Source organism: Mustela nigripes, chromosome 12 (assembly GCF_022355385.1).
Source record: "Mustela nigripes isolate SB6536 chromosome 12, MUSNIG.SB6536, whole genome shotgun sequence".
Lineage (NCBI taxonomy): Eukaryota > Metazoa > Chordata > Mammalia > Carnivora > Mustelidae > Mustela > Mustela nigripes.
In genome coordinates, this window is record NC_081568.1 from 83,504,089 (window position 1) to 83,648,267 (window position 144,179).

Consider the following 144,179-nt stretch of genomic DNA (forward strand, 5'->3'; position numbering starts at 1 on the left):
CTCCCTTACCTATACAGGGGTTACAGTCAGAGTAGAATGGGAGGGGAATTTGGAAGAGAGGAAAATTTACACTTAGAAACCCCTTTAAATTACCCACACCATGGTGGGAATCTTTTCTCAGCGAAGCCCAGTACAGTGAGCCACCTTCCAGTAATGAAGCGAATCACCATGTGAGGGTTTATTTTGTCTTTTATTTCTGGTCTCATTTTTGGCCAGTATCAGATGAACCAAAATGTGTTTCAGATTATACATGCCTTTATAGACTGGAATAAGAGAACTAGAAGATGTAGTCAGGCCACCTAAACCTCGTCCTTACAGACAGGGCCTTGCCTATATGGCAGAAAGCAGGCAACAGGGAAGAGCAGACCAAGAAACCAGGCAGAAGTAACAGATCCCACACCTGCCACACCAGACATCCAAGGAGGGAAGCAGCACTCGGGCAATTAAACATGGGTCGGAAGCCAATGCTGGATTTTAACTTGGCCTCCAGGATTTCCTCCTCGCTGAGTTAACAGGCCCAGAATTTCTGGCAGAACTGTGAATAGTGTGTCTCTACTTTAAGAGCAACCACATTTTTGTTAAGAATTAAAACCAGCTCTTTTCTTCTGTTTGACTTTTTTTTTTCTACATTTCCCACATACTATTTTTCCCGTGCTGTTTTGCTTTTCTCCGAAAGCTACAAATTACGCACTGGCTCCGACTCCATTTCTGATTATGTATGGAAAGAGCAAGGGGAAGGTGACCCGGGTTCTGTTCCAGGCTGGTCACTCCAGGAGTGTCAGGGGCCACTGGCATGGTTTACCATCTTGCATCTTCCATGTGTTTTGCCTCAAGTCCTGATGTGCTGTGGAATTGTCTCTCCAGTCACCTGGTCCCTCCTCTTGCTGTGACCTTGTATGTATCCTTGAGGAAAGACTTCAGGAAACACTTGCCATGGGGCCATGGGATCAGGGGGCTTTGCATGGGGAAGGGAGCCGGCCATCTGTGCCATTTCACATCTATACAATGTTTAACAGTACAGGAACCCCATAACATCTATGTAGTGTGAGCCCCTAGTTTTTATGTCCAGTGAGTTCCTGTTGTGCCCAAGGCACCTCTGTGGACATTCAGGAACTGTGGACACACCAACCAAACAGCACAGCCTCAGAGTGGTAAGATGGATTCTCAGTCCCAATCAGGTTACAGACCCACAATGTGTTTCTAGTTAGAATGAGAAAGAACCATATTGAAAGCGCCCAACAGCTGACTGTAAGCATCTCCCACCACCACCCATTTTCAACATTAGGACAAAAAGGTTTCCAGAAACCAAAAGGAGGCCTAAATCTGTACCATGATTGCAGGATGTTGGTATTAGCTTCTTCGGTTTTATTCCTTAACTTGGGCCCAGAGTTCCTACCCAAACCAGCCAGAACATGTCTCAGCAATGAGATGACAAGCAAGGCTTGGGGCTCAGAATTTTAGAAAATAGGCTGAGTATTGCCACCCTTTGCCTGGTATTCTCCCATCTCCTTCTAACTGCTTCCTCCCTTCTAAGAGCCCCTGAAAAGTCTAGAAAAGTCTAAACAAGTCCAGAAATATCCAGGTTATAACAACTCTTACTCTATAGCTGGGTCACCCACCCCCTGGAGTTGTGACCCCCCTCCCAGTGGCTGGGGGGTGAGAGGGCACGCCAGTCCTGCCACCCTGCCCATGCCCTGAACTCCATGGAAGTAAATACTCTGCTAATGGCTGACACATCTCAAGGACAGCCCTGGCTGGGATCATTGCTAGGGCAGCAATAAGTGTCCAGCCACACAAAGCCCTGCTAAGTGAATTATGGTCATTAATTCGTAGTGAAGCTTCTTGTGATAGGAAAGTTTGAACCGGAAACTAGTGGGCTGTAGATCATCATAGCTTCTCTAGATTGGATGGGCAAGTACATAGCTCGGGAGAAAGAATGCTGATAGAGCTGGCAGGAAGCAGTCTTGCTGCTTTCCACGGTACAGTCATGCTAAACCTTTTGTTCGCCAGCCAGACGAAAAGGCAAAGGCATGCAACACATCGTGTTTGTTTCAGTAGCCAGTCGTGCCTGCCTTGTCTACACAACATTGTTTCCCACTGTCCTCCTGCAATTGCTCTTTCTTACAAGCTCAGTGTGTCTGACTGATGTTAAATGCTGAGGTTCGAAAGCCAAACTTCAGTGATCTGCACTGTTGTGAACAGGAAGCCACTGGGTGGGAAACATGTGCTTCTGTCGCTAGAATGTAAATGTGCCTTGGTGTATTAAAACGTCTTCTGTATACAGTAAGCCACTGGTGCTTCTCAGCTGTGTCACTTTTTTTCCTGGAGATAGGTCTGTAGGTGCCCAAAATTATTTGTTCCTACTTCCATTTCCCACTGTGAGCACCGTCCTTGGCCAGGAACATGCTGGTATTAGAGATGATGTCCTAGAATGGTGGAATACAGCATAATTTAACTGATCCACCAATAGAGAAACTAAAAGTCTGACCCCTTGAGCATTCACACATCAGGGAGCACAGCTGGAGTTCCAGATTTTGCCCTCTGCTCTGATCTTGTCCATGACAGCCCATGCCCCTCTTTTACAGCACTGTGCCTCGCTACCCTTCAGTATCTTCATCCTGTCCCATCCCATATACCAGGACAATAGGTAGATGTTCCAAATCTGGGACAGGAGGGTCACAGGCAGCTCTGGATCCTTGTAGCTGGAAACAACTTCCCCTTAGGCCCACAGAAGCTAAGTGGCCAGTAGACCAGCTGGTTCCCTGGGCTTGTCCTGAAATCAGTACGCTCTTTTAAGACATGTGAGCTCCGAAGTCCTAAATGCTAAGTGACCTGTTGTCCAGGCCATGTCAGGGGTCCTGTTTTGTTCCCAGTAGCCAACTGAGTACATGGCAAGATCCAGAACTCTTGATTCTGAAGAGTGCCGGCCTTAAGTTTGTGATCTCATTTTAGTCAATTGCTTTGGCCCTTCCATCCCCCATGTCCTACTCATGGTTGGTGTCCCTTTTGTGATGGTTTGATGGTAGCAGAGCTGATTCCAGGAAGTTCTTCGAAACCTTTTTCTTTTTCAAAGAGAGACCTTTATATGCCTGTTCAGTGTTCTCATCCCCCACCTGGTCAGGTATGACTCCGCCCCCAAAAAGTTCTAGCCCACAGATGTGTGAAAGTCACTGTGTCTGTTTCACGACTTTTTTTTTTTTTTTTTTAACATGGTTTCATCTCTTTGTAAATCCTGCAACCTGAGTTCACTTTAGTTAAGCTCTGCCCATGCCCTTGAACCCACTCTAATCCTAAGCAGAGCTCAGCTGCTGCCTTTGTCCCGAGCTGGAACAGATATTTTACCAATCCTGAGTTCAAGCTGCAAACTGAGACTGTGGGTCAAACCTTGAACCTCAAACTGAAATAATTATGTGCTGAGAGTAGCATTTGATGTTTTCTAAGCTTCGAGGTTGAAAGTTATTATCATTCCAGGCTCCTGTACTGACAGCACTGTTCTACAGAAGTAGGGTTCTTGACACATACAAGCAATGAATAAGAAAACAGCATTCTCTGATCCCCATCTCTACCTGCTCCAACCTACACACAGGCTCTTCACTCAGGCCCTGCAGGCTCGAGAAAGGTACCATGGCCATCTGCTGGTTTTGCCACCTGGTATCCAAATCTGGTATCATAAATTGGTTGTTCTGGGGGTGATCCTGAGTCCTCAGGCTACACGTGGCTCTGGGGCTAGGCACATGAGGGCTCAAGAGTCTCAGTGTCCTGGCCAGGGTGCCTAGCCCTGCAGTGAACACAGGTCCCAGGCCAGGCCAACCGGAATGGGTCTCTTTGGTTATAACTAGTGAGGGAGTCTATCTCCTTCCCCTGAGTTGCTAGGCAGGCAAAATGAAAACCTGTGGACACTGATGGCCAGTTCTGTTCCCATAGCCAAAAGTTTTCCAAAGAAGCACTTACTGAAAGCAAGCGGGGCTAAGAGATTAAGAGAAACCACGTTCTAGACCCAACTATGTTTCAGTCAACCTAATTGTATCCCTGAAGTTCTCATTACACCAGACTTTACCCTTTTCAAAAAATTTCTGTGCATATAGTAGTCTGCCATTTGCAATGAGAAGCATCCCAATGAATACAGAAGTGGATCCCAAAGAGAGTTTGGATAATAGGTTCACTGGAATGTTTAAAGAGGATATAAAAGGGTTCCGCAGCCAAAAAAAAGTTTGAGAACCTTCAACAGGATAAATTCCAAAAGGCTTAGATTTCTCATAGCTTTTAACTTAATAATAGGACTTCACATCTGTCAGAGTAGTTTAGTAAATAATCCTTTCCAACACTCCTATACAACTTGGGATCAATATGTTAAAGAATATACATTGAGGGGTGCCTGGGTGGCTCAGTCAGTTAAGTCTTTGAGTCCTGGGTTCGAGCCCAGAAGTTGGACACCCTGCTCAGTGGGGAGTCTGCTTCTCCCTTTCCTTAGACACCCCACCCGACACCCCACCCATGGTCTCTCTCTGGCTCTCTCTCAAAAAATAAATAAAATCTTAAAAACAACAACAGAAAGAATATAGTTTGAAAAAAAACATATATACACCTTGGAAAATGCTTAGTTTGAATTTTCTCAAAGTCCAGACTTTTAGGGAGAAGCAGAAAATCTTTAAGGGGATGACAAAAAAACAAAGAGATCCAAGAAACCCTTTCAGGATCTGTACCGGACTCAGACAGACTTTATCTCAAATGGTGATTCATTTTACATGAGACAATCCCCAGAAAAACTTCAGTTACTCTAAGTTTCAATAACAGTCACCAAACTTGGTGTCCAAAACAAAACTCAACCTCAACTGGTAAGATAGAAACCCCCCAAATTTCCTTAGGAAACCTCTTGTTGTCATCGAATCTGCCCCTCTCATCAACCATGTCAGTTTTATTGTCCAGTTTTGATACTGTAGGTGAAACGGCACGTCGCGTACAGAAGAATGACCACATCCGTAATTTCATAGTTATTTTAATAACCAGGTGTACATTAACAGTCACTTGATGAACTTTTCTTTAATCTCAGCTAAACTCAAAACACAGTTTTTTTCACGGTTCAAACCAAACAGCTCTTCACGTTCCAGAGCTGCCTCACAGCTACCACAGATCACAGGGAGATTTACGGTCTGTTCATATTCACCGGACACAGAACTGAACACCCACACACCGTTTTCCAAAGAGGGAACTTGTACAATGAATGCTGGCTGCCCAGGACAGCTCAGGGGTATATCTGGGACTCAAGCTGGAGTTTTCCAAGGGGGGAAAGCCTGGGAATCTTGTGGCTAGAACCAAAGCTAGGGGTTCATCTGCCCTGTTGGGAAGGGCCTCCCATGGTGAGTGTAAGTCCAGGCTTGGGATTAAGGCCTTTGCCGCAGAGTGTGACTCTGGGTGTAGGCATGAGGAAAAAGGCCAAAGGGTGACTGGTCTTTGAAGAAAATCTATTTTCAGGATGACTACAACACTGCCATTTTTAGAAAACAGAAATAGAAGAAACACCTCTACGGGGTTGGCTAATCTAACAATTCCACAAATACCTTCTCAACTGCCCAAGGTTATGGCCATCCCAGAGAGAACCCCAGTGGACTGCCATCTGGGTAAGGAATAACATGAGAGGGTTGGGGGGGCAGTAAGCCAAGGGCATCCTTAGAGAGGGGCCAGGCCAACAGACGAGATGGCAAAAGAAAGCTTGGGCAGGAGAAGGTCCAGCAAGCCCTCCCACACATGGATGAGATGTCACAAATTTTGCGAAAGCTGTGACTTGCATCATGTTTTTTTCCTAAACCCTTCTATAGGGAGGGCTCTTTGATGCATCTTATGGAACAGGACACATTTGAATATAAATTTTAACTTAAGTAACAAGGTACAAGAAATCAAAGTCAAGAAAAGAGAGGGAGTTTTCTTGCAATTCTTAGGAATCTCTATGCTTGGGAAGTTACTTGTAGTAAGTGAAGAAAGGGAGGCTTTCCCAGATCATGTTGCCCATCAGGAAGGCATTAGCGGTGGTTTCTACAGCATGAAAAGCTTGTATCGGATATGAAGTTCTGGTTGAAGGCTTCATTCAGCAGTCCCAGTGTGGTGCAGATGACCAATGTGGCCATGAAAGACTTACTGTAATGGCACAGAGAGGTCATGGAGGGAGGAGCTGGACTCTGGCTAGGAAGCAGGAGTAGACAGTCCCCAAGAGGACGCGCCCACTAGTTTTTTGTCTTTTCCTCCACCTGGTGGTTGTGGCTGGTACTGCAACACATCCCTGCAGAATGGCCCAGCCACTGAGGTATGTAACGTACATGCTTCAGATCTGACAATCTCCCTCTGCCTGCAAAACTGTCACTCTGAGTTCTACGACAGGCCCCCATATCTTCGGAGTTATCAATCAAGAGCTACATGCTCCCCTTAAGTTTGCTTTAAAATAAAGGCACCATGAAAAAGCCTTAAAAATAGCAAGATTCCTTATTACAAGAAATGGTTGTTTTCATAGTAATTAGATGGCTAGGAGAAATCCTCTTCCTTGGCTATTTCCAAATTCCTTTTTAGCCACGCACGTTCCCTTTTCTCTAGTCTTCAGCTTATGAAAACTGCTGTCAGAGAGAATGGCTTCTACTGAGCACCTGAAAGGTGTCTGAGGCCTGCTCTTTTTCTTCCAAGTACCTAGTACACACAGTCAGGGGTCCTACCAGCCAGATCCCCCAAGCACAGATATCTGATCCCAGGGTGAATGTACTTTTTCAGCTCTGGGCCTTAGTTCTACAAATCCTCATCTGGCTCAGAGAACTTTCCCCAACATTGAATTTTCAGAAGTGGCAGGATGAGAAAACAGACATTGAGCTCCACTTCCATTCTGGGCCACATCACACAAGACCGCAAGTCACTGCCACTCACCTTGGGAGGCTTTATAGGGAAAAAAAAAAAGCTCCCCCAGAGAATGTGCTAAAGGAAAGGGAGACAGATGGTTCAGGGCTGAAAAGCAGACCCACGGCCCCAGAATGTTCCCCCCCAGCTCTACAGACTAGCTTTCCCAAATGCTTGCTTGGCTCCCGTCTCAACTGAGATCATCTGTTGGGAGCAAAACTTCGAGAACACCGAAGCACTTAAGTTTTCAAACAAAAAAATCCTATTCAATCACCAATGTGCCTGAATCTTGAGACGGAATAAATAGATCACTGATCAGCAGCAAGAGAAGCCCTTCCTGGGGCCCTGCCTCAGCTTGTCCTAACTTGGGACGCCAGACACATGCTGCTCTTCCCGGATTGGTTCGCAAAGCCGCAAGAATGCAAGAATTTGAGGTGATCTCCAACACTTGGTTAGAGGAAGGGGTGTGGCCGTGGCTGTCCTCCCCACCGAGGGCCTGTGTGTACTCCCAGCCGCTGCCTTTGAAAGAGCACCAAAGAGGCAGGCAGGAAAGAGAAGGGTGGTTTCCGCTCTCCTCGCTTCCTTCCCAGCCCAGGAAAGAGAATTTGAAAGCAACACTGAGAAAGAGGCCCCACCAAACTCTGGCATGATCAAGCAGGTGAAAGTAATGGTTGGGTTTTGGTGTTTTAAGAAAATGTTCAAAGGAATAAAATCTAGGAGGGATGTGACAAAGTCTGGAACCTGAAGACTGCCTGCCTTCTCCACAGACCCCGGGGACTGTGAGGAAGAATGGCTGCCCCAAGTAGCCATCTTCCATGGAAATAAACGTGCTTCACTGACACAATACACAAGCCCCCTTATGCTCACCCACCCACCTGCCTCCCCCATCCATCCCACCCCAGCTCCTCTGAGGCTTCCGCCTCACTCTGGGCTCCCATCACCTCCTCACCCCAAATGACCATGTCCCTTTGTTGATTTTCCTGACATCCCAGCTTTGTCTGTCCCCTTGTCGTAAAATGCAGCACTACACACGCTCTCAACACTATATAGCAGACTTTTACCTTAGTAGCCTGTCTGATTGCATGCATGTAAATGCGGGGAGGCAGGGTCAAACCAATCAAAGCTATGCATGAACAGAAAACAAAGCAATATTTGTAAAGCTAGGCAAGCGAGTGTAGCATTGGAGAAACATAAGGCTTGAGGCTTATTGATTCTTTAGATCGCAACCGTTTGGATTCGCTTTCCTTCTTAAATATTGGTGTACCATTTTGGCTTCAAAAAAATCTCTTCTTGCTTCTGCCCCTCTCTTTGGGGAGGGGTCGCTTAACTCAGGGACGTGATGTTAGAACGGCCTCCGGGGGGTGCCACGATGCGCTTGCTGGCCGAGCGGACCCCCTCATCCACTTGGGTGCCTGCAGTCGGCAATGCATTCCCAGAAAGAGAAAAGGGAGAACGGGATGAGGACAAGAAAGAAACCGGACTCATTTTCAGAGCATCAGATGGCAAGCGCCTTCCTGGCCTCATCTCCCAAGAAACTTCCATTCTAGTCTGTCAAGCATTCCAGGCGTTTTGTATCCACCCTCCTGGGGAACATCCATTTGCATCAAGAAGAGCCAGGCTCTCACCTAGATACCTTCAGACCCTCAGCATCATTAAGAACAATAATAAAAAAACAAGGCCAATGATCTAAGCAACAGCTGCTCACATTCCCCGCGACAAGCAATGTTTCAAGTGCCCCTCGGACACCTCACTTGATCCTCACCACTTTGCTATGAGGGAGCTACTAGGATTGTTCCCATTGAAAGAGGCAGCAACTGAGGCTGTGAGAGCTTGGGGAACCTGTCCCCGGTCTCACAACCTGGTGCAGTGCTGCTCGGGCCCCTACAGCCTCAGCACGAAAGAATTTACATGCGTCACGTCCATTCACAGAGGAGCAGCCAACACGTTAGGGAGCAATTCAAATGCCCAAAAAAAAAAAAAAAAAAACCTGACAAAAGTCACTTGCGACAATCATAACGTGAGCCATGGCAACGCTGCCTCAAAACTTGCAGCCTTTTCCTTCTGCCTTCCTCCCCGTCCCTGTCCGTCCCCTCGACTCTCTCTGGCTTCCGCCATCCCTTGCTCCTCTTCTCTTCCTTCCCCAGATCCGCTCCTCTTTACCTCTCCCTGTACCTTCGGGTGGTCTTGCTTCCCTCACACTGAAATTATTCATCGTGGAGACACATATCGACATTCACTGCTCCCCCTTTGAAAACGAATGGTTATGGAGCAACTGGGTAATTATTTTCTATTAATAACAGTTCTTAAAGCGGAGAGGAGAGGAAAGGTCCGGCCAGCCGGGGCTAAATATTTACTCGAAGGCAGCGCCGGTTAGCACCGTCACCCTCAGGAGGAGAGGGTGGGGAGAGTAAAAACGCCGGTTCGAAGAAGCCCCCCGCAATCCAAGCTCTCTTTTTATTCTGGGCACACAGGGGCGGGACAACACCACGCACAGCTCCCACGGTCTCACGTGGCAAGTCACCATTAATTCCTCATGGGAAGCATCTCGCCCCCACCCCAGCAGGCTGTGATCTCTTAAGCAGGACTGGTCATCCTTCTAACCTGATCTTTAACCTCAACCAGCCTTACCCTGCCTTCTCACCGGGACGCCTTTTTGACTGGGCAAAGCCTCCTGCTGGCCCCAGCCACTGTCTCCCAGACCGTGGTCCGGGCTCAGGCTCCCTCCCACAACACCCGCCAGCTTGGAGCACCCGCTTCTCCTCCCTTGGCCCCACTCACCGGACAGGCTGAATCCCGACTGATGGAGGTTCCTCACCGGTGGGTTGGGCCGCGTGGGGGAGCCCCGGGTGGAGCCCGCGGGGGTGCCCCCTTTGGGTGTGGTGGTCAGGTCAAACACCGGGCCGTCGTACAGGCCCCTGGGGACGGCGTGCAGGTCTGCCATCTGCAGCAGAGAAAGCCCATCAGCCTTGATTCTGTCAACAGTTACCGTCTGTGCTCGGTAGCAGAGGGAAGTCAGGGGATTCAGGGTGTGGTGGGAGCCAGAAAATAATAAAAACAATAGGGTCATTTTTAAGGAAAGGAGAAGACACAGACAATAAAGGGGGTGCGGGGGATAGTGACAGCGGAAGAGGTCGCGGAAGTTCTCTCAGTAGCTGAGCTTCTCTCTGAAGGAATAAAGGAGACCGTGGTGGGGCGGGGCGGAGGGAAGGGGGGACGCGACGAGTAGGCAGACGACGCGGGTGGAAGGCAGCGTTTCTCCACAGACGCCGCTACAGGTGGAAGGACGACCCACAGACCCGGAAGCGGAGGGAGCCGGAAGGGCAGCGGATTGGGCCAAGGGCCTGAGAGCTGGTCGTGTGAGATTTGGCGGGAGCTCCACCCACACGCGCCTCACCTCAGGGCAGAGCTGACAAACTGCAAGGTTCTGCAGTCTGACCGCTGGCCTCTCGCTGTGGCTGTGAACCTGTCCTGGGACCGGGGGACCAGCCAGCATCCACGCCCACTGGGTATGCTCGGGGCTAGGCCTGGTGTGGGGAGGGTCACCCGAAACACCGTGCCTGCCCCAGAGCGGCCCACGGTCTGTCAGACACGCGCTGGTGGGCAGTCCTCGGCCTGGGTCAGACCCCTGGCAGCCGGAGGAGGCCGGCAGGACAGGGCAGCTCACGGTAAGACTCCGGGCACGTCTGCCACAGAGCCTGCCCTCCCCTCCGGGAGCAACTGGGGTGCAGGCACACGGGCGACCCTCATCACGTTTGCAGATGCTCATGACTCAGGTGGGACCCTGTCTCTGGCCGCGTTCCCCAAACAGCTTGGCCAGTAACTCTAGATCATCATTTCCCTGGGTGCAGGGAATGGAAATAAAGGCCTGGCGTATATGGGAGGCTTCGGTTCCATTCTCTTCTCTAGAAGGCTACAAGCGGAGTGTGGAATGAAACTCTGTACCACCGAACTTTAAAGGAGCACTCATAAAGAGGGTAGGACCGGTACAGGGATACAAAACATCCTAAGGGGCACCTGGGAGGCTCAGTCAGTTAAGCATGTGCCTTGGACTCAGATCATGAGCTCAAGGTCCTGGGATGGGAGCACCGAGTCAGGCTCCCTGCTCAGCGGGAGGTCTGCTTCTCCCTTTTCCTCTGCACAGGCGCGCTCTCCCTCAAATAAAATCTTTAAAATAAATAAAATAAAAATAAATAAAACACTGTCATAAAATAAGCAAGCGCAGGCTACAGGGATATTCAGACTAAAGGACAAATGCCCTTGGAAACAGACACACGCCCTACGAGACGGTGCACCTCCTTCAGTGAGGGCTGGGGGAGCAGAACAGAGCTGGCCTGGTGACTTCAGGGAGGGAGTCTGGCAGCCAGCGGGAAGACACGGGTTACCATACGTGGAGCTGGCAACCGCCTCCTCCCTGTGACCACACTCAAAGGCGGGATGGCCAGTCACTGGGATCACTGGGGGTCTGGGAGTGGCTTGGGTGTGTGGGTATGGAGTTTCTGTGAGTGTCCCCAGCCTCCCAGCTCGCCATCACTATGACTAAAGACTCATTCTCCCAGCTGCAGGGTGCTGGCCCATCCCATGTGGATCAAGGAGCCTATGCCTTCCAACAGATAAGGTTGGGACCAGGGATCAAACTCCACCCCCATCCCGGGATTGTTCTAACCCTACTCTGTAGATCCCTAGTCTTTTTTTTTTTTTCTAAAGATTTTATTTATTTATTTGACAGACAGAGATCACAAGTAGGCAGAGAGGCAGGCAGAGAGAGAGAGGAGGAAGCAGGCTCCCTGCTGAGCAGAGAACCCGACGCGGGGCTTGATCCCAAGACCCTGAGATCACGACCCGAGCTGAAGGCAGGGGCTTAACCCACTGAGCCACCCAGGCGCCCCTGTAGATCCCTAGTCTTACTGGAAGAGACCTTGTAGTTGGTGTGGCGGTAGCAGGGGGCTCTGAAAAAACAGACTTCTGGACCTCACCCCTATTATCAAGTAGAGCCCTCTGTAACATGGAGATAGATACATAAACACACAGATAAGCATCTGCCTATCTATCTATCTGCCTATCAACAAAATTAGGGACATAAACAAGATTTTATGTGAACCACAGAACTAACTAAAAGGATCATAAACATTTGCCCTGTGGAGCAACACTGGATGGAAGAAATGAGACTGGGGGGTAGGGGGTAGGTGTAGGCTGCTAATTCTCCCTGTAAGCCTTCAAGAGTTATTTTTTTTTTTTAATATATGAACATTATTTTGAATTATTAAATTTTGAAAAAGGTTTCTTGGGCCAAAAAGTTTTGGAGACCCCCTTTTTCTAGACCATGAAATCTGTGTGTATCTTGGGAAGAGATCAACGCTGTGAATTTCTCTAGGTGGGTGCAGGACATGCAGACCCCTCCAGGTTTCATGCTGGAATGGGGCACAGGCCCCTTCCCCTGCACTCCCACCCCAGGCTCAGACAGCTTCTCACCTTCCTCCGGGCTTTAATGCGCTTGTAGACATAGTCAGAGAATGGGCTGCAGGGGATGAAGCGGCCAGCCCCCTGGGTCACGTGCAGGTTGCCATCTTCCAGCATGATCTTGCCCTGGCAAATGACCACCAGAGGGGCCCCGCGCAGCTCCAGCCCTTCAAAGATGTTATACTCTGCAGCCTAGAGATGGGGCGAGGGGCAAAGCCATTAGTGCGGTCACAGAATGGTGAGGGGAGGAACACAGTTTTCCTGGGCTGGAGACCCAGCCTTCAGCCTCAGTATAATGGATGCCCCAGGGAGGCCAGAAAAGGTTTCCAATGCTCCATGTAAGCTCTGGTGGGGAGAAGCCCCAGGAGAGAGATGGCTGCTAAGTAGAGACGGGACTTCCCAGCAAAGAGAAACATCAATCTTTAGAAAGGCCCTGGTGTGGATGTACATTTTGTCACTGGCGGTGTTCAAAGAGAAGCTCGGGAATTATCAGGGATACTGCATTTGACACTCCCGGACAGGCTGGGTAAATGGCTGAGGTCCATGACCCTTAGGTTTCCACTAGCCCAAAAGGAAATGATGTAATGTGACATAATGTTTAAACAGAAGCCATACCCACCAAAAATGGGATTTCCCTCTCCTGCCTCCATGTATTCACCAAGTGCAAGGCATTATTGCAAAGCATCAAGGACATCGGTTTGGAGTCTATATTCCAGAGCTATGTGGGTCTGAATCCTAACTTCACCATTTACTCACTGTGTGAATGACTGACTCTGCACCCCTATTTCCTCCTCAATACAATGCAGGTGGTAACAGTGCCTACCTCTTGGGGACGAATACGGAGATTCAGTGAATGAAAAGCTCACTGCCTGAAACATAAATGCTTTAAAAATATGAACTATTTTTACCAACACGGATGCAGCCCTTTCCCTTAGGGACTGGGGTTTAATTATCCTCCACACGAAACTCCTCATGAGGAAGTTGTCTGGGCTGCTGACCAATTTTTTTCACGTCCTCCCTCCTTCTCGGTGCAGGGGGGGGGGATCCCTACCTTCCCTGGCCTCCTGGGTAAAGTCAAGCACAGAGGTGGCTTGGAACAGTGTACTGTAAGAGGAAGTGCCCTATACCACTTCTCTTAGGAAAGCTGTCTGAGCCAGGACTCCAGGGACCAGGATCTGGCCCCCACCTCAGCGATCATGGTGGGAGGGACTGGTGTAGACTGGTGTAGACATGGCACCTCCATGCACAGGGAGCAGCCCCCTGCGGACCCATCCGTGACCTGCTGATATATAATGTCACTGAGAATTGGGTATGGTTTGTGACCCATCCTGGCTTGCTGGCCTGAAACGAGGGGCAGGCACACATCTCTCCTGACCAGGTCCCACACGCGCCCTCTCCATGCTACTCTTCTCCTGCCATGCCAGCCTTACCGATTGGTGGCTCTTGGCAGAGACGATCTTCACTGCGTCTGGATCCCAGATCACCAGGTCGCTGTCAGAACCCACAGATATTCTCCCCTTGCGGGGATACAGGTTGAAGATCTTGGCAGCATTGGTGCTTGTCACGGCCACGAACTGGTTTTCATCCATTTTTCCAGTGGCCTAGGGGAATACAAAAAAAAATCAGCACCAGGCTCCTACATTCGGAGCACGGTGACCACAGGGGCCAGAAACTCGCACACCAGCCTAAGGAGATGAGCACAGACCCCACCCACAAGCTGCCCAGTGGCTGCAGCTCACCTGTGACTTCCAAAGGCAGTTAGAGCTCCTGGCGTGCATGTTTTTTTCTGGATATGTGCACACACTTACTTCTTTGCCCTTCTAATTCCAAAAAGAAGTACGGAGTTCCCAGTAAAATTAAATGTGGTTACAAGCCCATTTTTTAGACATTTGTTTGTATTTGTGTGGTCACAGGATAAAATACGGAAGAGCCTCCCATAAATGATAATAATGGTTATTTAATCCTGGGTTGTCAAATTATGATGGATTTTTGTTTTCTTTCGTGTGTGTGCTTTTCTCTCCTTTCCAAGTGCTCTTTTAATGAGAATGATTCATGTGGGTAATTAGAAAATGTATATATCTTATTTTCAACAGTTAGAGTGTACCTATTATATATTCATACATACATACACACACACACATACAGTGTTTAAGAAAAAACAAAACTTAAGTATGTGAGAGAGGAGACAAAAATATTTATACTTTCCCTCTTTACAAAACAAAAAGCCTGGATAAGAAGAAAAGAATTTAATTTCAAATCTATCTTTGAGCTTCCTAGGAGCCAAGATGAGAAGGGAAATAATTTGGTGGCTTACACTGTGTAGATGAGTGAAACATTAGTTCATATGCAATATATGTGGCTCAGAAATAAGTGTCCATAGAGTTTTTAAAATAAAAGAGAAGGGGAGTGCCTGGCTGGCTCTGTCGGTGGAGTGTGTAACTCCTGCTCTCGAGGTTGTGAGTTGGAGCCCCACGTTGGGTGTAGAGATTAGTTAAAAATAAGATCTTTTTAAAAAATGGTAAAAAAAAAAAAAAGAGAGAGAGAGAGAGAGAGAGAGAAGGAAGTGATCAACTTACTAATGAGTTAACTATTATTTTTACTAAAACCTCTGGACAGCCTTCATTTGCACGGCTATTTCTTTTGTCAGCTTCTGTCATGTTATTAAAATAAAACCAGGCCTACCTTTAGAAGACACTGGTCAACAATCACTTGTACACCTGGACGACCAAACACTCAGGGAAGGGCATCCTCGATGAGCAAGCTGACTTCAGTCTCTTAAGCACACAGCCCTTGCTTACCATTTCAAGGGGTTCTATCCAGCCCTTTCAGAAGAAGTGACAACGCTCTCCAGAAAAGAATTTTAATTCACTCTTAAGTACAGATCATTCACGCCATCACTTGAAGGGTCTGAATGTGTGGTTCCTAGTTCTTAACAGTCTAGAGAAGGAGGTCTCTCCTCAGAGTCTCAAGGTTTATCCCCCTAGAAGTGACATTCCTAAACAGCTTGAGACATGCGGTTCCAGAAACATCTCAGCAGGTGTGAGGGCTTACCTACAAAGACACAGTGGCAAGAGGGTCTGATCTGGCCCTGGCCCCCATCCATGACCTTGATCCTTACCACAGCCTTGTCCCAGATGACAGACATCCGCTCTTCCACACCATTGGTGCCCTCAGGGATGGCTGTGAAGTTGTCCTTCCCAATCGCCTTCTGGGCAGTGCTGAAGGTACAGTGGGCACTCCCGGAGAGCTGCAGGTCTCCACTGGCAAAGGAAAAGAGCTCCATGTAAACTGGAGAGGTGGCACAGAGGCCACCAGGGACAAGCAGCGAGCATCTAAGGTCAGCATTCGGGATGCCAAGACTTGAGTTTACGATCTTTTGTGTACTTCTTACCAGCTGCACGAGCGTGAGTTCTTTTCCTCCCTGGGACTTACAGTTAGCCCATCGGGAAAATGAGGGGGTGGGGTGAGATCACCTCTGGGTAACAATATAAAAGGGACCCGAATGAGGAATGGGACTAACCCTATATGTCCTGGCCAGGGTTGGGCAGCTACCAATGAGTCTCCCTTTAATTTCAGTTAGGTGCTGTTCAAAATTAGGCCCTACATGATCTCACCCTCTGTTGGTTAACCTGTAAAATGGAGATGACAGTCCCTCATTCATATAGTTGTCATGAGGATCAATGAGATTCTGTGTGTCATCTCACCACAGTGCTGGGCATGTGACATGTGTTAACTACAATGGCCATTATTAACATGGTTGTTGTTAGTAATGTGTAAACTATGATGGGGAAGAACCTGTTGTTCTCCATGAGGTTCTCCTCAGCACAGACTCTAGTCTAGCTGTGGATGGGCTGCTCCCATCCCCAATCCCCTCCCCGGGCCCCACGAGGTTTCCACAGATCATGCCACTTTTCATCCCCACACCCACCTGGCCAGCAAGGAGTTGATGTAGTCAGGAGTGGTCGGATCAGGGCTCAGAGGCGGGGATGTCACAAAGGCAGCTGCCTTAGCCCAGTTCTTGCTCCAGTAATGTGTCCCATCTGTGCCAAGGCTGGCAGTGATGGGCTCACCAAAGACCACGTTTCCTGCAAGGGTAGGAAACAGGCGATGGGTTTTTGTAGGCGATGGTTATAGGAAACAAGCATCTGTGCTGCTTCAGGCCTGACTCAGGTTATCACAGCCCCTAGCCCTCCTCCTTAAGGCTTGTGGCTTTGAAGTCAGCCAGGCCTGGGGTCAAGTCCATGGGCCCACCTTTTCTAAGCCTCTACTGATCTATCCGCTAAACATGAACAATGTCAGATCCCCTAGTTCACAAGAAGCCATTGGTTATAGGATGCAGCTTTAAGCCCAGTTTGAGGCAAATTAAGATTTGAGGCAAAACAAAAAATGTATACTGATTCTAAGATTCACTGACATTTCGTAAATATTAAAATGTGGACTAGGTCTCTCCTGGAACAAATGAAATAAGACCATGTCTACTTCTCAGGATCCTGAAAATGAAGGGCCAGGCACATACAAAGTGTCTGGCACATAAGAGATGCTCGGTGACTATGATTTTCTTGCTACTCCTTCCCACAGTAGAGTCCCAAGCCCCCAGCATGCCTGCATCCCTGGGAACTGCTAGACCCTTCTTGTTGCAACGACAGGCTTTGGGTCAATGAAGTAAGTCTGCTCCCTTGGAAAAGAGGCACTCATGGTCTTCCCACCATGCTTGTTTTTCCATAACCTAAAGAAAGGAGTGATCTGCTCGAAGGTACTAGTAACCTGGGACACATCAAAGATGAGGCACTCTTCTTGGACCTGTGTCTGCTATTTGGAGTTTATACGCCCAAACCAAGCAGCGAGGAGGAGGGATACTAGGAAATAAACTGATCTAAGCTGAGCTTTTTTTTTTTTTTTTTTAAGATTTTATTTATCTACTTGGCAGACAGAGATCACAAGCAGGGAGAGAGTCAGGCAGAGAAAGAGAGAGGAGGAAGCGGGCTCCCTGCAGAGCAGAGAGCCCAATACGGGGCTCAATCCCAGGACCCTGGGACCATGACTTGAGCCAAAGGCAGAGGCTTTGACCCACTGAGCCACCCAGGCACCCCTCTAAGCTGAGCTTCTTAAAGAAAAAAGGACAGAGAAAGAGAAGGTAAATGCTGTTTCCCAGAAGGTTGGTTGGTACCAAGTTCCTCTACACCAGAATCTTGGGCGAAAGATGACCCATAAAGCCCTGGACTTCTCTAACTTCAGTCTTAACATCTTCCACGTTCATGTTTCCCCCAATGTCAAAGTGTAGGAAGGCTCTATGGCCAAAATGGTAAATAGGTCTTGCCTTCCTTCAACTCCAATGTGTTGGGTTTTGGTTGCCTGGAATCCTTTGTCAGAAAAATTCTAAATATGCTTTTGGTTTCACTGCAAGGGTCAAGACTGGTTTGTGATGTCTGACATGGGCAAAAGAAGAAATCAATGGCAATGATTCCTATATGACAGTCTTACTCTTTGGGAGGACAGGGAAAAGGATCCGTACAAGACTAATGAGAATTTCAAGAGCTCTCTAAAACAATTTACCCAACTAAATCATACAGGACCACAAAGAAAGAAATGGAGGTCATGGCAAGCCTCGGGTACTATTAAGAGAAATACAATCTTGAAAGTGGAAGAACTCTGGGATGTCTGGGTGGCTCAGCCAGTTAAGCATTTGCCTTCAGTTCAGGTCAGGATCCCAGGGTCTGGCTCTCTGTTCAGTGGGCAGTCTGCTTCTCCCTTTCCTCCCTGCTCATGCTCTCTCTCACACACACACACAAATAAATAAATAAAATCTTAAATTAAAAAAAAAAGTGGAAGAACCTTCCCTTTGGACTATCTTTAGATGGAAGAGTAGAATAAGCAAAAAAAAATAAGCAAAAATTGTAACTATAGCTAGGTTTGAACAGCAGCTCCCCCGGCTGGGAGACCCTGACATATTGTGCTTTAATTTCCTCATCTGAAAAATGTCTATTTCTCAAGGGTCCTTGACAATTCTACATAACAATAAATCTGAAGTATTTATCTCAGTGCGGGGCAAAGAGTGGGTCCTCGTTAAACAGCGGCTCCCCAATATTAATTCTGAGCCGCCGTGCAGAGTAGCCAAAGAACACTCGGTGAGTGAGCACGGGGCTTTAGGTCAGGATGGGAGAGGGAGGCCCGCCACCCTCCCTCTTGGCTCTGAGTACTCTTCTGAGAATGACAGGTCCCGAGATGTCTCCTGGCTCCCATGTCAGGAGTCAAGATCGCAGCCCTGAAACAAGGCCTTCCAAACTCCCTGCATCCTGGAGAAACCACTAGCTCTGTTTGCCCACAATCATGAGCCAGGAGGCAAAGGGCGAAGCATCCTTCTCCAGGAGTTTAAAATAAGACCCAGTGTAGAGCGGAAGCACTCTGTCCTTGAGACCCTTGGGTCATCCTGAGAATGGTCCTGAGGAAGGAAAGAGCCATGAACAGAAGGCACCAGAGCAAGTGTGGCAGGTGGTCTTGGGGAGCGGGTGGGAGGGTTCCCCATGCATTTTGCTTGCTTGCTTTCTTGGTTTTAGGGTTTTCTTTTCTTTTCTTTTTTCTTTTTTTCCTTTCTCCAAGAATGGGTAAGAAAGATTGGGCTACTTCTCTGGCTCTCGTCCAATGACTCATACCCAGTAGAGCAGGCACACCATGTCATGTTGAGAGATTTAAAAGCAGAGAAAGAAAACATCAGGTTTACTGTGAGCGGGGTAAGGCAGGAGATGCCCCGGAACGTGCCAGCTACAAAGCCCGTCTAGACAATTAGGAAGAATCCCCTCCCAGAAGAAAAGGGTCCCCTTTGCCAGAAGGCAGGCAGCCCAACACCCAGCCATCAGAGTCAGTCAGTGGGACTATTTTTAGCCACCTGAGCCTCCCACAGAATGGCCACTGGCACAGAGGTAACGACTACACACACAGGCCCAGGAAAACCTCTCTCCCAACTAAACACAGGGCCCTGAACCTCCAGGTTCTCAACCACATGCTGATCACAAAAGAGCCCATTAGTGTGCCACTGAAGACAAGAGCAAAAAGCGGAAGAGAAAGCTCTGAAATGAGAGTAAACTTCTGGTTGGCCCCAGAGGAGCAAATGCAGCCCAAGTTAACAGTCATGGAAGAAAACAGTACAAGTCAGAAGGCAGTGGGGACAAAGCCCTGGGGCATAAAGGCTGTGCCACTAGTCATGCTTTAGAGACCCCCTTCACCCCCTTTTCTGAAATATCCTGTGCTAACCTGTATGGCTCAGGTGGTGGGACCCCACCCCTGCATGCTGCCCTCTACTACCCTGGCCTGCCAATTCCAGCATCCCCAGAGTAGACGCACTGGTTCAGGGAGGGGCCATGACCCAAGCCGAGGCAATGAGAGCCCTCCTGGGTGCTTCTGCTGGAACCACTGGAAAAGATGTACTCTACTTCCTCATCAGGCCCACCTCCCATCAAATCCTGAGGGCAACATAAAGCCTCTTAGCCTTTATTCTTGTCACCATGCACCCTGAAAGCCAAAAGAGAGGAAAGCAGGGACAAGAAAGGATCAGGAGTGATAGAGCCCCAACATCATAGCACCTTGATCCAGCTATGCCTGAAACACCTTTAACCCATAATTTATTTGTGTTTATTTAAGTCCATTTGAGTGGGATCTTTGATTTCTGCACCCACTATAATCTTGACTAGTATGTCTAATCATAAGGCTCAGACAATGTGAAATGACAGTGAAGGACCAAAGGGAGGAAAAAGACACCTCAAAACACTGACCGAAGCTGTGCCATCTGGGACAAACCACCTGCCCTTCCTGCCAAGCGGGAGAAATGCCAGGGTCCTGCCATCCACACAGGATGCTAAGAGGATCCCCTGTGCTAACATGGAGGAAGGGCTTCCCAGAAAGCCAGGCAAGGAGCAAAAGAGGCACCATTTCTACGGGACAGCCAGAGGGAGAAGGAGCCACATGGCTGGCACTGAGCTCTTAGGAGCACCCATCACCTTTTTTCCTGGCTTGAGAGATCAGGTCTGCAGCGCTCTTGCTCATGACCTTCGTGACGTAGAGTGGACAGTTGGTTTGGCTCGCAATGGTGATGGCACGGAACACAGCCTCGGCTTCCAGCTGCAAAAAGAAGTCCCAGGAGTCAAGAGAAGCACGAGCTTCTCAGCTGCCACTCCCCACCTCTACAGGCTGAGGATACAGGGCAAAGCTGAAAACACAGATGATCTGCATTCGGTGGCCCCCGACACCACGTCCCCGTTGTGGCACTTCCCGTGGCTTCTCAAAGTCTCTCCCTCACCTCCTCTCTTCTCTCACCTGCTTCCCTCCTCTCCAGGTGTTCCTCCCAGTGGCTACATGTGATAGAAGCCTTTGCTCCTCAGTTTTCCCAGACAGATTCTCTGGCAAAACAGCATCCCAACACCAGTATGGAAACAAGGACCAGTAAAGGTAAGTAACATCAAAGTCTTTCCTGCAGCCACGGGGGGTCCGTGGGGGCAACTCCAGCAGGAGTTTGTTACACTGGTAATCCCCAGGCTTCCAGGGCCCTGGGTGCCTTGGTCAGTTAAGCATCTCACTCTTGATTTTGGCTCAGGTCATGATCTCAGGGTCGTGGGATCGAGCCCCATGTCAGGCACTGCACACTTAGCATGGATTCTACTTGAAATTCTCCCTCTCCTCTTCCTCTGTCTTTTCCCCCACATGTGCTCGCTCTCACGCTCTCTCTCTCTGTCTCTAAAATAAATAAATAAACAAAATCTTAAAGAAGAAAATAATTCCCAGGCTTCTCAGCAGAGACTTCTCTTCTTCTTAATTTCTTCCATCCCACCCTAAAGTAGAATCTGCATGTTCCAACATGCTAACCAATGTGGTTGAATTTATTCAGTAAGAAATAATGAGTTTCCCTTTACTTATTAACAAAGCAGGGTCTTTAGAGCTCGGGCTCTTTCAAATGGCCTGGCTCTGAGTTCTGGTCCTGCTGGAGAAGCCGGGTGACCTCAAGCATGGTACATAACCTCCCAAAGCCTCAGTTTCCTGTCTGAAATGGGGAAAGTAATAGGACCCAGCCACAGGGCTGTGAGGATCTGAGCGCTCATCCTTTAAGGCAACTGGTCCACCCCTGGGATAAGGCAAGTGTGCCTGGCAGGCTGGCTACTGTTTTTACTGTTGATCTTAGCTCCTGACCAGTGTGGGAGAGCCTATGTCACTACCCAAAGCCCACAGAAATCTGATTCAGCCCAAACTGGGGATACCAGCATTCTCCCATTCAGTCAGCAACAGATCCATTTTGGACGGATAGGACATTCTGGTCAGCCGCCTATGCAGCCCAACACTTTAAAAAATACCAAAAATAGCTTGCAGATACCCGGTGTTTTCATAAAGCAAACCAGCCACACTGGTGGGTGTGGTTCAGCAGACAGACTCTAGAACTTGGCGGGTCCTGCCTGCGGGCATCCCCCAAGCTGCATGTGGTTTCAAGGGGACAAGCCCCTGGAGCCCCCGACCCCAGGTGAGATGTGCCGCCTTCCTCTAGCACCCGGACCTCAGGAGCACAGCTCGGGTTCTGCTCTCCCCGCACGGCATCACTGTAGATGGTAGTGGGGTGTGCTCTGAACAGAAGAGGGGCCGCTCCTCTTCCTCCCTTTCCTCCTTCCTCACACCTGCACTGCCCCCTACACTCCCCACGGCCTCAGTCCTGACCCCTCGGACCCCAGGCCCCCGCCAGCAGCACTTTGGGTTCTTCAGCACCTTGACAACATGACTATCTTTGGAAGGTGACATCACCCTCCAGCTTCACCCAAAAGGGCTTCCAGGGTTGTCTGGACCTACAGCTGAGAATCTTTTTACTAAAAAGGAGACGGGAACAGGAGGAGTGGGGTGGGGAGGGGTTGGAAAAACAAACCAAGGAACAAAAATAGACTTTGCTCAGAAATCCCCTGGCTGCTGCTACAGAAATCCATCTTGCCAGCAAATCTCTACAGGGACCAGCATTTAGGAACAGTTCCACAAACAGTGCTGATCACCCTGGCCCACTCACACTGCGGAAACAGCTTTCCAATCCTTCACATGGGAAGAGCCAGGGGCTTAACCTCTTGAGCTCTTGCTTCTTCACCCAACAATAATGCCACCTGCCTTGAGCAGCAGCAAGGACAGCTAAGGTAATCAGCACAGCGCCAGGTGTGGGCTCGCGTTTCATAAAAAGGGCCTGGTATTCAGGGGACAGACCTTTCTGGAATGCTGGGAAATAATGATAAATGATTTCAACTGGGAACAACAATGTCATCAGACACAGAGGAGTTTCGGGAGTGCTGACAGTTCTGCTTCTCCAGGGGGGCACAAGTGACACACCTGTATTCAGCTCGAAAAAATTCCTTGAATGTTTATGATAGGGATGTTTGTCTGTGGCTGCATTACCTTTTAATTTTTAAAAGCCTCTGAAAGAGATAGGCAACAGGAATACGCTCTTTCTGGTTCTGACTCTTGCTTCCTTCTGCAGAATGGAGGGCTGGGGACTGGAGAGCAGGAGCCAGGCTCAGGGCACTCGCACCAACGGCCCCAAATGCAGTCTGGGTGCCACTCTGAGGCTGGTCTCCCAGAGCCAGTGTGCTCTTGGCCGTACGGGCAGCCAAGTTCACACTCTGTAGCTAAAGCCGCAGACATCCCAAACACAAGCAATGAGCCACTGGCTATCTTTTAGTCCCTCGTCAGCTGCTAAGCAGGCCCTGTTCATCATTCATCTTACATGTGGGAAACCCCCATACCCGGATGTCATCATCACCTTACAACCAATCGATAGACATAAAGTCTTCACCTACTGCGCCTATGGCCGGTATTGTATTTGGCAGGACTCAGAACATAACATGGAATAAGGGAGGACAGGGAAATGTCTTTGAGACGGACACTGACTAAGAAAGGATTTAGGTGTTTACCCTCCTTAGGAGGACCCTCCACCCCTTGTCCTCTTTAAAGAGATGAGGGGTCACAAGTAAGCATTTTCCTCACATTGCTTTCTACTTTGCTGAGTCCCTTGACTTGGTCCATCAGACGTGTGGCCTTTGGAACAAATGTTCCAATATCGCTGTCTGGTCCTCACAGACTCTCCTCACTTTTCCTCAAGGTTTGTTCTACACCGTGTAAGCAGGTGCCTGGGGAAGGCAGGCCGAACATAAACTCTCCAAATGACAAATAAGCAGCGGGCTATACGTACGGTGGCCTACTGGGGACTAGAGTCACAAGAGTCTCCCAGAGGATGCTGGAAGGACAGAGCACTTCCACCACTGTCCTGTTCCCTACTCCAGTCCCTGGATCCCCACAACTCACCTCCTCTGGTCTGCTCAGCACATGGCCTTCTGGGCCAGTGATCCCCATTTCCAACATCCGGGTTTGTTCCTACAATGAGAAAAGAGAAAGAGATAAGAGCTCCACTGAGGTGTGGAAAACCACGCTGCTATCTTTAAATCTGAAGAAAAGTGATCACGGGGGAAAAAGACTAAAACGTATATGTTGAATACATTTGTTAAGGTTCCATCTGGAATTGTAAAATAGGGTCAAGTCTTAACTAAGAAGAGAAAAAAACGTTTCGGAGTAGTGGCTTTTTTTCATTAAAAGGACGGCAATCTTAGAGTACCAGAACTTTTTTGCCAATATACATCATAAGTCACACCAGCTCACTTATTCCTTAGCGTCTCCTGCTGTGTTTTGCAACAGTCTAGTTGTGCACCACACACACCCCCTCCCCGCCCCTTTACATCAGGATCGCCCGGCTCACTTTTGCAGCCATGTGGCTGTCTGGCCTTCTCCAAATCAGGATGGAGAGGTGAAATTCTAGGAAGCTGCACTTTAATAAAGCCCTTGGGCTTTCTTGTCATTTAAATGTATGCCTGAAACAAACGGACTCAGAATTTAACCAGACAAAATGATGCCTCCGAACAGCATTACCTGACTCAGTCTTGTGGTCAAGATTCTATTTAATTAGTCTGTTTTGTGACAAAACGGCCTACCCCCTCACAGCTGATGGCTAAATTCCTCTGACTTGTGGCCAGCTTTCTGGAAGGAGCAGGTGGCTGGGCAATGAGCACATGCATGGGCTAATTGGGACTGGCAGGAATCCTTAGCCGCCGTTTGTGCAGTTTTGCTGGCCTTCAGTCTCCAAGTAGGAAGGTCAGTGCCAATGAACGTGTGCGCTACAGACGGGGAGATGAGGGAGAGAGCGGGACCTGAACAAAGCCTTGTGCACCTTGGAACTATGAGAAGTGGAGAAAGGAAAGGAGTCCTTCTCCCTGCGAAAAAGCTATTCTGTTGTTGTTGTTATTGTTTGTTTGTTTGTTTTGTTTTTAATAATATGTATCATTTTAGAGGTGTGGGAAGAAAGATGCATACGCTCTCAGCGACTGTGAGAAGTGAAATGATCTCCGTCTCCAGCTCTACAGCAGGATTAGAGAAAAGGTCAGAGGCTGAGTTTTGCAGCAAAAGAACTTCACTTTTCATTCTTACTGTTCCATTTCTCGAAACTTGGACTGAACACAATTTCTTCTGAATTCTGGAGAGTCTCTGCTCTGCATTGCCTCCTGAAGTCACATGAAGGTCAAGGTGTCCAACTATCTCTCTCATCTGACACTGTCACGTCTCTCTTGTTCAAGAGCGCGGGCACTGTGCACAGGAGGGAGCTTGCTCAAGTCATGGTTTCCCAGCAGAGTCACATGGCGTGCCTGCCCTTTATGACCGATCTCCTACAACAGAACCTCTGGAACCGGGATAATCCCAGGAATCCCAAAGCTCTGCAGGGGACTTTAATGCACTTCTCATGCTGGAAGGTCCCATTCTAAAAGCCATGGTGTCCCTACAGCCAAAGGTTAAGAAGGGCACGCAAAGACCCTTCAAAGCTCCCTTACCTGGGTGCAGGGGGCCTGGGCACCATGAGGCACTGACCGTTGCTATAATTACATCCCAGTTAGGGGCATGGCACAATTTTGGTATGCTCCATGAGGAAAGGAATGCTGCTTTATTCATCTTCCCTCTACATAGTAGGTGCTCTACAAACCCTATTAGATGAATGGCTAAAGATGCTACCCTCTTGGATGGTCCTGCTGGCTTTTAACTTTTGATAATGTTCATGGCACATATCCATGAGAGAGTGACTTCTTCTTGCTCCTTGGTGACTTTGCATCCACCAACTCTGAAAACAGCAGCTGCCTTCATTTAGACGATGTGATAAAGTCTTTCAGCTCAATCTGAATGTAGTGAGCACACATAAGAAACCTTCCCTGACTGAGAACGGAGCCTTCACAAGGTAGAGAAGAGAGGGGATAGGGGGAACCAGGGACAGTTCGGTGCTTAAGAGCCACCAAAGGAAGCTGGAAAGGGGGCTTAGCATCGGAGCCCATCAGCCCCCACGCGGGCTTGGAGGGAGGAACAGGGAGTTTGGTTTCTAGGGCATGTGGGAGGGCTGGGTCCTCTGCAGCTGTGCCGAAAATGCAGAACAAGAAGAGTAACGGCTCTACCACCATGGGGATGCCTCCGGTGAGCACGGGACCCTCTTTGGAAAAATGATTTCATTATCTCTGAGTGTGTGGGGTAATGTGGGAGAAGGCTGTCAGAGGTCCGACTAATTAATCTTGGTCAGTAAGAGGAAATTACACATGTAGTTCCCCTCCTCCGCTGGTGAGATAACGTCCAGAATCTGAAATCCTAACAGCTGGAGCCCTGCACGGCCAGGACATGCTGTGTCTCTGGGGGATCTGCAGCGGGACTGGTGGGGCAAGAGGCCTGGGACACACCAGCTCTGGGGAAGCCATACCACCTCAGAGTTAAGATTTTCTTCTCCCCGTTACTGACTGTGATCCTTGGCTGGTGACCAAATCCTTCTGAGCCCCATATCCTCCTCTACAGAACACGGCAGCCATCTTTGAAGGGCCAGCTGAAGAGGGAGGGACAGTACACTAGAGCACATACCAGTGCCCGGCACACAGTAGTATGTGTTCACCACGTGGCAGCTGCTGTTAGAAGCTCACGGGTCTGGGATGAGGGTCGGCCCCACGGTTCCCACATCTCGCTGACCACATCCATCAAGTCCTCGACAACTTCTAAAACGAAGGCACAGCCCCAGGACTAGTGAGCTACAGAGTGCGTCTGTTTTGGCTCACCTCAGTAACCTTGTGCCCGGCACAAAGCACTCAGGAGATACTCTTTGAAAGAATGCAGGATGGTTTTTCTATGAATGTTATTAAATGAACCAAGAGGGCTCGCTCTCTTCTGGCGGCCTCCTCCTAGTGGAGGCCAATCTTGGATGCTTCTGAGATAAACAGACCCTGGCTAAGACCCATCTGTGCATCCAGCCCATTAAGCGACCCAGGAGATGGAGAGAGTGCCTTCTGCTTCCTCATAAACGATCGCTTTGGGCCTTGGGGCCTCGCTTTCCTCACTCTTGCCTCAGGTTTCTCAGCACAACTTCTAGGAAACCAGTGGGGCGTCTGATCCCCACAAGACCCACACTCTTTATTACCTAAAGCTGTGAGCTCCACAGTCCTGGAACAGATTTCTGAGAAGTGCTATTTTAGGGTTTTTCTCTAGGACAGAGACTGTCCCATAGCTTGGACTCACTTTTCAAAGAGAATCAGCAACGTTCTCCCACTAAATGGCCCAATTTGAAAACCTCTTCCGGCATGCCTGTTCTGATCCCCGAGAATGGCCAGACAGCCCCCCTTTCTACAGTGTCCTCAGCTTTCTCCCTCGCTTGCCTTCACTGCCTCCTCCTAACCTGGTGTGTTCTTTAAGGGAGGTCCTGTTTTTCGCACAGGGTTCAGGACCGAGCCTCATGGCTGTTAAGATCTCACATAATACTGAAGTAACGAGGGAAGAGACAGGCCTGAGACCCAAGCCCATGCAGAGAGCACACCCTGGGGAGCCGCGCAGCCTTACCTGGGCAATGATATCCCCATTCTCAGCGTGAACCTGCGCAATGGCTCCCAGCTCGCCCAGACAGGTGAAGATCTCGTAGAGCTGAAAGAGAAAGGAGTCACTGTCACTTTCCTAAGCCACTGAGGCTTTCAGCAACTCCACGCAGGGGTCCATCACGAGGGCCACAGGTAAATCAAATGAGGGAGGAAATCAGTGATTAGGGCAGAAAACACAGGCTAAAACATGCACAAGCAGGGTGTGAGTCCACAGGAAAAAACAAATGAAGGAGGAAATCAGTGATTAGGGCAGAAAACATAGGCTATAACATGCACGAGCAAAGTGTGAGTCCACAGGAACTCTAGGAAACTGTCTCTATAAAGAACTCATCCTGTCTCCTCAGGGGACAGGGCAGACATACAACAAAGTCCTATGGAGCCTTCTGCTGTGCCTCGAGCACACGTTTTTAATGCTATTCGATCCTGTTTGGCTGAGACAGACTTTCACAGTCCTTCTCAACAAATGCTCCTGAGAGCTGCTACAGCCGGGCCAGCAGCTAGCTCAAGGGAAAGTTGGCTCCCCGATTCCCTAACCTTTCAAGATAGACCTCCCCCAACCTCCTGACCGGGAGGGATGGGCATTTGTTCTTCGCATTTCCTCTGAAAACATGAGAATCGTCTCAAACCAGCACATGCCACAAGACCACCTCGGGGAGAGCCAGAAGCAAGCTGCTACCCCAAACAGCAGAAGGCCCTCCTTAATGCTGCAAGGCAGAACAACCTCAAACTCCACTGAGCTCATGCAGGGTTTAGGGCTTGTGAGCTACATGGAGTTCAGCATGCCTTTCCTCTTGTTCTTTTGAGAAAGTTGCTGCCAGTGGAAATTCTAGCTCGCGATCTGCCTTGCCATGAGCACACTGCCTTGCTCCCTTATTTAAAACACAGCATGGACCCTGAGGGCTTTAAGAAGCACTCGGGCCCAGTAGCCTCCCACAGCAACCACAGTGAGTCATGCTCCAAGAGCCAAGGTCATCGGCAGCAATGGGAAACCCATCCAGATACCCCAAACCACACAGCAATGGCTTGTTACCTCTGTGTTGGACACTTGATACAAGTCCTTATAGGCCATGTAAACCATGAAGGAGTTAACCCCTGCAAGAGAGGGAAGGGAGGGGAAACAGGAAGAGGACAATATTAGCACGACCACTCTCCTTCCTTTGCTCCCGTCGCCCATGGGGGCCCAGTGCATCACAGGAGCCTGTCTAACATAAAGCAGATGCTTCCCATTCTCCGTTCTCTCCTCACGTGCAAAAGCAGCCATGCCTACGTGGTGTCAACAGCAGAATGTGCTCTGAGGTGTCTCTGTCTGCTTCCCCCAAGCCATTCCCCAGCCCAGAGGGTCAGTAAGCTTTGCCATTGCTCGAGGCAGTACACACTGCCGAGAATCAGGGGCAGCAACCATTCTGAGCTCAGTGAGCTCGGAATACCTCACCTCTTGGTCTTCTCACCTATAAAATGGAAAAATGACAAGAGCCTGCTTCGTGAGGCAGTTGGAAACGTCAAATGAGACAACAGATACCGGAGGTGTCAGCACCAGAGCAGCCACCATATCTGAGCTTCATTAATGGAGCTCCTGGGATGGGTTTATTTAGCCACTTAAGGGCTCTACACTAGAGCCTGGGGGGAGGGGGCTGCATCTAGGATGGAGACCATGTCCTCAGGGTGCTGGCTTTGTTTTATTAAAAGGATGGCAGCAGCTAAGGGGCAGAAGTCAAGGTGCACCGTGTAAGAGCTGTAAGGGCTATAGGGAAGAGCAATTTAACTCTTCACCCCAAAAAAGACTATTAGTCTCTTTTAGTGTAGTAATTTATATAAGTAGGTGAGGCTGGGGAACAGAGTCATTCCGAGGAAAGGAGGATAATTTTGGTCTCCAACCATTAGGGCCATCTCAGCCCATAGCGTTCCAGACCAAAAGCGGTTGTAATGTGAGACGTTCCCTACCCAGAGTGGTTCCGCTCGGGGCAGCTTTTCCCAACACTACCCTTCCCATAAGCCTCTGCGTCATCTGCGGAATGACCCGGGCCCTTTGGAAGTGAAGTGGGTGTTAAAGCCGTTCCATTTTCTACCCCAGTTGAGACGCCCCGTGTGAAAGGAATCACAAGAAAGGAGGGGGTTGTAATCTCATATCCTGGATCAGGAGGGTCTGGGCAGAGCTCATCGGTTGAGGAGGGACATGGAACAGAAAACTCATCCTCCGGGAGCCCGTCCTCTCCGCTGCAACCCAGAGCCCACTCTTCACCACTGCCCTCCAGCAGCTGCATCAAGGCGGCTCTCCGAGAAGAGTCTTATTAAGTTAGTGTTGTATCAATGCATGTTACTATGTTAGTTACAGGACCGTGACTGTAATGAAATTAGTAGAATGCTTTTACTATTACAATGATATTCTGTACCCTGTGGCATTTATCCTGTTGCCCTTCACTTGTCTGCTTCCCTTTTGCCTGGGACGTTCAGCAGTGATCATACCTTACACTTCCCTAAATCCGCAGGCCCCGTAATGATGCCAAGCACACGGTGTGTCTGTGCGTGTGTATGGGGGGGAATACGGGTAGGCAAAGTATCTGACGATCGAAAGGCAGAAAGAAGTAGAGAACAGAAGAATCTAAAGACGACCAGGGAAACCTAAATCATGGATTCACTGAGAGGACACCCATGTTTCCATGTCCTAAGCCCCAAGCCTGAGTATGAACACGTCTTTGCTCCCACAAATGCCGTTGACTTTTCTGAGGATGCCACTGTTTGAGAACGTAATGGTTTGATCTTTGGAGCATAAGTTATAGAGGCTAATCATTCCTAATCTCGTATAAGTGGCTGTGTGACTTTGCATAAGATGCTAACCTCTACTGGCCTCAGTTTCTTCCTCTGTCAAAAGGGCAGTGTTGCATGAGGTGAAGGGCACAGACTTTGGATACTTTTATTGCTAACTAGCTCCATGATCCCAGGCCACTTATTCTTAGCCTCAGGCTCTCCATCTCCAGCTGAGGATATTCATCCCCTAGTATGTGGGTCCCGAAAGGAGTGAGATGGCATCCACCCAGACCGAATGCAGTGGTACCCCTGAAGGTTCCAGGCTCCGAGCAGAGAGAAGGGAGGCGGGCACACAGGGGCTCACCTTTGTCCTTGATGAGGTTCTGCACCTCCTGCTTGACGCTGTCGTTCCAGTGGGTGATGTCTACGTGCAGGGCATAGTCGCAGCAGCTCTTCCCATCCGCCCACTCTCGCCACTTCTCATAAGCCTCCGTGAGGCTGGCCTCGGGCTCGGGCACCACGTGGTCAACTGAACGACAGAGACCCCAGATGGGGAAGTCATTAACACCAACTCTGCCCCCCGCTCTACAGAGGCCTGCTCCCACTTGTTTAGTTAACACTGCGAAGCCACTATTTCCTGAGCATGGAATTCACCCTAGAAAGTATTCTCTGGCAGTTTCCAGATTGCTGATTATTTAACTGTTGCTTAGCCATGTTGCTCATGGACAAACTACTAGGTTCTCTAAACCCCAGTTTTCTCATCCTTGACATCGGTATTCAGTGGGATAGAGGGTGGAATGTCATAGTTCCTTGCTTCTAATTTTGTTACATGACTAAATGGCAAAATGCACGAAAAGATTCTCACCTGAAGCCTGGCACACAGTAAGTGCTCCATGATGTCAATGGGTGCCTACTATGTGCCATTATTGCCAGTATTACGGGAAGCAAGTCAGACTCCCTTCTAAGTTGGAAAGAGGGTAAAGTGATGTCAGAGTACAGGACACTGACGTCCTTGTGCTTCTTGCCATAGCGAAGAGCCCGTGTCATAAACCTGATGCTCAGCCCACAGATCTTATTTCCATGTAAACTTTTTATCAAGAGTATCTTTACGTGGGGCATCTGGGTGGCTCAGTGAGTTAAGTGTCCAACTCTCAGTTGTGGCTCAAGTCACGATCTTGGTGTCTTGAGATCGAGCCCTGCAGCGAGATCAGCGGAGAGACCATTTGTTTCTCTCTTCTGTGCCTCTACCCCTGAGCTCTCTCTCTCTCTCTCTCTCTAGAATAAATAAAATCCTAAAAAAATATATGTTTTCTGGGGCACCTGGGTGGCTCAGTGGGTTAAAGCCTCTGCTTTTGGCTCAGGTCATGATCCCAAGGTCCTGAGATAGAGCCACAAGTCGGGCTCTCTGCCCAGCAACGAGCCTGCTTCCTCCTCTCTCTCTCAGCCTGCCTCTCTGCCTACTTGTGATTTCTGTCTGTCAAATAAATAAATAAATAAATTACATATATTTTTTCTTTTAAGGCCCAAATCTACTCCTGTAGCACCTGCCACCGTGGAAAGCACTATTCAAAATAATGACATTTATAATTGGGAAGGCTAAGACAAAAGGGCCACCCTCATACCTCCCTTGGACAGGTGAGGGAACGTGCAAATTGGTACAGCTTCCCTAAGAAAAATTGTAAAACACACATCAAAAATCTTGATTTTTTCATACCTTAATTCGATGATTATGCCTGTACCTAAGACTTATTCCCAAGGAAATAAACATGCTGTTTGCAAAATGTAGGTGTTGAAGATGCTTGCCACTGCAAGCCTTATCTACATATTTATTTAAGTGAAAAACTGGAAACCATCAAAGTCTTCAACAGTAGAGAAGTTTGGCTACATCATAAATACATCTTCATAAAATGGAAGATTAGGCACCCATTTTAAATGCTGTTGTGGAATGAAAACAGGTGAACGGAAAGACATCCACGCCAGGATTATTTGTGAAATGATACACTAAAACACCACTAAGATGCAGTACATCTATTTTGATCTTGTTTCTGCTTCATAGGAAGGAAACTATAGCCAGACTATAACAGGGACGTGGATTTTATGGGTTTTCTTCTCTGGTTGCCTATCCAGGGGCTTAGATTATCTAGGAAGGACACGTACAGCTTTGGGTTTCTTGGTATGGTTTTCTCACATCCCCTGCAGCTCTGGCTTCCCTCTAGCTCCTTCCCTAACCAAGAGGACCTTGCACAATACACACTCCCTGGACACTGAACAGGCCCAGCTCCCTGCCCGGAAGGCAGAAAGCCAAACTAAGATCACTCACTTCCTCAGCCTCCTACCACAGGCTGCCCACATGCGCTTATCAGAAAACAGACGCCAGGAGCCGCATCCCTGACGTCTGGACCAGCATCAGGGCTCTGGTGGGCAGGCAGCTGCTGAGAGGTCAGCTGGCTTCCACCCTTCGACTGGAGAAAAGCTTCAGTCTCCCTGAATTGTACCTTTTATGGCCTTGGTGCAATTTTCCTGGGCTTCCACACCCAACCTGCTGGGGACCAACCTTGCTAGAGCTCCAAGTCACAAAGGAGGCAGAAGAGAATGAGCCACCCCACAGCTCAGCCACTCTGTGTTCTTGAATGGGTATAGACAGTGGTAAAATAAACAGTGCTCTTGCTGACCAAGTTTAGGCCTGGGACTGGGAGGGGACCCAGTTCCTTGGGATTCCTTTGGAACAGGAAGGACTGCCCTGGAATGCTATCTGTTCCGTAATCCCAAGGCATGCAACTCCCTTGGTTTTCTCTGGAATTGCAACAGTTCCCAGGAAAAGAAAGAGAGGGAGGGAGGGAGAGAGAGAGGAAGAAAGGAAGGAAAGAAGGAGGTGAGGGAAGAAAGAAAGAAAACAGAAAAAAAAGGGGGGGGGGGACCTCCCTCACCACTTGCCTCATCTTCAGACAATTCCTAACTGGTCAAGAGACAGGGCAGACCGGGTAACAGTCAATGCCACCAAAGCCCACAAGTTTCTCAAGCACTGCAGGTCCCCATTACCCTTCCCGCTCAGGGAGGCTGAGCCCCATCCACACAGCTCTGCCTGCACCCTCTGCCCCCTTCTACCTCGGGCCCGAGCTGGAAATGCTGAAATAATGTGTAGCCCATCTCCACACTTTTCCCAGTGTCCAACCCAGAGATGACTGCAGATTCCCCACTGGCCACACACCCAGCCATGCTCTCAGGTGGACAAGAGGGGACAGCTGTTTTCCTGGCCATGAGCCCCATGAATCTCCTCTAGGCAACTTCAGGGAGCTGCCAGGCTCCTCACTACCACCTGTTTTCCTCAGGTCCTGTCAGGCGGAAGATCTGTATACCAAACTGACAGACATATTCAAGCTACCGCCAGAGAGCACGCGGTTAACCCATCAGTGAAAGAGTCACTTGTTGGGACCAGGAGTGTGTAGGGCCGGGTGACTCACTGATCATGGTGGTGCCCCCTGCTAAGGCAGCCTTCGTCCCTTGGAAGAAGTCATCCACTGTGGTCATTCCCTTGTACGGCATCTGGAAGTGAGTGTGGACATCGATGCCTCCAGGGATCACCATCTTCCCATTGGCTTCGATGGTCTTCACTCCTCCAGGGACAATCAGATTGTCTCCGATTTGCCTGGTGACAGAGGAAAGCAACTGATCATTTAAAAGAGCCACTTTGAAGACAAACATAGGATTATAAAAAGTTTAGACATGGCAACTTGTACTGATTGGAGTGATCTTTGCAAGTGATTTGCAAGCCGAACAATCAAGAAATAAATGAAGACAGGTGCACACCCAGAAAACAACTTCTACAGATGCAAAATGAGCTGATCTGCTGCTGGGTGGAACCGTGGGTCCTGGCTTCACGCTATAATCCTGTGGGTTGGACAATGTCTACAATATAGGTGCGTAAGAAATGTTTTTTTAAAAAAAATAGGTGTTTTGGGTATCCCTTTCATTTTGTTCTTAATCTTAGGGAAGGGTGGAAAGTAACATTTGGAAAAGGATTAAGAGAATGTAAAATAATGAACCACTAGGAGAGACTGAAGGAAGTAACGAATCTTCTAGAGACTACGTATGTGAACTTAGCTACCCTCTTTAGTGAGAGCATCTGTGTTCCTAACAAGAGGGATCTGCTGGGGTCATTTTGTACATCGGTCTTGACTCCCAATTCCACCCTTCCCTGATAACTTATCTATAAATCACAACCAAAGGCAGATCGAAAGGCAGAAGCCAAAGACGGACACACCCAGCGGTGGACATCTTAACAGAAACATCAAGAAACAAGAAGGAAGGTGAGGGTGACCATCTGTACCAGACACACCTTTGCCCAGGAAGCTTTGGCGCATCCCTGGAAGGAAGAAAGGGGACCCAGGTGGGGAGGAAGCTGATGAGCACTCCAGAGACACACTACCTACACCAGGCAAGTGACAAAGACAACTGCTCCTGGCCAAATGTTACCTCATGAACTGCCTGATGTTGCTTGGTTTATAGGTGACTTCACACCTCTGGCTTAAATGGCCATTTAATTCTAGGGAGACTTAAGAGTCACAAGCCTCAACATTATGACTAAACACGTCCTAAGTCGGGAAGACCTGTACCCCACTACCAGTGGCATGAACACATTCCCCTTTTGTTCACAGCCAGCCCAGAAAGACTTCCTCTTGGGTGAGTAAGAAGTCCACCAGTGGCCTCCCAAAGTTTAAGCTCTGCAACTAAAATAAAGTATTCCTGACATCCCTAAGAGGTCAACTTCACCACATCCCCCCACCCCCGCCCCAGGCCATTCCAGAGCCACCACAATTCAAAACACACTGTGGAAAAAAATACAGCCTCTGACTGTACCTCCATTAGAGTCCAGATACTGGCCCCTATGTTCCCATTCTTCTCCCTCCCTGATCTTCCTCAGAGGCAGATGGAGAACCAAGGCCCTGAAGAGGCAGTTACCCAGCCCGTGTGTGTGTGACTGCTTGTGTGTTTCCACCATCTTGAAAATGAGTAGAATACCACGTCTAAAACAGAAATCCTTCCCCCTTTTTCTCCACGGAGTCACTCAAGGTCACATGAATCCTCAACTGAAGGCTTGGCTTCCATCTCCCCTCCTTGGTCAAATCCCGACTGACAGCCGGGTCTAATAATTAAGAGCAGATCTGCCCTAGAGGAGACTATGTGGGTTCACGATCCTGGCTCTGCTAATTACTGGCTTTATGACCTTGGCCAAGTTGTTTAACCTCACTGTGTCTTCATTCCTTCCTCTGTAAAATGTAATAAAAAACGTTTCCTCCATAGGTTTGTGGTGTAGATTAAGTGTTAGTATGCATTAAGCCCACAGAACACTGCTAGGCACAGGAAAATTCCGTAAGTGTCAGCTATGGTAATTAATAAACATGCTAATCCCACACAGCACCCTCTTCCCACCTCAAATCTCATCTACTCCACTACTTCAACTGTGGTTACTGACAGTGTCTGGTCATGTTATGTCCCTTGAATAAATACAGATATCTCAGTCCCCCTCAGAGACTGTAAGGTCTTGGGAAGGCAATGTAGGTCCCAAGGACAGCCACCAAAACATGTGACATAGTGTGGGTCTTGTGCCTTGGGCAACCACTTTCCAGACAGCAGGCATTCCATAAACATTCACAGACAGACAAACAGCCATGTAACCACCGGAGGGAATTATTTCTGTTTTCGTGCTCTGTGATTTCCGAATGTTTTTAAAGACTGAGAAAATGTCAGGACTGGATGAAGAGCCACCCTTCTCTCTACGACCGACACACACATATGTGATGGTTACATTCCTTCTATAAGTCCTTGGCAAGCGGCCTTCTCTCTTCTAGTAGAGATGGCATCTCTAGTAGCAGATGCCTGGCTCATGGCATGAAGATGGATTCTGAGCCTATGCTTAAGGCTCAACTGTTCAAAGTGTTGTGATCAATTAGGGATACCCATCATGAGCTCTGAAATGAGGAAGAAGTATTAGGTACTACCTTTTGTCCATCTCTGAGAATCTCTAAATGAGGGAACTTACCATCTCCAAAGAGAGCTGATGATACACTGTAATTTTTTAGTAAGAGAAAAATATAAGATCATTTGGGGCTTATCTTTTGAAGAAATTCTTGTTTCATGTTGGTTCACTTGCCTACTGTTTCCATTTTTCCAACAGTGTTCCTGTAGGTAAGGTGACTAAACAAGAATATCTTCATTCATGCAAGTTCATTCATTCATGCAATGTACTTGATTAATATGTTGATTATTACCAAGTTACTTCCTCCCTGTGCTCCTCTCTCTCCTCATCTGAGAAAAAGGTAGTAATCACACTTGCTTCGTGGGATTGCTGGCAGATTAAAGGAAATGAGGCATGTAAAACATTTAGCCGCCACTGGCACAGGCTTCACTGTCACTAAAAGGTAGCTCTTATAAAAGTCTCTCCGTGCCAAGGACTGAGTGACGTGCTCAGATACGGAACTGAACAAGACAGGGTGTTGCCTTCAGATGCTCAACACTGTCAGAACCACTGCTGACTTCGAAGAGCACAGGGGGTTTTGAAGTCTCATAGAAGGGAAACCGGCCTAGATTTGGCGGCTGACAAGGAACAGCCACCTACAGAAAGTTCTATCTAAGCCAGGGCTTCAAAGATAAGGAAAAGATCCACTATGACCAGAACCTTACACGAGATAATGAGTTTACAAATATAAAAATAAAATGTTAACAAGGCCCGGGATGGCCGCTAGATGCACTGCATACACTGATCTTATCCAAAATCTTCTCAGGGTGGGAGCCTGTCTCGCTGTCCGTGATGAAAGGCTAAGTACAAACCATACCTCTTCTACAGGTTACTCCAGAGGGAGCCTACACAGAAAGGAAATGCGACTGCACCACTTACAGGCACCCGGTAACAAATCATTTCGTAAGGTAAGTGTACATCCCTGAAGCCTCTATTTGAAAATCTTGTCTGAGGTGTATGTCCCATCTGTGCTCAGCCCACCCAGATTCTGCCTAAGTCACGGCTCGGTTCAAATGCCCTTTCCAGCCCCACACCATCCTCTGAAGGGATTTCTCCTTTCTGGGCATTTATCTTCACTTGAACTCCTTTGACACCAACTGTACAAGGCCTTATATTTCTAGGGTGCTGTCATTTTGTGCACATTTTTTCAATCAACTTAAGGACAACAGTCACATCTTCCACCTCTCTAAGGTGCAGAGAGTGCCCGTCAATATAGTTCACACAAGGGAGCCCGCAGCATCATTTGGTTGATCAAATTCAAATTTCTCACTTCATTCACAAGACCCATATAAATTAAGGCAAGCTCCCATTTTAAGGGATTATGGGCACCCAGAATGAAGGGTTCAAATAAAGATTCACTTTGGGGCGCCTGGGTGGCTCAGTCAGTCGAGCATCCAACTCTTGGTTTCAGCTCAGGTCATGATCTCAGGGTCCGGAGATGGAGCCCCATATAGGTTTCATGCTCAGTGGGGAGTCTGCTTGAGGAGTCTCTCTCTCTTTCTCTGCCCTTCCCCCTGTGCACCCTATCTTTCACTCTCTCAAATAAAGCCTCATTTTTAAGGAGAAGAAGAAATGAAACACAAAGAACCAAAGGTCTAGGAAGCAAAAAAGAAGCAAGCTTCTTTCTGAGCCTCTGATGAAGAGAGGAAGTACAAAAAGATAAAGGCTCTTCATACTTACTTTATTAAGCCATCTTCCATGTAAATATCAGCATAAAAGGACTGATCATCGTTGACAATTCTACCGCCCTTGATGAGAAGACGGTCACTCTAGAAAAGAATGCAAACAGAAGTTATTCTCAGAGCTAGGAACTCAGAGAACAAGGGTCGGCCGAGGTTTTCCCAGTTCACTGTTCTAGAGGTCTAGTAGGAACCTATTTACTTAAGACAGCTGTGTGCTCAATGCAGTAGGTGTTCGAACTGGGTATATTTGTTGGGGATCCAGTCTTTCACATTTGCCCCAAACTCAAACTATTCTACAGTTCCACCTCTTGCTCCTACAACCTACCATAGCCACTGAGAAACATCACTACCTGAGGGAAGACACTATTTGTATTATCTTTCCTGGCTAAGTAAGCAATAAATATTTAAAGCGGTATATAATATGTACGCCAGTGCCTAGCACCCTGCTGGCTCTCAACGGTGATTCTCAAAAAGGGAATTTAAGATCAGGCAGTGAAAGAACTTTTGAAAGTCTTTATAATGACATGGGGATATTTTAAAATTTTAAAATTCAGGATATTTGCACATGTATGCACACATACACACAAGGTGGTGGAAAGTGTAGGACAAGCAGTGAAGGGAAAAAAGATAAAATAGCTCTACTGTTCTATAGTATTTAACCCAGGGTGGAGAAATTATGCAGTATTCATATTTGCTTCATTAAACTCCCATTTTTCTGAAATGTGTTTGTTGCCATTATTATGGGGAAAAAATGGCCTTTCTTATAATTAAAGTCTTTTTAAAAATTATAGCTTAGATGAAGTTTGGTTAAGGGATCCAACTGGAAACAATGCACATACACTCCAAGGTTATTAAGAAAATATGGGGTCAGGGCACCTATGTGGCTCAGTCGTTAAGCATCTGCCTTCAGCTCAGGTCATGATCCCAGGGTCCTGGGATCAAGGCTCATGTCGAGCTCCCCTCTAGTGGGGAGTCCGCTTCTCCCTCTCCCTCTGCCCTCCCCTTCATTCGTGCTCACTCTCTTCTCATGCTGTCGATCTCTCTCAAATAACTAAGTAAAATATATTTTTATAAAAGAAAATATAAATATATAATTCATATATTTCAGGAGGAGAGCCAATCAGAGTCAGCTTTTAATATCCCAGATTTCATTAAAAGAATGACTGGAGTTTGGATTGCAGCATGAGGGGTACACATGGCTTTACTGGATTCCTGAAGGAGAAGAGAATTTGCAGGAGCCTGGCTGAGTGGAACAACTTGAAAAGACAATGGTACATTGCATTTGTTAAAAATTCAACTGACAGACTTCAAGTCCATCCATACTTTCATCCATCCATCCACTCATCCAGCAAGTAATTAATATGTATGACTAAATACATACAGAGGATCCTGTTTTTAATGAGTCATACCGTGCCACTGTTTCACGAAACCAAAAAGGGATACAATCAAGGAAAAAGGGATGGCAATCAAGGAAAAAGAAAGTCAATAAAACAAATAAAACAACGTAGAATTGAATCAAGGGTCACAAAGTACAGGGGAGCGAGTTTGTTTAACCAGAGGTGGAAAGAGACCTTTGTGGGGAAGATCATGTAGATGGGGCAGGGATGGACAGCTGCAGGCAGAGGGAATAGCACGCCCTGTGGCAGAAATGAGTTTTGTTTCTCTGAAAACCGGAAAAAGATCAGTTTCAAGATGCGGAGCTCAGGGATCAAGAAGAAAAGCAGCAGAGACAAAGCGGGCAAGGCAGACAATTAGCTTTCAAAAAGGACCTCAGATTAATGGGGGAGGAAGCCCACAAACAGGCTGACTTCTGGCTTTGGAAATAAAAGGGTGTGAACAAGGCCAAAAAATGAGACTTGAGGCTAGGCATCCACACGGGTACAGCAAAGTGCCCCTTAGTTCCGCCCACTCCCGGGGATTACATGAGAGTAGATTTCATCATGCCGTACTGTCAGGGGAGAGGCTCTGAACAAGGTACGGATCAATGAGGCACCAGGGAAAACACCCACGTGTGCCCAGCAAGGAAGATGTGTGAATGACATCAACTGCAAAGTCCAACCACACGTGATCCACGAGCCCCTCCTGATCTGGGATTAGTCCGTAGGCCCACCCTCATTTCCGTCATGGATGGCCTTGTGTTTCATACCACAACAAAGTAAGACGCATGTAGTTATTGTCACATAGCAGGCTCTGTGGCCACTAAGACTTTGCCACAAAGTTCTCCCTGCCTTCTCCTGTGTTCACGTGGCTTCTGACGACCACCCTCTCCTTTGTCAAGCCTCCAGTCGAATGGCTTTCTCCTATAGGATGCATTACCTGACTTGCCAGCAAATCCCATCTGCTCCCCTTGCCATTTAGTTCAAACAATTCTATTGCTCTCGAATAGCTGCTTTCCCGTTTTGCCTAGAGCAAACACTCCTTTGGTCTTGGGACCATGCCTCTTTTGATCTCTTTACCTTCATTCCTGGAGCCCATCCTAGACAGCTGTTAAGTTTTGGTAAAACAGATGGTTGAAGGGTGGGACACAGTAGGTTGTATAGTGTCATTATGATGGAAAGGCATCTGAGTCACAAAATGATGTGATGTGGCCAGAAAACTGGACTACTGTTTTAACAGTAATTGCAAAATTTTATGAGGCAGTCCCAGGGCTATGCTTCCCAAACTAGGGTGCACATTAGAAGAATATGGATTCCCAGGCCTGGCTCTAGGCCATGAGATGTGTACTTTATAAACTCCACAAAAGGCTCTCGTGCAGCCATCAGCCAGCCCAGCACCACGTGAGAGATTAGCACAAGAAACCCCAGTTCTGTGTGTCCCAGGCACAGTTCTGTGTGTCTAGGGAGGCAGAAGAAGCATCTCCAGCAGAAACTTCATATAATAGTCTTAGTGACTACACGGTTTTTCTCTAATAGGTCAGCGCTCTTCTGGTGTTCTTTATTTTCTTAGCAAAGAACTGAAGTAAACGGCTCCGTGGAAAGGGGCCAGCTGCGAGCCCAGGTATGAAATATGACTACCCTCCCACCTAGGGAACATCTAGCCTCAGGAACGACTTGCATGATCATTACTTCCTTCAACAAGCATCAGATATCAGCCAAGGGGCAAAAGCTATCTCGGGCCTATGTACAAAGACATGAGCCAAGTGGAATTAGCATCACTGAGATGGCATCATTGGAAACTCTTCAAATGCTAATTAAATACACCTTCTCTGGCTCAACAGTCAGGAATCTAAATAGATAGAGCACAGAGATGGGTTACAGGCCTGGTGTACGTTTCAGAGATAGGAGTAACAAGACTCTTGCTCTACGGACTGCTGTGGTGCTAATATTATTTCTTTTCATCAGGCAGACCAGAGATATCCAAACCTCAGTTCACAGAGTTTGAACAAATGCTGTCCCTCGAGGTCCCCAGCTTGTCCTCCACCTTTTATTAAAGAGGCTCATTAAACTACTTCGTTAATTTGAACGCTTTCCATGCATGTGGGGTCCACTACAAAGGGTAGCCTAGGCAAACCGTCCTCAGACACAGGAAAGTCTGAAAGACAGGCTGTGGGCTTGGCCTTGAAGAACAGCATAACTGCTGACCACCCCCAGGTTACATAAAACCAAACCTTACTGGTTACAAAACATGCTTGCCTGTGAGTTCACAGACCAGCCCTATAGATGAACATATGCTAGGGTTGAAAACCCACAAGACAAGCAGATCTGCCATCTGTGATTAAAAGTCATCCTCCATGATGTTAGAAAGGGCTGTTGCCTGGGGCCCTGCAGGGTTCCTCACATTCCATGCCCAGCCGCTGACAGGGTCCAACATCCATGAGCTGATGTCCAAAGAGGTGAAATGGTCTAGTCTGGACATCTAGCAATGATGTCGTATGATCTATACAAAGAATGATGGTATTTCTAGAACACACTGGGACCATCTGGAACCCCAAATAAAACTACTCAGAGCCTAAAATAGCCAAGGACCCTCACTGCCTTGGGTCCTGCCCTGCTGCCAAGGGCTAAGTACAGTGAGGTCCTGCAGGCCAGCAGGATGCTAGGTATACCAGCAGACCGGGTTGGGTCCAGCTGGCTACTCCCCCGGCTGGGAAAATCAGGTGGACAACTTAACGAGGTGTGGGATCTTGAGTTAGGACTTAACCTCTCAGAACCTCAGATTTTATCAGTTCAGAGTGGATAGTAATTCCTAGCTCACTTCTCAGTGTGGCTGCCAGGAATAAACGTGTGTGTGTGTGTGTGTGTGTGTGTGTGTGTGTGTGTATGCATGCCCATGTGTGGGCACATGCACATATTACAAAACTAACAAAGTAAACACTCTCGAATATTAGTTATATTGATTCCATTCAAATTATTCACAGCACTTAAAAGTATTTCTAAAAGCCTTAAACTAGGTATATTGAAGAGAGACTGTCCCCATTTTCCAAAGGGGGAGATGTGCACAAAGGCGAGTGACTTTCTCCAAGCGACAGAGCTAATTAGTTCCAGGTGGAAGCAAATCCACCTCTCCTACCTCTGGACCCTGGATCCACCAAACCATTGAACCACAGATCCTGAAACCTTACGACAAAGGGCTCTTTCTGACGGGGCTCTCTTTACTGTTTGCTACTGAATCTGACTGTTCCAGGGCTCAAATTGATGACCAGTTCTCTATGGAGGGTAACTTAAGGAATCCAGTAACTTTGAACCCAAAGCTTTTAAAAGCAGTGCTTTAAACCTGCTCCTTATGGCCTGGATATATTCATGCAGCTTATAAAGGGATCTAACTTACAATCTAGGATAGCACCGGCCCTTCAGGTCTGACAATGCACTTTCTTTTCACCCTCACTAGTGTATGGTAATGATTAGAAAAAGCAACCATAAAAAATGCAGAGATTATCAGAAAAAGGGCGAGAAGAGAGAAAAAGAAAGGAAGAGAAGGAAAAGAAGAGAGAGAGCGAAGGAAGGAGGAAGGAAGAGGGAGAGGGAGGAGAAAATAAACTCTGTGAGGAGGAATGTGGTTACGAATGGCTGGATTCGGAGCACCTGGGTGGCTCAGTTGGTTAAGCATCTGACTCTTGATCTCAGCTCAGGTCTTGACTCAGGGTCGTGAGTTCAAGCCCTGCATTGGGCTTCACACTGGGTGTGGCGCCAAAAGAGAGGGGGAAAAAAAGCTGGATTCCAACTAGAACAGAGAATGAAAGAACAGAATCTTGAACTCGAGCCTACTGGAGATGTGGGTTCCCATTTTAGTCTTCCTCGTCTAGTCTTCAACTTAAAAGAATTTAAATCACCACTTCTGTCGATCTGAGGTAATGAGAACACGCCTCCCAGAGAAACCGGAGCCCTCTGTGGACTTCTTCCCAGTGAACAAAGTCAGCCTGAGAACAGTACTTAAGACACATCTGTTCTATACTCTGCCGACATTCCAGCTGCTCAGAATAAGAACTATAATCCTAGGAACAGAAAAGGAGAATATAAAATGAAGAATGTGTTCCAAAATCAAATATTTTGTTACCTGCGTTCAAATCACAAAGCACAGACTCTGATCCCAGTGGGGACTTGAGATCTTTTTAAAGACGAAGGTGCAGGTGGTTATTTAAAATAAAATCCCATCTGGGTAATTAAAGTTAGCTCCCTAAAAACATTCCCACTCTGAAGAATACATTGGGATGGACAGACAGCATGGATGAGATCTTGATGGGCTTTCTTCCTCTAGAGCAGCATCATTTAAAGAAGAGAGAGAAAGGGCTTTCTAAGAGTCTGGTTGACCCAACAGAGTATGCAGGGAAGATACTGAGCAGGACCAGAGCTCCCATCCTGGCTCTGCTGTCAAGTATGCAGCTTTAGGTGAGACACACAGACTGGAGCTTAACCTCCAGCATCATATGCTACCACCTGTGCCTGGACAAGTGACTTGGCTTCTCCAGGCTTCCGTTACCTTGAAGGGGACAATGCTAGCCTTCTCTGAGGGCACTGGTGAGCATTATGGAGCTACTGTGTTCAGCCCTGTATAAACGCTGAAGGTATGTGAGCTCCCATCCTTTAGAGCTAGCCAGCGTAGAGTGGCCCGCTCACAAAAACTCAGGAAGACCTGAACGAGCACTTGAGCAATGAAAACAGAACAGACGTTGCCAGAAAGGGAATGCCAGAGATGACAGGGCCCACACAACTCCCAGCAACTGTTCTCACTCCTGCCACCAGGAGCCGGGCTCAGCCAAGACTTCTCCTTTATTTATTTTTTTTTTCAGACTTTATTTATTTATTTGAGAGAGAGAGCATGAGAGGGGAGTGGGTTAGAGGGAGAAGCAGACTCCCTGCGGAGCAGGGAACCCGATGTGGGGCTCGATCCCAGAACTCTGGGATCATGACCTGAGCTGAAGGCAGGTGCTTAACCAACTGAGCCACCCAGGAGTCCCAAGAATTCTCCTTTTGGGGGCGCCTGGGTGGCTCAGTGGGTTAGGCCTCTGCCTTCGGCTCAGGTCATGATCTCGGGGTCCTGGGATCGAGTCCCGCATGGGGCTTTCTGCTTGGCGGGGAGCCTGCTTCCCCCTCTCTCCCTCTCTGCCTGCTTGGTCTCTCTCTGTCAGATAAATGGATAAAATCTTAAAAAAAAAAAAAAAAAAAAAAGAATTCTCCTTTTAAACGCACTCCCCAGAGGACAAGTTCCCATGCGCCACCGCCCCCCACCCAGGTCATTCTTCCTCTGGAAGAGGAGATAACACAAGGAGGTAAAAATCCACTCGCTTTCTTACAGCAGTAACAGAGAGTGGAAGGCAAGATCTTAAGCCTGTCCCCAAACCCACTCTCCCTGTGCCATGTATGGATCTGTTTCTAGGACCCTCCATGACAAACAGGCCTTGGCAACAGATGGAAAGATTAAGATCTGGGAGAAGAGAGACACCTTGAATGGAAATGCAGTTTCTTGGCTCTGGTTCTCTACTGAAACTGAACACAGTTTCACAGCCTTGGCTGTCCCAGACCTCTGAAATGTGACAGACAAGTCTCAAAAACATTGTTTCACTCATCATCCAGACATACTTAAGGCCAGGTGTGCTAGGTTAACCTAGGGCACTCCCTTGAAAAACAGAGCCCACCAACCAGGATTTGTAACAGTGAGAACCACCATTTTTTTGCTTTCTTTATTATGTTCTCTTTGGCCCTGGCGGGGCAGAACCCAAGGCAGGAAAAGCAGGAAAGAGGTGCTAACAATACAGTAAACAGTAGCCAGGAGAGGAGTACTACCCAGAGCCGGGTGGCCGCTCACTCCTCTGACGTTCTAGAACATCAAGGCCAACTGCGTGCGTTCTTCCCTCCCCGAACCATGTCAGCCATTTTAAAGGGGTGATTATCAGAGGGCCAGACAAGGTATGTGGCCTGCCCTGGGTCAGAGTGGAGTGGCGAATGAGCTGTGGATGGCATTGTAATCCTCGCCCCCTGATAACGGTCCCTCAGTCTTCTGCAAGGTTCCAGACACGCATCAGCACAAGTGGATAACAAGGGTGGGAGTGAGAGCACAGGGAGGGGAGGCAGACAGGAGGAGCCATGAGGCTCTGTCCCAGTTGCAAGCAAGAGGGTCAGCTGGACCTATGAAGCCCAAACCTTGGACATGTGTGTGCCACTTTCACGATGGCTGACATAATCTGGTAGAGATTGTGCTGTCCTTTACATAATATTATCCTTACATAAGCGTATTTTCCAAGTAAACACTGTCTTACTCCCAGAGTACTTACTCTAAACCAGCATCACTTACCAAAAATAGACAGCCAACCTAGGAATGGATATTATAAAAACATCACTGCATTTTGGCGACATTCTGCTGCCTTCGAGGGGGTTCTAAAGGAAGAGCCCAGATCTGCTACGTTTGTTAAAAGGCAAAGTTACCTAGTGTCAGGGAGGCGTCCAACTGAGACAAGCACTATGCTGAGCCTTCTTCCTCGAACTACTCAGGTGGTTGGAAAAAGAATCAGAAAGGGGACACAAGGCCTCACTGTGGGATTCAATGTTATCTAATGCCTTCTTACAGAACAACCTCATGTAGGACCTCAGGTAGGAATGAGGGACCTTTGCTCCTCATCAGGGACCACTGTGGGCCGACATGGGCCAGTGTGGGTCCACACGGGCTTGTCAGAAGCAAGAACAGGGCCCAAAGGGGAGCCACAGGGAGATTACTGGGGCTCATGAAGGATCTCTGTGTCAAAAGATTCGGTTGGGGGAGGAGGGTGAGAGAAGGAGGCAGACTGGGGAAGAGGGGTGTGGGAACACCCCTGGAAGCACCAGACCTGGAGAAAAGAAGAAACCAGCACATCTCTAGCTGGACTCTGGGAGGGAAAGATGGAGAGGTTGCTATCCAGGATGGAAGCCAGCCCTGACAGCAGCTGGCAGAGCCATGCGAGAGTTTAGGGAGAGACCAAGAGTGTGGAATAGCAGAATACAGACTAAAGAACGGTCAGTGCTTTGAAGAACTAAATCATGGTCAACTTTGGTGTGACTTTAGGCGATAGCTTTGTGTTTTGTTTATGACCTTTTTGTTTTTGTTTGTCTGTTTTGTTCCTTTTTAGGCCTCAGATCTATGCAGCTACGGGTAAGAGTGCTCTGCACACAGGCCACCTAGAAAACTGGGGTCCAGCTCTGTTCAAACACAATCCCATGTCCCTTTAGTTCAATAGCCTGTACAAAAGCCAAATGCCTACTTCATCAGGAAGGACTGCATGAAATTTCAACCCAGGCCTTGATTCTAGGGATAAATGGGCTTAATAATTCATTCCTGAAACACACACTGGTGTGCCTACTGCCTGTGAATGTGTAGGTTCAGAACGTGTAGGAAAAGTAAGCTATGAACACAGAGAGTGAATGAAGTCAAGAGAAAAAGGGTCAAACTCTCAACATAAAATGATCAGTGGTTGCTAGTAGTTTGGGGAAGTAGGGAGGAAGGGGGGTGGTGAATAGGTGAACAGATAGTACCCTGAGGTTTGGGGAGGGCAGTGAAACCACGCCATAAGATACTTTAATCGTGGGTATGGGATATTACACATTCCTCAAAACCACAGAACTGCACAAGAGTGAACCTTCATGTAAAAGTATGACTCTGTTACTAACAGATCAATACTGGCTCATCAGTTGTAACAAATGTACCACCCCAGGGCCAGACGCTGATAACAGGAAGCTCTAGGGTGGGGGGAATGGAGGGAGATCGTGAGAGTACTCTGGGCTTTCTACTCAAATTTTCTGTAAACCTCAAAGTACTCTAAAACGCAAAGTTTGTCAATGAAGAGAGAGAGAGAGAAGGAGAAAGATCCTCTTTCCAGTAGAAATCAAAGAAGGGTTCACAGAGGCCTTATCAAGGTAGGTCTTGGGAAAAATTGCTAATCTGGACACCCGGGTACGGCCAAAGAGATAATTCTGATCAGAGTGGGAGAACAATAATTTACTTTTTTAATATTTATTTATTTTATTTGAGAGACAGAGAGCCAGAGTTGTGGGGGGTGAGGTAGAGCAAAAGAAGGCAGAGAGAATCTCAGGCAGAGTCCCTGCGAGCACAGAGCCCATCAGGGGGCTCGATCTCAGGACCCTGAAATCACAACCTGAACCAAAACCAAGAGTCAGATGCTCAAATGACTGAGCCACCCAGGTGCCCTGAGGAACAATTATTTATAACTAGCATTTACTGAAACTAACTTTCTTTCTTTCTTTCTTTCTTTCTTTTTTTTAAAGATTTTAGTTATTTATGTCAGAGAGAGAGATCAACAGGCAGAGGGCAAAGTAGGCTCCCCACTGCACAAGAAGCCCGATGTGGGATTTGATCCCAGGACCCTGGGATCATGACCTGAGCTGAAGGCAGATGCTTAACTGACTGAACTACTCAGGCATCCCTACCGAAACCTTCCTACCGAAACCTTCTTGTGTGCTAGAAGGTCTTCAAAGAGATCAATGAATCGTCAGGGAAATGCTTTTATTCTCCTCACTGAATTGAAGACATGAAAGCTTACAGAGGTTGGCTCATGGTCCAACATCACATAAGCAGTCAGGAGGAGAACCAATTGTACCAGCGCTAGAAATGCATTTCAGTGGGCAGCTGTGGTATTGGGCAGAGTCTCCGATGCCTAGGATCCTGGAATGGGGGATGCAAGAGATGGCCGGCTAAAAAGCGTGACCTTCATTCTGTGAATGCTGGGGAGCTCTAGAAGGATTTTGAGCAAACGAATGAAATGCAATCTCCAAGTAGAAGAAAAAATTAAGCTGACAGAATAACCATGATGGAGATAAAGGAAGGAACCAGTTGGAAAGCAACAGCAGATGGCAGGATATAAGAAAGAAAAGAAACAGCTTATACCTACTATTCAGGGTCCCAGGAAAGTGAGACTATTCTAACTGGATTATTAAAGAGAGTTTTACAAAGGGATTCTTTAACAAAGTGTGGTCAGGGTTTGGGCCATTAAATGGATGGGCGGCGTCAAAGGCCCACCAAGGGCAGGGAGCTACCCCATCCCCAGCCTGAAGCCGACCAGGGAGGGGCCAAGCTGAAGAGGGCTGCTGTATACACAGCTCTGTGTGACTGGGGCTGGGACCTTCAGGAGAGGCAGGCAGCCACTCCTCAGTAAGCAGCAGGAAGCAATCAGGAGGGTGAGATGCCCTGACCTCCACGGTGGCCCTTGCTTCCAATTTCCTAGCTGTGCTGAAGGAACTGAATCCAAGTAGGAGCCCAAGGGCAAAGGGCCTACAGCTGCAGGCCAGACAGCTCCCCAGCATGGAGCAGAGCAGAGGAAGTAGAGGGGGTAACTGGAAGGGTGAGCTGAAAAATGTCCCGCCCAGGCCCTGAACAGCCAACTGGGGGATGTGAGGGAGTAACACTACAAGAGAGCCACGCAATGGGTTGTCCTCCACCTATTTTTCCAACAAGTTAGGTCTATATCTTGACTTTAAAATAAGCCACAGATCAGGGGCGCCTGGGTGGCTCAGTGGTTTAAGCCTCTGCCTTCGGCACGGGTCACAGTCTAGGGGTCCTGGGATGGAGCCTCACGTCGGGCTCTCTGCTCAGCAGGGAGTCTGCTTCTCCCTCTCTCTCTGCCTGCTTGTGATCTCTCTCTCTGTATCAAATAAATAAATAAAATCTTTAAAAAAAATAATAAGCCACAGATCAATTTGCAACATATGACTCTATTGTTCCAAAAGCAAAAAATACTCTATGTGTGTTTATTATGTTTTTGTGTGAGCAGAAGAAAGATCTGAAAGGATCTTTCATCAAATTATTTTCAAATATTCATCACATTATAACAAAATATATCTATATATATAAATATATCAAATATTCATCAAATTATAACATCAAATTATTAACATTAGATATGGTTGGGGGAGAGGATGAAGATGGAAAAGGTATGGAAAACTCACTTGTCCCTTTTTCTTTCTCCACTATTTACTTATATTATGTCACTAGTTGTACAAAGCACATGCCGTTTTATAACTTTGACAAAGGGCTCAATAAAGAAAAGTATAAAGAGCAAAAAGAATAAGGTGATGGCTATGGTCCCGGCGACAGCAAGGATATGGATTAGAAAACTCGTGGCCTGCTGTAGAGGAAAGCTAGAATCAACTCAGCGACTGAAGGGGAAGGGAAAATGATGTGTCTGAGTTGACTGAAGTGTCAAGGCAAGGTGGCCAGGAAGGACTCATGAATAAAAATGGAGAAGAGAAAAGAGGGGAACAAAGTTGAGGTACAAGAGTCTCAGTCGTAATTTTGAGGTGCTGGTCAACCATACAGTCATGAAGCAAATAGCTAGACATGGGGGCCTGTGACTTAGAAGGACGGGCGGGGTCAACGGATGAACTTGAGATAATGCCAGACTGAACTTGGCCATCCCAAGTGAAAGGCAACAGAGGAGAGTAGAAAAACTCCTGGAATGGGGGTCAGGAGCCCCAGATCCTGGTCTTAGCTCTGTGACCCTGAGCAAGGCACTTGGCCTCTCTGGGCTGCTGTCCAGTAAGTGGTACCCACCTCCTCTTTTAGAAGTAGACACCTCTGTGATCATTTCAGACTGGCAGCTGGCTTTGACGGAGCTTTTAGAATGACAGGGAAGCCTAGTGGAACTCCCTAGTGCTCATCAGAAACAAGAAACTCTTTCACTGACTCTGAAAGCCAGCCCATCGCAATTCCCAGGGGAGGAATGCGGGCTCGGGCCTTGGAATGTGTGAGCGGCACTTTCAAATGACAGGCAACTGCTCCCTGGCTATTTGCGGAGGCCACAGGGATTCTTCTCCAAGTCTGACCTTATACTTTTAAAAAGCGGCGGGGCTGCCCGGGGATTGTGGTTATAAGCACATAACCACTGGCTTATGCAACTTCCCCAAACCTGTCCCACGGTGGATGTGTTAAGAGAGCATACAGCTGATGCTCCAGCTCACACCACTTTGCTGTGGAAGGACCCTTGGAGAGGGATCATGGGAGTAAGGGACTGTGTCTAAGACCAGAGATGTCCCCCAGTCTGTTCTGCCTCGGGGCACAGGCATCAGAGGTCGGGTCTGTAGAGGAAAGCAGAGAGAAGCCCCATCACTCATGCTGTAGCTAAGAACCCAAATGGCAAATCAGTGCCAGACAGACTGGAGGAAAGAGGAAGGGCTTTGGAGCCCAGTCCTCACCGTGAAATGAAGAAAATGACATCCACCCCAAAGTACTGAGGTGAGGAGTGAGCCCAAACTCTGGCACATAGTAAGTGCTCAATAAATGCAGGTGTCTCTACAAGCTAGGACACAAAGCTCAGGTCAGTGCTTCTCATCTGGGTGCCTACATGCTCTCTCCTCTATCCCTGAAAAGTAGCTTGACATTTCTTTTCTTTTTAGTGTGTACGTGTGTGTGTGTGTGTGTGTGTGTGTGTGTACACAAACCACCTTCTTACAAGAACCCAACCACTTCCCAAGGAGCATGGGGAGCTGAGAGGATGCACCAGCTCACTCTTTTTTCTGGTTCTTTCTCAACACAATTAGCAGATAGTGGTAATGACCAATTCTCTTGCTCATTCTTCTGCCTGGAAACCTACAAACACACAGCTCTGTTTTTATTTGACAGACAGGTGGCTACTGAAGCAGTGGCTATTTTTTTGACTCTTGGACCCCAAACTTTTCTAAGTAATACAGAGAAAAGCGCAGATGCTCTGAGATCAAGGACTTCAAGAGGTCAGGTGGACACTGAATAAAATGAACCCTTAAAATAAATACAACTGAGCCTCCATTTAAAAATTATCAGAACTCGGGGGCCCCTGGGTGGCTCAGAAGGTTAAAGCCTCTGCCTTCGGCTCAGGTCATGATCCCAGGGTCCAGGGATTGAGCCCCACATCGGGCTCTCTCCTTGGCAGGGAGTCTGCTTCCTCCTCTCTCTCTCTCTGCCTGCCTCTCCATCTACTTGTGATTTCTCTCTGTCAAATAAATAAATAAAATATTTTTTTAAAAAATTATCAGAACTCAAAAATGAGATTGGCAGGCAGTTAATCCCACTACAAAAGGTTTCTTCACACAATAGGCACCTCCTAGGATGTATTTCAGACTGCCTTCCATTTGCAAGTGTCACACCGAAATCACAGGACTGTATGCCCCACGCCTGAAGACTTACACACTTCCCCCCCTTACCTGCAAAGCCTTAACGGTGCTTCTCCGCCTTATAAGCACTATTTCACATTCTATGATTCTAACACCAGCAGAATAATCCTTTGAAATAAGTCCCAAATAGTCCTTTCTTTTATGACCTGCCTCTCCTCAGAAATGTTTCCAAAAGGGCTCTGAGGACTGACCTTTAGAGTAGCAAACACTGGCTGCATACCCAAGTAAGATGTGCGTTGTGACATGTATTCAATTGTGTCTAAAAAACAGCAAGCAAGCCACAACTGTTGCAAGTCTCTTCCCTTTGGCTCAGAGGGAGCAGGAGTCTGTCCATATATTACCGCTTTTGCCACTGTTCTCAAATCTTTCCGCCTTCCTTCACTGCTCCATTCATTCAAGGTGAGACCAAGCCAGGCCTGGGTGATACAGTGGGGAAGGACACAGAAGTGGTCCCTATCACCTATCAGTAGCCTTCGGATAACCCTGTTTCCTTGACACCTGTTCTCCCAAACCACAGACCCCAAGGAAAGCACATTAGCCTACAGTAAAGCAGTAGTGAGCCTTTTCATTCCTTGATTTATTTATCCATTCATTCTGTCATTTAACGTTTATAAATGCCTCCTGTTCACAGTAGTAGGGATACGACATGAACAAAATACTTTTCCCTGCCACTGTCGTGGTTAGAAAAGCAAAGAATAAATACGCTAACTACATTAGTAATGGACTTGCAACAGTGATAAGGGGAATTCAGACAGTGGGGCAGGGGAGAGCGGAGGCTTGGGAGAGTCTAGGACTGTGACTGAGGAGGTTTTCGGAGAAGACATGTTTAAGAACCTGTCAGTTGAACAGAACTCTGAATGATTTGAGGGAGCAAGCCAAGTCAAGAATAGCTCCTAGGAAAGACGGCTCCCCACTCCCAGGGAGCGGCAAGCACAGCAGTCTTGAGCTGGAGACGAACATGGCCCAGGGAGCGAGAGAGCCGAGGACAGCTGATGTCATGTCACTGAGGAGCAGTGGCAGGGCAGGGGGTCTGGAGAGGAGGACGGTCAGGGCCAGGCGACGTGGAATCTGAAGAGCCACTGTCTGTTTCATTCTAAGGGCAACAGATGTTCGAGCTGGGGGAGTGACTTGATCTGATTTACATTTGTAAAGATCACCCTGGTTATGCCCACAGAATGATGCATGCGTAGGCAAAGTGGGAGCACGAAGATCAATTAGGGGGTTACAGCAAGACCAGGGAGGCTTGAGCTAGGGCGGTGGTGAGTGATGAGAAGTAGTAACAAGGGCTTGGATTGAGATTCTACTCTAAAGGCAGAGCCAACAAAGCCGCCTGGCTAGTCTGGAGCTGACTGAGCCGGAGCCCCAGCATCTGCTGAAAACAAACCCTAGCGCCCTCCTAACTTGATAGTGCCTTCTTACTAACAAAGTCCGAGTGACTTTAACCTCCACAACGAAGCACTCACAGACCACACAGAACACGGAGGACAATTACCTTATGTCTCCATAGGATAAGCTTTGGGTTTACCATTTGCTCAAATTAGTTTGATGTTTTCTTTCGTTCTTTTCTTTTTCTTTTTTTAAGTCGACTGCATATTTAACAGGCCTTCCTGTCGAAATTACTTCTAAAACATGTCATTATAAAACTCTGGCATCGACAATTTCCACATCTGTTCATGCGGCAGATGTATGGGTCCGGATTCCTGCTTTAGCAAACATGATCCAGTATGGATAAGTGACTCCCCTGCCATGGGTCAGATCTCTTCGGGGCCTGGGGTCCATCATTCCAAACCTTAATTCTTCACTATGTATAGCTGTCCATTTTGACAGGTGAAGGTATAAAGCCACTGGGCAGACTTGTAGTGAAATTCAGATAACTTATCTTTTAAAATTTTCCTGTTTTCTGTATTATTCTTAAAATCAGGGGCCAGATAGTTCCTGTTCAATCCATTAAGTGGATTCCAAGTCACTGAGACTCTGGAGTACATTTTGTCTTCTTCCTAACTTTAAACAACTAGATGACACTGGTGACTATGCAGCTTGGATGAAATTCCTGCCTGGGAAGCAAGCTGCTCCACCAATTAGTTATTAACTATGTAACTTGGGATAAAATAACCTCCTGAATCTGTCCCTACAGCTGTAAAGGGGAGCTATGAATAATTATAATCTGGGCATAAGGATGAAATGAGATGTCATGGATAAAATTATGACTAAAAATCAGTATACGCTCTGGGAGCTGTATAGGCTCTGCCATGCTCTGACATGGCATTATTTCTTACATTATTTATGCGGGTTTCCCTCTTCTGTTCCTTGAGAACTTCTCAAGTTCGAAGATTTGAATCTTTAAATGTCTTTGTCCTTAACTTCCCCCTGTATCCATCTACTAGGGCTGCCATAACAGAGGACCACAGACTGAGTGTCTTAAAAACAGTATTTATTTTCCCATAGTTCTGGAAACTGGAAATTCAAGATCAAGGTGTCAGCAAGGTTGGTTTCCCCTGAGGCTTCTCCCCTTGACTAGCAGATGGCCTTCTCCTCCCTTTGTGTTCAGATGGTCTTCCTCTGTGTCGGTGTCCTAACCCCTCCTTTAGGGCCAGTCATAACGGTTTAAGGCCCACCTGCATGACCTCACTTACCTCTGTCATGTCTGGGAAAGCCCTATAGCCAAATCTAGTCACATTCTGAGGTACTAGGGATTAAGACATCACCACACTAACTCTGAGGGGACTCAAATTCTCCTGCCTCCAAAAAAAAAAAGGTGGAGGTAAGAAAAGTACTAAGGGAAATGAGTGCTGTGCTTCTTTTCTTCCTTAACTATTCTGCTGTGTGACCTTTGGCAAATTACTTTTTCTTCTTCGGCCCACATTTTCTTAATCATTAAAATGAGTGGTTGGGATAATGGATCCCTTATTTCTCTTCCTGCCCTTAACTGAGCAAAACTAAGTTTTTCCCATAATTTCTCGCATCAAAAAGGGTCTGAGATAGAGCACACCATGAAGTAACTGAAATGAAAACAAAAGAAAAGAAAAGATACCTCCTTTGTGGAATCAACGCATGATGAAGTCTCTAGAAACAGAGGATTAGATCCAACTGCTTGAAAACCTTCTAAGTTGTTTACGCCCTTTCTCTCCGTAAGGCCGTAATTTAAACCAATTTGGTTGGATAAATCAGAAACCCCAAACTGAATTTATCAATATCCCCAAACAAAGTAATCTCATCAAGATTTGGGGCCCAAATTTGCTTTGAGGGAAAGAGTATATGATTTCAAATGAAGGTCTCCTTGAAAGAATTAAGGGGGGGAAAGTTTTAAAAACAAACATACATACACACAGAGAATGTAAAATTAAAACCAGCTTCTGAGCTCATAGGTTAAGCCATTAAAGAGAGGGGAGAAAGAGCTGGGCATGTTTCCTCTCCAGCTGTGTAGCTTCAGGTCCCAGGACACTGTGTACCTCCACAATGTCAACAGCCTCAGCCAATCCGACAGGCAAGCAAAGGCGGACGTGAAAAAACCAACGTGCTCACACAAGAGCAGAAGAAGAGAGAGGGAAGGTAGAGCTCTCCATGGGAAGTGGCCCAACTGCCAAAGCCATCAGAGTAATGGCAGGAACACAGGAAGAAGGTGAAAGACAGTGGATTTCAAACTTATAGTCTAACAGTCTTGAGCTGAGCAACTCAGGGCAAGTTACTCAACTTTTCATTTGAGAATAGCTTTTAATTTAAGTTCACTGAAAACAAAGGCATCATTTCTTGTTTGTTGTTAATACTACGATTGTAGATAGGGCACCTCGGTGGCTCAGTGGGTTAAGCCTCTGCCTTCACCTCAGGTCATGTTTTCAGGGTCCTGGGATGGAGCCCCGCATTGGGCTCTCTGCTCAGCGGGGAGCCTGCTTCCCCCTCTCTCTCTGCCTGCCTCTCTGCCTACTTGTGATCTCTCTGTTAAATAAATAAAATCTAAAAAAAAAAATACTACGATCGTAGAAACACACACAAAAATTCAAACAAAATGGGATTAATTTAACCAGATCCCCAAGCACTGGGATAATATGTGAGGTTTTTTTTTTTTTTAAATTATGTTATGGAAGAGTATCTGAAATGTAGAAAGATGTCATAATATATTGTGGGATGGAAAGCAGTACATAAGACAGCATGAAAACTACATTATCCCATTTTAATAAATGGCATATACAGTCTTAAGAAAAAGTTCTAAATGGATATATTCATAAAATTTACAAGGGCTGTCCCTGATTAATTTCACCATAGCTTATTTGTATTGTCCTCATTTGATTTATTTTGGTAGATTTTTCTATAACCCTCATGCTGTTTTTTTATATTTGGAGGAAAAAAATTCCTACTTAATTTTAAAAATCTCAGTGTCCTACAGTAAACCACATAGAAGAAGCCCTAATTCATTCAACCCCACTTGTGTCTCTGTCTCTGTTTTCTTCCTCTGTAAGGGAAGTCTAGACTAAAATACTCTCTAAGGGAATTCTGACTCTATCACAGAGCTACATTTAATCAAAATCTCAGCAGAATCTTGCTTTGGGTTTATTGAGAAGCTAGGGAATGTCCTGTGGGGTATGGGATGAGAAGGATTCGTTCAAATCCGCGTTAAGAGGAAACCCTCATTGGCATTTTGTTAATTCAATGCAAAGTAGTCTTTTTTGCTAAGAGTGGTGGCCTCCTCCATGGCAAGCGGGCCTTGGATGTACCATGGTATGGAGCCTCTCTGGACGTACTGAGAAGTGAGGCTACCCGGAGTGGGAAGGCTGGAGAGCTTCCAGAACCAGGCAGCGCTCATGCAGAGGAGAGCAGCAAATGGCTGTTCCCTGCGCCTCAACTATTCACGTCTCATAGGAAAGAGGTGTAGGGAAAGGCTTCACCCTGGGCCTGAATTAAGTGAATTCCAATCTGAACGAGTATCTCGTGTCCCTGGAGGTGGGAGGGATAAAAAAACGATAGATTTAAGGTAGCTTCGCCTAGCAGTTGAGAATGTGGGCTGAGTCAGTTCAAATTTTGGTTCCATCACTGAAGGTATACATGAGTTGAGGCAAATTTTCTGATCTAAGTTTTCTCCACAGTGAAATGGGAAGACCAATTTGGAAATCCATCTACCTAACTGAACAGTTCTGAGGATCACATGAAGTAATGAATAAAAACACTCCACATAGGATACAAAAAACATTTGTTATTGCTAGGAGGAGGAGGAGTTGTTGTAGTAATCTAATTTTCCCTCTGTGTTCCAGACTAGAGGCTCCAGAGACAAGTGTCACATTGTCAGGTCCAGAGCCAATGGTCAATACTTGTTTGACCATCAAAAAAGAGCCTTGGGGTGCCTGGGTGGCTCCGTCAGTTAAGCATCTGCCTTCAGCTCAGGTCATGATACCAAGGTCCTGGGATAGAGCCCCACATCAGGCTCCCTGCTCAGTGGAGAGTCTACTTCTCCCTCTGTTGCTTTCTATGAATGAATGAATGAATGAATGAATGAATGAATGAATGAATTCTTGGGGGGAAAAAGAGCCAAATGCTATTATTATACTTGATTATGTCATACATGACATTTTCTAATACATAAAGTATTTCACACACTTTCTGACCTGAAGTGTTAGGTTCCCTAAATAGACTTTAATTCTTCATTTTGCCTTCCCTTATAAATGCCCCTTTTAAAAGGATCTAGGGACTATTACTACCCAAATATTATTGGGACCATAAACCGCATGGTTTACAGCCAGGGATGAACTTGATAAAATGTGCTTGAAGTGTAACTGTCTTCACCTTCAAAGCGAAAAATGAACTTCAGAATAAATGCTAATAACAGAAATAGCTCAGAAATAACACGAATATAAGCCCAGAGAAAGCTGACAGATGCAGCGGAGGGACTAAAAATCTTTGTGTAAACACACATACACACAAGCATAAAAACATTCCATCTAAATGACCAACCCTCATAGGGAAGCAAAGAAGACCTAGGCATGGCTCCTTCACCAAGCTTCCTAAAAGGTGGGTTTTCTGTACAAATGCAGACTGCCCTATCTAACTGCTGCTAAGAACTCCACTGGCTTGTGGTTTCTATGCAAAGGCAGAAAGGCCTCAGTTTAGATCTTTGTTGGATCCTTGTTCACAAAGTCATAGTGACAGTCTTCTCTATTTGAAGGGAGGCATAAAGTTCTCTTTCTCATAAATCATTTCTTGGAAGAGAAACAGCGGGTCTGTTTGCAAGGAAGAAGTACTCAGGTAAGCCCTGAAACAGGCTGAGAATGGGGTCAGATGTAGTATTTGGAAGAAGGGGAGGAAGAGAGGTCTACGAAGACACAAGTACAAATGAGGGCCAGGCTCGGTCAACCCCAGTCAGGTCCGGGAGGACAGTTGACTCTGCTCGTTCTGCTGATGTTCTGTCCTGTTTCTCTTGGCTTGTGGATCCTCTCCTGGTTTCTTAGAACCAGGCCTTCTCTCTTAAAAGTTAATATTCAAGAAAGAAAGCTGCCAGTGAAAGGGAGGATGATGTACAAGCACAACTGTATGCATGTTCTGATCATCTTCTAGCTTGATTATTCCTGCAACACAAGTGTTAAATGCACCCATTCATTCAACAAATATTTAGAGGGCTTAATATGTGCCAAGCAAAGACTAAGTGCTGCAGATTCAGTGGTAACAAAACCCAAACCATCCCTACCTCGTGAGGTGTCCGTGGCACTATTTGGCTTTTGGGGAGGGGTTATTTCCATTGGATGGCAGCCACCACACTTAAAATATGGCAAGAGCAACTGAAAAGAGCTTAGCAGAGCATAGACAGACTTGGAGCTGTTTTCTGTTGGTCTACCTAGTCGATTGACCAGTGTAATTTGGTCAATTTGTCAACTTTGTGCCCTTATTAATGGTAGCCTTCTCCAAAAGAGAAATTGTTCGTGCCAGCAAAGGAATCATGGTCTCATTTTAATAATATGCATTTGCATTGATACCAAAGTTCTACTAAGAAAAGGACATCATTGTTCTATTCCTCTCCTGTATAGAGTCTATGAACCAAACCTACCCTCTGAATGAGAAAAAGGCTGGGATTTTAAGTGTAAAAGGCAACCAAAGACCCTTAAACCCAACACAGATTTGGGCCAGTCCTGCTGAATTTAAACCAACAAGGGCTGCTCTGATTTTCTTCTCACTGCATTCCCTTTGCTTACGACTCTTCTCTAAATTCGGAACACAGTGCGGAGGGCTGACCATGATCTCAGGAAAAAAGAGAAGGCACAATGAAGTCTCATAAGGTCATGTGCACTGACAGGGACTTTGGGGATCATTTAGTTCATGCCGTCATTTGACTGATGAAGAACTGAGAGGGATGATCAGGGTTTGCCCAAAGTCATGCGCAAATTAGAGGTGAGGCCAGGCCTGAACCACAACATGCTGACACTCCATCCAGGGCTGTCTTTCCCTGTGTCAAAAAACAAGAGGGCTCCTCTGCTCTACTAGCCAGCAAAACTCTTCCCTCAAAAAATAAAATCTCACTTTATCCCACATATTTCATCATCCAGTGCTTCCAAGGAAAAAAAGAGACTAATTAAGTCACGAGAAATGTGTCCTTGAATTCCAGATGTCCCAAATAGGGTCCTGAACTATTCTAAAGTCAAGCTCCCCCATCCAGCTTGGAGCGCTGGGTATGTCCTGTATTTCTCTGATGGAATGGGAACGGGGAACTTGGCTCCTTCCAAGTCTGGGAAGCAGACAGGGACAGAGAGTGTGAAGGGGCCTTGGGCAGGAAAACAGTATCTGCTTTTCCACCCAGCACTCATACATGCGTCTGGGCAAAAGCCAGAAGCTAACTCAGACAGCTGGCAAGGCAAAGCATGAACCACTGTTGGGAGGACATACGCTCCGTTGTTGTTCCAATGGTGATGTGATAGGTTTGGCCAGATCATCCCCACTCCTTCCATCCAGTGAACCCTGACCCGATGTTGTGAGCTAACAGGTGAGGACAGCTGGAGGCGATGGGGAAGGGAAAACCACCTGTGGATAGGGAATGATGGCTTTCCTGCCTAGAAAACTAGCTCACCTCTGGAGGGATCAATCCCAGGATCTTGGTTTTTCAACTGCATGACTTTAGTCTAGTTACTAAAACTCTTGGAGCCTCTATCCGGAGTGCAAAAATGGTGTTTATTTCATTGCGGCTACAGGAGATATGAGTCAAGTGAGGTCATCCACAGAGCCTGTCAATAAATGGTCGCTTAACAGCTCCACTATGCTTAGTCCCATCTTTCTGACCACTGAGACCCCTACAATCTAATTAACAGAAGAAAGCTCCTCGAGAGAAGTTGGTTTCCTATGTATTTATTTATTGGAGAGAGAGTGCAAGCATAAGCAAGCAGGGGTTAGAGCAGAGGGAGAGGGACAAGCAGACTCCGCCCTGAGTGCAGAGATAGAGACAGGGCTCCATCCCGTGGCCCGGAGCTCACGACCTAAGCCAGAAATCAAGGGTCAGAGGCTTAACTGATGAGCGGCCCAGGCACCCCAAGAGAACTTGTTTTTGTAAGTAGACTCCGCATAGAGACTAGGGCCAAACAAAGAGGCCAGGTTGAAGGGCTCATCCTATTCTACTACATGGTGTTTTGGGTCTATTTCAGAGATTGAAATAGACATAGACTGAGTCTGTTGAGAGAGAAATTTAACAGAAGAGTGTGAAAATAGAAAAGAGCCCGTGTCTCTGGGTATTCCAGGATCTTTCTTTTTTGTTTCTGAAAGGCCTATGGAGAATGGGAGAAAAGGTAAAACAGAGCACTGATTTGAGGCGGGATTAACTATGGAGCCGGTCAGGCTATTCCTGTTAACATTAATCAGAGGAGGCGATGACATACGCAAACTTCCAGTCCCCTTATGATTAGGAGCAATTGATTTAATCGAAGAGGGGCAGATTTATATCCTAGGGAGACATCCCTACTGGTGTAAACATTCTGTAACTTTTCAAATGTAATAAGCAAAATCAAATGAAATATGTCAACAGGTAAAGAACAGAGGGCCCATTAGGACATGGGGGGTGGTTGTTCTTTTTCAAATTCAGTGGTTTTTGTTTGTTTGTTTTTGCTTTTTGATTTTTCGGTGAAGGAGAAGGGGCAGAGGAAAAGCTACTGAACAGGGAGTCGTGAAGAACCTGCCAGAAAATGTATTCATGATCTGTGTCACATTATTTTACAAGTTAATTAGGACTGAAAAACAATCTAGCACAACCGAATAAGAAAAATGCGCTATATTTAGGATAAGGGAAAGTCTCTATATCAAAGACCAAAGGCAGTCTAATGACCTCTAAGAAGCCTAATTTTGAGGAACACTGAAACATAACTGAAGCAAGAAAAAAAAAAATAACAAAAACTTTTACATAACGTTGCATTGATTTTTGTTTTTGAAAACTTGTATTCAAAAAATAGTTTCATAAGTAGCCTCTTTCTACGCCAGACTTTTATCATGTCTTCCCCTTCACAAATTTCCACATTCCAGAATAGCTGAGATTTCATAAATAAATCAGCCTTTACTACTTTGAAGACCTCGGGGTTCAGAGGTCACTTTCAGAGTCACTATCCTCATTTGGGCCTTTCAACAGCCCAGGGAGATAAGCGGAAATATTTTCATTTATAAGCTGACAGTTCTACCACAAAGACTGGAATTCTCTGAGAAAAATCTATTCCTCTAGAATTCCCCCAAATGCCCAGCCAGCTCCAATACAGCTACTAATAGGCAGAGCCCTTTATACAGCTGAGGTGCTTTGCTCCTGTTTCAGAAAGAGAATTAACCCAGCGGTGCCTGGGTAGCTCAGTCAGTTGAGTTTTCGACTCAGGTCATCATCTCAGGGTTGTGCGACTGAGCCCTGTGTCAGGCTCCACACTCGGCTCGGAGTCTGCTTGGGATTCTCTCCCTCTCTCTAACCCCCTCAAATAAATTTTAAAAATCTTTTTTAAAAAGGAAGAAAAGAAAGAGGAATAACCTGGCTGAGAATCGCCACATAGCAGGTCAAAATATAAAGTAACAAATGAACACCCCAGGCACAGCCTGGCTGAGATTTCCATGATCAGACTTCTAAGATGATTTCCATTCCTAACTTTCCCTCCGCCTTTTACTCTGGAATTTCCCTACCAAGATGCCTTACGCAGATAAAGCCGACTATGGGTGACTTCCTTTCTTTCAATCTCCTAAACACTAGTCTTCCATCTCCTAACACTTGCTCCCGGCCCCAAGTGACACCTCTTGAAACAAGAAGAAAGCACATAGGTAGGAGCAGAGTTGGACTTGTACCGCCTCCAAGTTCTTGGCTGGTTCTAGCCCCCCGGCTTTGTTGTACTTCATAAGGTCCATTCCCTTCCCCTTGGGAATAAAACCTTCCCAGGGCACCCACAACACTCACAATCATACCTTTCAAACAAGACCACAGCACCCTGACTATATACCCAGGAAAGAACTCTCCAGGCTGTGTTCCTGCCTGAAGATGGGGATTCTGTGAATTCCCAAACATCACATCAACCCAGCCTCCAATGAGGCCAAAATGCATTATCGGCAAGATAATATTTACGGAAATCCAATTACCATTTGCAGAAAGCCAATTCTCTGTGATGCGTCTCCCAGAGAGAATTCTGGAACTCTTGATCCACACCTTCTGAATCTCTGCTGCATGAGCCTCTGGAAGGCAGCAGCTGTTCCAGGACAGGAAACCCTGGGTTTATTTCCAGCTCTGCCCCCAAATTCTCGCTGGCTAACTCTGGATAACTAACTTCACCTCTCTGTGCTTCAGTTTCCTTCAAATGGGCTTTTGCAGAGACTCTGGCAAGAGAATACATATATAGCCATAGAACCCGACTGTTGGATTCTCCCATCCTGCCGTCAGCTTCAAGCAGTAGCATGCAAGAGGGAAACAAGGACTGTAACTATTCTAACCTTCCACCTGCAGAACTGATATGCTACTGTCCGCAAAAGTGTTATTGATATTTATTGAATACAAGAAGAAAGAGACCCATGTTAAGGGATCTGTTGACAGTGTCAGGCAAAATACACTTCCCAGATCCTACCAGGACTACTCAGAGAGTGCAAGAGAGCGGTTAATCAGTTAACAACTGGGGGAAGGGAAAGGCCAAGCGGTTACAGAAAGGCAAAAGAACAGTTAATTAGTTAACAACTGGGGGAAGGGTCTTTCACCCCTATACCATTTGCCTTACTAACACCAAGTAATAGTGATGGTAGAAGCAGAAACACCAAAAAGAATGTGTGTGGGGGGAGGGGCATGCTTGACTTCAAGCAGGTGTCCAGGTTTCAGACCTGCCTCTAACACGTACTCAGTCTCTGATCCTGGGCAAAGGCATTTGATTTTCCAGGGGGTTGGGGTTTTTTTTTGGTTTTTGTTTTGTTTTGTTTTGGATCTATAAAATGTGGAGGACTATAGTACCTCTCAGTGTTGAGTCAAGGATCAAAACAAGACAATGGAGGTAAGGCACACGGCACAATACCTGCCACAAAATAAACACTCACTAGGCACGAGCTCTTCTTATTAGGAACAATTTTTAATTCATTTATTGATTGAACTGATAACCACGAGACCTCTATGTGCTAGGGACCATGCTAGGCAGTGGAGACGGAGGTGAAGGGCAGCACGAGGTCCTTGCTCTGATCAGCTGAACCAGCCTGAGCTGCGAGCCCGCCATTTAGAAGCAAGGGCTAGTATTGAGGTAGACCAGACAGGTCGTGCACGTGGACAACCTGAGAAAGAACAATAAGATGGGAGGGAGGCCTGAAGTCCCTGGCAGAGAAAGCCCCAGCCAATTCTACCAACAGCAGAAACCCTTCTCTCCAAGAAACCACAGGTATAAGAAGGCTTTGATCCCAGGAGGGCAGCAAAAAGAGGTGGCAGGAAAAACAAAAACAAACAAAGCCTTATGGGCAGTGGGGGGGTCGGGTGGAGGGACAAATTGTGGCAGAGGAAGAGGGTGGTGTCCAGGGAGGCAAAGATAGCCAGCAAGAAAGACTGCCCCCATCAGTCCTCAGATTCTAGTGACATTTTAGCTACTGGGTGGGGCAGTCTTCACAGAAAGGAATACAGCAAAGCTAGAAAACTTAATTCTAATGCCACAATCTTAACATTTAAAAAATATGCCGGAATTGACAGTAAGGGATATATGTCACATTTAGATCTTTCACAATATCCTATATGTGTATATCTGTATCCATATTTTAATGTTTTTCATTATACCTAGGAAGATTATTTCAGCCTTTACATTAGGAAGATGAGTATAATCATCTATAGACCCACAAACATGCAAAAATAATTGACTCTAAAATAGGACCCTTGTTCACAGAAATACAACACAAAGCCTGAAGAAAAACCTATAAATGGATTCCTTGCCCCCAAAGACCAATACCCACCCCAAGCCCCCACCATGCTCCTCTTCTCCCTCCCCACCCCAGCCCCCCTGCAACAATATAACTACAAGGTAGCCTGACTTGAAGAAATTCACAACCACTGTCCATTCTTGTCACAGCTGCTGGAGACACACAGCCCCAGCTTCAAGGCAGAGACAGCTATGCAGCACCACGCCCCATGCACAGAGAGAAAGGATGGAAGCCGTGCTGAAAATGAAGGAAGCACCCCAGGGAAGAGCATCCAGACAAGAACAAAAGGGAAACCCTTGCAAACCTGGCCCCAGGATTAGGGCACAGCCACATTTATGGGGGCTTTGAAGGCAAGTTCTCAATCAGGGCTAAATTTCTGTAGCCCTCCTGCAAGGTGGCCTCAGGGATACCTATAAGGATGGGCGTGGCCCCCAATGCCAAGCATACACTGAGTCCTTAAGAAGAACCTTGCAGTCTTCAGACTAGAAAGAAAAAAATAAATAAATGACCTTTTCTCTGCTTATCCCAAACAGGAGAACTGGCAAATGTACATAGAGGTAAGGCAAGCAAGCAGCCTGCTAAACACATGGAACACCATGAGAACTGGGGTTCATCCCCCCTCACTGAGGGAAAGAGTGTCAAAATTGAGCTTTTGTCCCGTTTTTTTTTCCTTTTCTTTTCTCTTTCTTTTTTCTTTTTTTTTTTTTTTTAAATGATCCCGTCCACAGCTCTCTGCAAAGACAACTGGTCCAGACAAAGTAACATCATCGTAAAAGATCCACAATGTTTCTTCAATAAGGTAAAGTCAATGATACCGTACAGTGATAAAGGAGGATATGTTTACACCTGACACCTTCCCCTGGCAAAAGGATCCCTACCCACCCCACCACTCTTTCTCCTAAGCAGTGTTTATTCCCTAAGACCAGGTGGATGGCAGTGAGGGGTGGGGTGCCCTTGTCTGGGGTGAAGCTCAGGTGCGTGAAAAAGATAGCATGCTTCAATGAAAGCAAAACCACTTGGGAATAGAGGGCACTGGAGCCAAGAACAGCTTCCACCTGCCTACAGAGAGGTAGGGTCCTGCGTTGGCAATCTCGAGCACACAGGGCGTTCTAAACACAGCAGGGCAAGTGCAAGCAGACTCGTGCCCACAGCAAAATCTGGTGGATCCGGGCAAACTGACTGTAGTAGCAGGTACAGCTCTGCCCTAGGGCAGCTGCAGAGCCTCCCAGGGGCCAGCTGATCACTTCCTTTGTTCGCCTTGCAAAGATGGAGTAGCCACCCATTCCCCCACTATATACACACACACACACACACACACACACATACACATACACACACACACACACACCATTCACTACAGACAAAGCACAACCATACTGCTTCATGCTAGAACAAATGTCAGTGTTTTCTGACCACCACCCTCTTTTTTTGGTAATGCCCATCCCAGCCTGTTGTCTGCCCCTTCCATTCAGGGGCATCATTTCAACGCATCCCAAAGAAGCCCTGAGGCGGGGTGCGGCGTTGTGTCCCTAAGAGGGACTCTGGTGAAGATGCGGCTTCTGTACCTGATAACAGCACATCCCCTCTCCACCCCGCCCTAGGCTCTCGCCCAGGGCATTTGACATCCGCCCGCAGCGGGTGGCTCGCTCTTGCACACAATGGCAGTTGGACGTGCAAGGCACACAGCGTGCGCCTACGACCCCAAAACTAAAATCTGCTCTTAAAACTCAGCCTTTTCTTGGGCTGAGGAGGGGTGGAAATGACATGAAAAATGTACAATGCATTGGGGGGGGGGGGGGCAGTTGGTCGATTCCCGCTACAGCCACATTAGTTGTCCAGCCCGGAATATGACGTACCGAAATATGAACGGGGTGAATACAGGCAAGAAGGGGACAAGGTAAAAACCCAAGGTCCAGATACCCTACCACCCTCGCGGCGCGGGAGGCAAAGCCACCGGGTTGGAGCTAGGAGAGGGGCGCGGTCCTGCTCCCAGGCACCCCTGGGGAAAGGTGTCATCTCTCCATACCCCGCCTGGCCAAAAGGAACCTAAAACAAAAAGCACACCCTGCCTGGGGCAGCGCACACTGACATCCCGGGAGGCGCGGGGGTCCAGGGAGGGCCCCAAGCCCTGTGTTATTTGGAAACTACCGGCTGGGGGGAAAAGAGGAGACGTAATCCAAAGTTCTCCGCGCCACTCTTTGGGTTTCCTCTTTGTTTTGTTTTCCCCAAACGCCAGGGTCGCTCCGTCTGGGTGGCGCCCGGCGCGCCGGCTGGACTGACCGCCGCTCTCCACCCCCGGGACCCCGGGTCCCCGTCCCTCCCCGGGGACCGGACCAGGGAAGCCGGCGGGATCCAGGGCGCCCCGCCCGCGGCGCAGCTAGCAGCGAGCGAGCGAAAGACGCAGGCGGCGGCGCCCGGCGCCCCACTCACCGTGATCCGCGGGATGTTCTTCTTGCCTTGGTAAGACATGGTGGCGGCGGTGGCTGCAGCAGCTGCCTCCCTCCCTCCTTCGTCTGCTCCTGCTCCTGCTCCTGCTCCTGCCTGCCCGCGCCTTCCTCAGCGCGCAGCGCCGGAGATCAGGTGGAGCAAGTGGTGCGCTGGCCGCAGCCGCCGCCTCCTCTCGCCTCCGCCCCCCTCCCGGGCTCCCGCGGCGGCTGCCAGAGACAATAGTAAATCTCCCCCGCCCCCCCCTTCCCCCCCGCCCCCCCCGCCACACCCCCCCTCCTCCCCTCGCGTTCACGCCCGGGCCTTTTTTTTTTTTTTCTTTTGCCGTGCCAGCTGGGACCCCGTAAGACCAGAATGGCTGCTCCGCGACTCCTCCCTCTTCTCTCTTAACCCTATTGATTTTCCTCTTTGCATCTGCCTCACCCACTTTTTCTTCTTCTTCCTTTTTTTTGTGACTTACGAGTGCTGCGGAGCCAGCCGGCCCACAGCCACCAGGGGGCGCGAGGGACTTTTCGGGGCGGGGATGCTGCAGTCCCGGGTGGAGGAGGAGGAGCGCGAGCGTCGCGCCCCTGGCCTCGCGGGCCGAGCCCCGGGAAGCGCCCACGCCCGCGGCCAGCCCGCGGCTCCGGTTTCCCACGCTCCCGACCCGCATTTCGGGCGGGGGAGGGCTCCCGACTGTCCTCCCGGAGCCCGCTCCCCTCCGCCTCCACGCGGGCTGCGGGCGGCAGCGCTGTCTTTGTTACAGCGCAGGGCAGCACGCCGCCTCTGCCGGCCGCTGCGCGTGTAAACCCGCCGCGGAGGCCGCAAGCAAAACCTAGACCTGCTCGCCCTGGGTGCCGCCCGGCCGGCCCGCGGCTCTCCTGAGATCCTGGCGCTGCGTGTCGGAAAATGTGGAAGACACCGGCCTTGCTTGCTCTCACCGGCTTGAAAGGGACTCCGTGTCAGTTACCGGCCACTGTTCTCTGTATGAAATAGTGTCGAAATAATACGTTGTACAGGGACTCCGCTGCCTGGCGCTCAGAATCGGTGAGCGTGCATTGATGCTGCTCTGTGAGTCAAGAGTAGAAAACACCTGTGGTTGAAAAGCCCCGGCACATTGCTGGTGTGCAGCCATGGATGTGTGAGGAGCACTACTGTTGCTTCCTCTGGGCAGTGAACCGTGGGCACTGCTGAAAATCCCGAGTTTACTTTAGACAGAGCGGAGAGTCCAAAGTCAGTGTGTCATTGGGAGCAAACACATGGCCTTTTAGTACTGGAATATACTGTCCTTTGGCTACTCACTAAAATGAAATGGCCAAGGAAGACCTATTTGGAGGGGCTTTTGCGTGTGAGGGTTACCTGGTGGTCCTGGTGCAGGAGATCCCTCAGGTCTCCTTGAAAATTATTCCAAACATGCCATCTAAATAACAAAAATGGCTCACTTTGCAAAAATTGTAAAAGCCCTTTTTGACGATGAGTCTCACACCATCCCCACTCCCCAGTTGTCATTGCTAATGGCCTACTAAGTATTCTGTAGGTGTCACTATGCACAACTAGGTCTGTGTTAAGAATCTTAAATTCATATTTCTGTAAGGCAGGCCACTGACCACAGTTCTAGCCATCTTTGCATTAAATTGAAGGCCTTTTCTGCAGTAGAGGAACTATATAAAGCATCCACCAGAATAGGAACAGAATACTCCAGCTTGGGCTTTCCAAAACCCTAAAATGAACCACCCTGGGCACATACTGGAAAGAGGGCTAAGCTCCCTGAAACACTCCTTCCTCTCAAGTGAGTTAATCCAAGCTTCTAGTTATTCATGGGTAAGTAGACCGAAAGCAGTCTTCCCAGGAAAAGTCCACAGCGACCTCCACTTTATTTCTGCGATACTCTGGCTAGAAGGATGAATGTCAGGCCAAGTCACCTCCCTGTACTCTTTTGCAAAGCCTGAGCAGGGTTTAGGGCCAGAGTCACGCCCCAAACATTTTGCTTTGTTCTTACGCTGAGACCACTAGCCAAGAGTTGTGAAATTACAAAGCATTCTGGGGATTGGCATGCAAATGAGCAGGATTATATTTAGAACAGGGTAAAAAGAGAATTGACTACATACTATGAAACCCCGCAGAGCTCTCTCTGTATCTTTCCCAAAGATGTGTCCCAAACTTGCTGGAAGGGATCTTGCAAGTTCTTAAGAAAAGCAAAATATATGTAGGGATATTTACAATCCTAAAAAAAATACCACTGCCTTTTTTTCTTTTTTAATACTATGGGTTTCTTTCCCTTTCTTGCACCCTATTTAGGTCCTCTGTTCCTGTCATTATAATCCAGAATACTCTCTACTAAATAGATTTCTACCATGCTTTTTATCATGTGTGTGTGTGTGTGTGTGTGTGTGTTGTTTCAAATTAGAAGACTTGGGGCTAAACTCTTTGAGGTCAGGTTTGCATGCTAGAGGCCATGGAGAATAGGACTCATGATGTATTTCTCCAGATCGGACTCCAGTGTCAAGCCATGCACAGGAATGCATAATAACCAGCTAATCGGTTCAAGCTGTTGCCACAATCAGAAATGTACGACAAACACTATTTTTTTCCCCTCTTTTGTCCCCTCAATCATCTTTTTCTTTCTTAAATAAAAAGAAAGCGTCCAAGATGAGTTTGAAGGAAAAAGCCTTCTTTGGCTGGGCCTTTCTTTGAAAAAGAAAGGCAGCCATCAACACAGGATGCCTCTGTGTCTGGCCAAGAGAGTGAGAAGTGAAATCAGCACGGATGTTTTCCACAGTAGAATGACTCTGAATGGTTTTCCTTGGATACACAGCAGTGCTTGGCTTTAGGTATCTCAGGAAACTATGAGAAAGGGAAAGGAGACATAGAGAGATTTAATTTATGGTCCCAAAGAAACTTAATTTTGGCCACCAAACCTACCACATTGGTATACTTCCACACCTCAATCAAAGCTACTTTATTCTAGTTGCTCTGGCCAAAGGCGTGGCATCAACCTTGACCATGACTCCTCTCCTTCAATCCATCCAATTTACACTCCATATCCAATCTTTCAGGAAATGTTATTGGTTCTGTTTCTTAACTATATCCAGATTGATGAAGTTAATTCATGTATTGAAACCCACAAAACAGAGGTGGCTCCAGTTACTGGGACCATGTCACAAATCTAAACCCAAGTCAGGCTCCACTTACCAGAAACCTAACAGATGTGAATCACAATCTTCCAACTTAGCTTAGCTAGCTCATTTTACCCTAAAAAGTAGGACCTGCTAGTATTATAAGGAAATCCCTCACCAACCATGCCCTGTTGCTTCTTCTAACTCTGTAAAACTCTCTCTTGCCCCAAATCTCTCAGAAAGTGTGCTCCAATACTTGTGAAGTACTGAACTCCCTCAATTGTTTGCCCTTCAATAAAGGACATCAAACTGTTACGAAGTTGTACTCAACAATATGACCTTTTAATCTGCAAAGCTTATTCCTGTGCCTGATGCCATCACATCTCAACGTGGACTGTTGCAATAACCACCTCACTGGGTCTCTCTATCCTTCATTCATTCAGTCTCACAATATTCACACAATATTTACCTTGTGCTTACTACATACTATTAGTTTGCAGGTGCTAGTGTTATAAGAGGTGAATAACAATAACAATGCCCCAGATCCCATGAAGTTTACCTTATACCCTTATTCAAAAATAAGGTACTTGGTGCCCTTCCATGTCTGCTCTATCTTCATGGTACTTTTCACCATACGTATAGTCAACTATCATTGAGTATTATCTTTCTCCCTATCATTGGAATGTAAGCTTCTTGAGGGCAGAGAATGTGATGGTTTTATTTATAGCTGTATCCTTAGTGTGGGAAAGAGGGCTCTGCCCATAGAAATTGCTCAATAATTATTAGGTGAGTGACTATATGAATTTTTTAAATTGTGTCTGAAGAAAAAGGAAGTACCTGGAATAAGCATGTTCCTACAACTAAAGGGTATGTGATAGAATCTAGATTTTAGAATATCTATATTTGGGGCACCTGGATCTCTCAGTTGGTAAGCTTCTGCTTTCAGTTCAGGGTGTGAGCCCAGAGTCATGGGATCAAGAACCCACATTAGGCTCCCTGCTCAGCCAGGAGTCTTCTTCTCCCTCTTCCTCTGTCCCTACCCCTGCTTGTGAGCTCTCTCTCTCTCAAATAAAAGATAAAATCTTTTGTTTTAATATCTAGGGGTGCCTGGGTAGCTCAGTGGCTCAGGTCACAATCTCAGGGTCCTGGGATCAAGCCCCACATCGGGCTCTCTGCTCAGTGAGGAGCCTGCTTCCCCCTCTCTTTCTTTGCCTGCCTCTCTGCCTACTTGTGATCTCTGTCAAATAAGTAAATAAAATCTTTTTTAAAAAAACTCTTTTTAAAAAAAATTATAAATAAATAAATAAATAAAAAGAATATCTATTTTTGCTTCTCTAAGACTTCTTAGCATTTCCTGATTTCAGATTTCACAGCAGGTGAATTTAGGCAGGTAAGGAAATCCCTTTGCTAATATGATAGAGTCACAAAATTCTAAGGCGACATATGGGCCAAAGAAAAACTCAGTAGAATAGATTTGGTACCTGAGCACTGATTAGAGAGCTATGACTTTGAAAGGAGCTGCCATCAAAGCGTAAGAGAACACTGGCAGCCTTGTGTTAATTTAAAGAATTAAAAAACGATTGATACTGGGTTTTGAGGGAAAGTAGGGACCAAGAATGGTACGTTATTTAAGGATCTGGATTTGGAAATAGAGGGACCTTGGTCCATATTTACTTATTTATTTACTTTTATTTATTGAGCACATACTGTGGGCAGCTAGACATTAGGAATTCAAATATTTGAATAAAGCAGACAAAAATCCATGCCCTCTTGAAGCTTACTAAAAATTTTAGGGTTAAAAATGAGAATACATGATGTTTAAAATGGCGGGAAGTACACTGAGGATAAATAAACCAGGAGTGGGAAGGTGAAAGTCATTCTGTTGTCTTGAATTTGGGCTGGAATTTTACATACAGAGACCACAGAAGGTCAGGTGAGATGATGATAGCTTGATGATGGTAGCATGGACCAAATGGTAACAGTAGAAGCAGGGAGAAATGGTCACATACTAGATATATCTCAAGGTAAAGCCAACAGTATTTGCTGATGGACTTGACCAGGGTGTGAGAAAAAAAAGGAACTGCAAATTACACTAAATTTGTTGACCGAAGCAACTCAAAGGATGAAGGTGTACCTCAATGTGACAGGGGAAAATGTCAGAGGAATGGGATTGAGGGGGAAGATCAGGAATACATCTGTGGATATTCCTATTGAATACTGAAATTAAGGGGCACCTGGGTGGCTCAGTCACTTAAGCATCTGCCTCTGGCTGGGGTCATAATCTCAGAGTCCTGGGATGGAGGCCATAACAGGCTCTCTTCTGAGTGGGGAATCTGCTTCTCCCTCTTCCGATACCCCTCCTACCCTCTCATGCTCGAATACACACTCTCTCTCTATCTATCTATCTATCTCTCAAAAAAATCAGAAGTAAAGTCTTAATGGATTAAAGCCTCTGCCTTTGGCTCAGGTCATGATCTCAGGGTCCTGGGATCGAGGCCTGCATCAGGCTCTCTGCTCAGCGGGGAGCCTGCTTCCCTCTCTCTCTGCCTGCCTTTCTGCCTACTTGTGATCTCTCTCTCTGTCAAATAAATAAATAAAATCTTTTTTTAAAAAAATTTTTAATAAAAATAAATATATATATATATAGAAGCAAAATGTTGCACAAGCAGGTGGATATTCAAGATTGGAAATCTAAGGGATGATCTAGCCAGACACAAATTTGGGAGTTGACAGCCTCTAGGTATTACTTAACAATGCTGGAGGAGATGAGCAAGGAAGTGAGTGGAGGTACAGGGCAGACAGCTTTGTGGTAAGTAAGCATCCTGAGGGGAAATGAGCAACCAGGAAAAGGAGTGGAGACGGTGATCAGTGAGACAGAAGGTACACCATGTGAGCACGATGTTCTGAAGGTCAAGAAACTAAATTAGTTCAAAAAGAAGAATGTACTCACTTTGTTAAATGCTGCTGAAAGTTGAAGGAAGATGAGAAAGGAGAATTAATTAGTGCTGAGGGCCTTCACCTGAGCACCTGTAAAATGAGTATCTTAACCGCTACCTCACAGTAGTTTTTTAGGGGGGCATATATTTAATTATTCAAGTCATAATTCCTGAGTACCTACTGTGTGTGTGTGCATGGTGCCGTCCTAATGAAGTCATGGGGGTGAAAACTGATTGGAGTGTTTCCAAGAGACAATCAAATTGGAAATTGGAGACATCTGAGATAGACACATCTTTCAAGGGATTTTATTGTAAATGGGGACAAGGAAATGGCAGAGAGAGGGAAATCTCATGTGAGAAATAAGACCATGGTGGTAGGTCTACACGGCTGACTCTGTATAAGAGGTGGGGACAAGAGCCCTATCATCTGTGAATGGGCAACACAGGTGACATCAGGAGGGTGGATGGATATAAGTTCCCCGTTGACACTGATACCCAGAGACTTGAGTCCAAGTAATAAATGCTGAGGCCAAGTAATAAATGGACTCCTGGTCCAGTTCAGGCTTACCTTTGGCCCACCAGCTTTACAGATCAACCTACTGGTCATTTTCACAAACCTCAATTGATTAATTGTAATGGACAAAATGGCAATTAGCATACCTCCACACTGGTTTCCTAGCCTGTGGGACAACAGCAATCAAGTTGAAAGATCAAGAAGAAGGCTCTAAAACTGTTTCCCGCCTTTACCCCAAGATGTTAAATCAAGATAGCAAATTAAAAATTTTCTGCAACCTGAGAGAATGACCTTAAAGACCAAAATGCTATGGGGGTGATAATCCCCATTACATCGTTATTTAAGTCATTTCTCTGGATACTACAAAAGCCAGACAAATCCTAATGCACAACTCAATCAATTAAGAGCCGAAATTGAGAGTGTTCTGACACTCTCCTAGAGCATACTGTCATGGCCTCAAGTACATGGTACACAGCCACTGAACTACCCAAGAAGTTCTTTTCCATCCCTGCCAGCAAAGCAAAGCAAACCAGCTTGCATGCAGCTGAAATAGATGACAGCACACAGGAAGAGTATTGAGCAGGGCTCTAATTGCCCTTCCCTCCGTTATAACGCAGTCTGACAAGATCTTAAAGAACATCCTATTGTACACTCTTTGGATGACATCATGCAAAACTGATGAGATGAGTGAGAAGTGACAAGTATGTTGAGGCTTTGGTAAGACGCATGAGCTCTAGAGGGTACATAAAGGACACATGAACTTTAGAGAGTTAGCACCCCCTCAAAATAAATAAATAAATCTTAGGGGGGAAATAAAGAAAAAAGATGAACACATACTCTGGGTATGGATATGCCTCTGCTGCTGCCGGAGCCTCAGTTCAACACTAAGGAGTCTTTGAGGCATTGGCATGGGTTCCATAACATCACATCAGACCAAAGGTCTATTTAATAGCAAGTTAGATGTATGAAAGGTCGTATGACTGCAGGATCCAGTAGTTCTATCAAATACTCCCTATCTAGAAGCTGCCATCCTAAATGTGGGGGAACAATCTAGTGAAGGCACAGTCTACAGAAGCACGAATTCTGGGATGATTCCTTGCAAGGATAAGGCACCATTCTCCAGGATGCACTATCATTTTAAATCAGTGCCCTTTATCAAGTACGTAATGTCCCAAAAATAAGACTACATGAGTCCAAGAACCAAAGGGAAGAAGCAAGAGTGACCCCTCTGATCATCACTCCCAGGGACCCACATGGGAAATGCCTGTTTCACATCCCTGCAACTCTGGGCTATTTCCTATCTTTTCACCAAAGGGGAAACGTTTTCCACCAGGGGGCAGAGCAAAAGTCCTAGTGAACTCCGAGTTACCGCTGCTATAGGGCACTCAGGTCTCCCTAGGCCCACGGGACTAAAGGAAGCAAGGAAGACAATCAGCAACCTCATAGGATTATCAGATTATCCAGAGGAGGTAAGGTCCATGCTGTTACACAGTGGAGGCAGGAAAGAGTGTGTATGACACCCTTGCAGTGCACGTGGGTTCTTTTAGGAACTACCTTGCCCAGTCTTGATAGTAAATAGACAAGTACCTCAGCCATAACCTGACAAGGGCGTGATGATCTGCGTCCATGTCCCAATGCCAATAAACCACCAGGACCAGTGAAGACGTTAGCTAAGAATGAGGAGAATCTAGAATGACTAGTAGAAGACCATAATGAGTATCACTCAGGCTCTAAGACCAGCTGTGGGAAAAAGGCCCTGACACACCCCACCCCCGAAAAAAAGAGGCACACCCAGATTCTAGAGTTGGGGATCCCAAGCCTTACACAAAAATGTCAATGTAAACAGTGTAACAAGGTGTCTGTAGTAGACACTTGGAAGGTCTACCCAGACACCTCCCTCCCCATCCACTGCCCCCTTCAGGATTGAAGGAGGACTCTATCCTGCAGGTGCTCTCAACCTTCAGCGCAATCAGTTCTTTCTGGAAACTGCCCTTGTCTCAGGTAGCCCAATCCCCACCCCAAGGGCAGCCTGATCCAGTAAGTGGTTAATGTGAGCGCATAAGGGCCTGGCCTCCTCACCACAAAAGGGTAACAACTCCTAAACCTATCAGGTCAGTTAAAGCCTTTTAGACCACATCACAGCTCAACAATTCCCCAATTGTACCCAACAATTCCCCCTCCCTTCCCATGTGCAGATGCTGATCCCTAATAAATCCCTGCATATTATTCTTCCAGAATCTGTGTCCCAGAAAACCCAATGTGCAAAGTCAGGCTGGTATTAAATGAATGTATATGTGGGATAATATTGTTTTACTTAGCCAATATTTTAAAAGGTACAGATGTGGGGCGCTTGGGTGGCTCAGTGGGTTAAAGCCTCTGCCTTCGGCTCAGGTCATGATCCCAGGGTCCTGGGATCAAGCCCAGCAATAAAATCTTTAAAAAAAAAAAAAAAAAAAAAAGGTACAGATGTCACACTCAAACTTAGATATCTTTAAAAAACTGGAAAACTTGGGGAGCACCTGGGTGGCTCAGTCACTTGAGCCTCTGACTCTTGGTTTCAACTCAAGTCAAGTCAGGGTCCAGGGACTGAGCCCCACGGTGGGCTCCGTACTCAGTGGGAGTCGGCTTGAAGATATTCTCCCTCTCCCTCTGCCCTCCTCTCACTCTCATGTTCTCTCTCTCAAATAAGTAAATAAATCTTTTTTTAAAAAATTGGAAAACTTGGTCATTCTGGGCTCCCCGATGCACAATGGTGCCCATCAGCTAGAGTAAAAAACGAGCTGCTTTTTGGATAAAACACGTACTCTCCCCTTAGCTATATCTGCTGCTTCCTTTTCCTTGAAGAAGGGCTGGCTGATGTTTATTTATGCCACCTGCTTGGTGTATAGTCATGTGAATTTCTGACATCAGATCATTTGGAGATTCTTTTTTTTTTTTTTTTAAGATTTTTTAAAATTTATTTATTTGTTAGAGAGAGAGAGCAAGAGCACAGGCAGACAGAGTGGTAAGCAGAGGCAGAGGGAGAAGCAGGCTCCCTGCCGAGCAAGTAGCCCAATGTGGGACTTGATCTCAGGATGCTGGGATCATGACCTCAGCCGAAGGCAGCCGCTCCACCAACTGAGCCACCCAGGAGTCCCTCATTTGGAGATTCTTGACTTATTTAGGCATTAAAGAGTAGGGGCTTCTGTGTCTCAAAGATGAGGGTTATTTTTTCCCAAAGCAATCTTTGGTGACTGTTCAGAATTGAGAGAGCAGTGAGTTCTCTCCAGGGAACTACCTCCTTCTCCAGGCCACTCCCACTTCAGCCCCAGTGCACCCTAAACCACAAGACTGAATCCCGGAACTACAGACCATGTGTTAAAAGCCTGTGTGAGAACCTGACTGGAGCTGTGGGACTCTGTGGCTAAGTGCAGTCAGTTTCACCCTTGGACTGAAAGGAAACACACGGGACTAGATTCAGAACCCGTCCCACCCTCCTACCCCGTGGAGCACAGAAGCTCCCTCCCAGATGACAGATGTGAGACTCACTCTAGGATGGAGGCTCACAATAGCAAGCCAGCCCCTAAATGCAAGGTGGCCACTCCAGCTTATATTTTCCAGGTTTCCCCAATCTCTCCAGGAAGGGACTTTGGCTGCATGTCTTTTGGGGTTTTTTTTCCCCCTCTGGTTTCCTATAGTCAGTCACAGCAAATGTTCCAGGGCTGTGGGGCCTCATCAGCCTCTGGCTCCACACCTTTGCAGAGAAGGAGGAATGGCAGAAACATGTGCCTAAGGGTCTAGTCACAGGTATCCATGGGCAAATTTCTGAAGGGGCCACTGAACGAAAAAGAGCCTCCTCTTGCATATCCCTGGTATGTCAATAAATGTGCACTTCTTTGTTGGACTGGGCACTTCAGTGCTCCAATCCCAAGTGAAACCCTGGATTTCTGACCTCAGGACACCCGGGATCAATTGGTGACCTGGGCCCAATCAGAGTGCTTGGTCAGTTTTGAAGGTCCCCGTAGTCCATTTTTCACCGAAGACGTGAATACAGCAGCAAAAACCAGAGACTGAAATAGAGAAATGCTGTTCGATTTTCCAAATTCATCTCAGATTGGTTGACTTTAGAATTAACAGCATGAAAACTTTCTGAGCTTTACTTGCTTCATCTATAAAATGGGTCAGTAGAATAATGGAGCAAATATGCTAACAGAAACATGAGAGAAGAGGCACCTGGGTGGCTCAGTGGGTTAAGCCTCTGCCTTCGGCTCAGGTTATGACCTCAGGGTGCTGGGATGGAGCCCCACATCGGGATCTCTGCTCAGCAGGGAGCCAGCTTCTCCCCACCCCTCTCTCTGCCTGCCTCTCTGCCTATTTGTGATCTCTGTCAAATAAATAAATAAAATATTAAAGAAAAAAAATAAAATATTAAAGAAAAAAAAAAGAAAAGAAACATGAGAGAACAGGTCTTATGAAATAGAAAGATGAGTGAGGAGCACCTGGGTGGCTCAGTCATTGGGCGTCTACCTTTGGCTCCGGTCATTTTCCTGGGCCTGGGATGGAGCCCCGCATCGGGCTCCCTGCATGGCAGGAAGCCTGCTTACCTCTCTCCCACTCCCCCTGCTTGTGTCCCCTCCCTACCTCTTGTGTCTCTCTCTGTCAAATAAACAAATAAAATCTTTTAAAAAAAGAAAGAAAGAAAGATGAGAGGTTCATTTAAAAGGAGTTGCTGGTTTTTTATTTTTGTTTTTTGTTTTTTTAAAGATTTTATTTATTTATTTGACAGAGAGAGATGACAAGCAGGCAGAGAGGCAGGCACAGAGAGAGGAGGAAGCAGGCTCCCTGCCGAGCAGAGAGCCCGACGTGGGGCTCGATCCCAGGACCCTGAGATCATGACCTGAGCCAAAGGCAGTGGCTTAACCCACTGAGCCACCCAGGCGTCCAAGGTGTTGCTGGTTTATATCATTATGACATGGAATGATTAAAAGAATAGGTTGGAAGTTTGTATAACAGTGAATGGATGGAAAATGAAGAACCCTTGCCCAACGCTACCCATGGGCAGTTCCTAATCTTGCTTCCCCTGCTGAAATCATGTACCAAATTTTATGAAGACTTTCTGGACTTATACCACAGTACACTGAGATCTCCCAAAAAGGTATACACAATTAACTAGTGCATATTTTAACAAGTAACCAAGTCCTGTTTTCATTACTTCACATTCACAAATAATTTACGATGGCCTCTATTTTAAAAATGAAATCCCAACGCACTGCTAGCAGAGATGAACACATTTTTGTTATCGACACTTACCTAGTTTATACATTTCCTACGGATTCTCTACAGCACAAATGAAAGTAATGTATAAGCAGATGTTAGTAGAACAATGGTTCTGTTGTAATGAGGGTTTAACGCTAATGCCAATGTGGAAAACAATTATCATAAAAGCCCACATATCTCCTGTTCAACCTTAATTAAAATTAAAGTTTAAAAATGATTTCAGCAGGGGAAGCAAGATTAGGAACTGAAAATCAGTTGTGTTCTATACACAAATGACAAAGTAGCAGAAAGAGAAATTAAGACAACAATCTCATTTGCAATTGGACTGAAAAGAAGAAAATACCTAGGAATAAACTTAACCAAGGAGATGAAAGACCTGGCCTCTGAAAACCGTAAAACTGCTGAAAGAAACTGAAGATGACACAAACAAATGGAAAGATATTCCATGTTCATAGACTGGAAGAATACTGTTAAAAATGCCCATACTATGGGGCACCTGGGTTGGGGGCAGGGACAAGAGCAGAGGGAGAGGGACAACCAGACTCCACGTTGAGAGCAGAGGCCAACAAAGGGCTCCACCTGGACTCTGAGATCATGTCCTCAGCCAAAATCAAGAGTCGGGCACCCAACCAGCTGAGGCATCCAGGCTCCATCCCCTTTCTTATACTGGGAAACTCCCAACAATCCTTAAGAATCCGCTCAGGCTTTATCTCTTCTAGAAAGCTTTTCCTGACATCTTTTCAGGAGCTTCTGCCAACCTCCAGTACTGGGCTTATAGACTATGCTATGATTATCTGTTTAATTGGCCATCCTCCCCAGGCTTCTTGAGCAGGAGTGGGGCTCTTTTTAGTCAGCACTGTATCCCCAGTGTCCACACTGTGTCCTGCATATAGATGAAAGCACTCATGAGATATGGGTTCAAAGAATGCCTTGGATGGGGGTGCCTGGATGGCGCAGTAAGTTAAGTGTCTGACTATTGGTTTTGGCTCAGGGTCTTGAGATCAAGCCCTAGGTCAGACTCAGCTCAGCACAGTCTGCTTGAGAGTCTCTCTCCCTCTCCCTCTGCCCCTCCAGCTTGTTCTTGCTCTCTCTCTCTCCCCTTAAAATAAATAAATAAATCTTTTCTTCAAAGAAAGGATGACCTTGGTTGAAACCGTGCTACAGACACGCATACAACTCTCTGCATGCACGCACACACACATACACATATGCATGCATAAACTCAAACCAAATGCAAACCCTACTTGAGAGAAGAATCCTGAAAGATATTGGGTTGGTGGGGGTGGCAGAATGTTTTCGATAGACTCATGTGCCTGTTAACGGGGTGTCGTTTAGGTTAACACCTAGTAAAAAACACCTTGTTAAAATGTTAAAGATAACAATTGCAGTGAAACAATTTTAAAAAAGAAAAAGAAAAAGAAAAAGAAGTGGGGGGACTGGATTGGAAGGATCCAAGTAGAGGTATCCAGACAGGCTGGAATCAGGATCCATGATCCACAGTCTTTTACATTTTGACGCCTCACAGGCCTGCACCCCCATTCTATTTATATGTTTTTTCTGAACATTTGGCTGCTTCGTCTTTTTCATTCTAATCACACTGAGAGAGTGATAAATTTTATAAAGGTGATCCTTGAAAACTTAAGTCCACCTGCTTGCCATATGCTAATTAAGTGTTCTCAGTCCAGATGTTTACATGTACCCGTATCCCCCCACCCCTTCTAGTTCTTTCTCAAGCTTCTTGGTCTCCATCTCTGGCTGTCTATTTGCACTAGCTTTGTTCTTCTTTTAGATCTTCAAAGAGATCACTCCATGAGACCATAGCTATCAACTCAGTCCTACCGCTGAAACACATGAGACTAGAGAAGGCATATGGTTTGCAAACCCTAAGCCCACCCACCCCTAATGACACCATCAGTGTAGGGCTCTGACCCGTCATTCAGTGATCTGCCATCTGTCACACACTGCCTCAATTCATCTTAGTTATATAGGGGTAGGGTGGGCAGAGCGTGTGCCCTGGTCAAAGCTTCAGTACCACTAACCTGAGTCTCCAATGAAATAAAATGAAGTATTAGAAACAGAGAGGTAAATGCTGAGCCACAAACAATTACTATTCTGAGAGCCAAAGCATAATGATGAAGTATTGTTGCAAGAAGAGAAAAAAAGTAAGGAGTCAAAAGACTCAAGTTTTAGTCATGTCTACTTTATTAAAAAATTGTTCGACCTCACACAATTTAACTACCATCTCTCCATCTCTTTAATATTGAATAAGTTATTTGCTTCCAACCTCTTTGGGTTGAACATCAAATGAGATCACGGAAATGCCCCTGTTTGGAAAAAAAAAAAAATACACTCCAAAGGTTATATGAACACCAAGCCTCAGTATTATGTTTCCATCATGTTACACACGTATCTGGGACTGATATTCACTCAAAGCCTTATTTACCACTGTTGCTTTCCAAGTCTGACCGTGCTTTAAGTACCTCTCTGTTTTTCAAATTATGTATTTCTCCAGATGCACATTTTTACTTTTCCAGGCTGATCTCATTTGTTCATTTCCTGTCCATCTTTCTACTCTCTAGGTTGCTCTGTGCTATGTCTCTTCCTCACTAGTGTCTGTGACACCACCATATTTACCCTCATCTGCAGATCTAATTACCAGAGTAGGTTTACAAGCTCCTTCCAAGCCATCCATAACAAAGCAAAATGAAATGCACCTGACCATGAACTCTGCAGCAACCTCTCGGAACTTGCTACACGCCATTTTTCATTCTCGGTGGGGTTTTCAGCCACTTTCGAGGTCATTCTGCATGGTTCAGAGAACCTCTTAACCCCACCCAAGCCTTGTTTTGTTTTGCTTTGTTTTGTTAATCATATGGGAATCAGACCATTTTTCTCCCGCCCATAATAAAATAAAATAAAGATAAAATAAGTTATAACATGCCAACACATGAAGCTTTATTAAAACCCAGAGAATAAATTAGGGGGTTCCTAGCCAAAGATCTCCTGTCTCGAATCAATATAAGAAAGCTCACTGGGATTCTCGCTCTGGGTTAATCCAGAAGACCTAAGTTTTCCAAGTGGAATTCCAAATCCTTGTGTTTCTTTCCAGTTGTAACCTGCAGCCAAGTTCCTCCATAAACCTGAGGAATGGGAATGCCTAATCTTTGAGGCTCTCTACAAAGGAAACAACTTCTCTTTGTTGTTTTTCTCAATAAATCGGCTGACATTAGAGTCCCATCTTTGCTTCCATTACAACACTTGGCAGTTGCTAAAGACAAAGGAGTCTGAAGAAAAAGAACACAAACACTAAGCCATGGGTGAATAAACTTGAGAAATGGCTTTGATGACTTACTATTGCAAATGATTTTCTTGTCTTCTGAGCATTTATTTAGTTTTTGTTTGGTTTGGTTTGGTTTTCTGTGTGTTTTTTGTTTGTTCATTCTTTTAAGATTTCTTTATTTTAGAGAGAAGGAGAGAAGGTGCAAGTCAGGGAAAGGCAGAGAGAGAAGGAGAGAATCTCAAGCAGATTGCCAGCTGAGCGAGGAGACCAAGGTGGAGCTTGATCTCACGACCCTGAGATCATGACCTGAGCCGAAATCACGAGTCAGACCCTTAACCAACTGAGCCACCCAGGGACTCCTTGTTTTGTTTTTTAATTGAGGTTCATAAGGTGTGGGGGGAGCACGGGAACTTGGCCTTCTAACTTCTAGAACACATCTCTTCGTCTCTTTCTGAGCACTTGTGGCCATGGACTTTGCCAGGACAGTTTTGCCTTTTACAGTTCAATTCTCATTCAAGCTCTAAGCGGGTGGGCATTCAGGTTGGATAAAACCGTGGTGTTCTTTCTGAACTATCTGAAAGATGTCCATGTTTCTTTTAAAAATCCATTAAAAATATATTTTTTAAAGATTTTATTTATTTATTTGAGAGAGAGAGAGTGGGAACATGAGAGATGAGAAGGTCAGAGGGAGAAGCAGACTCCCCATGGATGTGGGAGCCCGATGCGGGACTCAATCCTGGGACTCGGGGATCGTGACCTGAGCCGAAGACAGTTGCTTAACCAACTGAGCCACCCAGGCATCCCTAAAAGAATTTTTAATACCACCACCATGGAAATGCTAAGTCTCCATTTCCAAGTAGAGAGAAAATAAAGTGAAAAGCGGCAAGTATGTAAACACCAGAAGTTACTGTTTGAAAAACAGTCTCATAGACATCAGTTTACGCGTGGAAGTGGAAAAGCACGAACTTGGGACCCAGACATGGGTTTCTATCCTGGATCCCTCAAATTCTTGCTTTATGAAACTGGGAAATGCTCTTAATCTTTTTGTGTCTGCTTGTTCTTCAACCGTACAGGGATACTGCTACTCTCTGTTGTGGAGCAATGTTTTGAAGAAATGCACAAAATGGTGGCTAATAACTACGGTGTCTGGTGCATAGTAGGCGATCAGTAAATGTCAGCTGCTTCCCCTGTGCCCCCCTATACACAAGGGCAGAGTCTGTCATCTTTTATTAATATGTATGGCTCACTTTCTCATAATACTATTACCAGGCAGTTATGAACTGCTAAGAGGAAAATGTCCTCTCACGAATTTAATAACAAGGAAAATGAAACTGGACAGGCAGCACTCTAAATGCTTTTATATGCATTATGCCATTTAATCCTCACAAAGGGAGGTAATTTTCCTTTTTCCATTTACAGAGGAGGATGTGGAAGTTCAAAATGGTTAAATGACATCCTTCTTAGTAAACAGGGCATGGTTCCATGTGTACCAAACACGACATGTAATACCTGCCGCATAGTAAATTCTTCATAAACATCAGAAATTGGGTGACAGAATAAGATTTTTTTAATAATACAAGTAGATACTTTCTTGGAACATCCTTTTTCTTCCTACATATTTATTCATATAACTTACATATCATAAAATTCACCATTTAAAGTGTCCAAGTCAATGGTTTTTTTAGTGTATTCACAGAGTTGTACAACCATTACCACAACGTAAGAATAGAACAATTTTCTGTCACCAGAAAAATCCTTTATTTTTTAACATCTGAATTTTCATAGCTTTTTTAGAGGATAAAATACTATTGTGTCAAAAGTACACAATCCTTTGTGTACGGTTGGAAAGCAAAAAGCAACAGCCTCTCCAAAAAATAATGTGGCAGTTTCCTACAAGACTAAACATGCATTAAGTATTCAACTTAGCGACTGCCTTTTGGGGCACTTACCCAAAGAAATGAAACTTTGCGTTCCCTCAAAAACTTGTACACAAAATGTTTATAGCAGTTCTATTAGTAAGAGCCAGAAAGTGGAAAGAAACCCAACGTCTTTTCATAGATGAATGGGTAAATAAAGTCTGGTATGCCCACGCAATGCAACCCTACTTAGAAATAAAAAGGGTCAAACCATGGATAGACAAAAAATAGGCATGATCTGAAGGCATGAGGCTTCATGAGCAACGATCATTTCACAAAGTGATACACTGTGTGATTCCATTTACACAACAGCCATAGAATGACAAAACTATAGAGATGGAAAACAGGTTAGTGGTTGCCAGGGGACAGGGGTGGAGTAGGTGTGACAATAAAGGGGTAGCGTGAGAAAGTTCTTCTGTAATGATGGAACAATTCTGTATTTTGATGGCAGGAGTGGTTATATGGGTATGTGTGGGATGGAATTGCTTAGAATGATACACACGCACATAAAATGCATGTAAAAACAGGTGAATCCTGAATATGGCCGTGGCGCCCAGCTCACATCATTGTACCGATGTTAATTTCCTGGTTTTGATGTTGCACTGCTGATCTATAAGCTGTGACCAGAGGCAAAAGCTGAGGGAAGTGTTCAAAGAACCTCATGTATTATTTTTGCCACTTCATGGGAGCCTGTAATCATTTCAAAATAAAAAAGCCAAAATAGTTTGGGATTTCAAAAGGGAAGTCAAGATAACTTCTGAAGAACATATCCAAACCTGAAAGCTGGCATGTCTATGACTTTTCAGACCATTCTTATAACCAACACAATGTGATCCTCACTGCAAAAAGCCTTGATAGAAAGAGAAAACCACAACAGAAATTGCTCAAAATGGAAAATTATTCAAGAGAATGGAAAGAACACCTGGAGAGAACAAGAAAAGCAGAGCTTCGAGGCTACTTTACAAACACAACCTACCTTAAAGGAGTAAAAGATACCAGAGGAAAGAGGGAAAGATCAAATTAGAAACTACAGAAGTAATCACACGTAAAGGATTGTCTTAACATGACATCATAAAGAGGAAGACGACTCAAACTCTTGAAAGCACTCTTAGAAGTAGGTTTGGTTGGGGCACCTGGGTGGTTCAGTTGGTTGAGCGTCTGACTCTTGATTTCAAGTCAGGTCATGATCTCAGGGTTCTGAGATGGAGCCTCATGTCAGGCTCTGCGCTCAGCAGAGAGTCTACTCCAGGATTCTCCCCAATCTGCCCTCCCCCTCTGCTCTTCCCCTGCTAGCAAGCCTGCTCTCTCTCTCTCAAATAATAAATAAATCTTAAAACAAACAAACAAACAAACAAACAAACTGTGATCTCTGGCTCTAGATCAGACAGCAGTGATCCTAACACTGACTTCTTCTACTAGATGCTTTCTGATGTTGGGCAAGTTATTTCATCTGTCTCATTTCACGTATCTATAAAATGGTGGCACTCAGAGATGATCAGAATGCTTTGTGCGTTCAGTGAAATGATATAAAATGCTCATGCAATGCCTGGGATATAAGAAACATTCAAGGAGGGACCCTGGGTGGCTCAGTGGGTTAAGCTTCTGCCTTCAGCCTAGGTCATGATCTCAGGGTCATGGGATCGAGCCGGGCTCTCTGCTCAGCAGGGAGCCTGCTTCTCTCTCTCTCTCTCTCTCTCTCTCTCTCTCTCTCCCCCTGCCTCTCTGCCTACTTGTGATCTATCCATCAAATAAATAAATAAAATCTTTAAAAAACAAAGAAAAAGAAAAGAAACATTTAAGGAGCATTAGCTAATGTTACTGCTATTACCATATCTCATTTGATTTCATAATAGCACTGCAGTAGACATTATTTGTTTCCATTTGCCCAGGGAATTATAGTATCTGATAGTTATTGGCCCATTTAGGATCACAATTAGACTGTTTAGAACTAGGACCAGAATTCCTACCTCCCGTGTGCTAGCATTATGAGCTCTCTAATTATTACTCTTATAAAAATGTTGTTAATAAAGGATTTATCCTGGGTTATCCACTGCGTAGGATGACACATCAGCCAAAGCTTCAAACATCACCTTTGTGTTTGTTGGTCTATTAGAGGAGGCTTCCAGATCTTAATAAACCCTCTGACTTTTTTATTTTCATTGCATGTCCAGGCTGTACACATCAGTGTCAGTTACAACTGGCATTCAGCCATGCATAACCCTGTTGGTAAAGGAAGCTGGAAAATGGGAGTTTTTCAAGCTGGGCATTACTGCCTCCCTCGACAAAAAAGAAAGGAGATAAATGATCATTGGTTAGACAAACACCATAATGTACAGAAGAAATGGTCCGAAATGCAGACGGCATCTCTGGCAAGAAGGAGGTAGCCAAGAAAGCGAGAGAGTCCATGGTCGCTCCCAGGGCTTTGTGGCCCAGCATATGCTCTGCGTGGTTCTGCATAATTTGGCCCTTCGCTGACCTCTCGGCTTTGACTTTTACCCTACCTATGTCCTCACTATCTATAGGATTTCAGGTTCTTAAGCATGCCATCTTTTCTCTCTTACAGATCCTCTACTGGAACACCCCTCCCTCCAGTATATCATATATGCATATTTCGGCAGGCTAACTCAAACAAGCAATGAGACCATGGGAAGCCTCCCCATCCCCCAAGTCTTGGTTCAGTCCCCCATCTGTCACTTGGCTCTTCTGGCCCTTCGCGCGCATATCCCTTTTGTTATAGGCATCACACTGCCCTCTAAATGTGTTTGGCCAACCGACCTCGCCCACACTTCCAGAACTGTTAACATCTCAAAGTCAGGAACTCTATTCTAATTGCACAGGCCAACTCTGTACTTTGCTCATTTTTGGTTCACCAATTATTTTCTCAGTATCTGGCACCTAACAGGTGACCAATAAACTAATTAATAAATTCAACTCTGAGTATCTCAGGAGTTCATAAAAAACTAGTGCATGTGGGCAGTAATAATCATTATCATGTGTTGGGGCTTTACGAAATTGAGGCACACTGGATTTGGGGCTTTACATGAATTATCTTCATTCATTTTCCTGACAACCCTATATCACACATAACGCCTGCCAGGCTCATTTTACAGATGGGGAAATTGAGGCTTAGGGAGGTTATTTGCCTAAGGTCATACAGCTAATAAAATGCTGAGCAGGGATCCGAACCCTGGTTGTTTCTACTCCACAGTCTACAACCTTAATTACCAGGCGAGGCTGCTGAAACTCCAGTTGGCCGTATGTTCTCAGAAGGCTCCGTAGCACAGAGCTCCAGGAACACTGAACAGCTGTTTGGTGTACAAATCTCGCTGACTCACTGAAGGCCATTTTATCTTGTCTGACGAGAGAATGAAGAGAGAGAGCACTGAAAGGCCATAGCGGGCTTTATTTTGGGACAGGGAGGAAGCAGGATGATAAATGAAGTAAACTGAGAATCCCACATCAGAGCAGCCACAGATCCAATCGAAGATAAGCATTTCATCAACACCATTCTGACAACCAGCTAATTAAATATCCCCGGGGAGAGGGTTCCCATCTTGACTCACAAGGGCAAACTTGGAGTTCTGAAGCCTGTTCTCCACATGGGGCTTAGCAAAGCCAGCTTCCCAGATGGCCTGATAATCCCTGAAGCAAGCGTAATACCCCAGCCCCCCTGGAAAACCGGCAAAGGCAGCAGATTATATGGAAAGCAAGCTTAGCATAATAAGAATGATAAAAGCTTACATTTATTGGGCACTTGCAATCAGTCCCAAGCAACTGAGTGGTTATTTCATTTAATCCTCCAAAAGGATCTAATGAGAGAGGACATTATCCCCATTTTACAGACATGGAACCAAGGGACAGCAATTGTGCACGTTACTTGCTTACTGTTTCTCAGCCCCAAATCTATCCTGCCACATTCTCTAATCTCTGCTTGGCTGGGACTCTGCACACTCCATGACCCAGCACCCAGAACCAGCTGGTTTCCCATTACGTTCTACAAACAAAAGGCAGCAAATGGACTTGCTGAGAAAATCCAAAGAAAGGGAAAATCCAAAGAAAGGGAAAACCAAAGCGAACTTCCTTCCTGACTCCCTGTTCCTTCAGCCTCACCCCTAGAGGGCAGGGGTGCCCAGCCTTCAGCGTTTTTGGCCACTGCTACCCCCAGTATTGCCAAACCCTGTCCACAGTACCAGGAGCAATCAGCTGGAGTCACCCTGAGCCCCACCCATACAGGGCAGCCCCTCTGAAGACCTCCATTCTGGAAGCCTCATCTCTTGGTTCATCCAGCCTCAAGTGGCTGGTGCTTCTTCAAGCTGCTCTCTCTGGATTTACACCTATGTTCCTTTTTGTTCTTTCAGCTTCTAACACATGTGTACTCCATTCTCTATACTAAATACCTTCTGTCCGAAGGACCCAGTAGCATGTCTGTGCTTATGACTCAACTGTGACTGAGAGTTGTTCAGTATCTTCTCCAGTGTCACACAGTTAGTAAGCAGCATGGCCATGACTGACCTCAGGTTCTCCACAAAGATTGGAATGGGCAGTTTCATCTGCTGTGGGGAGCGACGATCATCACAGATGGCCAGCACGGATGTGCTGAACCAATTTCTTAGGGCTCACGTGACAATTAGTTTTATTAATAGTAACATGTATGTATAATGCTTTAGAGTTTGGAAATTTTGCAGCCATTACTTCACATGATTCAGAAAGGAAATATATATATTTTTAAAGATTTTGTTTATTTATTTATTTGTCAGAGAGAGAGTGTGCAGAAGCAGGGGGAGCGGCAGGCAGAGGGAGAAGCAAGCTCCCTGCTGAGCAGGGAGCACGATGTGGGAATCAATCCCAGGCCCCAGGGATCATGACCTGAGCTGAAGGCAGATGCTTAACGGACTGAGCCACTCAGGCATCCCCAGAAGGGAAATACTTTATAGTTAAGGTTATAACCTTTAGCGTAAGACAGACCTAAGTATTATTCTTGGTTAAAGATGAACTTTGTAACAGCTGTGTGACCGTTGGCAAGTTGCCAAAAGTTGTTGAAACTTTCCTGACCTATGAAATCTGGTAACTAGAATTCCCTACTTCATAGGACTGCTGTGATGATTTAACTAATGTAATGTAACATAGACAGTATGTCAAGAACTACACAGAGCCTCAGATTTAATGATATTTACAAGCAAACAAGTTAGCCTACTGCTACTTCATAGCTGGGGGCAGGAGACAGGAAACTCCTGGGTCAGAGACCAACAACTTCATTGCTCGTGGCAGAAGCACCAGCCAGAGATGCTTCTTGGTTTTCTTTCATTGTTCATGCCTCTCGAGTCTCACGGGATGACTGTCCCGTGAGACTGTCATGGTTGCCGACACATACAGCAGGTTACATTATAGAACACTGTGCTTGGGGGACTCACTCATTTTAGAGTATGTGGAAAGAAAACTACTCCTTGTCTGGGGGAAACATTATCTCGTTTTTCAAGCTTCCTCAGTGAAAACATAATCATGAGAAATGATCCAGGAAAAGAGCAGTCAGGGCCTTGTAATTTGGGGATAACCATGGGAATACGCAGGGAAACTCGAAGCCCACGGTAGACTACCTCTCCCACAAAATTTACTAAGCACTTAGTAACTATACAGTAAGTGGCAGTTATCACTATGAATCTCATAAAACGCAACCATGAAAGAATACTTTCCTCAACTTATGGAGGAGGAAACTGGCTCAGAAAAGTGAAATGACTTGCTCAATGGTAATAACCTTTAGGGAAGTGGTGGTTCTGGGTTCAGAAACCAGAAAGCCTGACCCTAAATCCCATGCCCAAACATCTCCATCAAGATGCCTGTTTGAAAAGATAGGTCACACATACCATTAGCCCAGAATTGGCTATACAGTTTGCAGAGCTCGTTATCCATATTTCTAAAATTCTTGAACTTCAGAATAAGAGGGGCCCTACATGTAATCTATTCTAGTAGGTTCTGAACTGCATTTACCAGGAAGCTAGTTACTGGCTGAGCTTTCTCAGAGCCTACCAAGAGTGGGTGTAGGCACATGAAGGGAAGATGGGGAAAGACCTCTACCCATGAAGGTTTACGTTTATTGGGGTTATGCATAAGATTATATTTTATTCTTTTTTTAAAGGGGATGTATACCAGAGAACAAACTAGTGGTTGCCAGAGGGGAGGAGAGTGGGGGGGTGGGCAAAATAGGTGAAGGGAAGTGGAAGATACAAACTTTGAGTTGTGGAATGAATAAATCACAGGGATAAAGGCATAGCCTAAGAAATACAGTCAATGAAATTATACCCACATTATATAGTAACAGATGGTAGTTACACATGTAGTAAGCACCACGTAACATAGCATAGCATAGCATAGCATAGCATAGCACAGTACAGACGTGTTGAATCACTGTGTTGTACGCCTGAAACTCATATGTAACACTATGTGTCAGCCATATTTTCACTTAAAAAGGTGGAGGGGAAGTATGTTCTTAGAAAATCTCAAATTTAACTCAACTAAAATTTGAGGGATTCAGGGTTTTGTTTGTTTTTAGAATTCAGTATTTTAAAAACTCTATTTGAAAAAAATTTCAAACTTAACATAAACATACAGAGGAAATCATGATAAGCTCCATGTGTTAATGATGTACTTCAACAATCATAAAATTTTGTTTTAAAAATGAAGAGCTGGGGTGCCTGGGTGGCTCAGTGGGTTAAAGCCTCTGCCTTTGGCTCAGGTTATGATCCCAAGGTCCTGGGATCGAGCCCCAAGTCGGGTTCTCTGCTTCCTCCTCTCTTTCTCTCTGTCTGCCTCTCTGCCTACTTGTGATCTCTGTCAAATAAATAAATAAAATCTTTTTAAAAAAATAATAAAAATAAAAATAAAGACCCTGGGACACCTGGGTGGCTCAGGTGGTTAAGTGTCTGCTTTTAGCTCAAGTCATGAGCCTGGAGTCCTGGGATCCAGCCCTGCATCGGGCTCCTTGCACAGCGAGGAGTCTGCTTCTCCCTCTCCACCCAGCTGCTATTCCCCCTGTTTGTGCTTGCTCTCAAATAAATAAATAAAATCTTTAAAATAAAATAAAATAATAAAAAATAAAAACAGAGATGCTAAGGCCCAGAAGGTGAAGGGATTTGGCTATATTTGCATGGAGAGTAACAGAACCATGTCTCTCCCTCGCTCTCATGACTTTCAGACAAATATGCTCCCCACCAGGGAGGAGGTGGATTCAGATAAGTATAAGAGCTCTTATATAATGAGATGTGAGTCTAAAAGCCGAGAGTACCATGCCAATATCAGGAATCCATGCACTTTAAATTGCCTGGCCAGACACAAGAATTATCTCTCCTAGCAGCTAATTCAACAGTGTTGGAGGTCAGAAAAGCTTTGGCATGACTCCCTGATACACTCTGTGATGAGCTAATTGATGTTCATTCCATTAACCATTTCACTCAAATATTCATTGAGGGTCTATTATCTGCCAGAGACTGTGCTAACCGCCAGGATATAACTGTGAGAAAACAGAGTTTGAATAAGTTACTGAAACTTCCCTATCCATCCACTTATTCATCTGAAAATACATATTAAGCGTGACTGTGAGTCAACCCCTGTGTTAGAAACTAAGGGCACTGCCTTCAAAAAGCGCCCAGGTTAGTGGGAGAGGGCAAACAAGAATTTATAGAAGTGTTAAATATCAGACACAAGTTCACTAGGTAGCCCACAAGAGCACCTCACCTGACTTGGGGGGCTCAGGGAGAAGTCCCTGAAAACACTCAAAATGAAGCCAAGATAGGAAGGAAAACAACTGAGAGTAGCCAGTTGTCTCATCTGTAAAATGGGAATCATGGTATCTTGTCCCTCAAAGATGCTGTGAATGTCCAAAGCAACGTTACTCTGAGGGCTCTAGCCTAGCACACAGGGAAGGCATGGCCTTGCACATTACTTCCTGTCTCTATCTTCCGATGCACGTGTGCTGACCGGGACCTTGTACCTGTCTGTGGCTAATGATCAATTAAGTCAAGAGACCACATAGGAAGAAAGCCTTGTCCCCTGCCTCATTAGCACCAGAGTCCCAGCAAGTGAGCAGGCCCAGACCCGGGCCCTGGAAAGGAGCCTGCGCTGCTGGCCATTTCGTTTGGAATTTCATCCTGTGGCAAAGACCGTACCAAACACAATCCTCCTCTGAAAGTAGTTTCCTCCTTCCCCCTCCCCCATGGAGTTTCCCCACCCCCACCCCCCACACCAAGTGATTGATGTCTCACTGAGGGCCTTTTCCCCTTCAGAGCCCATCTGGCCTTCCTGCCTCAGCCTGCGGGGAGGGTGTAATCCTGTGTCTGCTGCTTTGCCAACGGTTTCTATGGAAATTATGACAATATTACAGCCATTGTGAAGCCGCACCAGTGCTGACTGAATGAGGAGACTGGATGTGAGAGGGGAAATGTGGAATTAAATCTCAACAAACTAGGCCCTCAGAGACAATGACTTTTGTAACATTCCTATCAACAGTAGCAAACAATAACACACAAATATTGTTCTTGCATGAACAATACGAGGAAGGGTTCTCTCTCCAATCCCTCCTAGGGACAACCCAGAAGATAAAAGTCAGGCCCCCAGCAAGTGCTCCCTGGTGATATCAGGCAGTGAGAACAAGGGAACACTTTGGGGAGGGGTGTGAGAATGGAGGAGCCTAACTTGAGTACCTGAACGCTGCCAACCTCCGCCATGTCATGCCAACCAGGCTGCCACCGCCCAAGATGAGGTTGTTCACCACTCTCCCCCAATTCATCACAAGAACTTTGTCCAGAATTGCTTATTTAGGGAAAAGGAGGGGTCAGCAGCCATTCAGAGTTCCCACATGTGGAGGTGATAAAGAAGAAAGTAGCCACAGAACTCTACACCATGTAGGATCTCTCCCCACCACAGCTCCTTACTTTCACTGGGGCCCGAATTTTCTGTCCATTGTCTTCCATGACAGGTTGAATCTTTCACTCTTTTATTTTTTTTTCTAAGTCCACAACGTTTCGAGGTTAATGTGAACAGGCTTCCCTTCTCTGTGAGAGAAAATTAATGCTTTTACTCAACTTCCAAAGCAATGCTACGTCATTGCAGAAAGGATGGAAAATGTGGCTGAAGGAATAGAAGAAAACACCAGGTATGATCTCCCTGCTCAGAAATAACACTGCTGCTAAGCTTCTGTTAAACGTCCATGTAATTTTCATTGTAGCTGAGTGTGTAGTGTGGCATTTTAGAAGGGATTTCAGCTCTGCAAGCTGTCCGAGCTCCCATGGATTAGGAGAGCTGTCTACACCTCAGTCTTCCGGCCCAGGGCCTTGGGAAGGAGGAGGGACTAAATAAACCAGGTACATGTTCTCTCACTATTATTCTTCAGCAGCACCCTTTTTCATGGCTCTGTAGTACTCTGCCATTTGAACAGCCCATAAATTATTTGCTTCTTATAAATAACTTCTTATGAATATAACATAAAAAACTTCTTATAAATAACTCCTAGTTTTCCTTTTGTTTCCTATGCATTTTTTAGCAGAGGGGTTCAAGTCACCAAATTTATACCAAATACACTGGGCACGTGGACCGTGGTGGACACTGAGCAAGAGCAGTCAGAGTGAGGGGCACGTCCTGCCCTTAAAGCTGAGCTAGTGGGGAGAGTGGAAGGGGCACCAGGCTGGGAAACAGGACATCTGGGGCTTAGCTCCCCCTCAACTTCCTCAAATGAACTGTGTAACTTGGAAAAATTACCTAATCTGTCTTTTCTTATCTATAAAATGAATGTAATTACATATCTCCCTTCAAGGGTTTTTGAGAACAGACTAAATTAATACATGTAAAGGGGTTTTAAAAAAATGCCTGGCACAGCAGTATTCACAAGAGCCCAAAGTAGAAACAACTGAAATGTCCGTGAGTTGATGAATGGAAAAACAAAATGTGGTATATAGCATACCTCAAACTAATATAACACTGTATATCAACTATACTTCCAAACTATACTTCCATAATAATTTTTTTTAAATCTTATTCCACTATGGCAGTGAAACCGTTCTGTATGATACTGTAATGGTGGATACATGTTACGCTACTTTTTGTCAAAACCCAAAGAATATGCAAAACCAAGACTGAACCATAATATAAACTGTGGACTTACTAAAAAATTATCAACACTGGCCCATCAATTGTAACAAAATACCACAGTATTGCAAGCTGTCAATAATAGAGGAAATCGGAGGGTGAGGGTAAGGAAGTATACTGGAAATCTTTGCTTCCTGTTCATTTTCTCTGTAAACTGAAACTGCACAAAAAATAAAGTCCATTAAATTTAAAAAAAAAAAAAAACTATTCAGAAGGGACTTGGAAAAAAAAAAAGTGGCATATCCATACAATGGAACATTATCCAGCCATAAAAAAAGAATAAAATATCAATGCATGCTACAACATGATGAACGTTGAAAACATTACACTCAGTGAAAGAAGCCAGACAAAAGAAGGCCACATATTGTATGATTCCACTTATATGGAATGTCCAGAACAGGCAAATCTATAGAGACAGAAAACAGATTAGCGGTTGCCAGGGACTGGAGGGAGGAAGAAATGGGGAGTGACTGCTAACGGGTACAGAGTTTCCTTTTGGGATCATGGAAAAGTTCTGGAACAAGATAGTGGTGATGACTGTACAACACCGTAAATGGAATTATAGTTTAAAATGGTTAATGTCAACTACACCCGAATGAAAGAAGGTCAACCACCATACCTCAATTTTTAAAAATTAAATTAAAAGTGGTTAAAATGGATGGGGCACCTGGATGGCTCAGTGGGTTAAAGCCTCTGCCTTCGGCTCAGGTCATGATCTCAGGGTCCTGGGATCGAGCCCCGCATCGGGCTCTCTGCTCAGCAGGGAGCCTGCTTCCTCCTCTCTCTCTCTCTCTGCCTGACTGCCTCTCTGCCCACTTGTGATCTCTGTCAGTCAAATAAATAAAAATCTGTAAAAATAAATAAATAAATAAACAAAAGTGGTTAAAATGGTAACTTTTGTGTATATTTTACCACAATTTAAAGTAACAATGCCTGGAATACAAAAAGCACTCAAAATTTTTTATTTTTCATCCTTATTCCCATCTTGGGGGTCTCAGTGTTCCTATTTATAAAGTGAAAGGGGAAAATGATCTTTGAAAACTGCTCCTAGCTCTGAGACTCTACCTTCTAATAGGATGAATCTGCCTTGTGATGGAGAAATCTTTTCAGTGAATATCTATTTCCTTCGTTCTCCCTCCCCTGGCAGGAGGGAGTCCCGAAGCCTTTCTTCTGTGTGTTCATCCTGAAGTTGCCATCACCTCCAGGGCAAACTTCTTCGAGCACCTGACAGATTCCTGACCGCTGGTGACCCTGAAAAGGCCAACAATGGACTCTCAGTAAGCACCTGTTGGTGTTTACTGTTGGGTCCATGAATGGATGTAGCAATAACGAAATGAATGAACATTCAAATGGAGAGCCACCAACTCTCACTGCAAGCCCTGAAGGGAGCCAGTCCCCGCTGAATTCCTGACCGCAAGTCACGTTTCCTGAGCGGTGAGCATACATATTCCAGAAGGCAGTACACACCCTCCCAAGTACACCCTTTCTCTGAAAACTCCTAAGCACACACGTATAAAGATATTATTGCAGCTCTCACAACTCCCCATTTTTAATCTGTTGACATGTCTTGCATGTGAGCAAGCCTAGCATTCTCCCCGTTCACTTAACAATGTCACGTTCTATTAACAACTCCAAGAGAACCTATTTTCTACCACTTCCTCTCCTCTTTGCAGCTCCAAGCTGCTGGCTGCCTTCACACCTCTCCTTTTTCTAGAACAGCATCAAAACTTTACTTTCTGCCTGACCTCCTTCTTCCTAATCGTTCGGACTTCCGGTATTTGTTTCTTTCTCGCTGTCATTTCTAGGTTATCCCCTGCAACCACTCCCTTTCCCCTGTCTTTGTTCTTTATAGAACCTTGCCTCAGTTTCATAAATTTGCATTCTATAAAATATCTTGCAATGTTTTCCTCTTCATTTATTTTTAATTTCCTCCTTCAATCTCAGACATCCTGAAAGAAGGACAGGTGTTTCTGAGCCTTTTAATTGTTTGCTCTAGTTATCATATCTACTTCAAGTTTCTGAATATTTTCATATAGAAAAGTTGCTGAGGGGGGCACCTGGGTTGCTCAGTTGGTTAAGCAACTGCCTTCATCTCAGGTCATGATCCCGGAGTCCCGGGATCAAGTCCCACATCAGGCTCCCAGCTCTAAGGGGAGTCTGCTTCGTCCTCTGAACTCCCCTCTCATGCTTTCTCTCACTGTTTCTCTCTCAAATAAATAAATAAAATATTTTTTAACAAATAAGAAAAGAAAAGTTGCTGAGGGGCACCTGGGGGGCTCAGTGGGTTAAGGCTCTGACTCTTTATTTCCATTCAGATCATGGTCTCAGGGTTGTGAGACTGGTGGTGATGGGCTTTGCACTCAGTGTAGAGTCTACCTCAGATTCTCTCTCCGTCTCCCTCTTCCCCTCCCCCCTCTTCTCTAACAAGAAAGAAAAAAAAAGAAAACAAAACAAAACTTAAGTTGCAGGGTCCTCCTCTGCCACTCCAATGCACATACACACATCATCACACACTCACAAAGAAGCACACATACACACACACATCCCACACACCCCTGAGCCCCTCTTATATTCAAGACCAGGAGCTGGCAAACAATTGTCCTTGGGGCAAATCCAGCCCACCACCTGACTTCTGTAAATAAAGTTTTATTGGCACACAGTCACACCCATTCATTCACATATTGTCTATGAATGGCTTTGTCATACAGACTTTGGTAGTTGTGGTAGACATCTTATAGCCCATAAAGCCTAAGATATTTATTATTGGACCCTTATAGACTCCTGTTGTAGACAATTAAGGGATATCTCATCCTTTATTTACAAACTCTTAGCTGACAGCATGTATTGCCAGATACTGGCTTCCTTTCAAATCCCCAACACCCATTCAAACTCCCTGCTCCCCACTCTATAGCCTCACTAAAACGTTCCCGAAGGGTACCATTAGATGGTTTCCTAACTCTTGCTTGGTGTGAGAAGAAAACTATATCTCTGGAAATGTTTTCCCTCCCTACCAATTGTGAGATACTGTTATTCATCAATTGTGGTTTTTTTTCCTTCTCATTTAGCATCCATTTATCCCACAACTTCTCAATTCAGTGATTTTATTTATTTCTATCCAAGTGATAGGATGTGAAGATGTTAGTAAGAACAAAACAGTCCCTCCGCATCTCACCTCCAATTCAATATAACCACTGCATCTTTTCTTTTGGACATAAGCTACTTCTTGGAAATAAACCAAATAATTCTGTCTTCAGTGGAGTCTGTCTAGAAAAGTGGTGTGTGAGCCCAGGCCTCCTGTAGACCTCGATTTGAGCCTTGTCTGCGACCATTCTTTGAATATGATCTGCCCTTAGCAGATAAAGATGGCTTTAAATCAGGTCAACCTGCTAGCAAGCCACAGCATCCACAAAAAATTGTCATTAGGCACTTGGGGCATATCATGAAACTGCCTGAGCCTCTCCACTTCTTCCTTTTCTTGCTCCTATCTCCTGGCCTCCCTCTAGGCCTCATGGCTTCTAATGTCTTCTGCTGCAGTTACTATGTTCACCTTTTGGACTTGATCAAATTCAGGTTCCTGATTTCGATTCTGCAAGTCCCAACCACTCACTCTCCAAAGTTTCCCTAGTAGACATTTTATATTGGATAATAATACTCTTAATCAAGCCAGTTCTAGCGCTAGACCCCATTCAGTACTAATGCTTAGCTGTCACTGTATAAAAGAACAGCAAATGGTATATTAAAAAAACAATCAGAGAGTCCTTAGGCTAAATTCTGGGCTTTGTCTATTTCCTGTTGTAGGATTGCAGGAAGTCAAGGCAGCTCACCAAGATCCGGCTTCTTTTCCAGAATGTGTAGTTATTAATACCTATTTTGTAGAATGACTGTAAGGACTGGAGATAGCAATGCCTTGCAAAAATAAGTACTCCGTAAATGGAGCTAGTCGTTAGAACACACCATGAACCTCTCATTGGCACCCCAAAAGCCAAGAACAAGTAAAATTCCAGTAGATTATGGGGAGAACTACTTTGGTAAAGAAAGAGAAGACACTTTTCTCTTTCTACATTTTTATCTCCAGCTAAGATTTATAATCGTCTTCTTCCCATGTCTTTTAGTTTGTCCCCACTTGCATGGCTCTTGTGGTGTCTTAATCCCATCTCTGTTGAGCAATATGGCCCAGGTTGCTCTCCTCCCTCTTACACAAAATTTACACAGAAGTGTTCCCTGGTTTACCCAGAGTTCTGCCCTTGAAGTCCACATGGCAAGCGACCACCTCATGCTCAGTAATCCTCCAGCAGGAAAATGATCACACCACATGCCACCATTTCTAGGAAGTTTTCACTGACAAATGATAAAGAAATGAACATACACAAAGATTTGGCGAGAAAAAGGTCTATCGCCCTCTTATTTATAATAGCAGAAGAAGAGAAGTAAAAGTGAAACCAAAATTGAAAACTAAAATATCAGGGCACCTGGGTGGCTCAGTGGATCAAGCCTCTGCCTTCAGCTCGGGTCATGATCCCAGGATCCTCGAATAGAGCCCCATATCGGGCTCTCTGCTAGGCGGGGAGCCTGCTTCCTCCTCTCTCTCTGCCTGCCTCTCTGCCTACTTATAATCTCTGTCTGTCAAATAAATAAATAAAATCTTAAAAAAAAAAAAAAAAGAAAGAAAAGAAAACTAAAATATCCACGTCTGGGACGCCTGGGTGGCTCAGTTGGTTAAGCAGCTGCCTTCGGCTCAGGTCATGATCCCAGCGTCCTGGGATCAAGTCCCACGTCGGGCTCCTTGCTCGGCAGGGAGCCTGTTTCTCCCTCTGTCTCTGCCTGCCACTCTGTCTGCCTGTGCTCGCTCTCGCTCCCTCTCTCTCTCTGACAAATAAATAAAATCTTTAAAAAAAAAAAAAAAAAAAGATTCTCTTAAAATATCCACATCCAATTAAAAGAAACTAGTAATTCAGGGTTTCTGGCTGGTAGAGTGTGCAGCTCTTGATCTCAGGGTTTTGGGTTCGAGACCCATGTTAGGTGTAAAAATTACTTAAAAAAATAAAAATTTTTAAAAAGGAAATTAGTGATTAAATATGTGATACCACACAACAGAGTACTACATAGCCATTGTAAATTATATTTTGGAAAATCTTTGATGCTTTGTAAAGATGCCAAAAAAGTTAAAAAAAAATAAGTTTAGTGTTTTCAGTTCAGAATGAAAGAAGCTAAGAAGTTGCCACTCCATTCTAACAACAAGTAAAAAGCGGAGGAAAACTGACAAATCAGCAATTCCCCTTAAATTCAGCAAGAAGGTAAAATTACATGGAAAACCACTGTCCTCAGAACTGGAGAGACAGAGAGGCAAATATAGTAATAACTCACCTGAGATTTAGTCCACAAGCAAACAATTCCACAGAAGCCAGTGCCAGGGTAGGAAAACCTGAACTGTGATGGAAGAATGGATGGAGGCTCAGTGTGGACAATCTCAAGAGTTCAAAACTCCAGGGAGACCCATAAAACTGAGGCCTTCTCAGTTTTATGACTGTTACTTCCAAGAGCTCCCTGAGGTCCTCAGAGTGACTACAAGAGAAAGATCCCCTCCCACTTCTGGAATGAGAGGGGTGAAGGAACTATTTTTTAAATAAACCAGAATATTCCTTTGTTCTTAACAAGGCCTGACTCTAGGAAAATCTATTTTACCAGAGCCTAATTTGCTATCAGAGTTTAATACGCTACCTGAGGGAAAGGGGAAAATACTCAAAACCACATCTCTGGCCTTCCACATGAGAGAAGGAAAATATCTAACTCCAGCTCCATTAATCCTTCCAAATAGGGGAAAGGAAATACACATCTCCATCCCCATCCAGTCATCTTTTCCTATCTAAGGGGTGGCAGAAGAAATGAGAAGCAAGATGAAGCTCACAGTCCAAGGGCATAGGCACACCAAAAGACTGAGATCTAACCATAAGACTACAGAGTGCTTCCCCTCTGATCCACACTTTACCACTACATTAGTAAAGATTTATTTACTGGAGTTACTGTTACCCATTTCATTGTATCCACCTTTCAAGAAAATATGACAGTGGATACTAAAAGGGGAAAAACACAGGTTTAAGAGGACAAACAAACATCAAAACCAGAATCAGATATGGCAGGAATGTTGGAATTACCAGAGGAGGGATTTAGAAAAAAATTGATTAATTTGCTTCAATAGAAAAAGGACATGATACTCAAGAATAGATAGATAATGGGGAGCCTGGGTGACTGAGTGGGTTAAAGCCTCTGCCTTCAGCTCAGGTCGTGATCCCAGGGTCCTGAGATCAAGCCCCGCATGGGGCGGGGGGGGGGGGGGGTCTCTGCTCAGCAGGGATCCTGCTTCCCCTTCTTTCTCTTCCTGCCTCTCTGCCTACTTGTGATCTCTGTCTGTCAAATAAATAAATAAAATCTTTTAAAAAAAAAAAAAAAGACAATATAAGCAGAGAGATGGGAATTCTAACAAAGAATAGAAAAAAATAGAAATCAAAAACATTGTAATAGAAATGAAAAATGCCTTTGATGGGCTCATTAGACACAGCTGAAGAAGGAATCTCTGAATTAGAAGATATAATAGAAACATCCGAAATTGAGCAAAAAAGCAAAAAAGACAGAAAAAAAATGGAACACAATACCAAAGAACTGCAGGACAACTACAAAAAGTGTAACATATATACTAGTAATATCAGAAGGAGAAAAGAAAAGAGAAGCAATATTCAAAGCAATAATGACTGAGAATTTCCCCTAAATTAATGTCAACAACATATCACAGAAGCTCCAGGAATGTCAAGCTCAAGGAACATCAAGTACACTCCTGAAAAAAAACTATAGCTGACTTACCCTATTCATATTTCAGATAATCAGAGATAAAGACAGAATCTTGAGAGATGACAAAAGGAAAAAAAATAAACACCTTACCTATAGTAAGGCAAAGATAAAAGTTACTCTGATTTCTTCTCAGAATCCATACAAGCAAGAGAAGAGTAGACTAAAATATTTAAAGTGTTCAGAGGGGGAAAAAAAACCCTACAATTCTGATCTTGCAAAATATCTTTCAAAAGTGAAAGAGAACACATGAAAAGACACTCAACATCACTAATCATCCAGGAAATGCAAATCAAAACCACAGTGAGACATCACTTATACCTGTCAGGATGGCTAGAATTGAAAAGAAAGAACAAGTGGGGTGCCTGGGTGGCCCAGTCAGGTCAGTGTATGCCTTCTGCTCAGGTCATGATCCTGGGGTCCTGGGATCGAGTCCCACTTGGGCTCCTTGCTCAGCAGGGAGCCTGCTTTTCCCTCTGCCTGCCTCTCTCTCTCTCTCTCTCTCTCTCTCTGACAAATAAATAAATAAAAATTTAAAAAAAAAAAGAACAAGCATTGGTGAGGATATGAAAAAAAAAAAAGAATCTTCATACACTGTTGGTGGGAATGTAAATTGGTGCTGCCACTGACACTGGCTGGAAAAACGTGCTGGAAGATAACATAGAAGTTCCTCAAAAATTAAAGATAGAAATGCCAGATGATCCAGTAATTCCACTCCTGCATATTTATCCAAAGAAAACAAGAACACTAATTTGAAAAAATACATGCACCCCTATGTTTATTGCAGCGCTCTAATTTACAATAGCCAAGATATGGAAACAACCCCTGTCCATCCACAGGCAAATGAATAAAGATGTGATAAATATACAGAATATTATTTAGCCACAAAAAAGGATGAGATCTTTCCATTTGCATTAACATGGATGGCCCTAGAAGATATAATGAATGCTAAGTGAAGTAAGTCAGAAAGAGAAAAACAAATGCCATATGATTTCACTCACATGTGGAATCTCAAAAACAAACAAACACACAAACTGAAAGCAGAGAAATATCCATAAACACAGAGAAAAAAATGAACGGTTGCCAGAGAGGAAGAGGGTCAGAGAAGGGGCAAAATGGAGGAGGGGGAGTGGAAGATTCAGGCTTCCAGTTATGGAATGAATAAATCATGGGAATGAAAGGCACAGCACAGAGAATATAGTCAGTGGTATTGTAACAGTGCTGCATACTGACACATGGGAGCTATACTTCTGGTGAGCACAGCATAACATATGGTCTTATGGAATCCCTTTGTTGTACCCTTGAAACTGATGCAACATTGTATGTCAAATGTAATTTTTAAAAAGGGAAGGAGAAATAAAGACTTTCTCAGACAAATAAAACTTGAGGGAATTTGTTGGCAGTACATCTGCCTTCCAAGAAATATTAAAAGAAGTTCTTCAGAGAGAAGAAAAAATGAATCAGAGGCTTGAATCTATATTAAAAAAAAAAAAAGAAAGAAAGAAAGAAAAGAAAAGAAAAAGCACTGGAGAAGTGACAAGTAAAGATAATATAAAAACTTAAATTTTTCTTATTCTTAATTGATCTAACATGTAACAGTTTGTTCCAAATAATAGCAATACTGCATTCAGTTATATATGTTTATATATGCTTATGTATAAGTGAATAACAACAATAGGACAAGAGACAGGGCAGGGAAGAATTGGGAATATTTTGTTATTATACAGCACTTGTACTTGAATTAGTCATCAGTGCATATTGTGAACTCTAGGACAACCACTAGTAAAAGTAAAAAAGTATAACTGATATGCTAAAAAAGGAGGAAAAAAAGAATCATATAAAATGCTCATTTAAAACCACAAAGCGCAGGAAAAGAATGGAGGACCAAAAAAGAACAAGGGAAAGGAACAAGTAGAAAATCCAAGCAAATACAGTAAATACAATTCCACAGTATCAATACTCACTTTGAACGTCAACAGTCTACATGCACAAATTAGAAGACAGAGATTGTCAGAGCGAAACAAAAACACAACCCCATGAGGTACCTGGGTGGTTCAGTCGGTTAGGTATCAGACTCTTGGTTTCAGCTCAGGTCAAGATCTCAGAGCCCTGGGACTGAGCCCTAGTAGGGCTCCCTGCTCAATGGGGAGTCTGCTTCTCCCTCTGCTCCTCCCCACCACTCATGATCTCTTCCTCAAATAAATAAATAAAATGTTATGTGGGTAGATAGATAGATAGATAGATAAAATACAAGGACACACATGAGCCAAAAGTAAATGGGTAGAGGAAAAACATACTATGCTAACACTAATCAAAAGAAAGCAGGAAGAGCTATATTAATTTCAGATAGAGCAGACTTCAAAGTAGAAAAGCTATCAGGTATAATTATAAAGGGTAAGCTCTCCAAGAGGACATAATAATTCTTAACATGTATATGCTTACAAAAGGGGTATCAAAGTATATGAGGAAGAACTAATGGAACTGCAAGGACAAACAGATGACGCCACTAGCATACTTGGAGACTTTAACACCTCTCTCTATGGAAAACGGGACAGATCCAACAGACAGAAAATCAATAAAGGCATAGTTGAACTCAACAGCACTATCAATTAGCTAGATATAATTGATACCTGCAGACTACCTCATCTAACAATAAAAGAACACACGTTCTTCTCAAGCTCACATAGTACATTCACCAGGATAGACCACAATCTGAGCTATAAAACACACTATAAAAGTTATAAAAGAAGAGAAATCATATAATGTCTGTTCTCATACCACAGCAGAATTAAACCATAAATCAGTAACAAAAAGATCACAGGAAAATCACAAAATACTTCATTAAACAACACCTTTCAAATAACACATGGGTCATTAAAGAAATCTCAAAAGAAATGTTGAAATATTTTTGAGCTAAATTAAAGTGAAATATAGTGTAACAAAATTTGTAGGATGCAATTAAAGCAGTGGTTAGAAGAAAATTTATAACATTAAATGAATATATTTTTTAAAATACTTAAAATCAATAATCTAAGCTTCCATCTTAGGAAACTAGAAAAAGAAGACAAAGTAAATCCAAAGTTAGGAGAAGAGAAAGAGTAAAAATTAGAACATAAACCAATAAAACTAAAAACAAGAAATCAATAAAGAAAATTAAACCAAAACTGCTTCTTTAAAAAGATCAATAAAACTGATAAGCATCTAGCCAGAATAACTAAGAAAAAAAGAGAAGGCCCAAACTATAAGAAATCAAAGTGGGGCCATCACTGCAAATCCCACTGACATTAAAAGGATAACAAAAAATATTATGAAAAACTTTATGCCCACAAATTTGATAATCTAAACAAAATGAACTATTTCCTTGAAAGATACAATCTAGTAAAACTCACACAAGGAGAAATAAACAATATGAATAGGTCTATATCTATTTTTAAAAATTGAAACAATAATTTAAAACCTTCCTAAACAGCACTCGACCCAGATGGTTCACTAGTGAACTCTACCAAACTCTGGGAGAAGAAATTAAGCCAACTCTCTCTAATCTCTTCCAGAAGACAGAAGCAAAGGGAATACTTAATTCATCCTAGAAAGACACCATTACTTTAATACAAAAACCAGACAGACATTACAAGAAAAGGAGACCAATATCTCTCATGAACACAGATGTAAAATTTCTTAACAAAATATTAGCAAATCAAATTCAATAATGTATATAAAGAACTATACACCATGACCAAGTGGGATTTATCCAAGGTATGCAAGGCTGGTTCAATACTGGAAAATTCATGTAACCTATCACATCAAGAAGCTAAAGAAAAATACCATGAACAAAATCAACAGATGCAGAAGAAGAATTTGACAAAATTTGGCACCAATGCATGACAAAAATTCTTAGCAAACCAATCACAGATGAGGACATCCTCAACACCAATTAAAATCCTATAGCTAGAGGCACCTAAGTGGCACAATCAGTTAAGCCTCAAACTTCTGGTTTCAGCTCAGGTCATGATCTCAAGGTCATGGAATCAAGCCCCATGTAGGGCTCCATGCCCTACATGCCCTCTCTTTAAAATATATAAATAAATCTTAAACAACAACAACAAAACCTATAACTAATATCATAGTTGATGATAAACTTGAAAGAACTGACACCACTCAACTTTAAGACTTGCTCTGAAGCTACATTAAACAAGACAATGTGGTATTAGGCGTGCCTGGCCAGTTCAGTCAGAAGAGTCTGTAACTCAGGGCACCTGGGTAGCTTCATCCCTTAAGGATCTGACTCTTGATTTCGGCTCAGATCATGATCTCAGGGTGGTAAGAGAAGGACCCAGGTCCTGTTTCATGTTCAGCACAAATCAGCTCAAGATTCTCTCCCTCTCCCCGTCCCCACTCCTGTGCACGCTAAATAAATAAATAAATAAAATATTTTTAAAAAAGAAAAGAAAAGCACAAGACTCTTGATCTTGGGGTCGTGACTTTGAGCCCTACATTGGACAGGGAGCCCATTTAAATAACAAAATTAAAAATAAACAATGTGGTACTGGCAAAAGAATGCACACATAGATTATTGAATCAGAATAGAGAAGCTAGAAATAGAGTCATATAAATAAAGTCAACTGATCTTTGACAAAGGAGCAAAAGCAACAGAATGGAGCAAAGGTAGTCTTTTTCAACAAATAGTGCTGGACTTTAAATCCTTCCAAAAATTAACTCAAAATGGATCACACACCCAAATATAAAATGCAAAACTATAAACACTCCTAGAGGATAAAGTGGAAGAAAACACAGATAACCTTGGTATGGCAATGACTTACAACACCAAAGGCATAACCCATGAAAGAAATAATGAATAAGCTGAACTTCATTCAAATTAAAAGCCTCTGTTCTACAAAAATCAATGTCAATAGAATGAGAAAACAAGCCATAGACCGGGAGAAAATATTTGTAAGAGACACACCTGGTAGAGGATTGTTATCCAAAATATATACAAAAAACTCTTAAAACTTAACAGTAAGAAAATGAATGACCCTATTAAAAAATGGGCCAAAGACCTAAACAGACACCTCACCAGAGAAGATACACAGAGGGCAAGTAAGAGTATGAAAAGATGCTCCACATCATAATGTCATCAAATAATTGCAAACTGAAGCATCAGTGAGAAACCACTGCACAACTACTGCCACGGCCAAAACCCAAAAGAGTGATAACACCAAATGCTGACAAGGATGTGGCACTGAAGAAACTCTCATGTAATGCTGGAAGGAATGAATGCAAAATGGTATGGCCACTTTGGAAGATAGTTTGGAGAGTTCTTATAAAAGTAAATATTCTCCAAAAAAAAAAAAAAAAGAAAGAAAGAAAGAAAAAAGAAAAAAAAGAAACCTAAAAAAATAGCAACTAAATGTTCTCTTACCGTACCACCCAACAACTGCACTCCTTGGTATTTATATGAGCGAACTAAAAATTTATGTCCACATAAAAAGCTGCACACAAATGTTTATAGAAGCCTTAGTCAGAACTGCCAAAACTCAGAAGCAAACAGAACAGATGCCAGTAGGTGAATGGATTTAAAAATTGTACATCCAGAAAATGGACTATTATTCAGTGCTAAAAAGAAATGCACTATCCAGCCATGAAAAGACATGGAGGGACATTGAGAGCACGTCACTAAGTAAAAGAAGCCAATGTGAATAAAGCTGCATACTGTATGATTCCAAATCTATGACACCCTAGAAAAGGCAAAACTGTGAGGACAAGAGAAAGACTGGCTGCCAGGGGTTAGAAGGAAGGGAGGAATGAACAGGTGCAGCACGAAGGACTCTCAGGAGAATGAAAATCCTGTGTGTGATACTGTGATGGTGAGTGGTGTCCTTACGCATTTTTCAAATTCCACAGAATGAACAACACCAAGAGTGAGCCCTCATGTAAACTACGACGTGTTTACATGACAAAGATATGTCAGTGAGGATTCCTCAAGTGTGACAAATGTGACACTCCGGTGGAAGACACGGATAAGGAAGACACTTCGCCAAGTGTGGGGGCAAGAGAAATAAGGGAAAGCTTCGTACTTTCCACTCGTTTCTCCTCTGAACCTGTAAAGCTCTCAGAAATAAAGCTGATAAAAATGTATTAAAGTGGTAAAAAATAGGGGCGCCTGGGTGGCTCAGTGGGTTAAAGCCTCTGCAGGTGGCTCAGTGAGTTAAAGCCTCTGCCTTCAGCTCAGGTCATGATCTCGGGGTCCTGGGATCGAGCCCCAAATCGGGTTGTCTGCTCAGCACCGAGTCTGCTTCTCCCTGTCCCCTCTCTCTGCCTGCTTCTCTGCCTACTTGTGATCTCTCTCTCTGTCAAATAAATAAATAAAATCTTTAAAATGATCTCTGCCTGCCAAAAAATAAATAAAATCTTTTTAAAAAATTAGTTTTTCATTGCGCACTTACATAGCTGGTGCTTAATAAGTGTTTTTTGAATAAACAAGTAGAGAAAAAAATGGGGGTTAAAGGGAGATCCGGGGACTCATCATATTTTTGGTGACCCTTGCTATCTACACACTGGCCCAATACCACGTACAAAAAGAGTATACTGAACACTCCCTAACACCTCGTCTCTAGCCTTAGAGCAAGCCTCCAACAGTTGTGAATTCTTAGAAACTGGTTCATAAAAGAGCATATACCAAGGTGCCTGGATGGCTCAGTTACTTTTTCCGATCCTTGATTTTGGCTCTGGTCACAATCCTGGGGTTGTGAGATCAAGCCCTCCATCAGGCTCTACACTCAGCAGGAAGTCTGCTTGGGATTCTCTCTCTCTCTTTCCCTCTGCCCCTCTTCCCCCACTCCTCCATCTCTCACAAATATATTATTTTTTTTAAAAAAGCATGTATCACTGAAGAACTCAAACTGACAATGAACTCATTTATGATTATAATATTAGAACCACTGACTCTTAATGGCTTTGAGCTAAAGATCAGAGATTCACAAGCACTAACCCAACTGGGTGGGTAAGACAAGCCACTCAAGTACAAGGATCTATATGTGTCTATATAATATTTTACTTTGTATTTGTCTCTTTAGTGCACAATGGTCACAAGATATGAATACAGTTGACTGTTGAACAACACAGTCTTGAACTACACTGCTCCATTTACATGCAGATTTTTTTTCAATAAATACAGTGCAGTACTGTACATATATTTTCTCTTCCTTACAATTTTCTTTTATTTATTTATTATTTATTTGACAGAAAGAGAGAGAAATCACAAGTAGGGAGAGAGGCAGGCAGAGAAGGTAGTGGGGAAGCAGGCTCCCTGCCCAGCAAAGAGCCCCATGCGGGCTCGATCCCAGGACCGGGGATCATGACCTGAGCCAAAGGTAGAGGCTTGAACCCACTGAGCCACACAGGCACCCCTTCCTTACAATTTTCTTAATAACATTTTCCTTTTCTCTAGTTTACCGTATTGCAAGAATGCAGTACATAATACATGTAATGTAGAAAATACATGTAGAATGACTGTTAATGTTATCTGTAAGGCTTCTGGTCAACAGTAGTTAAGGTTCTGGGGACTCAAAGGTATACCTGGTTTTCTGACTGCATGGGGGTTGGCACCCTCACTCCTGCATTTTTCAAGGGTCAACTGTACATAAGTTATGCATGTAATTTATACACATGCCCATGTGTGTATATATACATAGAGAGAGACCATGTTCAAAAAACTTTTACATAGAGGTGCACAATCAAAAGTTTATAGACCATGGCTGTGGCGACCATCTGATCTACCCCATTCATTTTAGGAAGAAGGAAGCCAAGGCTGAGAAAGAAAGGAGGTAATTTGCCCAAGTTGGACAGCTGGTGAAAGGCTGGGTCTCCAAGCTGAGGCTGCTAATGCTTTACCCCATTGCTTTAGTTTTTGTTTGCTGCTTTGTTTATTGTTTGTTTGCCTCACGCCATTGTTTCCTGAGGGAGTAGAACTGTTTTTTGAATGTCACGTAAGTCCAGGTAGAGAGTACTGGGAAGTCTTAACGTGATATTTTCCTAGAAGTTTAAGTTTTTAAAAAGTGCTTACACACCTTAATGGACTTCTGCCTCTTGCCAAAAATGGAGGTCTGAGCTGCCAGCCACAACCTGCATTCCCCACAACCAGACCGCCTATTCCTAGTAAGCTCTCTCCCGTGCCTCACAGGAACATTCTCTGTAGGAATAACGCCCAGTGGAAATTAATCAGCAAGAGAATCACTGACAGAAAAGCCTTCCCGACAGTCCCCTGGCAATTTTAAACATTACTTACAAGAGCCTGTCAGCAAAACCCTGTCTCCATGGACCATTACTTTGAGGGAACGCTGCCAATCGCAGCATTACTTGGAAGGCACTTTTTTTTTTAATGTTCCTCAAATGCCTACTGTCAAACTAAACCAAAGTTCTGCAAGGTTTCAAACACTTCCAAGTTTGGGCAAATAAATATAGTCCCAGATTCGAGTGTGACCTGGGGACCAGGTAAGCAAGAGCCTTTTTTCCCAGCCTAAGGGCAAATTTTCCTTGGTCAGAGCAGCTTTGTAAAATTCACATGCACTCCAGGACCAGAAAAGCACAGGACAAGTGATAAAAAGGTAAGCACCACAGCTCACTTGTTTCAAATGCTCTCCTCCTACAGCCAGAACCCCTACTGGCTTCACAAAGGAAACATCTTGCACAAAAGTGGCCCACGTGGGAAGCAGAGAACTCGAAGAGACCCGTGACTCCTGAAAGGGCGTTATCAATAGACCCGTGTAATCATAATGTCATTACTTTGTTTTCACTGGATGACAGAGTCTTCGCAGTATCATTTGCTCTTGGCAGACCATATATCATAATTCTCCTCCCATAAGTAATTTCTTCGCTGCAGGAAAACCTCTGGAAACCATCTTAAGAAATGGTGAAAAATATTTCCTTTCCATTTAAAATTGCTTTTTTATGTACTTATTGTCAAAAGTTATAAACAAAAAGTTGTATGAGCCAAACATGGAAGATTTGGGCAGTATAAATGTCTATCATAAGAAAAATCTAGCTGCATTATTTAACAGGGTGTTTACAGGTGGGTCCAGAATCACAATTTAACACCCAAGTCATACTTCAAACTTGGCACTTGGCAAGTCAAAGTGTAACTCAGAGACTGTTTTGTTTTTTTTTTTACTTTTATTCTCCCACACAGTTTTGTTATGAAGCTTCTTCATAATTTATTCATTTATTAACTAAACTCATTTCCTTCAGGTAGGAGTTAATATGTAGATATGCTCTTGAAAGGGTATTATGAGTTCACTGAGACATGTTTTTAAAATCTGTCTTACTAACTTTATATTCAGGGGTGCCTGGGTGGCTCAGTCATTAAGCATCTACCTTTGGTTCAAGTCACGATCCCAGGGTCCTGGGATCGAGGCCCATATCAGGCTCCCTGCTCAGTGGGAGCCTGCATCTCCCTCTCCAGCTCCCCTGTGCTTTTGTTCCCTCTTTCACTCTCTCTCTCTCTCTCTCTCTCTCTCGGTCATAAATAAATTTAAAAAATTTTTAAAAACAAAAACTTTGCATTCAACTTGGGGAAAAAAGTATCTTGCAGCAACTGTTTTCATAGACTGAGCAAGTGTTCTAGTATCCTGAATAAGGGGTTGGCAGCAAGATGGAGGAATTTTCTAGAGGTGTGGTGGAAAGCTCTGATCTTGCCCTGCATGCGAGTAACATGTACTCAGAACTCAGAAAAAGGGAGGCTGGACTCAGAAAAATCAGTTTGAATTCTGGGTCCCCACTTATTATCAGCGTGATTTGGGGCTAAACACTTAGTATCTAGGAGTTTCAATTTCCCTATCTGTACAACCATGTTCTATGATAATATCTATGTCTATATAGGTAGATATCAGGTACACATAAAGTGCTCAAAAAGAGTATTTATTATCCAATCTGCAGATGGTCCAAAGCTGGGGAGAGGGATGCTATGTCATAGAATTAAGGTTCAAAATTATCAGGACAGAAAGATGTGCTAAGATGGTGATAAGTATTATAAAAGGAATAAAAATAAAATCCCATAGGTTAAAGGTTTTTGGTTTGTTTGTTTGGTTTCTGGTTTTAAGTTCAGTTGTACAAAATGGAGACATCCTGACTTAACAGCAACTGATGTGAAAAACTTTCTGAACACTTGAATGACAGAGAACGGACTACGGAGACAATAGCAGCACATGGATACTGAGTTATTAGGTGTAATCTCGTACTACAGAAGCATATGTTGTCTATAAATCAAAGAAATGAACTAACCTAATACATTTTGTCATGGCCATATGCCATCTGGAACACTAGGTTCAGTTCAAAATATTTTTGAAAGAATATTTATAAAATATATTATAACCTTAAAAGTAAATTGGAGGGGTGAAAGGCTTACATTACAGGAAGGCTAAAGAAGCTAGAAATATTAAAGCTAAAAAAGACAATTTTAAAGAGAATGTGATAATTGCCCTCAAACATATACAGGGCAGTAAAAAAAATCGAAGAGTAAGATTAATTAATTTGTATCGAGTACTTACTATGTGCAAAGTTGTCACTGTTATCCACCTTTGTGGGTGAGAACGCCTGGGCACAGTGGCCGAATTATATACTCAGCCTCCCGTAATTTGAGTGGGTGGAGCCAGGTGCCATCCCAATAGTCCCGCTCCAAACCCAGGAAGGATATTAAAACTATATTCCAAATATTTCTAACCTCTGTCTTAGAGGATTACACACGGATTGATGAGTTGCTCGGGCCAGGAAAATGTGAACCTAAGTCATCTTTGCGACTTCAGCATGGAAGTTCAAGAGTCTGTGAGCAGCTCACCCTATGTTCTTGCCAACATGGGTACGTCAAGCTGAAACTTCCATTAGGCTATCAGTCTAGCTCCCTACAGGGGAAATGATGAGCAGACCTGCCCTGCTGACCCTTGCTGATCAGTAGCAGGAGCAAGAAATAAACTGTTGTTTGCTTCAGCCACTGAAATGTGGGGACTGCTTGTTACTGGAGCAATACCCAGCCTTTTCTGACAGCTAAACAAACCCACAAGCTTCAAGTCATTAAAGTATTTCAGAATGTTAAAAAAAAACAAAAAACCAAAACTTTATTTTTGTATTTTAAAAGGTCAAAACTAAGAATAGCTTATAGAAACTACAAGGAGGCAGATCTGGGCTTAATTTAAAATTTTTAAAGTGAAATTTTCCAAAATTGTTTCATGAGGTGGAGCACTCCCTGAAAGTGTGGTATTTAAATAGAGGCCAGAAGGGACACCTGGCTGACTCAGCCAGCAGAGCATGCGATCCTCAATCTCAGGGTCGTCAGTTCAAGCCCCATGATGGGCCCAGAGTTTACTTTAAGAAATTAGAAAATTTTTAAAAATATATAAAAAATAAAATAAGTAGAGGCCAGATGATCGCTGTGCAACTATGTAGCAAAAAATATGTCTTAATTAAGGAGGTTTAATGTAACAAACCTTTATGGAGCACCTCCAGTGTGCCAGGCCTTTTAGCCACGGTGATAAATCCAAACACACAATCCCTCTCCTCAAGGAAATAGCCATCAAGTACAGAAGTAGATAAGGTCTGCTGACTCTTTCAGCAGTGTGATTCAACCAAATTAGAGATAATAACATGGCCTGCATGACGCGGACAGCAAGCCTCAACTTAGAAATAACCACGTAGCACAAGAAATCCTGTTGATGCTTAAGTTGTATTATTATTTTTCAGTTAGGAGCCGAAAGTATAGGGTTTGCAAAAGGAAGGAAAACGAGAGAATTTCTGGGTTTACAGGAAGAACATTTTCCCTTTCTCTAGTTACCATTCTTAAATCTTGCAAACCAGGCATATTATCTGGCTTACATCAGGGTGTTCCAGCAAAGGGAACAGCACTGACTCACAGCAATTGTTACCAACCTTTTCCATCACTTCTCCCACCCCATAGAGTCAGGACAGGAACATTACAATCCTATCAGCTCAGACCTAAAAAGAGGCAATAATCTTCCTGTAACACCATTCTTAAGTTTAGATATCAGACACAGCTTTTCCAAAATATCAGAAGTTTTTCCTAAAAGGATGACATGAGCAGGGCCTAGGAGAATGCCATATTCTAAGGACGATATGAAAATCACAGACTAAATGAGTGATTGCAAGGAACATGGACATTGTTTCCCAATGGCACCCTTACAAAGCATGAAGTTCAGTGCTTTCTTTCCCTGGTGGTATCAATAATTAAAGTTTTGTTTGTTTTTTCAAACTTCCAAAAATCAAGCAGTGCAGAGATAAAGCTTTCCTTTGATTGGCTCGCTGGATTTGAATGGAAAAACATCTAGAACTTGGGTAAGCATTAATTGTAATTGCTCTGGGGCACACATTTCCATTTCGGGTTATTATTCGTATCAGTTTTTACACAATAATATATGTGGATGGATTTTGCAGCCATTATCTACACAAGAGTGACCTATCTGACTACTATTGTTTCCCAACTCAACGGCATCAGTTTGAACTTTGAATACTCTGGCTCTGCCCAGCCCTTGAATGTTCTGAACTATGGTTCTGATTTTCTATGACATAAACAAATAGATGAAAGCAAGTTGGATTTCAGCGCCATACCTCCAGTCAGTTCAGTGTGGCATGAGTTTCTCAAAAATCCACATACAGAAGAAATTGGCTTTGGCACATGTAGGAGCCGCAGAGAATTTGCAGCTTGTGCGTGTTTAAAGCGCACCCTTAAAACTCTGGCCTGTTTTCAAAAATAAGTGATATTCTTCCAGAGACAGCTGGATCCCTGTGGTACCCAGTCTTGCAACAAACTACGTACGTGCATAAACGTACACTCTACAAACACAGATGGGAAATGTCGATCTAGGACAGAAGAAAGGCACTCAGATTAGGGTGTTTAGTCTAGTGGCTCCACACCCAAAAGTTTCAGGGACAGAGCTGATGTCTGAAGAAGGAGAGGGGAGACCGCCCATCCTGTACGTTCATCCGGGGACTATAGAGATGACCCCATTTTCCCAGCGCCAGTTTGCCCTCTGCCCTGCTGACCCGAGTTGAGATTTAATCGAGGGCCAGAGTGGGGCCAAGACAATCGTGCTGGTGGTTACTCAGACGGAGAGAAGGGCTAGAAATCACTAAGCCTCCGCGGCTGGCGGCGCGGACACACCCACCCAGACCCGCTGGCCCGGGGGTGCGGCAAGGAGGCGGCGGGGACCCGCGCACCCCGGTCCCGCGCGCACGAAGATGCTGCCACGGGGGACCCGCGCGAATCCGGGTCCAGGCTGAGAGGTCGCGCGGTAGCTCAGCAGAGGATGCCCTTTTCCTCCTCCTCCCTGTCCCCGGTCCTCAAGCGAAGTAAGCCGGAGAAAGTTGTGCCCGGGTCGGGGCGCCCCGGGTCGCCAAGGGAACGAGGGCTGGAGAAGAAGAGCCCCGGGCCCCCTTACCTTGTCCTTGGGGCCGAGGTTCTGCAAAACCTCCTTGCCCGTGGCGCTCCGGATCTCCACCCCGGCGGGCGCGGGCGAGGCGGGCGAGGCGGGCGCGGGCTCCCTGCCCTCCTCCCGGCCTTGGCCCCGGCGCGGGCTGTCCCCCTCGACCCCCGGCCGGCTCCCCGAGCCGCGGACGCTGCCCTGGTTGCTCCGGGGAGTCTTCGCGCCCCGCTGCCCCACGCTCAGGGCATCGAAATCCAGCGTCTTGCTCTCGAAGGCGCCCTCCACGTTGCAGAACATGCCGCCGTACTTCTGCCGCGGGACCTGGTCCGTAGTGCCCGGCCTGGCCAGGTACACGGGCAGATCGTCCTCGTGGGAGCTGTCCCAGCCCCTCCGGCCCGAGGCCATGGTTCCAGCGCACAGCGGCCCGCGGCTTTGCTCCCCCAGAGGCGGAAAGGGCAGCCGCCGGCAGCGTGCGCCGAGCCACAGTGACTGGGGCGGGAGGAGGCGCCTGAGCGTTCGCGCCAGAGGCGGCAGTGCAGCTCCGGTTCCTGCCAGTCCCCAGCCAGCCAGCGAGCGCGCGGCGCAGGGGCCGGGGCAGCGGCGCGCTCCGCCACTGGACCTGTCGCCCGCCCGCCGCCCCTCGGCGCGCACCCGACCCCAACGCGGCCTCACAGGGTCGCGCGGCCCGGCTGCCCTTCGAAAGTAGAAATCCCAACTTGCCGCGCGCGCGCGCGCACACACACACACACACGCATGCACACTTCCCGCTCGCCCAACAACCCCCAGATTCACACTCAAGAACTTGCCTCACTCACACGTGCACACACACCATGTTTTACCCACATTGATTTCCGAGTTTGCTTCCCGAAGACAAATCTTTCTGCCCGGCTCTTGCACACAAACCCGGTTGGCTCAGGTGTGTTCATCTGAAAGCCAAATTCTGATTTACAACAACACACAGACACACAAACTCAGGTTTACCAGACTCACAGTCCTAGACTTTGCTTACTCATAATCCCAGATCCGTCTCATTCTCATCTTAGAACTGTCTCACAACTGTCCCCAGTTCTAGAATCTGCCTCACAAACCTGCACCCTCAAAAAAGACCCCTTGAATTGGTTGAGAGACAGAGAGAGAGACCCTCTTACTTGGCTGACAATCACAAAGCCTGTAATTGACTCACAGACAAATCTACACTTGAATTATTCTTGCTTCACATCTAGCGCCCTAGACTGTGCTTTTTACCCATCTATAATGAACCTCACAATTATTTTACAGTTCACAGACACGTGCACATCCCTAGACTGAGCCTTGTAAAATACTTCCAGTACCCTGTCATTCAACAAACCCGAAGCTAAGCCCTCACATGCTGACTGAGGTTTACCTCAGTCAGAACCCTCCACACATCAACTAGGATTGACCTAAAAAAAAAAAAAAAACACACACTACTAAATATTTTGCCTTCTGTGCTACCTCTGTTCCACACAGATTTTACTTCTGCACGTGCCTGCTCTCACAACCTCATTCTCGTCCCCGAGGCCACCCACAAATACACCAACCCAGCCTTTGCCAATAAACAGAGTGGGCAAACGGCACAGCTCACATTGCATCTGCACACACACCCTACATCCAGATCCTGCAGTGCTCACATTAGACGAGGTCCCCTTTCAGAAACTTTCTCCTTAATGTATCCATTCAATGAGAACGCAATGCCTACTATGTATGCCTCTTCCCAAGAGACTGGAGTGATGGGGTTAGAACAAGGCAGATGGGGGCCCGCCCTCAGCAAGAGTGGCCTCTGCAGCCACCCACCTAGGTAGCACAGTCACTATCTGGCGTGAAACACTGAACTTTCTTTTGTGATCCTCCCTCACTGCATCGTAAGCTTCTCGAGGTCAGAGATCTGGTCTTTTCAGTTTACCATTAAATATCTTGAGCCCGGAACATCTGCAGGCACATAAGAGGAACTCCATAAATCCTTTTTGAATAAATGGGTAATGATAAGAATAATAACAACAGGGGACATTTATAGATCTGTCGCTGTGTGCCAATCACTACTATAATTGTGTCACATACAGTAACTCAATGCTCAGAAGCATATGGCAGGCATCTCTGTGCACACACCATCTTTGAAGGCATCTGCAATGAATTTGATCAACTGAAACTCGCAAGTGGGATTTGGGAGAGTAACTGGGATATTGGAAAATGGATTTGAAAGCAGGATTGTCACCGTCATGAAAGATTGGGGGATGGAAGTTGACGTGAACTCAGATCAAAGACAAGTTAGTAGATGCAAGTTGTGCTTGCTCCCCATCCCCATGAGGAGAAAGATGCTTACTGAACTGCCCACGCTCTATCAGATTATTTATGATTTCTTAAGCTGACTTCCTCTAGGACACTGCTCCTTTTTGTTTGTTTGTTTGTTTGTTTTTGTTTTAACAAGTGCTGGTTGCCAACAGACCCAGAAGTTCACATGAGAAATTGGTGATATGGGCTGTTCCCTCCCTCTTTGCTCACACAGGTGATTTCCCTCCTCTTTCCTGTTGCTCTCACCCTCTCCCCCATTCATTAATTTATATACAGACCTTTAGAGGGACATTTGCTATGTGTCCAGCACTGTCCTGGGCTCCCTTCTCTGCAGAACATAATTCTAATGGAAGCAAAGTGATGATAAATAAGAACAATCAGGTCAGACAGTCATAAGAGTTATAAAGAAGATAAGATTCCCAGCTTTTAGATAGGTGGGTCCGGAGAGTCTTCTCCCTCTGACTCTACAAACGCCATCGGCACCAGCGCCATCAGCAATGGCAACAATAAATAAAGATATTAGCTGACATTTATTCTGTGCCAGGCTCAATGCAAGGGACTCTTCATACACTATCTTGATTAGTTTTGGTTAGTAGTATCTTAATTAACAATACAAGTCACATACTATTATTTCTTTTTTACCCGCAAGAGGGCTGAGGCCCTGAGTAAATAAATGAGCACTTGCTCATGACAGAACCATAACTAGAAGCAAGGTATGTGCAAAAGGTCTGAGGTTTCCTTTGAGAGGGGAACATTCTGAATGTGGATGCGTGCTCCCATGGGCTCATGTGTGTGGGCGCTTGAGCGTAGGGAAGTCCCGTTGTACTTTCATTGCCTCACCACTATGTCTGTTGCAATGTATAAGCTCCATAATTACATTTGTTGACAAAACATCACATCTAGAAGTCAACAGCTGCATATACACATGTGTTTAATTAAGAAACCAAAGCAGCCTTTAGAAGAAGGCTGACATGGGATTGGCTGATCTGACTCCCGTTCTGCATCTATGTGGCCTGAGGCTAAGGGTCTTATTTAACTTCTTAATGTCCTTCTGCTTTATATTTGCCTCACCCACCTAACAGGATTAGAAGGATTTCTTTCCTTGAGTAAGACACTGTGCTAAGAACTTCCCATGTATTGCCTTAACCTTCACAACAACGCCGTACATGTGGTGTGATTACCATCCTCACTTTACCAGCGGAGAACACGAAGACTAGATGAGTTAAGTTTCCTGCCCAAAGTATCACACAAGCACTTCAAGCTAGAATTCAAACGCTACTAGCTAGTCCAGAGCCTGTGCTCCTAAAAACCACCCCAAGACAGGGTTCTGCTATAAGGATTCAGATAGATGATAATGAGAAGACCAGAAGTAAGGTGTTAACAAATCAAAAAATTCTAAGTGCCCCACTTGCTTTGGAGCAAAGGTAAATTTTAAGACAAACACTCATAAAAATATCCTACCAGGGGCACCTGGGTGGCTCAGTGGGTTAAAGCCTCTGCCTTCAGCTCAGGTGATGATCCCGGAGTCCTGGGATCAAGCCCTGCATCGGGCTTTCTGCTTGGCGGGGAGCCTGCTTCCCCCACTCTCTCTCTGCCTCTCTGCCTACTTGTGATCTCTGTCTGTCAAATAAATAAATAAAAATATTTTTTTAAATAAATAAATATCCTACCAATGTCCTCCTATCAAAGGCATTAGTCTCATAAACACAGGCCAATCTTACCACATCTGTCCCTAATAAGGTAGAGGATGCATTACTTACGATAATCACGAACATAAAGGCAGCATCGTGCCTCTGGTCACCTTAAGTCACAATTCTCAGGGAACGGTTTATCTAAAGCAATGTGCAAAGAGCAAGCCGTTTCCATAATGCGGGCAGCAAAATAGAGCTTTCAACTTTTCACACACCAGATCCGATTTGCATTTCCTGTAACTCTGCAGTAAATGACTTGCCACTTCCCATTGACATGACTTGTTATGTGAGCGCATGGCATATCCGATTATAGCTTTAGGGAAATGTATTCCGGAGACATCTTCTATTACCTATAGATCAGCGGAAGGCAGAGACTCCTCTATAGTAAGCAGTCCATGCTCGAGCAATCCTGATATGGCAGCACACAGAATATCCTTTATGCAAAAGAAATTGCACTGAATTCTTATGAAGCAGAAATCTACCCAACAGAAGATACAATTTCAATATTAAGGCTGTGCTGCCATGCTCAAAGTAAGGCGAGAATGCAAGAGTTATGCACTTTTCCTTGATTCAACAGTGAATTAAAATCTTTCCCATCAAAATCCACCTTGTCTTTGCCATCCTTGAATTGCAGGAATTTGAACCTAGGTTATTTCTGTCCCACCCTATAGGTACAGAGATTGGAGACGTCATTTTTCAGCCCACAGATGTCATGTGTATCAGGCAATCTCGGCAAAATATTCAGTACTCTGCCTGACAGATAGGTGCTCAATAAATTTTAGTTTCCCATTTCTTCAGGGTACATTTAGCTACACCATTAATATCACAGTTTGTAATAATGGGCTTGACCTTCTCTTGTAACTTCAGCTTTCCAGGGTTTTATGGAACAAATTGAAATTATGATAATGTCTGATACACGTGTTAAAAATTCACTACTATTTTCAATATACCTATCACACCTGAAGAATTCTGACAGGCTACTAGTGAATTTCAGCTCAATACTTGGTGACCAAAGTGTTCATTAGAAACAAAAAAGTAAGGTTCCTGGGTGGGTGAGTGGGTTAAAGCCTCTGCCTTCAGCTCAGGTCATGATCTTAGGGTCCTGGGATTGAGCCCCGCATCAGGCTCTCTGCTCACAAGGGAGCCTGCTTCCCTTCCTCTCTCTGCCTGCCTCTCTGCCTACTTGCGCTCTCTGTCAAATAAATAAATAAAATCTTAAAAAAAAAAAAAAAAGAAACCAAAAAGCAGGTCATTTCTCAAATCTATATACAATGTTAAAATCAGTTTTTTAACATATTTTTAATAATCCCCGTGTGCATGCAGAAAAATTCCTGCTATTCAAAAATATATATATGTAGGGAGAAAAATCAACAAGAATATATATCAAAATATTCATAAAGGGAGAGTTGTAAGATTATAAGTAAGTTCCAGTTTCTTCTTTCATGCATTTCTATATTTTCCAAAGTCTTTATGAATGTGAGTTACTTTTATATACATAAAGATTTGCTTTTTTATTTGAGAGAGAGAGAGCACGAGCAGGATGATGGATAGAGGGAGAGGGAGAGAGAATCTCCAGCAGACACCCTTCTGAGCTCACAGTGATGAGGAGGGCTTGATCCCATGACCCCAAGACCACAACTCAAGCCAAAACCAAAAGTTGGACATTCAACTGACTGTACCACCCTGTACACCATAATGTTAATTAATTAGTTAATTAATTAGACTGAGAGAGAAAGTGACAGAATGCTTGTGAGCACACATTGGGGAGGCACAGAGAGAGAATCCCAAGCCAACTCTGTGCTATTCACACCGAGTATCGGGCTTGATCTCACGACCCTGGGATCATGACCTGAGCCGAAATCAAGAGTTGGCTACTTACCCAACTAAGCCACCCAGGAGCCCTCAGAATGTTTTTTTTAAATATGTGTTCAGGATCTTATTTTAGATAAAAACACGTTTATTAAACATGTTAAAAAATTGCTGACAGAGAATTATTGAATCGAGCTGTTAGCTCCCTACTCTGTTATGAAGATCAATTACCTGAAAAGAAAAAAAAAATTAGATTTCTCATCAGAGTCAGAGTGTCACCTCATGCAAAAACCGTATCAGCAGCTGGACAACTGAATGAGAACATGATCATTATGACAAGAACACGAAACGAGGGCTTATAACTGTCCTCGAGGCAAATCCTTTCCACCAAAGGATTAGTTAATAAGACATGACATGATCACCTTCCTACTGAGAAGTTGTTGGCGCTTCCTTCCCAGTTTTTGTACACTAAGCATCTCTCTTTGATGTTGCTATTCTCAAATGCTCAAAAGCCAATTCTAGTCACAGAATTTCCTTCTGCCTTAAGTAGGAAGGAGACAATTGTTAGGTAGTTGCTGACCAATATGATAAAACAGATATTCACTTCAAATGCTTTAGGCTCTAGTTTCCTTGGTGTGGGTTCACAGGTACAATTTAATCTCCTAAGTGAAAAAATCTCTAAGGAAGAGCCAGACATAACTACAGGGTATAACAAAATCATAATCATAATCATAACAAAACAAAAGACAAAAAAGCTATAATCTGTCCAACTGTTTAACAAGCACAATGGTTCAAAATCTGTTTCCAAGTTCTTATTTATTTATTTGTTTGAGAGAGAGAGAGAGAGAGAGAGAGAGAGAACTCACAAGCAGGGGGAGGGACAGAGGGAAAAGAAACTTCCTGCAAGAGTAGAGAGCCCAACGCGGGGCTCCATCCCACCACTCCAGGACCACGACTCGAACCAAAGGCAGATGCTTAACTGACTAAGCCACCCTGGTGCCCCTGTTTCCAAGGTTTTAAAGAAATGTGCCTATTTTGTTATTTTTTCAGCTATTTTTCCTGATTTTTGTCCATTTACAAAAGCATTCCATTGGTTCTACATTATTGTTATAACAATCTCATTCCGATTATTTATTTTTTTAAGATTTTATTTATGTCATTTATTTGACAGAGATCAGGCAGAGAGGCAGGCAGAGAGAGAGAAGGAAGCAGGTCCCCCACCGAGCAGAGAGCGCGATGCGATGCGGGGCTCAATCCCAGGACCCTGAGATCATGACCTGAGCCGAAGGCAGAGGCTTTAACCCACTGAGCCACCCAGGCGCTCCTTTAAAATACAGGGGTGCTTTTAAAATACAGGGGCGCCTGGGTGGCTCAGTGCATTAAAGCCTCTGCCTTTCGCTCAGATCATGATTCCAGGGTCCTGGGATCAAGCCCCGCATAGCACTGGGCTCTCTGCTTAGCAGGGAGCCTGCTCCTGCCTCTCTCTCTGCCTGCCTCTCTGCCTACTTGTGATCTCTGTCAAATAAATAAATAAAATATTTTTAAAATAAAATAAAATAAAAATAATTCTCTCTTACCTATTGCCATCCAAAGATATTTTTTAAAAAGCAGTAATGAACCCTTGTCTGTTTTTCTTTCCCTTCCGTCCTTCCTTTTCAAAGAAAATTTCAAAACCAGAAAAGCAGATGGTACTTTAATCAACTGCCATGGACTCACCCTTTAGAATTTGTAAATGTTAACTTTTCACCATGTTTTTCCTATATTTTCAAGCAATAAAATATAGTAGAGTTCAAGTGCCCCCTACCTGTTCTACTCTCTCTTCCTCCCTCTGAAAAAAGAACCAATAATCTGTATTCATCTCTCATATTCTCATAGAGACTGCTATCTGTTCTAACTTCATCCTTTCATTGATGTTTGTAAACCTTTTTTTTTTTTTTCCTGCCAAATAAACTACTGTCCTTGTTTAATGATTTGCCCTTAAGGAATAACCAACCAAGACATTTGATACACAGAAACCCCTCACTCCTAGAAGGCTAGGTAAGGCTTGAAGCAGTGCCTGTAGGGTTTCTCCTGCTAAATAATGGTAATCACCTAGCTCATTTATCGGGCACTCACGCTCTAAAAGTAGGTGTGTGTCTTTAGATCACGGGTGTCTACATGGACCAATACTGGCTCGGTGAGAGACAAGCCAAAAGCCAACCTTTTCCTCTTAAAGGGAATATTTTTGTTATCCTCCTGATTTGAGTGGCTCCAGGAAACTGGACATTTATTTTGCACTTAAATTTTAAAAAGGTAACTTTTTATTTTGCTATTCCCTTGACCATAAACTAAATCATGGACAAAGAGAAGAAGTCAAATAAAATGACAATCTGAAAAGAGAAGCTCCTTTCATTCCAGATTCAAATTTGCTGGCTCCACAAGACCAGGCCACATCCTGGCTCCAGCTAAATAGCTCACAGGCCAGAGTATAAATGACAGATACTAAGAGAGATGGAAGGGAAAAATGGAACACGTGGGGAAGAACTCTTTCATTGAGAATGTTATAGCCATGTATAGATTCAGACACACAAATGCACTGGTAATGCCTTCATACCCCAGTGCTTTGTCCAAGTTCATTTTTCTGTTAATAAATAACTCCTTGTCCAGGCAGCTCCCTGGAAAGCTTTATTTTTCCAGATCCTTCATAATTAAGATGAATGGCTAGGAAATAGGGTCCTGTCAATGTTTCAAGCTTTTATAGTGATTTATATTGGAAACATGAAGAAAAAAATAAGGAGACAATTAGTTTAAGCATGTAGCCCTGACTTCCTTTTCTTATTACAAAATAGAGTATTCATATGCGATGTGATATGTTTGAGAAAAGCCAGAGATTTGAAGTCATAAAATCCGGACTATAGTTATGGTCCATCCCTAGCTGAGTGAATTTTGGGGAATTACATAAATTCTCTCTTTCTGTTCCCTCACCAAAAATATGTGGATAAAATGCTATAGTGTTAAAAAAAAGTGAGTTGAGGCATAACAATTCATAACAGCTTTCTACAAATGTAAACTTTGTTTTCCTTCAGTGCTTGGCCCCAGTTTCTGTGACCCTGTATGTAAACAGTAAACGGGTTTTGAATTAATGTTATCTAGAATTTTTGTTTTTCAACAGTAGATGAAACTGTATATAGTAGGTAGCTAATGATTACTAATCAATCTTAGGTGTGACCAAAGAGAAAAATATACTTGGGGAAACCAAGTCAGATTACCTTCTATTCCAATTCTAAAAGTTTTAGACATTTGTCCCCTACAAGCATCCTAGACCCAGGGTAGACTCAGATGTATATGTGAAACATTATATCAAAATAAATTAAAAATAATAAGATAAATATTTTTAAAGATCGAAGTTTTAAAGCAGAGCCCATTAAAGTTTACTCAGTTTTGACTGCAGGATGTCTAACAACTTAATAATTCTTAATAGTGGCTGGTCCGTAGGAACTCTAACATTTAAATTTTTTTTTTTTTTTTTAATTTGACAGACAGAGAACACAAGTAGGCAGAAAGGCAGGTAGAGAGAGGAAGGGAAGCAGTCTTCCTTCCAAGCAGAGAGCCCCATGTGGGGCTCAATCCCAGGACCCTGGGATCGTGACCTGAGCTGAAGGCAGAGGCTTTAACCCACTGAGCCAGCCAGGAGCCCCTGGAATTCTAACATTTAAAGTACAATGTTAACTTGCCGAAGTGTTTATTTCTTACCAAAAAATTCGGTATGACTATACACTCAAATAATAACTTCAAAATTATTAGTTGTAATAAAGTACCAAAAAGGATTTTTTTGACCATCAAATGTACACCTACAAAAATATATGTTGTTGTCTTTTGCAATAAAATGGACTAAGCGGTTCTAGGAATAATTAGATTATACATCAAGATGAATTAATCTAAAGTTCTCAAAACTGTATGTTTATCAAAAACATAAATTAGGTTCTCAAAATGAAATCTCAGGTTAAATACTATGCAAAAATTATAGTTGATTAATAATCAGAGGAAGTATTTTATTTTAATATATTAATTTATTTTTACGGTTTATTTTTAGCTAAAAATTAATTATTAAACTAAAAAATTTGAGTGACCTAAGGCAGGGATAGGATTTATAAAATGTCTACAGTATCGTGGTTGATAAGTCTGGTAGCTGTAGAACGTGGGAATTACCCTTTTAACAAAACAGGAAGGACGTAATAATGTTAGCAAGCTGGATTATTCATTGTTATTAATATGATTTTTGACAATGGCTGGCAAGTCCATAATTATTTACTTAAAAATTCAATAATCAGTAGTTAAAAATAATAGTAAATCATATAATGATGATTACTTTCGCCATGTCGATTTTTACCAGTACTTTCTACATCTGGACACTGAGAAGTCTTTAATTCAGGACAAGTCATAAAGGAAAACTTCCTGTGGGGAGGGCAGATTCAAGTTTATTAGAAACACAACTATTCCTGTAGATCTTTAAGTACTTTTCCCAAAGCCCTAGTAAACTTGATGATACAGAAATCAAGTTTATTTGCTTTGTTTGTTTTTTTTTACCTTTGAAGACAGTGAATAATGTCTCCACAACCACTTTGAAATCTGTCTTTGTAAGAAGGAAAACTATGAAGTTTTGAAATTGCCTTATTCGTTTCATTGTTTTTTAATCCAAAGATCACTTCTGTTTGTTGTCCTAAAATAATTCAAATGCAGAGGAGACCAAATCTGAGCCAAGCCCATTCTCCCTCAGCCAAGGGAGAGCAGAACTCTGCAGGAGCAACAAAAGAGAAACAGTCTGCTTAATCAATTCAATTCATTACATATTTATGGAGCACTGATTTTTTTTTTTTTTTTTTTTTTTTTTTGTCCAGGGAACATTCAAGGTGCTGCGGGACTTTACAACATAGGTGGTAAGACAGCTAGGGAAATCTCACGCTGCTTAGCCTGGCATCAGTGTTGCAAGAGGATAAAGGAACTACAGATCAGAAAAGGCACTCTGAAAAGCAAACTGCAAGTCACAAAGGGTGAGTTGGGTTTTGACAGAGGAAGATGGGTGAGGTCATTCCTGGCAGAGTGAGAAATGGGAAACAGTGAGCAGGCCTGCTGGGCTGGAAAGCACAATGCTCATAGGGGAGTAAGGGATAACGCCAGGAAGACTGGCCAGGGCTTGAATGTGGGAGGACCCCAAATGTAAAGCGAGAAACTTGTTGGTTAGGAAAATAGTGAAATGCTGGGCCATACCTGCTTTGCAAAATCACCTCACCTACAGCCCTGAGTCCCTGGGTTTGATTTTGGCTGTAGCTGTCATGTCAGCATCTGCCCTCTGCCCAAATTTCTCTGTCTGTGTACGACTGTCTGAAATCATCTTTAGGCTCTCTGTCCTATTACTTAATACATCAATGCTTCTGTAGCTATACATTCTCTGACAGTGGCCCCTCCTGCCGCCGTCAGTGTATGGATTTCCTGTCCCTCCCTGAGTGGGTTCAGGGAGCGCAGAGAATGCCAAAGCGTGAAATCTCCACGTGCAATGCAAGGAGTGTTTGGAAAAGGGGTTAGAGTCAGGAGGCAAATTTTCATCACAGAAAGGGACAAGTTTGGGGGCTTTTTAAAAAAAAGATTTATTTATTTATTTGAAAGAGAGAGAGTAAATATGAGCAGGAGGAGAAGGAGAGAATCTCAGGCACACTCCTTGCTGAGTGAGGAGCCTAACGTGGGGCTTGATCCCAGGACCCAGAGATCAGACCAAAGCCAAAGCCAAGAGTTGGGTCTATGGCCATACCACCCTGAATGCGCCCGATCTCGACTGATCTCGGAAGCTAAGCAGGGTAGGGCCTGGTTAGTACTTGGATGGGAGAACATTTGACTGCAAAGCCAAGAGTTGGATGCTTAACAGACTGAGCCGCCCAGGCGCCCCAGAAGGGGTTAGTTTCTAAATGTGTCTTCAGTGTGTTCACGATGAGAGCAGACCTCTTCTCATCCAGGGTTGCTGGTGCAGAGCAGCTGTTGGGAAACCAACAGTTTTGGTTGTTTCCGCAGCAGTGCAGAGAGCTCAGAGCTGTGACTGATGAGATGAGCAGATGTCCGCTTGACTGGGGCTGGGGTGTGCAAGGTAAGATTCAGTAAGAGGCACCAAAGAAAATTTTTCTTGCTCCGTAAATGAGAGTGCACTAGTTCTCTATTGTGTAACAAGTTCAGCAGTTTAAAACAACACAGATTTGTGATCTCGCAGTTTCCATGCTTCAGGAGTTTGGGTACAGGTTAACTGGGTCATCTGCTCAGATCTCACCAGGCTGAAATGAAGGTGTCTGACAAAGTTGAGATCTCATCTTCACATTGGGGTCCTTTTCCAAGCTCATTGATTGGGGGCCACATTCGGTTTTTTGCAGTTACGTGACTGCCGGGTATTGTCTTGTTGACTGTCAGCCCCAGGGAGGACTCCCAGTTCCTGGAAGGCACCCTCACGTCCTTGCCATGAGATCCCCTTCATTGGCAGTTCACAACGTGGCTGTTTGCTTCTTCAGGATCAGCAGGAGAATCTCTTGCTTTCAGTCTCTCATCTGATTAGGTAAGGATTACCAGGATTACCTCCCTAAATTAAAATCAAAGGATTAAGGGCCTTAATTATATCTGCAACATCATTGCAGCACCTACACTCCTGTGATTTTTTTGTTGTTGTTGCTTTTTTGTTTTTTGTTTGTTTGTTTGTTTTTTAATTTATTTAACAGAAATCACAAGTAGGCAGAGAGGCAGGCAGAGAGAGAGGAGGAAGCAGGCTTCCTACTGAGCAGAGGGCTGGATGCAGGGCTCAATCCCAGGACCCTGGGATCATGACCTGAGCCGAAGGCAGAGGCTTTAACCCTCTGAGCCACCCAGGTGCCCCTTAACTCGTGTTTTATTGAGTAACTGGGAAGAGGTAGATACAACCAGGGTCTGGGACTGTTGGAGGCCATCTCAGAATTCTGCTTGTCACAGAGTCATCTTTAGTCACAATCTTTAACAGGTGAGAATCCCATATTGACACTCCTAATCCATGGGGAAAGTTGTTAAAAGTGGGCCAGTCCAGCCATTTCTTCTATGTCTACACAACTCCCTCCACTGTGTAGTACTTAACAGTTGAAATTTTACCAAGAATTAAAATAACTATATTTGTAATATTTGAGGATGGTTATGTGGATATGGCTATGGTTATATGATTCAAAATCACATTTTAATAGGTGAATTTTACTTTACGATATTCAGGGCACCATCACAAATGCACAAAACGATGTTATGGTACCTGGTAATACACATTAATATATATACCAAATTAAAGAAAATGCTTTATCTCTTTTTGAGAGTCCTTGTAGAACAGTGGAAGAGTGCTTTACGGATCCTGCTTGTGCTCTTTCTCTCTCTCTCTCTGTCAAATAAATAAATAAATAATCTTAAAAAAAAAAATAGTCCTATCAGCAATGTAACCTTCAGATGCAGCCTCAGCAGCCGCTTTCTAGTTGAGGTGGCCTCTGACCTTCTCATGATAAGGCTCAGAAGTGATCTTTCAGAGCTGGAGGCTTGAGAACATAATTTACATGCACCTGGGAAAGTCTCCAGGCTCTGTAGGAGACGCTCTTGCAAGGCATTCTCCACTGAATTGAAAGAGAAGTTTCTTCTCTTCCTGTATCTTGTTAAAAGGGAATGATGGCATTGCATTGGGGAAGATTCAGGAGTTCTACCCTTTATACATGTTGTGAAAGCTAAGTGCTAGTCCAAAAGTAATTTATGTAATTCCCACCACAACTAACTTAATGACATCTATTCCAGTGGTCAGCAAATGACAGTCCATGGGCCATATCCAGCCCAATGCCTATTTCTGTTTTTCTTTTTTATTTTTAAGATTTTATTTATTTATTTGACAGAGATCATAAGTAGGTGGAGAGGCAGGTGGGCGGGGGATTCAGGCTCCCCACTGAGCAGAGTCCCAGGACTCCCGAATCATGGCCCAGCTGAAGGCAGAGGCTTTAACACACTGAGCCACCCAGGCGCCTCTCCTATTTCTGTTTTTCTAAGAATGTTTTTATACTTTTAAATAGTTGAGAAAAATCAAAAGATTTCATGATGCATGAAAATCTTATGACTCAATTTATAGGAGGACAGTCATACATGTTTGTTTATACATTGCCTATGACTGCTTTCCCACTGCAATGGCAGAGAGGAATAATGGCAACAAGGCAAAATTGAAAATCTGTGGATCCAGCCCTTTAGGGGATAACTTTGCCGACCCCTGATCTATACCAGTTTGAGGTTGGTGAATGTGTTGCAAAATAGGTTCTCATCGCTTCTAGGAATGTTTATAAAGTGGAGTGATTTTAAAGGACAGTTTGACAATCAATATTAAGACTCTGAACATGGGGGCGCCTGTGTGGCTCCATCAGTTAAGCATCTGCCTTCAGCTCAGATCATGATCTCAGGGTTCTGGGATCGAGCCCTGAATCGGGTTCCATGCTCAGCAGGGAGCCTGCTTCTCCCTCTTCCTCTGCCTGTACCTCGACTTGTGCTCTCTCTCTTTCTCACTCTCTCTCCCTCAAGTAAATAATTTTTTTTTTTTTTAAGAGTGAACATACTCTTGAAATCTGCATGTTAAGATGCATCTGCCGAGTATTTCTGCTGCAAGTGGTTCTCAGTCAGGACACATTGTCTGAAATAGCTTTCTCTTGTGTCTCTGAGACCACTTCTATTGAAACTCTTTTTCTGTTACATGGTGTGGATACTTCTAACTTGGGGAAGACCCAGGATTCACTTTTCTGTGTGTGCTGGTATAGGTGAAAACACTTCTGGAGGAACTGTTCTTTCAGCACCGGGCCCCACAGGTCCTTTTGAGGGTCCTTCCATCACCTGAATGCAGATGGGGAACGGAGGGTCCCTATTCAAAGAGCAAATCCTCACAACTCTCAGAATTCTCCATGTTAAATGGTAACAGCCTCATATCAATTGCAAATCACACAATTTGGGTTTTCTCTAACACACTAGAATGCTCTGGGTTTGTTTGTTGTTGTTTTTCTTTGAAGAGTGTGCTTTAACTTGCTCTTGAGAAACAAACATTTAACAGTTTTATAGTCAGGAAAAGAATCCTGCCCATGATCCCCATGGTATAACACCCTGTTTTGGCTTTGTTGTGTTTTAAGCTGAAACACTCGGCTTTAAATTTTGACATCCATTCCAAAGAGCTGAAACTGTGTGCCACATGTCAAGAAGGAAAAAAATTGGTCTGATGTTAACAGTTTAATTGATCCAACTTCTCCCTATTGCTGTTTTTACATCTGAAGCCAACTGATGTCCTAGCTAATATGTCTATGTCTGTCAAGAGGTAAACTTTGAGAACGGCCCAGAAAAAGCTAATAATTGAAACAATGACAACAAAAAAGAGGAAGACATTGATCACATAAAACAGTTCTATACATTTCTTCTATTTTCTACCAAATAGACTTTGGTTCCACTTCCAGGAGACTGGCAATTCAGGGATTTGAAATAACACATAAGCTGCAGCCTAGGTGGTCTCATGTGGATCCCAGAAACTGGAACTATGTAATTCCCTTACATAAAAAATTTCCTGGATCTACCATATGTGGACACATCATTCTATACAGCTAATGTATCAGTCATTGTGGTATGAGGGGGACAAACAAGTAAATTGCCAATGAAAATGAAACCTAAATGCTATCAAAGGGATCAGCTCAGCTGTGGGACGCACACAACCATCTGCAGAAGGTAAGGGAATCCTGGTTAGTTCTAAAGAACGGATAGGGAGAAGGAAAGCGGTGTTGCAGAGGCATGCCACAGAAGAGATTACAGGTGACCGTTGAATAAAGCAGAGTTTTCCCTCCCTCCCACACAGTCAAAAATCTATGTATAACTTTTGACTGCCTCCAGACTTAACCACTAATAGCTTACTGTTGACTGGAAGCCTTACCAGTACAATAGGCAATGAACACATACTCTGTATATAATAAGCATTATGTACCATACTTTTATGAAAAAGTAGCAAGAGAAAAGAAGATTTTTTTTTGAAGATTTTATTTATTTCTTTGACAGAGACAGATCAGAAGTAGGCAGAGAGAGGAGGAAGCAGGCTCCCTGCTGAGCAGAGAGCCCGATGTGGGACTCTATTCCAGGACCTTGAGATCATGACTTGAGCTGAAGGCAGAGGCTTTAACCCACTGAGCCACCCAGGCGCCCCAAGAAAAGAAGATGTTAAGAAAATCATAAGGAAGATCGGATGCCTTGGAGGCTCCGTCAGTTAAGTGTCTGCCTTTGGCTCAGGTCATGATCCAAAGGTTCTGGGATCGAGTCCCACACTGGGCTCCCTGCTCAGCCAGAGGGAGAACTCTTGTCTCTCCCTGCTGCTTTCCCTGCTTGTGCTCTTTCTCTCTCTCTCTCTCTCTCTCTGACAAATAAGTAAAATAAAAATTTTTAAAAAAAGGAAATCATAAGGAAAGAAAATACATTTATAATGCTGTATTCATCGGAAAAAAACAAACCCCATGTGTAAGTAGACTTATGCAGTTCAAATCAGCGTTGTTCAAGAGCCAACAGTATGTGCAAAAGACCAGAGGCAACAGAGGCTGTTTCTTAGCAAGTTTCTTATGGGCAGAGGGGAAGGGGCAAATAGTATGAGAAATAAAGTGGGTGGATGTAATGTATCTAAGTACATGCCCATAGTTTTGAATATGTAAACGACTTCATTAGTTAAAAAATAAAAAATATAAGGGTGTCTGGTGTCTCAGTCGGTTAAGTGTGTAACTTTTTTCTTTAAAATATTTTATTTATTTATTTGACAGAGAGAGAGAGATCGCAAGCAGGTAGAGAGACAGGCAGAGAGGGAGGGTAAGTAGGCTCCTTGCTGAGCCGGACAAGGGGCTTAATCCCAGGATCCTGAGATCATGATCTGAGCTGAAGGCAGAGGCTTATTCCACTGAGCCACCCAGGCGCCCTGTATCTAACTCTTGATCACAGCTCAGGTCTTGATCTCAGAGTCCTGAGTTCAAGCCTCCACCCACCATCCCCCGTTGGGCTCCATGCTGGGCATGCAGCCTACTTAAAAAAAATTTTTTTTAATAAAAAATAAAAATAAATGAATAAAAATTAAAAATACATGTGGAAGCTCTAGCAGAAGCAGTTCAAAGGAAAGAAGAAGGCATATAAAGGCTGGTGTTTGGTAAGCCCTCAACAAATGTTAGCTATTATAGTAATAGAAATGCTAAGTTTAGGTCTTCTGAGATGGAGACTTCGTTTACTTTCTGTTTGGAGCCAGAACAAAGGGCAGAATCTTGGTGGGTTGAGAAGGAATTTAGTGTCATGGTTAAGAGCCAGACAGATTTGAACTCAAATCCAGATATTACACATTAGCTCTGTACCCACAGGCAAATTTTTAACCTCTCTTCGCCTACTGCATCGTCTGTAAAACGGAGATAATGTGCTTTATTCGCAAAGCTGTTGTGAGGGTTAAATGTAATAATATATGGAAAATAATTAGCACAAATTGACTGGCACAGAGAAAGCACTCGAAAATGGTGGCTTGTCTCATTACAAAAGGAGACACAGGACATGTGGCAGGGAGTGGGGAACATTCCCAGAAGATGCATGGTGATAAGGACAATTGTCTCAGCTGGGCATGAATTTGTCTTGCTGTGGTCGGGTCTGTTTGCAAAGAAGAATAATCCCACGGATGAATAGGCAGCCAGCCAAGATGGCCTGATCCTCTGCATTGGTTCTAGCCAAGAAACGTCTAAGTGTGAGTAGAATGTGAATCACCTGCTTACTGTAAATTAATTATTATTATTCACTCAGCAAAGAGGAAAAGATGCTTGGTCAGAATTAATCATCTCCAAAAACCCAGTTATTTCAGATTCATTACATTTGAATATGGTAATGAGACATTTGTCACTTTTATAACTCTTTGTGGGGGAGAGTGTCTATTGTAGGACGGGAAAGGATTAACATATAATTTTAAGAGGGTGCCCTTCTTTTTTTTCTTTCTCCATATTTATTAAAGCCCAGGATAATATTTATTGCGTGTCTCCATTTTGTAGATAAGGAAATGGGTTTTGAGTTTCAAGTGATTTACAGTGAAATGGAGTTTAAAAATCCGGACTTTTCTGACTCTAACAATTCACAGTTCTGGCTATATATTAGAATCATTTGGAGGATTTTTTTAAAAACTAGTGATGATGAAGGCCCACCCCTAGAGATTCTATTGAATTAATTGTTCAAGGGCAAGCAATTCTTAAATATAAAATTCCTTGGTCAAAAGCAACCTCCTTTTTTAAGGTTTACTCAATACATGATTTAAAAAAAATTTTTTTCAAATATGTCAGTGCTGTCTTCTGAGGAATCAAACTGGACAATAAACGGGACTCCCTCCTCTCCCCATCTGCCTCTGTGTTACCCAGTTTGGAGCATTTCAGAAGCAGGTTGAAAGCTGGGAGAATGAATTCAATCATTTATGCTGTCCTTGGGGGGGTGGGGAGGGAATAGCGTTTTCTCTTCTGACCTTTTCGATGAGTCATTGATAGCCTTAATGTGGTGCCTTTTCAGCTTCATCAGAGAACAAATCTCTCCAAACATTCTAAATAATCAGAACATTATCTAACACTTGAATGAACTTGGGCCACATCACTTAACCAGTTGAACTTGAAGGCTTACTTCTCCAAAAGAAAGATGTATCCATTTTTCCTTTTTTTTTTTTTTTTGGCACTAAACAGACAAGAATTTTGAAAAGTGGTCTCTTGTTATTTTGTGAAATTGCAATGATCACACCCTCTCGCTCCTGGCAATCACTCTCCCTCTCTGAATTATACTCACGTCAAGTGCTGGCCTTGGAGGAGAGATGGAACAAAGGCTGAGTCAAAATCTCTTCTTCCCTTGCATGTCCCTATTGCCTACTGACTAGAAGAAATTATAAAATTATTCCACTTTTTAAAAATCCTCTGAAGCAGTGAGTCTTAAATTTGGGTTAATCCTGAGCCCTTATAAGTAGCTAACAAAATTAAGGTCCCTGGGAGAATTTATTAAGATATATATGCTGCAAAATTTGCTTTGACCTCTGAAGGGTCCATAAATTCATAATTAAGAAATTTGATACTATGGGAAAAAGATAAATATGGTTTTCATCTATTGCCTATGGAGACAGGCAGAGAGTTGAAAACAAGACAATGCAAAGCAAAGCTATGATTCGGAATCTTTTAAGAATTTGTTCTGATACAGACAAAACAAAAGCAACTAAAGAAAATGCAACGTCCCTGTAAAAAAATTAAAAGCAACCAAACAAACAAGCAAAAAAACCCCAAACACAGCGATGGTTTCCCTCAGATATAATTTCTTTCTCCTGAATAGTGTACAAACTGCTGTGTGTGTGTGTGTGTGTGTGTGTGTGTGTGTGTGTGTGTGTGTATGTGTGTGTGCCCATGCACGTGCCGATAAGGCTGCCTCTCCCAATCTGGCTTCCCAGGACAGTCAGATACTCCCTTTTCCCTCCTTCTGCCATTTCTGGGTTCTTCATCCATTTTTTTATCTTTATCTTCCAGATACCCAGTCAGAGACAGCCATGAAGGAGTTTTGCTATCTTCTGGCCAAAAAGGGAGATGATAAAATGAGAGGTCACGACGGACCTAATAATGTCCCAGAAAATGCTTTAACAGGAATTGGCTGGAAAGGGATTCTAAATGGGTTCCTTGAAAATGGGTCTCCTGAGACATGTACAACCCTGATAACTGTGCCTCAGCCCCATTTTCCATTTTGAGTCAAAGGGGAGATGTGTAAGAAATCCTGGGAGAGGGAGGGTGTGGGAGATTGTGTCTAAAAGTGAGAGAGAGAAAAACAGAAAAGTCTGTTGTTGGTCCATTAAGTGGCCTTGTTTTGAAAATTTCAGAGTTAACATTTTAATGCTTTATTTGTAAAATGGGACAAGATTGTTGAATAGTATCTGAAATGAGCTTGATTCTGCCTCTTTCTATCACCTCAACTTGTTCTCCTGTAAATGGAAATGAGGCTCTGGACACTTAAGACAGATGACTGGTAAAACTGTGCTTTTCATCTTAAACCTGATAAATTTTAATAGGACCAGGATTTACATATATGTCTCCTTATTAAATAATAATATTAATAGCTGGTATTTACTGAGCCCTTACTATACGTCACACATTGTTTATGAGCTCAGGTAATCCTTACAACAACCCTATGAAATAAGCAGTGTTATCTCCACCCAAGGCACCAAAAGGGTAGCATGCCAAAGTCACAGAGTTTGGGGGGAAAAAAAAACTAAATTAAACTGGTAGATCTGGGGAGGGCTTGACCCAGGGAGTCTAGCTGCAAGTCCCGTACTCTTAAATACTACACTCTATTACCCCTGAGCTCAGGTCTGTTGGGCTTTTCTTCAGTCCATCTTTTTTTTTTTTTAATTTCTAATTTTTTATAAACATATATTTTTATCCCCAGGGGTACAGGTCTGTGAATCTCCAGGTTTACACACTTCACAGCACTCACCAAAGCACATAACCTCCCCAATGTCCATAACCCCACCCCCCTTCTCCCAACCCCTCTCCCCCCAGCAACCCTCAGTTTGTTTAGCAAAATAAGTCAAGCGGAGAAAGACATCTTTTTTTTTTTTAAGATTTTATTTATTCATTTGAGAGAGAGAGAGTGAGAGAGAGTATGAGAGAGGAGAAGGTCAGAGGGAGAAGCAGACTCCCCGTGGAGTTGGGAGTCCAATGCGGGACTCGATTCCGGGACTCTGGGATCATGACCTGAGCCGAAGGCAGTCACTTAATCTACTGAACCTCCCAGGCGCCCTCCTCAGTCCTTCTTCATGATCCAAGCAATTTAGTGCAATTCAATCTTGTTAAAATATAATTTTCAAAAATAGGTAAAATCATAACTCTCGTATAGATATAAATATGACCATATGTTAAAGTTGTTATTAACTCATTAATGAGGAGACTAGAGATATGCTAAAACCACACATACACAAACGAGACCCAGTTAGAGATCAGAAATACTGAAGTGGGTACGAAGTGGCGGCAAAACTGACCTGCTCCACAATGGGGAACAGAGGTCCACCAGCACATCTAGAGACAAGAATTATTTCACATTGCTGTCAGTTGTTTACAGCTTGTAGAATTGTGGCTCCCATGTCATCAGAGTAAGAGAACACCAGAAGGATGCGCTACAGACAATGCATGGTTTTCCACTAAAATACTAGTTGTTCTGGAGCGCTTGGGTGGCTCAGTCAGTTGAGTGTCTGCTTTCGGCTCAGGTCATGGTCCCAGAATCCTGGGATTGAGACCGCACGGGCTCCCTGTTCAGCGGGAAGCCTGCTTCTCCCTCTCCCCCTCCCCCTGCTCGTGTTCCCTGTCTCTCTGTGCCTCTGTCAAGTAAATAAATAAAATTATAAATAAATAAATAAAATACTAGTTGTTCTGTATCATACTTAAATTTCATCCTTGCTTCTCAAATTCACATTTACACCTGAGAGGTGTGGAAGGCATGTTGGGAGATAACCAATGAATAAAAAGTGTTTTACAAACTACCAGAGCAGATATTTAATTTTTTAAAGATTTTATTTATTTATTTGCCAGAGAGAGAGAGAGTGAGAGAGAGAATACAAGCAGGGGGAATAGAAGGTAGAGGGAGAAGCAGGCTCCTCACTGAGCAAGAACCCCAATGTGGGACTCGATCCCAGGACCCTGGGATCATAACCTGAGCTAAAGGCAGGTGCTTATTGACTGAGCCACCCAGGGGTCCCCAGAACAGACATTTATAAATAATTTTAATAAAGCAGATTGTTAAAGAATACAAATAAAGAAAGGAGAGATTCCTTCAGCTCTGGGAACCTATTAAAATTTCTATATGAGAGCTTTAGGGGAGACAACCCAATTGGAGGAGAGGACTGGAGGCTATCCTGAAGCTGCTTTTAGAAACCACATAACACCCAGAAAAAGCAGACCATCTCTATTAAAGAATGCCACGGAGCAGGGCACTTGGGTGAAAGACTGGCTCTTGGTTTCCACTTAAGCCTCTGGTTTCATGCTCAGAGGGGAGTTTGCTTGAGGATTCTTTCTGCCTTTCCCTCTGCCCCTTCCCCCCACCCCGCCCCCGCTCACTTTGTCTCTCTATCTCATGAAAATAAATTAATTAATCTTAAAAAAAAAAAAGAAAAAAAGAATGCCATAGGGCTTAGTAGGACCACAGAAGCCTCCAAAAGCCATCTCATGTACTCCCTTAGAAGTCTAGAAAACTTGCTTGCAGGAAAAGGCACTTAGATTAACCCGGAAGGGAGTAGGGGAATGTAGGGGTCCTATGCAGAGGGGCATCTTGATCCAAGGTACCGAGACCAAGAGAGGGGAGGTAATGTGGAAATGGGGATAATAAGAAAGAGGCACTTAAAAGTCTGCCTCAGGGACACCTGGGTGGCTCAGTGGGTTAAGTGCCTGTCTTCGGCTCAGGTTGTGATCCCAGGGTTCTGGCTTCTTGCTTAGTGGGGAGCCTGCTTCTCCCTCTAGCTGCTGCTCCCACTGCTTGTGCTTGCTCTCTTTCTCTCTCTCTCTGACAAATAAATAAATAAAATCTGCAACAACAACAAAAAAAGTCTGTCTCAAAACCTTCAGCCTGTGCAGCCCTAGCATCTACAAATCTCTGTTTCCTTTCATAGGGACCTTGATCAGACTCCACTCCTAAGGCCACAGCCCGGCTGCCAGCCTAAAAATAGACACTTAACACATATTTCCACGATAAACACAAGTATGGGATGAAGAAGGAAGGAAGGAAGGAAGGAAAGAAGGAAGGAAGGGGAGGACATTGAACTTTACTTAAGCACTCTGCTCCAAAAAAGTTCTTCTACCAAAAAAGGAATTCCCCTAGCTTTCCTGTTTCGGGACAGAGCTAACCACAAAGGACCACTCTTCCCTTATGACTCAGTTAAGACCCACTTCCACTCTGCCTCATGATTCCCTTGTTGACTTCTCTCTATAAAAACCACAAATCTCCATCTTTTTCTTTGAGATACTCTTCATTAACGAACATTTTCCTTACTCCATTAGTCTGAAGAAAATCATGTATCTGTGCACTGTATCTTTCACAACTGGAAAGAGGGTTCAGGACCTAATCTCTGGGTTTGAAGAGCACTTCTGCGGGTCTACGGATGAATACAGGATGAAGACATGCAAATCTCGCCTTTGTTTTAACCATACCCTTTTTATATACATGAAGCAGGGCTGGGCTCATGCTCTTTGAAAGCCTCAGATCACACCTTGACCAAGGAAGAAGAGCCATCGCTCCTAGCTCTGACATCCACGTCTTTGTCTTTGGGACACACGGTGAATTCAGGGACTTGTTTCTGTTCCACATGTTTGAGATCAGTGCACCTAACGGAGGGTGCTTTTCCTTTCCCTCTTGGGTGATAGACTGGGACGAAGGAGAAGATTTGAGTTGATTAAATTATAGCGAGAATCACTTTGGGATAATAAATAGGCATGCATTTTTATTGATCGAAAGAGAGTGTTCCAGAGGAGGCTAAAGGTGGATGCAAGCAACAGAGCCACATTTGACCTGCACAGGGCAAAAATGAAATCAGAGAACTTAGTGGAAGGATGTGGTAGAACTCAACGTTTGAAAAAGTTGACGTGTAAGTGCTGCTCTGAGATACAGATGTTAAGAAATGAATAGACAGTGACGCATGAGTCCCTGCTCCCTTCAGCCTCACTGACTCTCTGCCAAAGAATCAAATTCCAGGGAGAGGACAGGTGATTGGTAGGACATGGATCCCATGCTCACCCCTTGGCAGGGGAGGTCCCGATGAGCTGATTGACAGCTTTATCAAGACTGCAGCCAATGTGGAAGAAATTATACAGCAAAATGGAAGGGAGGAAGGAAGGACTGTTACTAGAAGGAGGAGCCAAGGATTTTTGGCAGGCGAAAAAGTAGCTTTACATAGAATTACCATATGACCCAGTTGTTCCAATCCTAGGTGTATATACCCACAAAAAATGAAAACGTATATCCACAAAAAACCCTGTACTTGAATATTCATAATGGCACTATTTATAATACACATAAAGTGAAAACAGTGTAAGTGTCTGTCAACTCATGAATGTATATTCATACAATGCAATATTATCCAGCTTGAATAAAGAATGAAATACTGATACATGTTTCAACATGATTAACCTTGAAGACATGATGCTAAGTGAGAGAAGCCAGTGACAAGAGACCACCTATTGTAGTATTCCACTTATATGGGATGAGCAGGTTAGGCAAATCCATAGAGACTGAAAGTAGGTTAAATAGATTAGTGATTACTTAGTGCTGAGGGAACTAGAGAGTCTGAAGGAAGGGAGAAGGGGACTGCCTGGTAGTGAATATTGGTTTCTTCTAGGGGAAAAAAACTGTTTTAAAATTCTATTGTGGTGATGGTTGCACAATCTTATGAATATACTAAAAATACCAAAGAGTTTACTGTAACTATGTGATATATAAATTCATCTTAACAAAGCTTTTGAGAAAGAAAAGGCAGCTTTTCCATTATAATACCATTACTGCAATGATGAAATTTGTTCCAATTATTATTTTAACTTATTAGTAAATGAAGCAGAAGCTACTGGAGTGGATTTTCAGGGACAGAAAGAAGGTCACTGGTCTGTCATGGTTTCAGAAACAGAAATTATGCCCTTGGATTAAGGCATTATTTTCTGTTAGAGCTACCAGCAGTGTGGGTCTTTAGTTAGCTTTATAAGTTATTCAAAATCAGTATGGATTATTCTGTTAGTCTGTTCCACGTGTGTCAACCAAACCAAAACAGGTCCTGTCTGGCATGAAACTTACACAAGGCAGCACGGAATACTACAAGGACGGGCTGATGGGAAATCTGAGTTATTGCCATATAGAAAGAAGGAAAGAAAGAAAGAAAGAAAAGAAGGAAGGAAGGAAGGAAAAAAAGAAATTCTGGGCAGACAGTAAGATATGGCCAAAACCATGATGTTAAAATAAGAATTATTGAAATCTGGCAAATGCCCTATGACAGGTTTTGCTATAATAGGATTACTTGCAATAAGAGGTTGGAAGCCATTGGCTAGAAACACCATTATTTCATAAAACTGTAGATCCATGTATTGGATTTATGACATCATGTTTCTAAATGAGAACGATGTTAGTCAGTAATTATTATCTGTTAAGGGCTTCTGGTAGGCCATGTCAAGACAGCCGATGGTTCAGGTGACTAGGGAAGGCCTCCCTGGAGAAGGGAGGTTGGGAGGGTGCCCAGGGTTGGTCAGGTAAGGGCCAGGGGCACTTCCTAAAGGTGAAAACAGCAGCTGTGAAGGCCTATAGTTAACATCAAACATGGAAAGGCACCTGGGTGGTTCAGTTGTTAAGTGTCTGCCTTCGGCTGGGGTCCTGATCCTGGGGTCCTGATACCAGAGTGCTGGAATCGAAGCCCCTGTCAGGCTCCTCAGTCCACAGAAAATCTGCTCCTCCGTCTCCCACTCCCCCTGCTTGTATTCCCCCTACTTGCTGTCTCTCTCTCTCTCTGCCAAATAAATAAATAAAATCTTTTAAAAAATAAAATCAAACACAGTGCTTATTTTACAAACGAATATATCCCATGTGGATGAAACATGGAGAATGAAGAAGAGAAACTTACTTTTGCCGCCAACAGGTGCTGAGCACACACATCCCTTCTCACTCTAGGCTAGGGGATTTGCTTCTTTCCAGCCACAGAAAGTCTCTATGGGGTCAGTACCATCTCTCTGCTTTACAGATGGGGACTGGGGCTTTGCCTGTGGTTGCAAACATAGGGAGAGGGAAAGCCTGGGTTTGAGCCTCGCTCGTTGCCTCCGGAGCCAGTATGCTGACCACGACCGGACCTCGTCTGTGGACTGCACGCCAGCCACCTCTGCTTCTCCCAAGCTTTGCCGCCCCTTGATTTGCCTCTGCCCCGGCCAGGAGGACAGGCAGATTTAGCCATAGATTCCTTGCTCTGTGATCCTGGTCAAGAAGCCTGTTGTTAAAGTAAACAAGATGCTTGAAAGCATAGCCAAAGCTATTAAAATTTTATAAGCCAACGTTACCCAAGATTCTGCACTGTGGATAAATGTCAAAAGGACTTGTTATGAAATCCCATCTTTTAAAAGTTCCATATAATTTCTTTCTCCTTAACAGGGAGTTGAAGTAGGTAAAAATAACAGTGTTTTATTTTTGCTAGGAAAATAATACAGTTTTATTTGGGACAATGACTGAAAAACCACTGTTTGGTCAGTTTTCTCCCCCACACTGTGATTTGATGCGGCGAGGGCAAGAAGTCTCCCTTCACTACATTTATAAGAGGCTTGCTTAAATCTATGTAACTTCTCAGGATTCAGTGTGTGCTCCTCCTAAGAGAAGAATTCTCTAATAATAACAAACATCACTCCCCACCCCACTGTTAATGCATAAGAGTCTTTGTTCCATATCTCCAATTTACTGTTACTGAAGAAACCGGGAAGACCCCACTCCAGCTTCAACAGATGAAACAAGGGACCCGAACACTTAAATTTCAGTCCAAATTTCGAAAGAAAGTCCTCTTGTTAATGTTTATTATCTTACCATTGGAGAGTCAAATACAAAAACAAAAACAAAGACAGTGTTTACCCATGATGTCTGTGGATTGGACCCGCATTTTGGATACAATTGTCATTCTCTGGAACTTTTCCTAAGAGGCATTGTAGAATGCAGTCATAACAGCTAAAAATCTGTATCATGTTCTCTTAAATAAAATCTTGTTGGGAAAGAAAAACACTTGGGAAGTTAGAAGATTAAAAATCTGAGTGGTTTTTCTTTTTTCAGATATGACCCTTTTCATGGTTTCAATGTTCCACAAAGAGATGACTTAGGCATTTAAAAGCTTTCACTCCATTCTTTCTGGTTTTCATTTCTCTGTGTTTGCATCATGACTCAAAGTGATTCAAGAATATTCTGGTTATGTGTCTGGAAAGAGAATTTAGTGTGACTAACTATCCCTGTTTGCCCAAGACTGTAGCACTTTCAGGGCTAAAGCTAAAATCAAAACAGACCTGGGAAAATCAGAACAACTGGTTACTGCAGGATGGTATTTTTTGGCCTAGTTACAGATCCTTGTTTAAACAAACTGGAGAGGACCACCCCCCCTACCTGTGTCCTGAACCCTAATATCCTGCATACTCTGGCAACTATTATTTTTAAAAGCTTCCCATGTTATTCCGATAACCAGCTTTGGGAGTTTCTGAGGTGGTGTAGGTAGTTCCTAAATGGAATTGTTGGGCTCAAAAGGAAAATGGGCTCAAATGGAAAATCCAACCGATAGACTATGTTCTTTTTCTAATTTTTTAATATCTTCACAGTTGAATGCTATTTAAGAACAAAACAAATGGCTTCTTTGAGAAGGGGGCCTGTTGTATTTTTATTTTATTCTTTTAAAGATTTTATTTATTTATCTAATTATTTGAAAGATAGAGAGGGAATGAGGGAACATGTCGGGTAGGAGTGGAGAGAGAGGGACAAGAAGATTCCGTGCTGAGCATGGAGCCTGTTGCTGGGCGCCAACCCACAACCCTGAGATGAGGACCTGAACCCAGATCAGGAGTCGGGCACTTAAATGACTGAGCCACCCATGCATCCCCAGCCTGCTGTAATTTTAAAATTCTACAAGGTGCATACTCTTTTGAACCTTGACTCTGTCCAAGACCCCAGGGATTGAAACAACAGCTACCACGTGGCTTTGAGACACCTGACAGCTATCGTTAGGCTGGAGGATGTTCTATTCCCTGCGGCCTCCCACGTCCCACGGAGGGAGAGAAGGGGAACAAACCCTAAACAATTTCTGCTGCTCTTAGAATCTTCAGATATGGAGAACCTGACTGGTTCAGTCTGTAAACCATGAAACTCTTGATCTCAGGGTCATGAGTTCAAGCCCCATGTTGGGCATGGAGACTACTTAAAAAAAAAAAAAAAATCTTGGGGCACCTGGGTGGCTCAGTGGGTTAAAGCCTCTGCCTTGGGCTCAGGTCATGATCCCAAAGTCCTAGGATAGAGCCCCGCATCAGGCTCTCTGCTCAGCAGGGAGCCTGCTTCCCCTCTCTCTCTGCCTGCCTCTCTGCCTACTTGTGATCTATCTGTCAGATAAATAAAATCTTCAAATAAAATGCTCACGTTTCTTGTTTTTTTTTAACTTTAGATTTCTAATTCTTCTTAAAGTTTATGGTTTTCCTTATAATTCATGTTTATTGTAGAATATTTGATAAATATAAAAAAATTAAAGAAGGAGAAAAAAATTAAAGAAGGAGATAATTAAAGCTTATCCCCAACACAATCAATCTTAAGAGTCTGGTGTATTTCCTTTCTGCATTATTTCTATGTATCACCTTTAAAGATATATAAATATAACGGTGATCATAAGACATACATGCAACATTATATTTTACTTTCCTTTTATTTTTTATTTTATTTTATTCTATTTTTTTAACATGGGGCTTGAACTCATGACCCCGAGCTCAAGACCTGGCTGAGATCAAGAGTTAGACCCTTAAGCAACCGAGCCACCAAGGTTCCCCTTTTGTTTTCCTTTAAACATTATATTGCTTCCATGTCATAGATTGACCATAAGTAGAACTTTCAATGGCTAAATTATGTTTCAAGAGGATGAGCATAACTCACTTTATCAGGCTCTTGATTAACTTTCAAGTAATGCCCTTAAAATAAACTACCAAATGCCAGCAGACCATTAGGAGACAGCCCAAAAACATCATCTAGAGAAGAATCACTAACCCGATAAGTCACTACAAGTAAGTCTTTCCTTCAGGTGAAGAGTATGTTCTTCCGCATGGATCTTTCTTTCTTGGTAATTTGTTGGTGTTGTTTTCAATTTAATGATAGACTAGTTTCAGATGAAATTTCAAAAATCACTCATAATCCCACTGTTTTAACATAGCCACTCAAAGATGTCTAGGCATATAGATTTGTCTATAACTACAATCACACAATGGATGCATTTTTGTGTTCCTTTTTTCCACTTAACCTTATATTCTAGCCACCTTGCTATGTTATTACACAGTCCTTCTAATTATCCCTTTTAGTGGTTGTGTAATCATCTGCAAGTTATTGCTTGTGGCTACATAATTCCTTTGGGATTGAGAAAAGGTAACAATTACGTAAAATAAGTGAGGAAGAGAAAAATTACTGATGCAGATTCTAAAGCAGTGAATGTCACTTTGTTATCCTTGGCATCCTCCAAAGGTTACCAGAGTACGGAAGATGAAGATGAATCTGGGTCTGACCCATCTTCCCTCTCTAAAAACACTTTTTCTTTAAGTTTTCTTTCAAAGTATGCTCTTAAAAAAAAAAAAGAAAGAAAAAGAAAGAAAGAAAAGAGAAAAGGAGGGAAGTATAACATTAGATGATACAATGTTGTGGTCGATTCCATCATTTACGAGCTGTATCACTTTGGGCAAATTACACTGATGTCTGAGTTTCTTTATTTATAAAATGAGGGTATTAATTTGCAGTTACGGAATGAATAAGTCACACAGGTGACAGGTGCAGCTTAGGGGATATAATCAATGGTACTGTAATAGGATAATATGGTGACAGATGGCAGCTACACTGGTAGAGAGCACAGTGTAACATACAGAATTGGTGAATCACTATGTTGTACACCTAAAACTAATAGAACACTCTATGTCAACCATCCATAAATTTTAAAAACGAGGATGTATATGTCACCTAACTCACTGGATTGTGGTAAAGATTAGATAAACATATATGCAATATAAATGGATTGTATAGAACAATGGCTGCTGCCAAACTATTGTACAAATGTTGGTCAATAAATAAAATTAAAAACTAGGAAAAACCTGTATCAGGGTAACAAAGCTAGAGTGCATTCTTGTGAACTTCAAACCAAGAAATAGAACAGACAGTGACAGATCTGGGAAAGGCAGTGATGGCCTCAAGTTAGAAAAAAAGCCTTGCCCAGAGGCTTGGGGTAAGATTTCCAAATGATATGCCTAGACTCACACTTCATACCTATGTGACTTTTGGTAGTTGACTTAACTTCCTTAAGTCCTGATTTTCTCATCTGGCAAAGAGCGGTGTTCATATTAACTACATCACAGGATTCTCAAGAGCAGTACATGAAGTAATCCCTCGAGAGCCTTTAGCCCGGGACCTGGCCCATCCTGAGTCTTTAGTCCTAGAGATCTAGAACACTCCCAGGTACCATGGATGGCTGACCCCTTGCTGCAACTTCTTGGCACCCCTGCAACTTGTTTTATTTTTTCAAACTACCAAATACTCTGCAGAAGGTGCCCAGATAGTCAGGATGGAAAAGAACTTTGGTTTCAGTTTGCAAAGAGACAGCAGAGGAAGGAAATCCATGCCATGTCTCTCTGTAAGTTAACATATCCTTTTTTCCTTTTTTTCATTTATTTATTTTTATTCCATTTTGTTTTTATTGAAAATCAGTTAATTAACACATAGTGTACTATTAATTTCAGAGCCAACCCCTTCTTTTCTGTCACCATAGGCATGGCATTTGGGGATCTATGACAACCGTGGAAAGCCCTGCCTGAGGAGTTAGGCGACTCACCTCTTGTCCCAGTTTTGTCCTAAACTTGCCACGTGACCTTAAATAAGCCACTTTTCTGCTCCTCTCTTAAATGATTTCCTGTCTAAGATTGGGTGGTTGGACGAGAGACAATCTCAAAGATCTCTTTGTCCCTTATTCTCTTCTTACGGCATAAAGAAGTTTGTGTTATTTTTATAATCCACAGGGCATCCGGGTTTTGTGGACAAGAAGGTGTTATATGGTACAGAGCAGCACACAGCGCTAGTGAAGATTACCATTTGTAAATCCGTTATATTG

General features: G+C 44.3%; 1 protein-coding gene across 2 annotated transcripts; it reads right to left on the minus strand.

Moving 5' to 3' along the window:
- Positions 1–4,980: 4,980 nt before the first annotated feature.
- On the minus strand, positions 4,981–114,062 carry DPYSL3 (dihydropyrimidinase like 3). 2 transcript variants are annotated; one of them, XM_059417860.1, is made up of 14 exons: positions 113,484–114,062; positions 37,714–37,802; positions 33,479–33,663; positions 30,382–30,546; positions 28,303–28,364; positions 27,238–27,318; positions 23,641–23,709; positions 20,322–20,442; positions 16,259–16,415; positions 15,449–15,590; positions 13,761–13,931; positions 12,343–12,522; positions 9,652–9,814; positions 4,981–8,285 (listed from the first exon to the last, which is right to left on the minus strand). In XM_059417860.1, exons 1-14 carry the CDS (start codon positions 113,871–113,873, stop codon positions 8,197–8,199), a joined length of 2,064 nt encoding a protein of 687 aa, XP_059273843.1. In that variant the 5' UTR covers positions 113,874–114,062; the 3' UTR covers positions 4,981–8,196. The 2 variants fall into 2 exon arrangements, with proteins under 2 accessions (XP_059273843.1, XP_059273844.1); XM_059417861.1 differs by lacking the exon at positions 113,484–114,062 and adding an exon at positions 66,062–66,306.
- Between the last annotated feature and the right edge of the window lie 30,117 nt (positions 114,063–144,179).

Bases quoted from the DNA above. Each gene is read 5' to 3' on its own strand.
- DPYSL3 (XM_059417860.1), bottom strand. From the start codon at position 113,873: ATGGCCTCGGGCCGGAGGGGCTGGGACAGCTCCCACGAGGACGATCTG. The intron at 13,932-15,448 runs GTAAGGATCAAG...GTATTCCCCTAG, and splicing joins TCATCTGGGACAAGGCTGTG to GCCACTGGAAAAATGGATGA. The intron at 12,523-13,760 runs GTAAGGCTGGCA...CCCCATCTCTAG, and splicing joins CTGCCAAGAGCCACCAATCG to GCTGCAGAGTATAACATCTT.